Source organism: Podarcis filfolensis, assembly GCF_964270895.1.
Source record: "Podarcis filfolensis genome assembly, chromosome: 7".
NCBI lineage: Eukaryota > Metazoa > Chordata > Lepidosauria > Squamata > Lacertidae > Podarcis > Podarcis filfolensis.
In genome coordinates, this window is record NC_139603.1 from 55,666,560 (window position 1) to 55,810,738 (window position 144,179).

The window sequence follows — 144,179 nt, forward strand, 5'->3', positions numbered from 1 at the left end:
AACAAGGGTCTGTTTTTCAGCCCCATGTCCACATTTCCTTGTGAACATTATGCCAAGGGTGGGTGTGGCCAGAGGGGGGGTGGGGGTTGCAGCCACTGGAGATAAGGTAAGTCTTAGGCCTGCCCAGCTTTGCCTTTGACCCCCTCCCACTGCTGTCTCTCACCCCACCCACCTGGGCCCCAAATGTTATATGTCGTCCATAAGAAAATGGAGCTCTTGGGCTGAAAGAGGTCCACCCCCTGCTTTAACAGGGTAGTGGCAATAGATTTACAATGCCTTTATACAAATCTATAGTATAATCACGTCTTACCACATTTGGAATGCTGTGTACAGTTCTGGCCGCCTCGTCTCCAAAAGGATATTGTCGGGTTGGAAAAAGTTCAGAAAAGGGTAACAAAAACGATCCAGGGGATGGAATGGCTCCCATGTTGCAGCATTTGGGACTTTTTAATTTATAGGAAAAGTGAGGAAGAGGCGACATGATTGTTGTTGTTGTTGTTTAGTCGTTTAGTCGTGTCCGACTCTTCCTGACCCCATGGACCAGAGCACACCAGGCACTCCTGTCTTCCACTGCCTCCCGCAGTTTGGTGAAAGTTATGCTGGTAGCTTCGAGAACACTATCCAACCATCTCGTCCTCTGCCGTCCCCTTCTCCTTGTGCCCTCCATCTTTCCCAGCATCAGGGTCTTTTCCAGGGAGTCTTCTCTTCTCATGAGGTGGCCAAAGTATTGGAGCCTCAGCTTCACGATCTGTCCTTCCAGTGAGCACTCAGGGCTGATTTCCTTCAGAATGGATAGGTTTGATCTTCTGCATGGCATAGAGAAAGTGGATTTAGAAAAGGGCCTCCCATATCATAACACTAAAACTTGTGGACATCCAAGAAAGCTGAATTTTGGAGGATTCGGGACAGACAAAAGAAAGTCTTTCTCCACCCAGTGCATAGTTAAACTATGGAACTCACTCCCACAGGAGGCAGTGATGGAGGAAAGAGCTACCAAAGGCTACTAGCCTTGATACCTGTGCTCTGCTTCCATATTCAGGGCTAGTAATGCTTCCGAATACCAGTTGCTGGAAACTACAGGAGGGGAGGTGCTATGATGCTTGAATCCTGCTTGCCGGGTTCCCAGCAACCATCTTATTAGCCACTGTGCAAACAGGATGCTGGACTACATGGGCCCTCACCCTGATCCAGCAGGCTCTTATTATCTTCTTATTTCACATTTTTAGGCTTGCAATATTTTGCAATGACGTTTTCCTACCTTCCCTTTCAAGACCAGCACGCCTCATGTTCCAGGCTTTAAGATATCCAGACTAGAGTAACATGATACAGGTATATCATCCTAGTAGCACTGAATATGCTGGCTGGCTGCTACTGTAGGCGAGTGATCGTGAAATTTCTTTCTTGAGGAGTTCTATCTGATTCTTGATGTCACTGCAAGTGAAATTGATTGCTTTCTCCTGCTGCCCTCATATTTTTTCATTTAAAACAACTGTTTGGAGAATGTCAATCATCATAAATGTCAGCTTCAAATATTACAAAATGCATCCCTGATGAACAATGTTTGGCGCTGAGAAACGGAAATTATTGAGGAAGGATGCTCACCCACCAATCAGCATCAGGGCAGAGTTTGCATGCCTTGGGCTCATTCTTGCGGTTTCGCCATGCCTATGTCTCCCCTCAGAACATACCCCTGCATTTTTAAAATTACAAAACAATGCAAATATCTTAGGTATCAACAATTTTGACTTGCTTATAGCAAGAAAAATGACAGATGGGAATGGCATCATCTATCAAGAACAAAATTCACGGAGAAGAATTCAAGAGAAGAATTCATGGATCAGAGGGCTAAATGACTACTAGAACTGGAGAAGGTATGGTTGAGAGTCCTGGGGCCACTTGCAACCTTTTAAAATACAGTCTCAGTAGGTTGGTGGAAGGAGTAGTGGCAGAAAACAAGCTTAACCTTTTCCTTGATCGGCCATTTTTTTCTGCTCAGCTACTTTTCCTTCCATGAGGGGAAAGCAGCTGACGGGATGATTCTGAATACAAATGCAGTCTTGGGAAAACCACACATTTCTGCATTCCTACTTCCATCAGAGAAATGTTGTAGGGTATGGGGTTATCTAACCCCCCAAGCCATCTGAAAGCAGCCCTGTATAGGGAAATTTCTTAATGTTTATTGTTTTATTATGTTTTATATATGTTGCAAGCTGCCCAGAGTGGCTGGGGCAACCCAGTCAGATGTATGAGGTATAATTATTATTATAATGGAATTGGACATCCCTATTTTCATTGGAGAAATGTTGGAGGGTATGTCATCATCATAACAATAGAGAGATTACATCCTCGGCTGTCTCCAGTTTAATAGGATGGCACTTCAACTGGATTTAATGCATGGCCTAAATTTAAACTTTCCGCTTTTAGAATCAGCGGCTTTAAAAAAAGAAATAAGAGGGAAGAAGGCCTTAGAGAAGGAAATGATGCTTAATATTTAAATCTACCAAATAATTTTATCAAAAATTAAAAAAAACCCCAAGGACTCCAAGTACCAGCAATGCAGACATCAGTTAAAAACAAGACAAATTTTCACATGCTTAATTTATGGGAGAACAGTGAATGGCCTCTATTTCACTCTTCTCAAGGACACAGCAGAAGGAAAACCATACTCATATCTCTGACAAAGACCTCTAGGGGTGTGAAATGTCAGACTTGATTTTCTATTCCTTTCCACAACTGTAGACTACATTGTGCTGGTTCCATTTTTTTCCTTCCTTCACCAGTATGTTCTTCCATTAGAATTAATCCAGTGCTACACTCCACTGAAACAGCGAAGGTTTTGTGTTATAAGGTGGGAAATGCTACTATTGATTTAATTAGATGGCATTCTCTATCAAAGAGGCTCAAAATATGCATACAACACAAGAGAGAGAAAATGGTCCCAATGCAACCTCCCAGCACAAAACTATAGAAAGCTGAGCATAATTAGCATAACACAGACAAAAACACTTCAGCTTAAGATAAACAACAGAAAGTGGGTACGTTTTTATTACATACCTCCCCACTGCTATCTGTAACAGTTCTAACTTCTTTGAGGACAGATTCACATATACATAAACCATACTTGGCATTGCTCAAAGACTGATCACTTTATCACAACTGTTGGTTATGTGAACTGACTCATTTGAAAAGACAAATCCAGGTCATTTTCTCAAGCCCTGTTCCAGGTACTCCTCCATCCTCATCTGTGGACTTTTCTGTGGACACAGTCTTTTGGCACTGTTTCTTCTTGGGGGCATTCAGTTAGGTCATTTGACCGTCTTACTATCCAATAACTCAGACGGTCAAGCTCATCGCCCATAGAGCCTTCATCTTGCCAGGATCCAGCCTCTGTTTATTGGCCTTCATCCAGCCCATCAGGACATCCAGACATTGGCTCTGACTTGTTTATTTTGTTAGTAACCAGCAGGGTGTTAACAACACTGCAGCAGCATTTTCCTTTGTTGTGTGCTGTGGCTTTTTTTTGCCCATTCAGCCTGCGTTTGTAATATACTGAATCAGGATGCTGGGCAGGTGAGGGAAAGATTGTGGTGGGCTGCATGTAGAAAGCAATTAAATTCATAGGAAACCTTTTTGGCCCGGCAATCTATCACCAAAGAAGTATATAAACCAGGGCTAGGATGATAAAGACACCAGCCTTGAAATTACTATGGCATTGTATTAAGCTGAGCACCTGCTGAATTTCTGTTTGTACTCAGAGGTGTAAGGAAGCATTGATTTCCATTGCCACCCATGTTTGTCGCCTTCAGTGCTGACGTTTGACTTCCAACAAAATCTATGTTATTCCACTTGCATTCTGCTGTGGCAGAATTTTACGCAATTAATTGCATTATTGTTACGTTTTTCAACACCATACATTCCAACACAAAGGAAACATGGTACGAATGGGAGAGGAGAAGGGAAGCCACCATTACATGTTGTTTGTAGGTGGAAAGGAACAACAGCAGATTAATTTCTGTTCCGGACATGGGACAAATAAACGAACGCCAGCATTTCCTGCTCCTGTTTCTGTCTGAATTCTCTGACATCCCTACTTGTAATGCAGGTAACAAAGGCAATGGAAAGCTTTTTCCCCCCTTGGCCAAGAATTCACAAACTATTGTGAACACATGTAGTCCCATAACACTGCTGTGGCCACAGATTAGTGCCATAAGTACACTGATGTCAAAAGGCACAAGCACACCTAATACTGTGCTGGTTTGTGGCCTCTGCTGCAAAGGGAGAGGTAAAGATTAGGAATGGTCTTCTAACCCCCCCATTCAGTTCCCCTTCGCTTCTATCACTGGTGTGCAATGAAAGCGAAACTGATGCTGATTTTTGCCTTGCAGCTCAAATGTTCACAGCATGTTCTCGTTCCACAAAATTGGAAATTCAATGTTTATTCATTTATACTGAAATTTCCTGGCGTCATTTCTGTCCCTCCTAAGCAGCATACATGAATAGAATTTAAAAGTCAATTAAAAAAGCAACACGAGAAAAACCCACAGCACAACTCCCCCATACACACACTGATGACATGGGCAGGTTGGATGGTGTGTAGTTTTTCTCCCAGTGAAAAAAGTGACACTTCGGGAGGCTCCACTATGTGGAAAAGTCAGCATTGTCCAGTTGGACAGAAATATACTGGTGATGATTCTTCTGCCAGTGGTTCCTAGTCAAAATCCCTGGAATTTGGTATTTGAGGGAAGTAGAGGTGAGGTACCAGCAGTTTTTGATCTACTGGATCACATGCCCCCAGATTCTCCAAGAAGCCCAATTTCTGGTGCCTTCAGCTGTGTCAGCCTGGAGCTGGCATGGCAAAAAACTAAAAAGTATGTTTCCCGACCTTCTTCTCTGACTTGTGTGAGGTTGCAGGGCTTGGCTCTGCCTCACAGCTGCCTGGATACAGGCAGCTGTGGATTATTCTGTCATTAAAGCAAAACACCAAACATTAAACAAGAACTAATATAACCTAAAGGAGCACACCAAACAGGAGCAATATTTGCAACCATCTCATCAAAACCAAATTGTGCTCATATCACTTTAGAAGAAGTACAGATGGATGTTCATAAGTCTGGAAGGTTTTAGGACTGAAATAGCTGGATGTGGTCATAATGCAGGTGGCCACCAACAAGGTTTGTCAATAGATCTAATGGAGAACCTACCTCACAACTATCTCTACCTTGCAAGAGGACAGATACATTTGTCAGCCCACCAGCCTGGGGTGGTCTGAATTGGTCCAAGGAGGTTGGAGGGGGGAGGCTATATTGGCTGGCTGTCAATGTCAGTCTGCTGGGACATTTGAACAGAAAGGGTTAGAACTAACCCCCCCCCCCACGCAACATTGGTCTTAATAGCTTACCTTTGTATGTCATGATCCTTTTTAATCAGTCTGTGACTTCTTTTTATGATGGTTATTGGTGTCTTCCTTTCCTTTCCCTTTAATACAGAGAAACTTGCTACATAATTATAGAATGGGAGCCAGTAGAAACCACAGCAGTTGAAATTTATTGGAGTTAAATCATGATACAATAATATACATATATATTAAAGGGGGGGGGGAAACTACAGCAGTTTTTGGGGTGGATACAATGAAGAAGAAAAAGATGAAATCAATAAATAATTTACAAGGGATCTACGTTAGGTGATTTAATTAATTAATTGTGCATGCAGAAGATTACTGAATACATCAATGTACTTGTTTAGTCAATAGTTTGGGAGGAGGTGTTAGAGGGAATAAACTATATCAACCATGGAGGACAGGGGGAAATAAGTTCAACACAGAGACAAGTCAGCAATGCAGCAGCTGTGTAAAACTGAAACTAGCTAGTGAGTTTCAAGACAGCTCCTTGAAACAGAATATGGAATTTCTAATTTAAATTTCCAGAATATGAAAAGTAACTGAGTAATTATCTGCAGTATCTAGAATAGTTTTACAACTTGTAACTATAACTGATATTTAGACACAATCCATCTATATCTCATTACAGTGTGCATTATATCACTCAAGTCCCCACTGGAAAAGTGGTGAAGCTGTCAAGTGTTCAAACATGAATCCTGGAATTATGTCCTGAATATGCACGCTTACTTTCATTTCACTTGCTGCATTCCAATGTTCAAGGAAGATACCATGCTATAAACAAATGGAATATTGAATGGGCAAGTTAAACCAAAATCTTCCATTTGCTCATACAATGAGTGCTCCCATCCTGGAGTGGTACAGCAAGGTCTTGCTCAGCATCTAAACCAGCAAGAAAACAAACAAATAAATCACAAATCATGAAGGTACAGATTTTTCATTAATCAGCAGCGTCACATGCACTAACCAATCTGTGCCTGCCTGTGACACTCATGCATTAGCAGCCATAATGGATGTGTGAGCTGCAGAAAAATTCACATTTTCTCATAAAAAAAGGAAAGAGTAAAGGAAGAGAGAGAATATTTGAATGCTAATGTGCACAATAGAAGCCATCCCTTACAGAATGATGTCTGGAGCATCTATGGTGAATATACATTAATCGTGCAAAAATTTAACACCAAGAGAATCCCTATAGGATGTAAAGAGAAATGTCAAAGACACGAAAGCAGTGGCAAACCATGACTTCTATAACAGAGCAAGCTTTCAAAGAAAACCCAAAGATGAGAAGGAACGAAGAAAGTCAAAGAGATCAAGCAGTGACATGAAACAAAATGAACTTCATCAAAATGACGTGGGAAGATGCAAAGAGAGCAGCAGAAGGCCATACAAATGGAAAATGGCAGTAAAGGCTCCATCTCCCATATGGAACAAAGGCCGATGAAGAAATTTATTCACTTCTTAGAAGACGCAACCCATGCCTGTTAATGCTAAATTGCAGCAGCATGTATGATTCAAGAGGCAGATGGCTGTGAATGAGAGCAACATGGCATGCTTGCTTTGAGTAGTTCCAAAATGGCATTTGTACATCATAAAGCTCTCAAAGGACTGTATTTCTCCACAGGAGATTGCTAAGATGATTTCAGATATGTCTATGGATACATGAAGGTGGCCAGCTCAAATAGACATGAAAAAAGCTAACTGCATTATGGTGCATCACCTTCTTTACAGTCTTTGAAAGGACAGCTAACAGAAAGATAAAGGTTGGACAAGGTCATAGTACAATATTAAGCACAACTGCATCTGGTAAAGGATCAAGCATTTTCACTTAGAACAAAATTTTAAAGCATTTTTTTAAAGATGCAATAAAATATATTACATTCTTCTTCTTCTTAGATATGTCACTTGCTTTGTGTTACTTCTTTCACCCTTTCCAAATATTTGTTGTTGTTGTTGTTTAGTCATTTAGTCGTGTCTGACTCTTTGTGACCCCATGGACCAGAGCACGCCAGGCTCTCCTGTCTTCCACTGCCTCCCGCAGTTTGGTCAAACTCATGCTGGTAGCTTTGAGAACACTGTCCAACCATCTCGTCCTCTGTTGTCCCCTTCTCCTTGTGCCCTCCATCTTTCCTAACATCAGGGTCTTTTCCAGGGAGTCTTCTCTTCTCATGAGGTGGCCAAAGTATTGGCGTCTCAGCTTCAGGATCTGTCCTTCCAGTGAGCACTCAGGGCTGATTTCCTTGAGAATGGATAGGTTTGATCTTCTTGCAGTCCATGGGACTCTCAAGAGTCTCCTCCAGCACCATAATTCAAAGCATCAATTCTTCGGCAATCAGTCTTCTTTATGGTCCAGCTCTCACTTCCATACATCACTCCTGGGAAAACCATAGCTTTAACTATATGGACCTTTGTTGGCAAGGTGATGACTCCGGTTCCCTTTCCCCATGGAAAAGATTAAATGATGGGAGAGACAAAATTCCCTTTTGCCTTTTTTAAAGAGTGTTTCCCATGCTGCTGTTGTGATGTCTACCATCTTAGATGCAACAGTAAGTTCATGCATTGGTTACTTCAATACTAGATTACTGCAATGCACTCTGTGTGGGATTATCTTTGTGCTTGATCAGGAAGGTGCAGCTAGTATAATATGCTGCAGCACAATTGCTGACAGCAGTGAGGCCTTGTAAGCATTTAACACCTGTGCTCTGAACCCTGAACTCTGAACCACAGCTGTCAACTTTTCCCTTTTCTTGCGAAGAATCCTATTCAGAATAAGGGAATTTCCCTTAAAAAAGAGAAAAGTTGACAGCCTTTTATTAATTCCCCCTTCTCCCGCACAGAAAAGAAGATGAAATGATGGGAGAGACAAAATTCCCTTTTGCCTTTTTTACAGAGCGTTTCCCATGCTGCTGGTGTGATGCCTACCATCTTAGATGCCACAGTAAGTTCATGAATTGGTTACTTCAATACAGTGGTACCTCAGGTTACATACGCTTCAGGTTACATACGCTTCAGGTTACAGACTCCACTAACCCAGAAATACTACCTCGGGTTAAGAACTTTGCTTCAAGATGAGAACAGAAATCGTGCTACGGCAGTGCGGCAGCAGCAGGAGGCCACATTAGCTAAAGTGAGGCTTCAGGTTAAGAACAGTTTCAGGTTAAGAACGGACCTCCGGAACAAATTAAGTACTTAACCCGAGGTACCACTGTACTGGGACGTGGGTGGCGCTGTGGGTTAAACCACAGAGCCTAGGACTTGCCGATCAGAAGGTCGGCGGTTCAAATTCCCGTGACGGGGTGAGTTCCTGTTGCTTGGTCCCTGCTCCTGCCAACCTAGCAGTTCGAAAGCATGTCAAAGTGCAAGTAGATAAATAGGTACCGCTCCAGCGGGAAGGTAAACAGCATTTTCGTGCGCTGCTCTGATTCACCAGAAGCGGCGTAGTCATGCTGGCCACATGACCCGGAAGCTGTACGCTGGCTCCCTTGGCCAATAAAGCAAGATGAGCGCCGCAACCCCAGAGTCAGTCACGACTGGACCTAATGGTCAGGGGTCCCTTTACCTTTACCTTTACCACTTTACTAGATTACTGCAATGCACTCTGTGCTTGATCAGGAAGGTGCAGTTAGTATAATATGCTGCAGCACAATTGCTGACAGCAGTGAGGCCTTGAAAGCATATAACACCTGTGCTCTGAACTCTGAGCACAATAAAATGTGGTATTAATCAAAAATTTAAAAAGCAGACAAATGCACAATAGGGATACAAACCACTGGGTGGCGGCAATGAGGAGATTCCTTAATTAGTTTAACAGGAGATAGGCTGTATCACCATGTATTCTAAATTATTACACCCATTGACAAAGGCAGTTTCTTCTACTGATGTATCATGTACACTGATAACAATGAAGAACGTGTGATTCAATATTTATGGACATAGCCTTATCATAGTCATGTAACCTATGGAACAATAAGCAGGCCAACACCATGCTAGATTGCTACTTAGCTTCCATGGTGAAGTGACCAGGCAATGTGCTATCAATAAATCCTTGAAAGTGGGGAGAGAAAATCAATGGGAAATCTGCTGTTCACCTTTTGACCTTATAAAATCACAGTAATAAATAACTGAGTCGATTAAGACCTATATAGTATTTTTTTTTAAAAAAAACTTTCACCTATTTTCCTTTCAAATATGCTTTTACACAAACAGATGTTTCATGTATTCTGTTTTACGAGATCACTGTAGATCTTGTAGAATTCACTGTAGAATTCATTCGTTCATTTATTTTATTAAATTTCTATACTATCCTTCATCCGAGGATCACATGGCTGTTTACAATTTCAAAACACAAAAATACATCATATAGTAACAAACAAAAACAATACCCCCCACAGTTTAGAAGGCCATAGATGGCTTAATTAGCCAAAGGCTTGGCTGTTCATGATCTAAAGCATCTCCTCTTCATATAAATTTCAAAATGAGCTTAATGCAGTGTGATGTTTCCTACAAAAGAAACTCCACTGCTTTTGAAATGTTTGTTTGCACTGTTTTCCCTTCTCAAAGTCTTGATTATCATTTTCAAAATGAATTTCCTCACACTGAAATCAATGCCTGCCCCTCCCTGACACTGATCGGGAGGTATTTGTCAAAAACTGCCCTTCACACCGTCTAGAGCCCTTCTCATCTAGCCTGTCACAAAGGAGAGGATATTAGTTCTCCAGGAGCATGGATGATGGACGAAAATTATAATGCACATGAACAAAGACCATAAACTAATAGTACTTACTACAATAAAAGGGGTTTCAAAGAATTGTTCACCCTTGAATATTGACTAGTCCCTGACATTTATCCAAGAATAGCTCCTGGGCTGAATACAAAAATAACATTAATTGAGAGGCCGCATCTGCCCTCTATTGAAAACTCTCCTGGCCCTTATCTTGCCTCTGAATTACTGTTACACAAAATCTGGCATTCCCACCACCCTACCCCCATGCACAAGTGTGGTGCACACCCACCCACCCACACACAGAGAGATTATCTTTGGCTATCCCTTTCAAAATCATCAGTATTTATTCAGACTAGTTTGGTACATGCAAGCATTTGGGCATTACAGATCTTTTAAATGAGGCACTGTATTTCAAGAATTTTGGAAACTCCTCTTGGAAAACCTGGGGGAAAATACAGCACTGTAGAAATGCAAACCAAGCTATTAAGCTCAAATTCACATGTGAATTTTACTGTTGGGAATCCAAGCTAGTGACTTTCCCTTTAACATTTCCCCAGCTCTAGATAAATTTTGCTTTTGGGCAGCAGAGTTTTGGTTTAAGAAATATTTCCCTTTGACCAGTTCCACAATTGTGAATCTGTCAGGGATCTGTATAAAGCTAAAGGGCTGATTTGTGTGTTCCCACGTATGTCTACCTACCCACCACGCCATTAACATTTTAGGATGATGCTCCTCCACTGGAATTAATATTTCCTGTACTAATACAGCAATGAATCCGGCCTTTAGTGTATTCTCTTTCCAGCTGCTTTAAATTGTAAATTACACCAGCTTCCACGCTACAGTAATAATTGATTAATGTTCTTGGGCAGTCGTTGGCCACTAAGCAGTCTTGTCACAATTATGAAAGGAAAACCGATCCTTTTCATGATAAATAGATTAATGAGTACAGGAAATAATTGCTTTACTGCTTTAAAGAGCCAACTCATTTTGAAATTTCAGAAGGTGATTGCAGCCTGTTTTCACTAGCAGGAACACTTGATGCAACTGCTGGAAGGTGCTAAAAACCCCAGGTAACATTATGGAATCTGGGTATGTGTTTGTTTGAGTATTCAGCAATCGTGTACCCACCTATCTCTGGATAGGGATGGAAGAGAAATGTTTTATTGAGTTCACATTTAAAGGTGAACCTACCAAGTCCACAATTTCTAAAACAATACACAGACCAAAACACAGCCGCCATTCAAAAATGCACATTCTATGGTAAAGTATGCATAAAACCACATGTATTTGTGGAAATAATATGCAAAAATGTCTCATATTTAATAAAATGTATTAAATGTTTGTGCATATGAGGCAACATTGCATACAAAAATGTGTTTATTAGGAGAAATATGCACTCAGATGCTGAATAATTTTAATGAGGGTTTTAATTTGTGTGTGTATAAAATCAAAGATTGCTGAAGAAATGTGGAGAATTAAATTTAAGACTGGAAAAAAAATGAGGAACTTAGAGAACCAAAATTGAAAGATCCACCTTTCCCTACATGGGACTCAGCCCCACTGACTTAATGGTGCTTCTGCATAGACATGTATGGGATTTTATTGTAAGCCGGTAACATCAGAAGTGATATTAAGATATACCTGTATATATACTTCTAGTTGATCTTCCTAGCATTGTTCTATGGCTGTGTACTAATACCATGTATTGCCAGCCTCCTTCCTAACTGCTGGGAATGAAAGTTCTGCTGTAGAACTTCTGTCCATCTATAGCATGAACACTCAGCATTGTGGCAATGCGCTGCAGAAATGCACATTCTATGCAAAACATGTTGCCTATTCCAGCTTTCAAGATCTGTCATCTCTGGATCTGTTTGTTCACCCCAACCCCAATTAATTGGCCTTTGTGGATAAAAGCAAATCTTTCCTGATGAATTTTCTAAAGAATGAATTAAAACTCACCGACACCCAATACCTTTCAATGACTGCGGTCTCTTATGCCAACAGCTAGTCAGACAGGTGGCAAGGTAATCCGGAGGGGAAATCACAGCCCACAGGAACAAGCCAACAATAGCGAGCTTGGTAAATAATACGTTAGAGGCATCTAAGCATATAATTAGAGGTTTTTGGGAAATATGCTGTTATTGGATTTTCCCTTATTTTGTTCTAGTTTATGCATAAAGGGAAGCAACCTGATCCATAAAGCAAATTAATGAGTAAATTCTGATCAAAGTGCTGGTGTTTTTGAGTCAATAAGGTGCATTTCCACATCAAAGTGTCAGGCTGTGCTTGTATCATTTGCTTGTGTTACAGGACAGATGATCAGGGGTAGCCAACATGGCGCCCTCCAGCTGCTGTTGGACTCCACCTCCCATCAGCCCCAGCCACCATGGCCAATGGTCAGAGGAACCAGTGGGAGAAGCCAGTTTGGATGGTGTGGTTAAAAGGGCTTTGTTTTGCTCCCTGGATATGAGTGGATGGGAACTGAGTTTTGGGGTTCAAGGACTGTGGGCAAAGGAAGCAAAAGACGCAGGATTTAAAGGAAAATTTCACATATGGAGTTGAACTAAGCAGTCAGATATTTTCCTGCAGACTCATAATGCTTTTAGATCTGTTTTGACAGCTCCCTAGTCTCCCTTAGTTCCCTGTTTGTTTATCTATAATGGGGGTGGGCGGTGATGTCTGTTGTTTTACAAACGATATAAAGCCCATTGTGCCACTGAATAATCCTCCCTCCACCCGCAGCCCATATGGCTTGGGATCTACTAGTGTGTGGCTTGGCAGTGCTGCAAGTCAGGACTCCAAATGATTTAAGTCAGTTTCTTTTTGGCAATTTAGTTAAAGCCACTGTGCAGCATTATGTCTGCTGCAAGGAAGATGAATGCCCATTTTAATGGCTGAATCAGCATGCGCCTGAATCAGGAATGGCTGTAGCCTGAGCTCTAGAGGGACTTGCCAGGCTTGTCAAATGTGGAAATGTCCCTTCTACATTGGGGGGAGCATAAAGCGACCCTTGCCGTTTTGTTGGCCCCTGAGGCCATGATCCTAAGTGCACTTGCCTGGAAGTGAATACAATCAAAATCAATGAGATGTACTTGTGCAGGCGACCAGGTTTTATATCTCCTATACTGTATTGAGGGAACACAAGGGGGTTCTTGAAAGCCATTCAGCTTCATGAACACAGTGCTGCTCTTAATGTCTTATATGCTTTGCTTCTAATTTGTATACTTGAAGAATGAAAATAATTAGTTTGAATAGTTTGCTGTCCCCTTCAGCTCCTATCGTATGAGCTGCTGTAGTGGTGACTTTATTTCTCCCCAGACTTTGAATTTGGTCCCCTTAAATGGCACATGCCTCCCCGATATTCCAGGGGATTTCACCCACCTGAGCGTTAAATCAAACAGCGTCCTCGATTACCTGTTGGTCTCTAGGGATCTATTTAAGTGTATTTCCACTTTTAAGATCGAGAATGTACAATTTAGTGATCACCTTCCCCTTGTTGCTAAGCTTTCCCTGAACTGGCAGCCGGAGGCTCATAGACATGCGACTCAGATGGTAACTAACGAATCTTTCCAAGTAAGAGGAATCAAATGGTCGGAGACACAGGCTCAAAAGTACCTGGAATTCTTTCAAAAAGAAATCCTCGGGCCCTATCCCAACATAGGCTCTGCCTCAGACGAGCATAGCATAGTATTGAAGCGCTTCTACCATCATATGACTGATCTTACGTCCTTCTTCAGGTTACCACCCAAAAATTTAAATCGAAACGAGTATACTCACGGTGCTCCCTGGTATAATTCTCAGTGCAAACAAGCAAGACAGCGCCTCCGTGCTATATATAATGCATACAAGACCTCTGATGCATCTACTCTGCCAGCTAGCTATGCACAAGCCAAGCAAGTTTACAAACGCACGCAGATAATTGCCAAGAGTGAGTGGCAACATAATCGTTGGCAGGCTCTGATTACTGCTTCAAAACCACACAGATCCAGGGAATTCTGGTCTTTGATTAACAGAAGGGGGAGGAATTCCCCAAGGACAGTCATCTCTGCACCGACATGGGAACGGTTCCTGAAGAAATGCTTCTCACAGGCAGATGCTCCCTCCGACCATCTGATGCACCTGTTTACCCACCTACCTATTTGGCCTCCCACCGATCCTGATGAAATAGCCAAGTTAATAGCTCAGCTGAAACCGGGCAAAGCCCCTGGGCCCGACCTGATCCCTGCTGAAGCCATCAAACTACACCCACAATGGTGGGCCGGCATCTTGGCCAAAACCTTCGATGCAATCAACGCTTCCGGTCTCATCCCCAAAACATGGAAGGAGGCCATTATTGTACCAATTCATAAAAAAGGTTCTCCAACGGAGCCGGAAAACTACCGTAACATCAGCCTCCTTTCGATTATAGGGAAAATTTATGCCAGCTTTCTGATGACTAAATTATTGCGATGGGTAGATGAGACTAACCAGATTGGCCATGAACAAGCAGGGTTCAGAACTAAACGCTCTACAACCGATCATGCGATAGTTCTTTATCATCTGGCACGGAAGTACTCCTCCCCCCCCCGGGGCTACCTCTGTGCTGCCTTCTTAGATCTAAAGGCAGCCTTTGACAGCGTTCCTAGAAATATTCTTTGGGAGAAACTTGCGAAACAGGGCATTGATAGAAGACTCTTATGGCTCATAAGCCAGCTCCACGAAGGTACCCTTGCCAGAGTGAGATTCACTCCAGCGGGCGACCTTACAAACTCGATACCAATAAACAAGGGAGTGCGCCAAGGATGTATATTGGCTCCCTGCCTATTCAACCTATTCATCAGCGACATGCGAGCACCCCTAGTCAACTCATCTCCAAGTACACACGCGCCTAGACTAGCGGATTACCGCTGCCCACTCCTTTTATATGCGGACGACGCGGTAATTCTATCCTATACACGTGTTGGACTAACCAGAGCTCTGAAGATCTTTGCCACGTATTGTCAACTCAATCAATTAACCATCAACCATGCCAAGTCCAAGATCCTGATCTTCTCCAGAAGCCGGAGATTATACAAATGGAAGCTTGGTGGGGCAAAAATAGAGCAAGTCCTAAAATTTCAATACCTAGGAGTCATTTTTCAATACAATTTGGGGTGGAAAGCTCACATTCAACACCTACTTAATAAGGCCAAAACCTTGTCATATGCGCTCCTCCGATTCTTCTTTTCGGACGGAGCTTTGCATGTTCCCTCGGCCCTAAAGGTGTTCAAGGCAAAAGTGGTTGCCGTGCTTGCTTATGCTGCCCCGCTCTGGGCCGTGATGACAGATCTTGCTCCCCTTGAGACTCTGCAAAGCCAATTCCTACGTCGGCTCCTAATGCTCCCCCTGTGCGTAAGCAACGCAGCCATGCGACTAGAATTGAAGGTCGCATCCCTAGAAACTTGCCTGTGGAAGCAAGTCTTCAATTACTGGTTATCATTGTGGCATAGATTACCAAACCATTACCTTGCCCAATGCTTATGGCGAGATGAATTCTCCAGCCTTTGGACTAGCAGAATTCATGCCAAACTCCTGAGTTATGGAATCTCTCCCTCAGATTCCCTAAAACTAGACCAAAACACTGCTCAGAGACTGATCCGCCAAAGACTGGATGACATCGATTTACAGCGAAATTATACGCTGGGGGGAGGTGTTTGTTCGCCCCAGAACATTGGTATCACTTTAACTTACTGCGTTCCATCATACCTCTCCTCCCTTTCGACTGTTGCACATAGACTGGCCTTCACCAAAGCGAGGTTTAACGTTTTTCCCTCCAATGTCCTGAGACATAGGTTCTCAAAGGGTCAAGCCCCCGCCGTGTGCGAATGTGATAAGGTGTCGCCGGAGTCGCTCCAGCACATTATGTTCACTTGCCCCTTGTTTAATGTGCTACGGGCAAATTTGTTGGGATCAATCATACAGAAACTAGAGGGTACCCCACCAAAATTCCACCTTGCCCAAATCTTGCAGGACAAGGATACCCACACGACCCTGAAGGTGGCTAGGTTCCTAGTTGCTGTCCTTTCCCAAAAGCGACGCCAAGGAGCTCTACAAGCTAATTAAGGCGTAGTATGCCTTTCCATTTTATAGTATTTTATTGTTATAGTAGTGTTTTAGCGATTGCTTTTTTTTTCTCCTTACGGCACAAGCTGTTATTTATGTGTTGTTTTTACCTGTATGGGCCTATGGCCGTAATAAATGATATTAAAAAAAAAATATATATATATTAAAATTTCTCCCCAGAGGAGGGCAAGCAAAATAAATCAGTCCTTGGGAGGGGTAAATCAGTAGAGCTGTATTGATTTTTTATGATTCACATGTTAAAAACTGGTGCTGGAGTACAGCAAACAGGCTGTACAACCTCAATTACACAAACTACAGCTTTCTCAAATAGGATCATGTCCACCATCTGCTTATTTCAGTGACATAATTCCTTGTCTAATGCAGTTCCTCAAATAGGCAAAATTATTTAGTATCCTCAAGGGCATTCACAGAAATTGAAGTTACATTGCGTGTACACACAAGATCTTTCTGGAGTGAGCATCATGCAGTTATGATGTTTCCAGCCAAAGCTTCATGAATTTTACAAATTCTAGGAAACATCCCCTAAGAATCTCTGCCCTGCAACAAATCCACAACCAGCTGGTTATTTGTGAATATTATTTTGATGAAAAGCAGGTGTATGCATTCAGAAAGACATGGTACAGCTTTCTTGCAACTACTGAAATTCAAAATGTGGGTGGGATGTTGGGGAAATGCATTGGCTCTGAAAAGTGATCATGTTCCTCTTGGGGTTGAGCTAGACACACCACCATACAAATATACCACTCTGGTAGGTACAGAAGTTCTTCTGAGACACTTTCATTTCTACTGTGAGGAATTTCATGATGAAATAGTCTTAATCTCCTTTCCCCCCAAAGAAGGTATTTGCAACCAGATGGTAGTTGTCACAAGTTGACCCACAAGGTAGTGGGTCAAGGTGGGTTTTTCCACGAGTGATTGAATCACTGCCTCTTTCAAGATGGCCAGGACCAGTCTCACCTGCAAGGATGCATTGACCATACCCTGGATCTGCCAGGCATCCCTTATCACCCGTAAATGGCCGCAATACCTCAAGTATGGCCTCTTCCCATATGAACTGACCTGGACCCTGCAATCATCAGCTGAAGCCCTTCTTTGTGTGCTGCCTTCATGAGAGGTCTGGAAGGGCGGCAACATGAGAATGGGCCTTTTCTGCACTGGCTCCCCATTTGTGAGGGAGGCTCACCTGGTGCCTTCATTTTGCATATCTTTAGATACCAGGTGAAAACATTTTTCTTTAACCAGGCCTTTGACTGATTAACATTCTATGTCCTTTTAAATGTGGTTGTATGTGTATTGATTTGCTTTTGTTCTTCCTTTTATTATGCATTTTGTGTAGTCATGTTGTATTTTTATGTTGTGAACTGCCTTGTGATCTTTGGATGAAGGACGCTATACAAATTTAAACAATAATAATGATAACAATAATAAAGCAAGAAGAGCAAGGAAACATATTGTTGGCCACATCATCACAAATACCTTGTCCACACCATTGGGCCACACTAGCAGAAACTGATGCCACCATTTTGTAGCAGACATTGTGCTGGATACCTCACTGAAGGCTGCAGTGAATGTGGATGTGGCCTAATGTCAGCTGTGGAGATGAGTGACTATTCCTTTAAAGTGCATTCAGAATTTCAAAATAAATTTCAAAATAAAGCGCATTCAAAATTTCATGCAGGGCTTCTGAAGAGACCCAAACTACATTCCCCAGACAAAACAAAAATGTTGGATGGTTAGATGGTTACTTGGTGATGCAATGGAAGCAGAGAAGTTTGCCTTCTTTGACACCCTCACTGCCACAATTATGTGCTCTCACTTGTGTTTGGTTGGCTCTGCAGTGTGTCTTTCACCAACTGCACATTTGCTATTGTCCAGCCTGCTTCATCTTGAGTAAAAATGGAAGAATAAGGTCCTCTGCTTTTAAATTTAATCAGTGCATCCTGACATTAACATGTATTTTTCCCATTATACGAAAGACTATTTTTTTCAATAATGAAAACCAGGTAGGGATTTGGAACTGTAAAAGGTGGCTGAAAGTCTTACTTCTTTGAAGAAGAATCGGTTATTGATTCCTAAACACTTGTGAGTGTCCTTTTAAATCTAACCCTTCAAAGGAGTTAATTGGAAAGGAAATTATTCCAAGTGACAACTGTACATTAGGGAAGAAGAATTCTCTAGTTAATTAATAGCATGCAGTCATTAGTTTCAGATTCTCACTGCTCATCATTTGTGAACAAACATTGAAAGATACAGGAGGATGGTAGATTGGTATTTATTGCTGTAGTTTCCCCTCTGCACGCACACACTTAACTCTGTTGCAGATCTCCTTTTAAAACTGCCCTAGCATCACTTCAGTAAAGGAAAAGAAAGATTGGGAGTATCTTTTGGTTTCACAGTACAATGCTGGATACCGTGCTTCACCAGGCTGATCACAGGGCATTCAGGGAGACCACAGAGAAGAGTTGGTGAGGGTGTAGCCTGGATAGAGGGAGGTAGGCTATTTGGAGAAGTCTTGGGGCTGCATTCAACCTGTGAGCTAGAGGTACCCTTTCCCTGATCTAAAGGGGTGTATGATATAGTGGTGTGTATCATATAGGGTGTAATACTAACTTTTTGCAAGTTTCTGAGTTGCTGCTTTGTATCTTCTGTGTATGCTCATGAATAGGGTGGTGTCTGCCAAGTGGATATTTTAAAGACATTGTGAGTTTCTAGTGCCTCATCCATGCTGTGAAAAAGCCACAAGAGCAGAATTTGACATATAACGTCAGTATTAAGAAAATCAATAAAATTAGTAGTATAGTTACCATTGTAAGTTAAAGTCAAATATACTTTCTTTCACATGACATCAGTGGATATGAAGCTGCCCAATGAAATGATAATGGAATACTTCAGTATATACACATGGTGTATACTTATGAAGGCCACTCATATCTTCATATATAACAAGGATAATATGGATCAATGGAAGGAGTATATAGGAGGGTGGAAAAGGAAAGGATAGTTGTGTCATGTGAGACTTGCTGTTATTGTTGTTTATTGTTTCAAGTATTGTAACACCCCTTGCATTATTGGAGATTAGGGACAGAAATGGACAAATAAACTCTTCCATTGGTGTGGTCAGTCATGCAAAGTGTCATCGTAGATGTTTTAAATTGTTTAAAAATATTTTTTATTGATAATTGTAATATTTATTGCAAACTGCCAAGAGATTTTATTATAATCAAGTAGTATATACATTTTGTAAAAAAAGTAAAATATTGAGCCCAGAGTATTGAGGACTGGTACAGATGTTTTGCCTGTGTTGTACAATCTACAAGACAATGGCTGAACAGAGTTAATATCAGTTTTTATAATCTATGGAAAGGAATCATTTTGGGAAAATATACATTTCCCAGCTCTTATTCAGATTATTGTATTGAAAAGAAAAAAAGAATGCAGATGCTGCCTTGGTTTCCTGCTTGGCAAGGCCTAATATATTTTGGCTCTCAATAGTATGTATTGGTAAAAGAAGCCACCACTGCATTTTGCTCAGGTGCTGTGGTTAAATCAAAGGCCTTCTGATGCTTGATATATATGTACATATATTGTCTGTTTCTAAAAGGACTGATGTCATTGAGGCTCAAATTCACTCAGTTTCACACATTACGTCATAGAGCAGCAATGGGGAAACCTGTGGGTGTCAAGATGTTGGACTCAACATCCCCAGTCAGCATGGCCAATGCTCAGGGATGACGGAAGGTGGGAGTCCAATAACACTAACTTATAGATTCTCCACCCCAGATATTTAGGAATGCTGTGGTTACTCATAGTAATGGAACCTCATGACATTCATGAAACCTGCTTTCTTCTGTGGTTATTATTCCACATTAATGAGTTGAGATCTAGCACTGGATACAGGTTCTGGGGGCACATCCCTAACTGCAAGTGAGCCCTAGTCTAGATTTCCAAACAGTGCTGTCCTGAAATGTATCCTCCAGTTTTTCAGACATTATCTTTCCCCATGAAATAAGCTTCCTTTTTAAAAATCTCATTCTCAGGACCCTTAGGTTTTGGGTTTTTTAAAAAGTGTGTTGGTGTGGGGTTTGTGCTTACTTTAGTATTGTGAAATGGCTGGAAGCATTGTGTGTGTTTTATTTGAGTAAATGTTCATCCAGTAGCCCATAGCTGCCCTGATTGCCCATCCTTCCTGTTCTGAAGAAGCTCTATGGCAGAAGTTATCTCATGATCTTCTCTCCTGGGTATTAGCTGAAGTGTAGGCACCTGGCAAGGCTGCGACTAACTGTTGGGCTTATTTGTAGAATGAAGGAAAGGGCACCCACAAAGACCCCTTGATTACCTTGAAAGCAAGGCAAACACAACAAAACCCTTGCACCCTGGGCACGAGAATTTAGCTGAAATGTTCTCTCCTTTAATAATTTCCAAATGCAATTTGTTTTCTCAATAACTGGTGGAGAATATTAAAACACACACACACACACACAAAGAAGAGAAAATGATGACACAGCACTACTCCCCAGCAATGAAAAGCAGACCCAAGGCTCTTTGTAGCTTGCAAGCTCCATGTATGTCTCAAAACCTCAGGATTCCATCTATTTGCATCTGTGCATAGCACAGATCAGAAAACACTTAACAGGCAGCAGCTCCCCAGTCCATATGTGCACAGAAATTATAACTAGAAGGCCTCTAAGTCCCTGCTGACCGGAAAACAGGGAAGATGTTCAATGAGGATTTTATGTTCCAACAACAGTGCTTAATAGTGACAACATCTTAAGCTGCTCGTGCGGAGTAGCAGTCATCTCTTACAGCTCCTCTGCAGGCTGCCATTCTTTATTTCCCTCCTTTCTTTTTACATTCAAGGTTTAGGAGGTGTGTGTGCCGTTTCTTGCATGAAAGCATAGGAAAACAAAGGTGGGTTTTCGATTGCCGTTTCCACTCCCCCCACACAGCCACCGCTTTAACTACAAACACCTGGAAATGGTGGGTTTCTCAGGAGCTCTGCCCCGGGCGATGCATCAGGTGGCTTACCGCCCCCCCCTTAAGGAGCCTGTTTTTGATTTGGTCACATATTGAAATCTGCAGTCAACGCTTCGTGAAGAACATTCGTGGAAGCATCTGTCACAAAAGGGGTCTCTGCGTCTATGTGAGTGTTCCCACATTGTGCTCTCTCCTTACAATACTGGGTTGAACGAAGAAGGTCTTTAGGACCCAGGGGGACGGCAGGCCACTGCGTGGAGAAGGCGCACACGCGCGCATGCTACCCAAAAATGCATCGCCCCGTGGAGCCGGAGCTCACTCATTCACAGTTCTTTGGAGAGAGATGCTAGGCTGAGGCGGACACTCAGAAACCTTCTCACCCACCCATCTTGGAGGCAAGGGTTCCTGCAAACAACCTCACCCAAGGCGGGGCTTCGTTTTTCCTTACGGCTCTCTAAAGGTATTTGGGACGATCTTTCTTGTGTCTGCGGTAGCTTCTGTTTTCTCCCTTCTTTTTTGTTGCAATACCATGGCTGCGGCGTTTCAGCACTATCCTGCGTGGACAGCGCTCGCCTGCAACCCATCTGCGCTTAACGTCCCTTCCCCCCACCCATCTTTCTTCCCTGCCTTTCGGCTACCCTTTTCTGCTTTTTAACCACCCCCCCCCCGCAAAAAAAAATTCTGCTTAAACTGAGCATCCCGCAATTCTCAAGGGATCAGCTGAAAAACAGGGCTGGAGGGAATGAAGAATCCTTATCGGCCGCCCTCCCACCCCCAAACCTCAGAGAAGGCACAAGTTGAGGAGGGGAAGTTCAGGTGAAGGTTACCCATTTAGAGAAGGGAAAGCAAAGCCTGAGAGAGTTGCGAGGGGTAGGATAGCGCGGTGCCTCCCCGGGGTAGTTGCAGATATGCCGCTTGCTTCTAAGCAAATCGTCGTCTGCTTCCTTCAGGCATATTAAAACAGAAGCTGAAGGATGTACTGGGGAAATCAAACAGGGTCAATAGAATTTCCTTCTCGGCGAGAAAGCATCCCTATTAATATGGGACAGGGAGGAGGGAGAGTGAATCACTTCCACCCATTCCTCTCTGTAGCATTTACTGCAGAAAGTAAGGAAGTGCTTCCATCATCTATCTATCTTCGAAGCAAATGGAAGGATTTTAACATACACACCCATTCCCAACACATCTAAGTGTTATATTGGCGTTTTCACAAGCAATTTCTGCTGCTGAAAATATTTTCTAATGGCCTCTGCCAGTGGCTCGATATATCACTGGGAATGGGGGCGGTTGGGGGGGTGGAGAGAAAATATTATTAAAGTTAAAGAACAGATGGCTGTTCTTTGTTCATAAGTAGACAGTGATTGGTTTATATTTGGAAGGAAAGGGCAGATCAGAGAGAGATTTCCTGGGCTTTCATGGTCTAATCAGATGATAACACAGATTTTTCTGGTCTGGTACATTAAAAGTTAGTGCAGTGCCAACAAGTAAAATGACGTTATATAACAGCATGATGTCATGCACCAAACAGCAAAGGTATGACTTTTCTCTTTCAGCTGGTAGTAGGTTGTTTATCATTTTGAAAATCTTTTGCTGACTTGCTTGCAAAGGCCTAAGTCACAGTTTAGTAAGTTTTTTTAAAAAAGAAAGGAAAGAAATTAGTCATTTTAGGCAGTTTTGTTTATAATCCTCCCAGTTTTGTTGACTCATCCCTGCTCTAAAAAACACAGATAATTTATAGGAACCAGAGCTTTCAAAGGAATGATAAAGCTCTCTGCTACTTTCAAATAGGCATTATGATGGTTGGATGTGTGATCACAAAACATTGTTTTCACTTTTCAGAGAGTCTTTGCTCTCCAGCCTCACTTATTTGCAGTGCTCATCTATGTACTCTAATTAAGTATTGTGTTCAGTAACTAGAAAGTGCAGAATTAGGCCTGCAGATCAGTGGTTCGCCCAATGATACATTATTCAGGAAAATTCCAAATGTAATTTGAAGTTATGCCTTTAATACAGAAAGGTTTGTTTGCTTTGTTGATAAGTAGTTTATCCCCTATCCCCATCACAAAGAAACATAGTACATTTTTTTCTTTAAAGCACTTAATGAAAGTAAATTATCCTGAAATCAGTAGTCATTACTTCCATGTAAATAAAGACTGAAATATTAGCCATGTCAGCCACTGCAAAGTCTTTATTTTGTGTATGCAATTGTTAATTTTTCACAAGACACATGCATACTATGGAAAAGAAGAGACAACTGAGGAACTGAGGGTGAAATCATAGCATTTGCTTGGTAGTTCTTGAAATTCACTGGTAAATGTTAGACATGGCTGTATTGCAAAATTCATTTGAGAGATTTTAAGTTGTACCTTGGTAAATACCACATGTGCAGGTTAAGGATGGACATGACGATGATCTTTGATTATTGGCCTAGAGATTTACCAGTAAATGTTATAAATGTTTGCATAATGGCTTGTTTCAGACATTTACCACTAAGCAATTCACTAGTTAAGTATGGAAACAGGTGCAAAATTTGTGTTTTGCTCTGAGTGTGTTAGAATTTTCTGGCTTTTCTCTCTAGTATTTGCAGTATTTGTAGTCTCTTAACATTTACCACAGACAATAACACACATAATTGTAGTGCATATTCCTTTGCAAAGCAATTATGGATGCTTTTTGTCCTGCATACTTCATACAATTCAAATTAAAAGAGCTTAAAAGTAATTTATTAACATAATGCCCCCACTGCTGGAACTATATACTGTAATACTGAGTCATCCTACAGTACCGTCTGGTTTTCCTTCGTGCCCACACACTTCCTTTCTGGCAACGTCCTGTTGAACAACCACACTCGCAAGTGCTTGGCTGGCACTACTCAGTGATGAAATTTCATTATATTAATTGGAGTCACCTGAACTTACAATAGTTATGGGTCATCACATTTCTCATATGAGAAATTCTAAATGGGGACACAGTACCCTAACAAATGGATATGCATGCTGTACCCCATGTACAGGACATGTACGTATATTCTTTTTGGTTGGCAACCTTTAAAGCAAAGGTGAGGACATACCTTGCCTTCTCACATGCGCTTTAAATTTTAAGCTTTCAGCAAGCACCAAATAAAACATATATGTGCATTTCACCTCTTATGCAGCAATCTTATCTTTAGGATTTAAATATTGAAGCTCATTACAAAATTATCTCCTAAGAAGCTGCCCTGAGATTTTGTTTCTGACTTGGGTAAAAAGATCATTCTTTCTCTCTGTTGCTTGCTCTTTTATGTAGCGTGAATGGTTGTTCGCCGTTGAAAATTACAGTATATTATTGCTCTAAAATTACTGATCTGGCTGGGTTTCCCCAGCCATTCTGGGCGGCTCCCAACAAAGATTTAAAATACATTAAAATGTCACACATTAAAAACTTCCCTGAACAGGGCTGCCTTCAGATGTCTTCTAAATGTCAGGTAGTTTTTTATTTCCTTGACATCTGATGGGAGGGAGTTCCACAGGGCGGGTGCCACCACCAAGAAGGCCCTCTGCCTGGTTCCCTGTAGCTTTGCTTCTCACCGTGGGGGAACTGCAAGAAGGCCCTTGGCGCTTGGGCAGAACAATGGGGGTGGAGATGCTCCTTCAGGTATACTGAGCTGAGAACCAGAGTCATTTAATGCTTTTCCCTTGCATCTTTGGCTATGCTCCTTCCATTAAGAACCACCACCACCATATATATCAGGGAAATCCATCCCTCCAGGTATTGCTGGACTCCAGCTCCCATGAGCCCCAGCCAGGATGCCCTAGGGGCAGGCAGTGCTATGCACCTGGCCTCCCATCAGCCATATTTCTATGCTTACTGGGCGGGAGATGGGAGGGATAGTGGGGTGGGTGGCTTGGGGTGGACATTGCTCAGTTTGGCTGTGTACTTTTTGATGTGTTTTATTTACCATTTATGACTTTTGTTATATTTTTAATTGTGCAGTTTTGTTCATGTTGTAAGCTGCCTTGAGCATGGTTTTAATTATGGAAATGCTGCATGCAAAGAAAATGTTGTAAGTGTGCATGTATGCAGTGGTGGAGTCAATCTTCTGTTCTTGCTGCTGCACCTGCACTGCACCAGCCTACCTGCCACCTAGCCCTCCCCCTCTCCTTCCCAGTAAGCCCAGTGATGTGGTACATGGCCATGCCTGACATGACCAATGCTCAGAGGTGATTGGAGTTGTACAAAAGGAAGGAATTACATTGGCCACCTATGGTCTATGCTATTTTTTTTAAAAATTAATATAATCCACTATACTTATTATTCCAGGTAGAATTGCAGACTAGAGTGTGTTTTTTAAAACATCCAATGTCTTGCTCATACCACAACTAGAAGTTTAAAATTATTCAATTGCTCACACCACAGAGAAAAGGATGAGTGTTGTGTCGTGCTGTTAGCTCTGTCTGCAAAGGCAGAGGAAACCAGAGAAGGAATGAAAATGATCAGGTGGGGAGGGCAGCAGGGAAGCAGCAGCACATGGGGGATCGTAATCCAAAGAGAGGAAAGTAGTACCAATGGTCCAGAAGACATTTTAAGATGGTGCCACCAAGATGTTTCTTGGCCAACCAAACATAGGTTGGTTTTTTAAAAAAATGATCCTCCAATATCACCTTATGCCTGTGATTACAACCTGCACTGCCTCTGGTAAAGAGGCCCAGACTATTTCAATATTCCAAGTATCCTAAGACAGTCTGCACTTCATAAATAGTTCCAAAATAAATTGAAATTAGAAGCATGATGCTGGATCAAAGACTTTTAAAATATAATTTTGTTTTTTATTAAGTCATTGATAGTGCAAACCTATGGATGTAAACTCAAAAGCAAGTTCCATTGAGTTCAGTGACATTAATCCCAGATAACTGTGGATGCTTCCAGACAGCAGTTTAATACTGCAATCATTGGCAATTTTTTTTTTAAAAAAAATCAATTAACTGGCTTTCCCCTGGAAAAGGTAAATCCAGATTAAATGGGGGGTGGGTACATTTTGATGACAGTGATATTGTGTGGGTGCTTAGGGCAACCAATGGCATCCTACAACAGTCTAGAAGCAACCTATAAATAGGATTGCAATCTTAGAGTTATTTGTCCTGGGAATACTATTTCTAGGGCACTTTGATTTGGATTATGTGGGCTGCTCTATGATGACTGGGAAGTGGAGAGACTTTCCTTTTTGTGCAAACTTCTGAAGGACTTCTGGAGTTTGTTCTAAGTCTATGAATGTACATCAGTTTACAGGGCAGCTGGAGATGCCCCCTGAAACTACACCATCCTTTACCTAGAAGGCTCCACCTAAAGTGGTGCCCTCCAGATGGTGCCAGACTACAACTCCCATAATCCCTGACCACTGACAATCCTGCTTGGGGCTGATGGTAGCAAGCAAAGAACAAACAAACAAACATCTGGAGGGCTATCCCTGGAAATCCTTCCATGCCTTGGCAATGTGCCCCTTAGTGGACCGAACAAGCTTTTTGAAAATAGAATTAAAGGATTAACGGGGAAGGTTGTGTGAGAAATGGTCTACTGGGCATGGAAGCATTTTTATAAATGAAAACACCATGGCAGGCAAGTCTTCAGCCACTAGGTAAGAATATCTCAATGGAGCAATAGTAGTTAACACCTGGTAATGCTTCCAGGAAACAGCCCTGCTGTTCAAAGCAATATTGATTATTCTGGCTGCCTGCATATTGCATTAAAGCCAGATGTTAGAATGAAAGAAGGCTTATAAAAATGAATTATGCACCAGTGTGTACAATAGAATCCCTTTCTAATACTCATTGTGGTCTAGTTACCACAGTATGCACATGTAATGTGGGATATTTCACAGAAACGGTAAACCTCAAAAGCCGTGATCTGCAGATAAATACTACTGAAGTCTTCCCCTGAGACTTACTTAAAGAAAAAACCACCAAGGCTCTCATTCAGCTATGCACCAGTATATATTCACCCATAAGAAGGCTGGCACTGTCAGAAATAGTATTCAACCATGTGCATAGTCCACTGGGCCAGATTCAACTAGTAAGTCCCATCAGCAGAAGTCCTGCACAAGGACTTCCACTTGTGCAATGGAGTTTCTCCCCTCTCCTCCCCCTCATGTGTCCCACCCCCTAAACAGACTTGTGGGTGGAAGCATGCAGGGGGAGCAGAGAGGGGATCATTCCCTCTTGCAAGCCGAAATGCACATCTACCACACCATGTGCCCATTACAGAAAGTCTTGGCAATTTTGTAGTCTTTATTTTGGGGCACCAGTCTCCAGTGCTGGAGCACACATCTATTACTTTATAAAAGTGTCAAAAACACTCTCATTGGAGCAAGACAGTCTCCTGTTCCATGCATTATACCAGGGAGTGAGACCTCACACCTGGTGGCCAAGTGGGGTCCTCCACACCTCTCTATCCTGCCAAAGGATTTCTTGCAGGCCATTCACCCCACTCACTGGTCCTACCCCATGCCCTTCTCAAGTGCTTTTCCGGGCTGGCATGTGCCCTTGAACTGCTTGCTTGCCTGGACAGAGGATGAAATGTATGCTGGAGCATATGTGTAGAAGCATGTTTTTCTGTGGCTGGAATGTAGCCTTCTGTACAAAGGAAGAGTCAGATCCATTCTTCTGCCCACTTTTTCCTCTGGTCCTCCCAGTCCCTGAGAGAAGGTTGCCATCAGGCCGAAAAATGCTCCTCTATCCATGCAGTAAGGGTGTAGCACAAAACTAGTTCTTGGCTTTACCAAACCAAACCACTCCATCAGTTTTAGTATCTAGGCCAGCACAGGGAACTGGAATAACCTATAAGGCTGATGCTTCAAACGGTATGGTAGTTATCTTTAGTAAGGTTATACCTTTGCTTTCTGCAATGAATGTGTATGTTATGAAAGAGAGGTGCACATCTGCTTACAAACTGTAGACCTGTTGCAGGTTGATGCTCTGAGAAGCCATGGTTGGGGCATGCATGTGCACTGTGTGACTAGAAAAGGTCGTGTGCTTTTTGTATTTTGCATGTTTGCCACAGCAGGCACCAGTGCAGCAGTGGGTGGGTGGTTAAAAAAATTAGGAGCAGTAATTGGGCAAAGAAATTAAGCCAGGTGTGCAAGGGCTCTTGCATATTCAGCTGGTGACATTTGTACAGATGACATGTGCAATTTGTAGATCGGGGTAGGGCCCTCAAGACTCTCCCAGGCCACCCTTCTGTCTGTGCCCTGCTGAAGTGCTTTTGCCTCACTGGACTGTATCCTTGAACTACAATCATGCTTTTTCGCTTGCCTGAATGAAGGACAGGGGAATGAGGAGATGTGTAGATGTGTTTCAAAACCTCTGGCTTTCTCATGGCTGAAAAGCAGCTTAATATATAATAGCAAGATTCACATCTATTGCTCTGCCCACACTGGACTCTTGTTGCCTCTGGCCCCACCCACAACTGGCATGTGCCTCAGAAAAATTGGCCCTGAGGGAATATAGCTCTTGACCTAGAAAAGGTTCCCAGGTCGTGCATCTGATCCATGTTCACCCTGCACATGTCTTTATATGCTACAAAGAAGCACCACTAGTCTACTACCATGTCACTGACTGGTGGCAACTCCTTTTTAATATGTGAAGCTGCCCTGAGGCTACTTGGAAATGGTGGGCTCATCTGGAATGGAGCTCCGACTAATAAGTAAGGAACAGCCACTATTTGGGGCATCATTTCTTGAGGTTGGCCTAAAAGGGGCCTTCCTTAAGGGAAACTGGTATAACTCTATCTGGGAAGACATTGACTGAGCTCTCAGTGCCATTGTTATTTGTATTCTAATTAAGTAAGGAATTGTAATATAATGTTAAATCAGCGCAATTTCAGCATTGCTGAAGGCTCGGTTCAATTATAAATTCATCAAGCTGTGTTCATGAGGCTTCTATATTATGTATGCAAGATATATAATGATAGCATTGTACTAAGTAGCTCATTCTAAAACTGTTTGGGTCTTTAAATTTTAATCAGATCTGCAGTAGCAATTTAAAGAAAAATGGGGAAATACACATGCTTGGAAATGTGTACAGTCTGTTTACAAACAAATATAATCTGTGGTTGTTATATATGTATTTTTCAGAGAATGATGGTGATACGAGTGATTCATTTCTACGGATGGATATCTAAGGATATGAACTGAATCTGAGAGTCCTTGGATGGGTATGGAAAACTCCTCATCGTTGTATTCTTCAATATATTACAAAATATAATACAAATTGCACTTGGATGGATCACCACAGACTGTTAGTTGAATGGGACCAGAATATCTTCTAAGGAAATTGCTGAAGTTAAGGATTTGGAAAAGAGACTTTTGCAAAGATGACCCATTTACATGCTGGTCTCAGCCCAGAGACGATAGAGAAAGCCCGCCTTGAACTCAATGAAAACCCAGATGTTTTGCACCAGGACATCCAGCAGGTCAGGGACATGATCATCACAAGGCCTGACATTGGGTTTTTACGTACAGATGATGCCTTCATCCTGAGATTTCTCCGAGCCAGAAAGTTTCACCAAGCAGATGCCTTCAGATTACTGGCTCAGTACTTCCAGTACCGTCAGCTGAACCTGGATATGTTCAAAAATTTTAAGGCTGATGATCCTGGGATCAAACGAGCTCTGACTGATGGATTCCCAGGAGTGCTGGAAAACCGTGATCACTATGGCAGGAAGATACTTTTGCTTTTTGCAGCCAACTGGGATCAGAGTAGGTAAATGTAGATAGTGTACTTATCTTTTTAAAAAATAATAATACACAAACCATTAACTGATTGTTAATAGCAACACACATGGGGAAATAATTATTTTGAATTGTTTTCAAATCCTGAGTTGATCTGATGAATCTGATAGTCAAAGATGTGCGTTAAGAATTTCCTCCCTTTTTGCTTCAGATATGGAGTTCCCATATTCCCGTACATACAGCAGGCTTCAAACAAAAATATTTGCAGGAAGTGCTTCAGTGCCTATTATATTACACAGTTGGCCATATCTTGATATGTGATATGATAACTGTGGCCACAGTTACAAGAGCGTGTGTGTGTTGTTGTTTTTAATGCCATAATGCTGGTAAATGCAATGTGACCACAAAAGCGGAGACTTTTAAACTGAATAATCTAAAGGATCAAGGGGGATGAATGCTTCTTTGCTCACAACCAATCTTTCCATACCAGCTGGTGCCCATAAATTCTGCTTTATTAACCCAAGAGTTATAAATGTCAGACACTTAACTGCAAGTGTACAGAGACTCAGATTTAAAGGGCAGAGCATTACTGCTATGTGAGATTACAAAAATCAGTGTAAATTCTTTTAAAAGATATTGATCAAGACAAACTCACATGCTTGCCAAGATGTTCTAATTTGGGAAGTGTGATTGCCAGCACATCCTTCTGTCAAAATAGAAGGATATTTTTAAATGTTCCCATACATTTCTGCGATAATCTTTGGCGTTTAATACAGGCCAGTAAATGGCTGGTAAAATGAAGTCACAAGGCACTGCCAAGAAATAATTGCCATTCCTTTCCAGCTTCCGGCATGTTAGTGGTAAAAGAGCTTTGCAAACCCTCATTGACCATCTTTTATTTCTGCAATATGCTATTAAATGCAGGGCTGCCAAGACGGTTGTCAGCGGCATCAGCACAGAAGTTACATATGACAGATTGAAGTCATTAGTTCAGACCAATTACACTTCAAACAATTACATTTTTCAGTTCATCATATTAATTTCTTGTGGGTTAGAAAAGAGAGCTTTGAGCTGAACAATAGACTGGTGCAATGACATGTGAAGGGGTGCAGGTGGATAATGTAGGAGATATGAGATAATGCACTTGATTCAATCCAAATTAAACCTGTCCCTGTCCTGCTTTATGAATCACAGGTAGTTCTAACAGGCCAGCGGCAGAAGCATATGGAGAAAGCAGTTTAAGGGAGCATGCAATATGCTTATAATCTCTTGTCTTTCCCTGTCTGTAGGGGCCTTTGGCCCAAGTTGTGACAGTTGTTGTTGGTCCCTTAAGACAGATGCGTCTGTCCTGCTTTTGTACAGTCCTCAATGGCATAGACAGACAGATGGCTCCTTATGCTTCCCCCTACCAGACAGCTGTGACAAAGAAATACCTCACTAAACTAGGAGAGAGGGAAAGACTAAAAGATCCCAGAAGCCAAAAGCACAATCCTAATAAAGTATACTGAAAAGTAAGTCCCATTGAGTTCAGTGGGGCTTACTTTCATGCAAGTGGGGTTAGGATTGAACCCTGATGTACCTGTAAACAATCCTCTGTAATGTTTCCCCACATAATCCAGTACAAGGGAATTCAGGAGCAAACTGCTAAACACCACCCTGGCAAATTCCAACAGAGTGCATTGCTTGGCTCAGGCAAATGAGCCAAGCCTTGTTCTGTAATGCAGAACCTGTGGTCCTCCAGATGGGGCTGATGGGAGTTGGAGTCCGACAATGACTGGAAAGGCCACCTGTATTCAACAAGGAAATTCAGTTTTCTAAAATGGTTGCTCATGTGTTGTAGATGCTCTTGAAGTATTCTGAAGAGGGAAGTTCTGTGTTCACACATGTCTATTCAGAAGTAAGCCTTGCTGAGTTCAATGAGACTTATTCCCAGGTAACTGTTTTGTGGATTTCAACCAGAAAACTCTTAAACAACAAAAACAAAACTTGGCATGTACCTGAGCCCTGCATTTTGTAAGTATTAGAAAATCAGTGTATCACTTCTTAACTGACAAGTACCAGGATAAGAAAATTGCTGAGCACTACTGAAAATACCTCTAAGGGAATGCTCATAGGACAAGTTTCTATTTTATTTTATCGGTAAAAATAAATGCTATATAACTATTTTTTTGTTCTTACCCTATGGTGACTTTCAGATCATGAACATTCATTCAAGGTTCTTCCTTCATACAGGTCAAGAGGGGTCAGTCATGTCTTGGAATAGACTATTCTTCCATTCCTATCTTATGATGACAAAAGTTCCAGTCTTAAATGAATGGAAGGAGTTCATTCTTAGTGTCATTTGCACCAAGTTCACAAGCTTATGAATCATATGGCCTGCAAAGATCCAAAAATCATTTTATAGACTTTCTCCCTGTGTGAGAGCTACAAATCTAAATGAGCTGTCATGTGACCACTTACATTACAGTTTTAAATGGATCCAATAAGAATTCCTTAAAAAAAAATATGGAACCCCAATTCAACAAATCTGGCACACTAGTGGAAGCTAGTGCAAGGACTCCCACAAGCATAATGTGTACCGCCTTCTCCCGCCTCTCCCAAATCCACTCTGGAGGGTCGGGATAACACATCAAATAGCATGTGGGTGGAGGATAAGGGGGATTGTTTTATCCAACAAGCTGAAATGCTTGCTCTGATAGAATGAGCAGAAGAGCATGGCATTGAATTCCTCCCCAAGAGCAGATGTCCCCAAACTTTTACTATACAGTGAAACCTTGGTTCTTGAATGCCTTGGTATTCAAACATTTTGGCTCCTGAACACCAAAAACCCAGAAGTGTTTCGAACATTTTTTGGAAATCGAACATCCGATGCGGCTGTCAGCTATTGTTTCTGGGGCGCCTGTGCCAATTGGTAGCTGCGCCTTGGTTTTCTAACGTTTTGGCAGTTGGACAGACTTCTGGAACGGATTACATTTGAGAACCAAGGTACCATTGTATTAGGTTCAAATTCATCCCCCTAAATACTGTGCACCAGGAGAAATGCACAAGAAAAGCTGCAAACAACCTTTTGGATTGAATATAGTATGGCAACAGCTGAGTCCCAACTTTGGAGAAAGGCAGGTTATAAATACATTTAATTAATTAACTGATTACACAAGCAACCCAAGCAAGCATTTGGGGAAGTCAGTGGTGTGCTGCCTGTGAACATGGCAATTCTACACCTTTTGACTGATGTAGTGTAGTGACTTCAGTGGAAGCATACTGTAAAATGGGCTCATATTCATGTTCCTGAGAAATGGACCAATGAGTGACAGAAAAAGCTGGTTTTATGGATAATATTTTGACCAAATGTATCCTTCCCATATGCCATCTGCATTGAAACAAATGGTAGTCTTACTGTTACCAAGGCCACAGCTCTTGGCTTGGGACAGTCTTTCTTCCAGTTCTGAACAGCTATCTTTGATTGTTCCTTGACTTGCTGTTATTGCTAAGATTCAAGGCAGGGACTGTTTGGTTGTGGCCCCATTCACCTAAAGAAATCTGGTTTAGCCTATCTTGGCTTATATTTAGGAACCTCGGCAAGCCAAATCTATTTTGTCAGGCTTTTAGGCAACTGATATTTTGCTGCTCCTATTGATGGATGGCTTTACTGTAGATTTTTTTTTAAGTTACAAAAGCAAATCAGAAATATTTAGGATGTGGTCAATAAAATGCAACTCAATGTAACAGAGGGAACAACTTCTAATTTAATAGAAAAGCTCCAAACAAACCTCTGGATTTTGAGTCCACATTTTGATGCTAAGCACTTCTAGCTCTCCTGCAATCTCAAATCAATTTTATCATGATGACATAACTAATTCTTTACACATGCTGAAATTGTATAAGGGAAAGAAAAAGTGGTTTGAGATTGCCCTAGATTGTTGAAATGAGATGGGAAATGGTGTTTTCTATGTAGGCCAGCATATTTCCATTATTCATTTTCAAACACAAAGTGTATCCTACCAACCCTGCTTTCATACTTCTATGGAGGCCACTTACACATCGGTGAAAGGGAAGGAGACATAAAAGTTGCATCATCTCAGTATAGTGAAGAAGACTGTGATCTATGGAATTATGGAACTTGCTCCCACAAGAGGCAGTGAGAGCAACTTTAAAAGAGGATTAGGCAAATTCTTGGAGCACAAGGCCATCAATTGCTACCAGTCATGATAGCTGTGTATCAGTTTATATGGGGAACTGACATTTGGACTAGAAACTGATCTACTTCCTCCACCTGTGAGTCAATTTGGTTCAATAGGTTTTTTACAGAGATCCTCTCTGAAGTTAGTTTGCAGCATGATTTGAATCCAAACTGTTCCTGGAAATGGACAAACCAAGGCTAAAAATGTGAAAGATCAAATGTTAAAAAAACAACACCTGGGACAGTTTTGGAGAATCAAGTTTCTACTCTGCCTGAAAGCCCTGAAAAATTCAGTATTGCGCAAAAGGTTAAAAATAAATAAATGATTGCCCTTTTGCATGAACATGAACAGTGATATTTGCACAAAGAATACCTGATTAAGAGATCAATTCCCAAGATGAGGGAAAAAACACTTGCTGCAACAGTTTTTCCCGTTTGTTCAGTTTCGCAGCCTGTCTTGCATCCTTTCCTCTGCACTTCTCTGCCTTCTTCAGACTTCAAGTCAAAGCTGCAATCTGGAGAACTCTGGCTGTGTAACTAAATGAACTTGGTTCATTACCGTTCAGATCAATCAGCAGTCTCCTTTGTTTCTTTTGCGGTACAAACCCAGTGCCTGGTTTAAGCTATAAATAACACAAGGTGTTAACTCATGGAGGGTTTAACCGCAAAGAATAAATTATTAAAGACATTTGTGGCTATCAGAAGTTGGTTTCGATGGCTTCTGTTTACATCCTAGGAGAGCAATAACAGAAGACATCACACATGACAGGATAACTGAAATGAGAAAACATTAGCTTAATATGTCTGGTTCGTATTTAAAGCTATTGCATTTTCACATGCTCCCACCTTCCAGAGCCGTGAGAAGTTTTAGGGGAAGCACTACCTGAGTTTTGGCTTTCTTAAGGAGAGGAGACACTGGAGACTCACAGCACATTTGTAATATTTGGTTTATTCACCAGTATGCAAGTCTTAATAGAGGCAAATTGCATATGCACTTTTACTAAGCAGCAGGTCAATCAGATATAGAGAGCAATTGTATACCCCGCTCCTTTCTTGGAATCATCAGCTCACAGTGCTTCCTTACTCGCTCCTTGTTCTCTGAATACTTCAGCCCAATTTTAGAGCATACCAAAATTCAAGCAGATCATGTTGCTCAAACAAGTCTCAAATGCAGCAGGGAATCCTCTCATGTGTTCCTTTCTGTCCAGAAGGATCCAGTGACTGGCATGGGTGGGTGAAGTCAATCTAGGGCCCAAGAGTATTTCACTGCTTAGGCAGATGTTGCAACTTCCATCTTGCAGTTCAGTGGCTCACCGCATGAGGGAGCTGCCCTGGTTGGAGCCCCAGCAGCTCCCAACAATTCCGTTTATATCCCACTCTTCATCCAAGTTGCTCTGGGCAGAATACGAGAAGCCCTTCCAAGGATACTTACAACACCTCTGTGGGGTTGGTTAGGATGAGAGATAGTGGCTGTGTCAGAGGCACCAACTTCTAAGGGAGAAAGAGGTGGCTGACATCCGTGTGACTGTTAGAATTCCTGCTCCATGATTGCAGTCATGGGATTTTTGTCTATCACATGATGGTATATCTTTTGACTCCACAGAGTGGGAAGTGACGGAGACAGGATGTTTGTGTTACTGTGTTCCGTGAAGTGGGACTATTGTCCTTTGTTCTTTTTCTCTTCGCTGTCTGATGCTAGAGAGAGAGGGAGCCATGTTGCAGTGCTCCGTGTGTGTTTATATGTAAATAAAGTAGATTAGCCAAAATGCTGAGTTGAGCTGCTGAGGTCTGTTATGCAAGCTGCAAAGACTTTGTGGATCCCTAAGTGTGCCGGTGTCTGTTGGCATCGGTCGCTGTGATGTTCGGGCAGAAGAAAGAAGCTCCTGAACAATCGACCAGGAGGGAGAGAACATACCAGTCAGGCATGTGTCTCTGCTAGTGTAGGATGAGCTCGAGTGTAGGATGAGCTCCTAACAGTGACATCCGGAAGTCATGCGTATGATGTCAGGACATCAGGAGGAGCCAGGGAGTTGAGCAGCGCAGCTTCAATGGCTGGTGACTGCTACTTCTCCTGTCACCGCCACTGGCTGAGGGCTGCTTCCCTGCTCCTTTCTCTCCATGGTAAGAAGCCACACTGTACTTGGCTCTGCGATTGGCCTCCTCTGCCTGCTTTGAACATCCTCCCAAAATATTGGGGTCCCTAAAAGGTCTCAGCCCCTAGGAGTTCAGCTCCCCATGGCTGTGTATAGATCGCCACCTTTGAACAAAGCTAGATTGTTCTTTTCCTCAATTCGGATCAAAGCTGCTTTGGGGGGAAATGCATCAAAACTCAGTAATTCATAAGAAATGACAGGGTAGATGTGGATTTTACTAATATCTTGTATATGCTGCTTCCCAAACCAGCAGCAGGAATGCAATGGATGCACAGTAAACAGAAATGTGTAAGCATTGCATTCCTGCTGCTGGTTTGGGAAATGATGGCGTTTTTATTGCTTCCTTTGTTTCTTATATTATAGTACTGTTTGAATTATAAGCAAGGATAATTGTAATGATGAAAAAGAAAGGAAAGGGGCTGCGGGGGGGGGGATACAGTTGGAAAGCCTACAGCATATAGCACACATATTGCGATTGCTACAGCAGGATCTACAAAAACCAATCAGCAATGTTTAAATCATCCATGGTTAAACAAAGTTGGGAGCCACTGCATGAAAACGTAAATGGAGCCCTGCTGGAGTAGACCAAAGGCCTATCTAGTCCAGTGTCCTGTTTCCTACAGTGGCCAGTCTATGGGAAACCCACAATGCAGTAGTCATCTCCCAAAGTTGTTCCCCAGGAACTAGTGTTTAAAGGCAGGGCATTTCCAATACTGGAGAGAGTACGCAGCCCAGTAGCAGCCAGTGGGGAGGGGGGGCACGGTGGCATTGCTTACGTGGTTTCCTAATGCAGTGCTCACTTCCAGAAACCAAAATGGAGAGAGGTGAAGCAGTGGGGATTTCAGGGTGGGTAGTGGATTGGCTATGCCACTGCAACCGCTGCTCTGACATCATCACCCTTATCTGCCTCCCTTCACATTGGGAAGCTAGGTAACACAATACTGTGTTTTCCTCATCAGGAATTGCCACAGCCAGTTTATAATTCTGATAATTACTGCACCTTTCCCAGTTCTACAGTATCCCTTTTGAGATGTGGCAACCAGAGCTGTATGTAGTATTGTTAATTTCGTCTTCAATTCATTTCCCAATGATACCCTAGGCTTGAAATTTGCCCCTCCGCCTTAACAGTATCTCAGAGAAGTTGCAATTTCTTGAAGTGGTGAAAACTAGTTGATATCGTGGTTGCTCTGAAATTTTTAACCTCTGCTTTGATGTGAAATTAGCAGGTACTAAATTCAATAGCAATCAAATCCCTAAGTGTCATTTTAAAATTTCAACAGAATGGTATTGACAGGTCAGGAACAGGGAAAAATAGTACCATTACTATCCTCCAATTTGATCAAGAGCATCTTGAAGTCAAATTACAGTCTTTGTAAATTAAGTCTTGTGAAGATCTGGTTCATTTCGTTGTAACTGAAGGGTCCTGTGCTTGTTCTATGTTTTTTGCCAGTACTTTGCCCTGATTGTACAAAATATAGCTTCCAAAGCAATACAGCCTTGACAAGCCAGATTACATAAAAAGTGGCACCAAGTCCCTCTGATCAAAGCAACAAGCAACAATCATTTTCTGTCATCAAGACACTCTGATCCATAAAAGGGAAATGTTTTCTCCCTTTCTCTAAGGCATTCCCAGTTATGCATCCTTAATGTATAACATGTATGTTAGATTATATCAACATTAGGTGTGGTTGCTTATATTGCTTCTACTGCTGGGCCCTAAATGTGTAAATGCAGTTGGGGTTTAGGCCTGGTTTTGGCACAGAAACTGCTTTGGTCACCCTGTATGATGACCTCTGTCGAGAGAGACACACAAGGGAAAATATGTCCCTGACAATTCTCCTCGACCTCTCAGCGGCTTTCGATACCATCAACCATGGTATCCTTCTGGAGCAACTGTCTGAACTAGGGGTGGGTGGCATCGCTTTGCAGTAGTTCCAGTCCTACTCGGATGGTCTTTCCCAGAGGGTGTTGCTTGGGGAAAGCTTTTCAGCCCTATGGAAGCTTCAATGTGTTTAACATCTACATGAAATCACTGGTTGGGGTCATCCGGAGGTTTGGAGTACATTGTCAGCAGTATGCTGATGACACTCAGCTCTATTTCTCCTTTACATCTGCAGGTGAGGCAGCAGAAGTGCTGGACCAGTGTCTTGCCTTGGTAATGGACTGGATGAGAGCCAACAAACTGAAGCTCAATCCAGATAAGATTGAGGCACTGTTAGTGGGTGGTTCCCTAGACAGGATGGGTGGGAGATCGCCTGCTTTTGATGGGGTTACACTTCCTCTGAAGGAGCAGGTTTGTAGCTTGGGAGTTCTCCTGGATCCCTTGCTGTCGCTTGAGGCTCAGGCGGCCTCAGTGGCACTAAGTGCCTTTAATCAGCTTCGGCTGGTGGCCCAGCTACACCCCTATCTGAATTCAGCTAGTGCAGAATTCAGCAGCCAGGTTGCTCACCTGAGCAAGATGGTTTGAGCATATTACACCGATCCTGGTCAGACTGCACTGGCTACCAATTAGTTTCCGGGCCCAATTCAAAGTGTTGGTTTTGACCTATAAAGCCTTAAACAGCTCAGGACCACAATACCTCAAGGATCGCCTCTTTCCATATGAAGCTACCCAGACCCTGAGATCATCCTCTGAGGCCCTTCTTCGTGTGCCTCCTCCTCAAGAGGTCCAGAGGTTGGAAGCACGAGAAAGGGCCTTTTCTTCCGTGGCTCCCCGTCTGTGGAATGCTCTCCCCAGGGATGTTTGCCTGGCACCTTCATTATACACCTTTAGGTACCAGGCAAAAATGTTCCTTTTTAACCAGGCCTTTGGTTGATTTGATTGACATCCTATGCCCTTTTAAAATGGGGGTTGGGGGGCTTATTGGGTTCTTGTTTTTATTTTGATTATGTATTTTGTGGTTTTATATTCTGATTTTATTCTGTGAACTGCCCTGAGACCTATGGGTATGGGATGGTATATAAATTCAATTAATAATAAAGTAAGTTCCACAAAGATCAAGAATAAGAATATGAATATTTTTAGATTGCAGTATTTACTGTAACAAAGACAGAAATATCTATGATAGCAGTCTTTAGTGCAATAAAAGACAGAAATATTGGAATTGTGTTAAAGCACAAAGGGGGGGGGGACTCTTCTGATGGGTTTTGCGGATACAATTGGTTAATGGGGATGAGACTTAAATTCTCCCATACTAGCACATGAATCCCAGTGTTTTCCCTCTTTCCCCTTCCTTGTTTAAATCATTAGCTTGGACATTATTCCTTATGTTAAAATAATCCTATCACAGTATGCCTTAGCTACTGGTGCAATCTGCTTGTGGCATTAACATAAACTTTCAATCTTGTTATGTATGGAGGATATCAGGACAGGTGCTGGGCTAAACAGTGGCCTCGTCTGGTAGTATAGTATTGCATATGCAAGCTTCAGGTTCATGTGCTCCCCTTTCCCTTTCCCTTCCCTTTCTTTAGTGTGGCCTTTAGGACAAGATTAGAAGCAAAACCTTTCAACTAACCACAGAATTTGTTTGCCTGAACTGTAAACTGTGGTTAGTGTCAACTGTGTTTCATGGCAGGCAGGGAGAGCATTGCTGGATCTCAGAACTGTTCCAGCTCATGCTCTTCATTAGCTTTGCTCTGTGACCTCCTTGAATGCATTTGCCAGTCTGGAATGTGCCTTGAACTCTGATAATACTTTACTTTGATGGAGGATGAAAGATTTTGTGGGATGGTGGTAGTTAGGAACCAGGAATTTTTGTGTGGCTGGACAATTGCCTATGGTAAGAGTCATATCCTTTGCCCCATCATCCATATTTGCCACATTCACTGACCACTGACATGTGGCCCCAGGAAGGGTATATATGAGGGCATGTGGCCCTTGCATTGAAAAAAGTTACTCATCCCTGGATTAGAGTAACAAACCAGGATCACTAACCATTGTTTGAACACCAACCAAGGTTTGGACATAATGAGTAAGTGGTGTTAGTTGAAAACAGATGTGAAAGGTTTTGATCTTCTTGCAGCTGTGATACAGTTTAAACAGGGATTGGGGGGGATGTGTGATCCTAAGTCTTGTTAAGACTCCGACTGTGGTTTAGTGTTGCATCCATACGCAGTCACTTTCGACCTCTACAATTCTATAAATGTAGGAAAGAAACAGAAATAGCAAAGTCATAGCTGTAAATCGAGCTGCACATAATCAGGTATTATTATTATTATTTCAGGTAGGTAGCCGTGTTGGTCTGATTCTACTGCATAAATAAAAAAAATTGTCCAGTGGTACCTTAGAGACCAGATTCGTGCGTGCACACAAAAGCTCATATCAAGAACAAACTTAGTTGGTCTCTAAGGTGCTACTGGACTCTCTCTCTCTCTGTATATATATATATATATATATATATATATATATATATATATATATACACCCCACCCATCTGGCTGTGTGTCCCCAGCCACTATGGGCAGCTCCCAGCAGAATATTAATAATAATGATAAAAAACTGATAAAACATCAATCATTAAAACTCAGAAGAGGTTCATATTGGACTACCCTAGAAGGACTAATTTCTGTGTTTTGAAAATTGGTAAAATATGCCTTAATTAAAGATTGATACAGTAGAGTATTAAGAAGAAAGGCCAAGGTCTTCAGGATAAAATGCAGGGAGTCCTGAAACAGAGTATTATAATTATCAGCAATGAAAAACGCTAGGTTATTTATCTAATCATATTAGCGATACAGAGCTACAGTTTCCACATACTTATAAGCATCAGTCAGTTTTGTATTACTTGCAACCTCACAAGGAAAGGAAAGGTCTAGGCATTGTCAGCCAGACAATTAAGAATTGTACTCAATGTACAGTGGTGGTCAGAGAAGTTAATAAGATACAAGGCTGAATTAAGAAAGAACAATTCAAAGTGTGAAAAAGATAACATGAGAGCAATTATGCACACTGATATATTATTATCACTTTTAATATTTCATATTTTCAACATCTGATCTGGAAAAGCCAAAAGCCAAAAAGAAACAGAAAGATCCAAAGAAGCTCAAATAAACTAATTTGTTCCGGATAGAGGGAAGTGAAAAGATGAACAAATTGGAAATCATACAGAAGCAATATAATATGGGGTGAGAATAGGGTGGGTGCTTAGCTCAAATGAAAAGAGCTTGTGAAAAGAAGGCAGAGAACAATTGGTCACTATCCCCTTTGTGGATAATAAATGCAACAATAGGATTACATTATAGAACATAGATTTATCTTCATCATTAGGAAAGAAATGCTGCACAGCAGAATTTCTTCAGCAAGATAAACTGCCAAGTAATCTATTTGCTGGATGATTTTGAAGGATAGGTGCAAACTTTTGTTCTCCAGGAATGACTTAGGAATAATGTTGTGATTTAAAAATGTCTTAAAATTGTCAGTTCTTTATTGAATTTCTAAAAGTCTGGATAAGTTGATCAGCTCCAGCTGTCCCACGGAGGACTCTTGTTTTGTGGAAAGAAGCCAGACTTTGGAAACACAAGCTGGATGATGTTTCATAACCAGAGGAGGAACCAAGAGGGCTGGCCTGCCCATAAGGTGGGCTAAGGTAGTGCTTCAGATGGCAGAAACCCAGGAGGCAGTGCCACTGTGGGTGCCCTGCTCACCTCTCTACCTCCCCTGCTGGTAGAGAAGCAGCTCTGGCTTCCAGTGAGATCTCACCAAGCTCTGCAAGATCTCGCAAGTTCACACTGGAATCGTCACTAACACCATTGCTTTGTGGGTGCTTCAGTAAGAGTGAGGTGGTGGGGGCAGCAAGTTGGTGGGGGCACGTTCCTTCCTCATCTCAGGTGGTGAAGCAGGACACGCCGCCCCGGGAACCAGCACCATTTTCTTTGAGAAATGTTTATTGGAATATTTTGAAATATCTGCCATTTCAGAAAACATTAATCCAAATCATGAAATGTTGATTCTTTCACCAGAAAAATATTAATAATTTCATTCATTCATTCATTCATTGCTTGTGATTTGTTGATAACTACAATTATTTTCTCCTCTCTTTTATTCCATCCCTAGGAATTCTTTCATAGACATTTTACGGGCTATTCTGCTGTCCTTAGAAGTTCTCATTGAAGACCAAGAGCTTCAGATAAATGGCTTCGTTCTAATTATAGACTGGAGTAATTTCTCCTTCAAGCAAGCTTCCAAATTAACACCTTCTATCCTCAAACTGGCCATTGAAGGGTTACAGGTATGTGGAATGGGGATATTGTGTACACGATGCCCTGTGAATAATGTAGCGTCGGGTGGGTACCTGGAGCTAGTCAGTAATAACAAACACGGTGTCAGTGACGTTGACTCCTTATTCAAAGAAACAAACAGCTCAGGTGGACAGACCTAGTGAGCAAGGCAACTCTTCCCAGTAGATCTTGCCCCAATGAGGCAGTTGGGAGGACTGAAGGTCCCCACCTTCCCACAGTTGCCTAAGCCTCCTCATCCCCCGGGTCCTTTCCAAGCAATCTGAGACTCCATCAATGTGTCTATCTCTGCTCCATCCTCTTCATACCTCTACTGATCCTGGGAGACCAAGGGGTGGGGGATCTGGTTGCAGCAGACAGGGAGACCCCTGGCTTCTTCAACAGCCTGTCTGATCCTGCCCCTTGGCGCCCCACCCCTTCTCTCCACCCTCTGCTTCTGCCTTTGATTCTGGACTGCTCTCTGCCACAGCCACTTCCTGCTCACTAAACCCTGTTATGTCTTCAGCTTCCAAAACTTCCTCCTCCCAGTCTGCTCCCTCCTCTCTCTCTGAACACTCAGCATCATCCCACCACCACTCCCCAGGCTCTGAGCCTTCTTCCCCTGGGGGTTCCCTTGCCAGTCAATGACATGTGGGTATGCTGATTGCCAGAGGCATACTGTGTTTTATATAGCATGGAGAGAAGAAGGAAAAATCAGTAAGAAAAGAATAATCATTTGAGTAACTGAGCTTTAAGCCACTCAGAATTTCAAATGTTTGTTTATTGCTTTCATTTAAATGGTGAGCTATTCTTACCACAGGCCTGTCCTACTTACTGCAGCAATTAAGAATAATGTTTAGAGATTTGTGATTTAATCCACATGATACTTCCTGGAGATTAAAAACTTGCAACATCTGCCTGATGAAACACATGCCAAACACATGCGGGGCCTATGCATATGTACTGAATGTGGATTAATAAGCCCCCAGAGACACAGCTGAGCACCAGACACTTTGCCTGCATAGCCAAAAGCCCAGTTGTGTGTGTGTTTGTGTGTTAGTTAATACAGACTATTAAAATCAGAACAGAATAGGGTATGTTGCTAATGTCTGAAGCGGGAGATTTATGGGCAAACTGAAAATACTGGGAATAGATCTTGTGATTTATACCTCACCTCAGGTTTGATCTCTAAAATGGGTTCCACTACTGTATTTATTTGTTTTCTGTAGACAATTTCTCTCAGTGTGGAATTTAAGGTTGAATGTGTACATTTGCTTCTGAATAGGCATGAATAGAAATGTTCTGTAAGTTTTCCAGAGCAAAGTATGACCCAATGAGCTCTGCTCACCCATGGTGATGGTAATGATGATGATGATGATGATGATAATAATAATAATAATAATAATAATAATAATAATAATAATAATAATTTTATTGATTATTTATAACCTGCCTATCTGGCTGGGTTTCCCCAGCTACTCTGGGCGGCTTGCAACAGAATATTAAAATCACTTTAAAACAACATTAAAAACTTCCCTAAACAGAGTTGCCTTCAGATGTCTTCTAAAAGTCAGATAGTTGTTTATTTCCTTGACATCTGATGGCAGGGCATTTCACAGGGCGGGCACCACTACCGAGAAGGCCCTCTGCCTGGTTCCCTGTAGCCTCATTTCTTGCAGTGAGGGAACAGCCATAAGGCCCTGGACCTCAGTGTCCAAGCTGAACGATGGGAGTGGAGACACTCCTTCAGGTATACTGGGACGAGGCCGTTTAGGGCTTTAAAGGTCAGCACCCATTGCCCTCCAGATATTGTTGAACTCCAGCTCCCGTCAGCCGCAAACAACATGGCCAGGAATGATGGGCGTTGTAGACCAATATCTGGAAGGGTACAGGCTGCCACCTCTGATGTAGAGCTATCTACTCATCCTGGGAACAAAGACTAAATTCCAGGATTGATTGTATTTTGGAATGTGGATGCCTTTCAAGCGCCAAGAAACGTCAGCAAGGGCTAAGGAAGTGAAGCACACCAGGTCCTCTCCTGTGTATAGTGTGAGCAGTTACTTTTATGTACCGTATTTTTCGCTCTATAAGACACACCAGACCACAAGACGCACCTAGTTTTTGGAGGAGGAAAACAAGGAAAAAAATATTCTCAATCTCAGAAGCCAGAACAGCAAGAGGGATTGCTGCGCAGTGAAAGCAGCAATCCTTCTTGCTGTTCTGGCTTCTGGGATAGCCGCGCAGCCTGCATTCGCTCCATAAGACGCACACACATTTCCCCTTACTTTTTAGGAGGGAAAAAGTGAGTCTTATAGAGCAAAAAATATGGTACTTATTTCCTAAACTTTGTACACTGCTTGATTGTAAAAACCCGCTTACAGAAAGAACAAAACAGTAAAATTACTGGCAAAAACAGTTTAAAACAACCATTTGTAATATTTGAGAAGATTAAAATCAGCTATAAACTAACAACAGATTAAAACACACATCAGCATTCTACATATCTGGGTAGGCTTGTTTAAACAATAAATAAATAAATGTTTTTAGCAGGCACCAAGAAGAGGGCAGTGAAGGCACCTGCTAAATGTCAATAGGAAGGAAGTTCCAAAGTGTATGCCAACTCCACTACCCACTACCCATAGAGGTGATATTTGGTTCAGGATGCATGTTAATGTGAGCTTAGATAATGCACACTTCCTGAAATGTAGCCATCCTCCAAAATGCACACTGCTTTGAATTCTGCAGTATTCTTCAAGCCCAAAATATGCATGTAAAGGCATATATTAGGGGGAAATGTGCTTAAAAATGGATATACCGGTACTAGTAGAAAATGACATATGCAAATGCACTATATTATGGAAGATTGCTTGGGGGAAAATTGGTATACTGGGCATTAAAACGTTGCAGAAATATGTTGTATTTCTAAAAAGTGTTGCAGTGTTGCAAACTGAACTTGGCATTAGAAAAACGAGCCAATGAGAAACAAAGCTAACATATTTGCCCACCCCTAACTGTTTGCAATGCTTGTATTGAGCTTTGAAGATAACTCAAGATGTAATAGCAAGCGATGGGTTTAAATTTATTATTACAACCTCTCTTGGCTTCAGACAATGGAATAGCTAAGACTCTGCTTTATTGGTTAAGTGCTCTCACATCATAATAGGCAATTACCTGGAAGTGCTACTATTCAAGACCTTGACACTAAGAAATTCACTTTCTTTTGATGTTTAGAATTCCATGTCTCCAGAATAACTTTTCCTAGCTGTTTATAGAAGTCAACAAAATGCTTATTTATTCATTACATTTTCAACTATTTATAGGCAGTCCCATAACAGGAAATCCCCTCAGGTTTTTTTTACAAAATAAAACAAGAAAATTATTAAAGACCACAGTAGACAAAATGTAGAGAATAAGAAGACACCAATTAGGATCAAAGCAGATAAATTCAAAGCAGAGAGTCAATGACTAAAATCTACAGGCCGTAAACAATAACAGCCACAATTTACATTAAAATGGAGAACAGAAGGGTTTTCCTGGTGCAAAAAAGGCATCAGAGTAGATGCCAGACAAGGCTCTTGGGCGATCCTGGTGGGGTGCCATCGCGCGCGCCCCCACGCTGGGCGCCATGCCCCAGGGACGCATGCCAGCCCCACCCCTGCCTGCTCTCCACCCCCCCGGTGCTGGAGCTTGAAGCTCTGCCACTGGAGATGGCATTCCACAAATGGGAGCCACTACTGAAAAGGTCCTTTTTACTCATAGCCACCAAGGGTCATAGATGATTATGGCAAGCTACAGATGGGAAGTGGCGACTCTTCAGGTACTGAGGTCCCAACAAGGAAGGGCTTTCAAGGGGAAAATACTGAACAGCACTTTTAATTGGGCCTGTAAATGAACTGGTAGTCAGTGAAGATGGCAAAATACTGGCATAATATGTTTATACCAGTTTGCACCCATTTTCTGCCCCAACTGAAATTTCTGGACTATTTTCAAATGCAACTGCATGTGCAATGGGCTGTGAGAGGCATAGTTCACTAACTGTCAAGTTAGGTAGTAGCTGGCCTCACAAACTAGGCTGGTAGAATGCAATTCAAGCCACAGAGGTCACTTGTGTCTCTACTGGCAGGGATGGATCATTGAGTACCCTCAAATTATGAACCTAACTAATCCTTTAGGTGGAGTGCATCGCCTCCAGAACAGGATTTATTTGTTTTATTTATTAACTTGCCCTTCATCCAAACATCTCAGGAAGGTTTGCAAGATAAAAATACAAGATAAATAAATAGATAGAACAAACACAAAATGAAACAATAACACCCCCCTCCCACAAACACATTTAAAAGGCCATAGAATATTAAATAGCCAAAGGCCTGGTTGAACACCATTCATCTAGGCAGATAAACCTCCCATTAACACTACCTCATTCTTGCTTGGACTGAGCTTCAGGTTTTGGGCCCTCACTGAGTCTGTTACTGCAGCTAGTAAAAGACTAGCATTTCCACTTCCTCAACTGGTTTTGATGAAAAAGAGAAATTGAGTTTGGTGGCATCCACATACCACTAATACCACACACCAAATATGGATCATTCCATTCAGTGTTCAACATAGCTACTAGGAATGACATAGACACTAGACAGGATCAGGCTATTCTCTGAATGGAGAGATGTAGAAAGTGGAATCCCTCAAGGACTGGTACTGAAAACCTTTTTCACAAATGACCTACAGTTTGGAGTGAGCAGTGAGGTGGCCAAGTTTGCTTATGGTACTAAATTGTTCAGGGTAATTGAAACAAAAAGAGATTGTGTGAAGAGCTCCAAAAGGACCCTTGAGTGAATGGTTGGTAAAATGGCAAATGCAATTCAATGTACTGTTCCAGGGGAGGCAGTTCCAAAGGGTGGGTGCCACCACACGAAAGGCTTGATTCTTAAATTATGTAAAATGGACATCCTGATAGCATCTGAAGGAAGCCCTCAGCTGTGCTGTATATGAGGAGTTAGATAATCTTTTAGGTATTGGAATGTGGCCATTTGGTCCTCCCTGCTCTTGTTTCTGGAATATAACATGCCTATGTCTTTTTAAAAAAGCTGGCTGTGTTCAGAGAATTCTATACATTTCAGATGTTCCATATGAACCTCACATTACTAGGTTCATTATCAGAGCAACTTGGTTAGCTGGTTTGAAAGCAAACAATTTGAAACTACTATCAGACAAATATATCTAATCAGTCACAATGTTGCTCATTGCAATCAATTTCCCTGCCTACAGCAGGGGTCAGCAAACTTTTTCAGCAGGGGGCCGATCCACTGGCCCTCAGACCTTCTGGGGGACTGGACTATATTTTTTTAGGGGGAATGAACAAATTCCTGTGCCCCACAAATAACCCAGAGATGCATTTTAAATAAAAGGACACCTTCTACTCATGTAAAAACACGCTGATTCCTGGACCATCCATGGGCCCGATTTAGAAGGCGATTGGGCCAGATCCAGCCCCCAGGCCTTAGTTTGCCTACCCATGGCCTACATAGTCCATTCTATACAGATATATATCTTTTGCATGCATAAGTTTCAAGAAGATATCCTAAGTATTCTGAAATATTTGTTTGCTATGTCAGCATTGTTTCAAAGCATTTCTGAAGCCAGTTGTATTGAAGAGCTAAACGTAGACTTGAAACTAGTTAAAGCTATTGTGGAGAGTGTTGTGGTACCAGCTGAAACAAGGTCAGTTTGACATATTCCCCAGACACTTGAGCCGTCTGTTTCCAGCAGCTGTTGTGTTGTAAGGTAGAGTGGAGCTCTCTCTGAGCTGTCAGTCAAAGTGACCTTTGAAAGGAAACTAAGGATCTACTCTTTATGTAGAGAATAAAGGAGTAGGAACAGACTTTGTTTTCACCAAGAGAAGGTCCATGTTGGTTATCCATCTGCCATTGCATGGAACCAAGATGAAACAAAGAAAAAAAGAGAAAAGATTTCAGACAATAGATTCGCTTTTGTTCCTTGGAGATTGGGGCAAACTACTTAGAAAATTTGCACACACTCTCAAACACACAGCCCTGTTCCTAGGCTGAATATGTGTGGAACATAATTCAGGATCACAAATTTAATTGCTGAATTTGAACAAAATTCTACCCCATCCTCTTTCCCCAGCTTAGGTGCTTGGCAAGTTAGTGGACACCAACAGTAACTCTGCTGCTGGCTCCTTTACTTGAGAAAGCACATGCACACCATTTGAATGGCAATGCTCATTGGAGGGGCAACCCCCCCCAAATATTTTATTGGGGGCAGCAGAGGGACCTCAGAAGCACCTATGCTTCTGAGGAAGTCCATTCAAACAGTTTTTTCTGTGAAAAGGTTTTTCCTGATGATTATATCAGGAGAGCCAGTGTGGTGTAGTGGTTAAGAGCGGTAGTCACGAAATCCAGGGAACCGGGTTCGCGTCTCCGCTCCTCCACATGCAGCTGCTGGGTGACCTTGGGCCAGTCACACTTCTTTGAAGTCTCTCAGCCCCACTCACCTCACAGAGTGTTTGTTGTGGGGGAGGAAGGGAAAGGAGATTGTTAGCCGCTTTGAGACTCCTGAAGGGGAGTGAAAGGCGGGATATCAAATCCAAACTCTTCTTCTTATATGGTCAAACTTTCATTTCCCTCTTTCCTACTTTATCACTTTCTTCCAAAGCTGTATTTGAAAATGCCCATTGGCACAATTGTATAGAATTATACAAGAGAACTGTTAATATAAAAGAATAAATGGTTTAATGAAGCCCAATTCAGATTAATACCTGTGGTCTAACCTGATTAGCTTATTACATAAATCTAATGCTTCCAGTCTATTAGAAATGCTGTATGAATATTAATGAGAGTCCTGAGGTCTTTGAACAGAAAGAACAACATTTTTTTTGCAGTTTTCAAGAATCAGAAAGGTACGATTTGGTTACTTTTGCAAGGGCATTTGTTAACAATATCAATAAACCTGCAAAAATCAGAGGTCATTTTCAAGCTTGCAACTCTACCATGTAGAGGTGAATCTCAGCATTAATTTGTAACATGCATGTTTACTGGGCGTCGACTCTGGAAAATGGCTGGAGTGCATCTTTGGGGACAGCCTTCATGTCAAAAATAAAAATGCTTACACATGAAAGTGTGTTGCACACACTTAACTCATTCAATGTCAAATCCCATAAAAAATATTAAGTGCTATTTTTCTAGGTTAGGAGGTGCTGGAACTCACTGTGAACACCCTCTCTTGTTCTCTTATAATGGTAATGACACCCCCCTAAGAGGTGCCAGAACTGAGTTCCTGCAAGTTCTGGCTGACAAAAAGCCCTGAAAATATCCAGACCTGAGCTTATGATCCCCTTTGAGCAACTTGTGTGTTTGTAGCACAGACATTTATTTTAACCAGATTTGGCATCTGTACTGGGAGCCACAGAAGCCCTGGAGGAAAGCTACAACTCCCAAGAGTATGTGGCACCCTTGGTGTTCCAGGCACCCAAAAGGAGAGGAATCTTCTTTCCTCCTGCAGCAACAACCATCAAGCAAATATATTGTTACACACCACACCAATCTCCACAGAGCAGTATATGAGACTTCAGGGGTTCCTGGTGCTCACTCAGGGTTTGTATTTTCTTCAGAAAACCAGGCACAACAGAGACTGTAGTGTCTTTAAGATATATGGTTTTATTTACACATATATACAATGTGAGCCTCAGCACCCCAAAACACACCAGCTTATTCCATAGTAGCAGCATCGGAATCCTTTGCTTTGCTGAGCACATCCAATGTTCATCATACTCAGACTAGACTTGTTGAATTGAATGAACATGATTATCATAGGTCCATTGATTTCAGTGGGTGTCTTTTGAGTAAAACTTAGTTGCACACAGTCCTGTGGTTTTGAATGTGCAAATATGAAATGAATACATTGGGAGTCATGTGACCGCTATGCTGACTTTCTACTTGCCGGGAACTCTTGTTTCTCAAGGAAGCATTCAAAAGTGGCATATCCCATTTTACCACTTCACCTCATTCTGATACATATGTGGGCTCAGCTTTATGCTGCCAGATAAACGTTTTCAGGTGTAAGAGTGAACCTTGCCTCCAATTTAAATTCTGGAAGTGGGGTGGTGGAGAACCCTGTGCTTGAGCTATAGGAAGTTTTGGAATCACTGTTTTGAAGAAGGCGTAAAAGTCTTGCATTTCTCACATGATACAAAATGAGCAGTCTTGCGAACACACCCTTTAAAGGCAAAACGTCATGGAGCAGAACGGTTTGTGCCACCACTATTTCTTTAAACCATCAATTTATGCAGATTTCCTCCTGTTGAGGTATTAAATATTAATAAGCTTCCTGTCAAGAGACAGCACTTGAAGGAAATTTATGGTAGTTTGCTTTGGGAAAGGCCCAGGAAAACATACTGTTTTGTGTGTTTTATTGCTGTACTTGTCACTTTCTCGACATAATATTTCAGTGCTTAAGTACTACTCTTAAGTGTTCCTTTCTAAAAGGTTGACACCTTCCAAGGGCTTCTCTTTACACATAAACTGTTGGGAGACAGAGGACATTTGAATGTTGAAAATTTATAATTTTTAAATGACAAAGGGAAAATAAAGGTGCACACAAATTAAGATGATTTAAAAAAATTATAGCTCAGCCTACACCCCCTCATCAATGGCTGCTAATAATCTAATATTCTACAATGCTTGTGGAAACAATACGGCAAGCAGCCATTAGGGAGACCATCCCTGTCAAATCCACTCAGCCCAGGTCAGAGGAAAGTGTATCCTCATGGACCATGTTTTACTGATCCTAACTACTGATAGCTCAGTCAGTAGAGCATGAGGCTTTTAATCTGGGTCGTGGGTTTGAGCCCCACAATGGACAAAAGATTCCTGCATTGCAGGGGGTTGGTATAGATGGCCCTCATGGTCTCTTCCAACTCTACAGTTCTGTGATTCTATGAAAGCCTCCTATACGTCTAATGAAATCTTCACTTGAGTCAGAATTCCAGAATTTTGCTCCTGAGATGAGATGAAATGCTAATGGGATTTCTAATGCTAATGGGGTAGCAGACATTCACATAACATTTTCCAAATGTCACTCCAATCAGTTTCCAGATTAGTCAACGTTATTGTCGTTGAATGAGAACAGCTTTGTGTTTTATGTTTGCTAAAGCTAAGGATTACACTGAAACTTCTTCAGGCCATAAGGCATTTGTTTCATTCACTCCTCCACTCCCTCGCAGCCTGGATTTCATTTCATGCCTGGCATATTTTAAACATTTCCCCATCCGTTGCCCAACAACTGACTTATATTATTGGAGAGCGAGGGGAGGGGAGGCTTTTATCAGCCTGAGGACCACATTCCCCTGTGGGCAGCCTTCCAGACGTCGGTGTGGCGAGAGGCAAACATGGAGGGAACCTTTGTACAAGTGACAGCACCCAGGTGTTCAGATAGACAAGTTTGCACTAAATAGCCTTCAGGATAAGGCTGTCAGTGACTACTACTGATGACTAAATTATACCTCCATGGTCGGAGTTATCCTGATCATGGAGGTATAGCAGCCTCTGAATGCCAATGGCTGGCCTGGGGAACAATAGCATGAGAGCACCATTTTCCTTCTGTCTTGTTAGTGGGCTTCCTGGAGGCATCTGGTTGGCTGCTACAGGGTATAGGTTGCCATGACTACATAAGCCTTGTTCTGAACCAGCAGGACATCACTGTGACCAGAATGCATCCTATTCAGTCTCACCAGATGCCTAGCCCTAACCTTGCTGAGGCCTTGACTTGTTTCCCACTTCGTTGAGGCTTTGATGTGTGGTGAAGAAAGGGTGCAACAAGAGAGAAGTCCAGTGCCTTCTCCCTCACAAATTGTCTATGTGCACTTGTAGTCTGCCTGCACACTCAGCCCTTGTGCACGCAACTGCTGCTACTTACATGCTCATGATCCACAGATGCTATGATTAAATTGAGGCCACATGGATCAAAGTCCTGAAGCACAATTCCTAATAAAATTGGAAGATGGGATAAGACGACTGCGGCGGGAAAATGTTCACCTTCTTTTGACTGGGGGAACCATATTCATGAGCATGCCCTCTGTGCTGTTGGTTTCAAGAGTGGATTGAATTTTCCTTATAATTTATGAATGGGTGGCCACAGAATTGCTTAGCTCTGGCATTTGTTCTAAATGGATAATAGCTTCTTTTTACCATTGATCCAGTGAGGATAGATCTGTTTGCCACGGGACATTTGTTGTTCACAGTGTCCTTTCCCTTTGCTTTGAAGGTTAATATGCGTCATACATGATAGGAATATGAAACTTCTGTATTTGATGGGCAAAAAGAAAGAAAGGCTAATAAGGGGAAATGTTCCTAAATCAGAGTGAGGTAAAAGTGGATCTCCAAAATATTTATAATAAATGAATTATTGCATTTATAACCCACCTTTCCTCTCAGGAGCTCAGTGTGACATGTATGGTTCTCCTCCTCCTTTTCCCTCCTCACAACAGTGCCAGCAGTGACTGGCCCAATATCTCCCAGTGAACTTCATGGCTGAGTGGGTGTGCTGTAGAATGGACATACAAAGTAAATAGCCTTAAGTAATTTAGTTCCTAAGGGAAATTGTGTGCTTTTAATGCTTAAAAGGAGGTAGTGAGGAAAACCTTTCTTCTTCTAAGTACCACTGGATCTTCTGAGGCACTCTGATCACCACTGAGGAAAATGAAGCTACAGTGCTCACTGCAGTAATAAAGTAGATATAGAAGAAAATTGTATATTAGATAGCCAAGTCATGCCCAGACTATTAGTTATGTGGGAAATCGCTAATGTCTTCAGTGGATATTTGTTTCTAGGACCCTAGACTATGTCACTGGGTAAATTTGCGCATTTCTGTATAGAGTGGTACCTTGGTTTAAGAATAGCTTAGTTTACGAACAACTTGGATTAAGAACGCTGCAAACCCAGAAGTAGGTGTTTTGGTTTGTGAACTTTGCCTTGGAAGCAGAACATATTCTGCTTCCTGTTGAGTGCGTTCTATTTGTAGATTGAGTACCCCACTGCTATGGGAAAGCACGCCTTGGTTTAAGAACACTTTGGTTTAAGAACAGACTTCCGGAATGGATTAAGTTCGTAAACCAAGGTACCACAGGGAAAAGCAGTATATTTGGAAGAAGAAGAAGAAGCAGCAATGTTAAAACAGGGCATATTCTTCGTTCTTAGGGTCCTAGTTTAATTGAGTTCACCCAGACTAGAAAGAGCTTGCTGGCTTCAGCTGTTGTACGGTTCACTGTAGTATCACTGCTGGATCTGACTCTGGTGGTCTCCCTGCCTGCACAATCCTCTCTTGCGGACTTCAGGCAATACAAGATCAGCCTTCAGTGTCATTTCCATTTCAATGGATGATTATTTTGTTCTTCCCAAGGCTGAAACAGAGTGTAGGTGGCATTTATAATATACTTTCTGGATGCTACATTTGTTTCTCTAGAGACAGAGCTCAAAAACAGAAACCAAAAAAAGGGTAAAGTTCTTCAAGAGCATTTGCTACTCTCTTTTCATCAAGATACTGCACAGGCAGTACATTAAAATGCTCTGATAATGCCGCATTTCCCCACACAAAATAACAAGGGCTTCTCTTTACAAAGATGTACTTGAGAAGGGGTTGCAGTGTGTGGGCGGCAAAGAGCAGCCTGCAATTGTTCTGCTGCGATGGCACCTTGAAAAGGAACTGCCCAAATGGTAGCGTAACAATAATTGTTTCTTCCTTCTCAAATAACTTTCGGATAAAATTGGTTCAATTTAAAGATAAAGCAATGGCTCCACAACAATACAAACTCTACTGCAGAAGCAGAAAATAGAAAGAAAATTGTGTCACACAAACAACAGGGTCGTTTGGTCCGTTATATTTAACAATAATAATCTGGCAGATAAGGGGCTTCCCCTGCATGCGAAGACAGGCTCAGGTGGATTGAGCGGACGAGACCAGCAGTGGGTCCAAAGGTCAAGAAGGTGGTTTCTGAATGTCCTGAAGAGGAAAGTGAGGGGCAGGTGGAAACCTGGAAAGATAGCCCATCTAGGAGAAGGAAAATTTCTGCTGCATTGCAGGATATCTTCAGGAGAATAAAAGGCTAAGGAGTAAACCCCACACAGGTTTGGAGTCGAGTCCCTAAGGCAGTTGGATGGCATCTTGTATGCCTCTTTCTGGCAACTCCTGCAGCCAAGCTGATGCCAATCATATTGCCCAACAAATAAAATGGTTTAAATGTCTGGTTTCAACCTGTCACTGAAAAGATTGCAGTGTTTGTAGGGACCAGTTTTATTTCTGTGGCAAGGATAGTTAATCTGATGCCTTCAATATGTTGTTTGACTTCAATCAGCCCCAACCAGCATGGTGATGGGACTTCTAGCCCAACACCTGAAAGGCCTCAGCTTTCCCCCACACTTGCTCTTTGGGAAAGGAAATTCCATAGCTACAAAATAAATGGGTATTAAAGCCAAAACCAGTGAGATAATTTGCTAGTGGGAAGTGGCGGCAAGCTGAAAGGAAAGAAGAATTACCACCCTGATCTGTTCCTATTAGGAGGCAGTGATGGATGCCTGGTTTGTCTCAGTACCAAGCAAGCATGTACCGGTAACTGCTGACTTACCAGATTCCTCTTGCACAGGCTTCTACTGGTGGTGGAGATGATTGTCAGGGATAGACAGATCAGGTCCATGCCACTATTACATGAGTTCATAAATACATATTTCAATACCTATATCTCAACCTATTTTCTCCCAAAAGACCTATTTCTTAATGTACTGTGTTTCTGTTTTTGAGCCAAAACTGCATCAGAGCATCTGGGAAAGCTGGTGGAAACTAAGTTCTGATCTGCACATTAGTCTGAGAGGTGCAGATCAGATCAGATCAGAAATTCACAAATTTTCTTTCCCCAAGCAGTCCAACTACATGAGGATTGCAGGGAGCAGGAAATATCAGGTCTGTGTGAGGTTCCTCTGTGTAGTGAATTATCTGAATTTCAGCTTGGAACGTCTTCTTGTCAGTGGACCATTTCAGGCTACGGACTATTTCCTTTGGCTGGCTATTGGACCTTCCTAGGAAAGGCTATAGAGACTTCATGTCTGAAATGAGACCTTGCCGGAGTAGTTGTGCAGCCTTGGCCTAGCTTTCAGACTGCCGTTGGGATCCAAGGATCAGAAGGGCAATAGAGATAGTCATGGGTGGACTGGAGGTGAGGCAACGAATCAAGCAGATGAGGGTTAAAGGACCAGAGGCAATTGGAATGCCAGAACCCAGCAGGAATTACAAGGCAGAAATTGAGGACAGAAGGAGATGCAAATCCACAACACATTTGCAAGATAGAGAAAGAAATCATTGGATGGTGGAACGGACTCCCTCAGGTGGTGACTCTTCTACACTGGAGGTTTTAAAACAGAGATTAGATGGCCATCTGTCAAGATTCTTTAACTGTGATTCTTTCATTGCAGGGGATTGGACTTCATGAGCCTTGAAGTCCCTTGTAACTCTACAATTCTATGCTCCTAACTTTTGTGGGCTCCACACACACTCGGCAACCAAGCGTACCCTGCAACCTATTATATTGGCTACAATGGGATGTGTCTGTCAAGCCTAATTTTGGGCAATAGACCTGGACACTCAGGATACTAGAGAAGACCTCTGTGGGGCACATGTGTGCCTGCAGGCACCATATTAATAACCTCTGTTACAGTAGGTTCTTGTTCTATTAAGTGTCCTTAAAAAAAGTTTATCTAATTCATTGCAAAGTCATTTCTGAGTCAGAAAAGGGAATGAGTCATACTGTTCAATTGCATCAGCTACATGGTTCTTTGAGTATGCACAGTTACTTTGGTGAAAGATTAAGGTCACTGCATACGGTTGCCAACAGCTCCAAAGTGATTCTAAGACCAAACAACCAGAAAGTACCTGCTGCATACTTATCTGATGCATTTGTTCTTTGTATTTTTGCCTTCAACTTTTAAGCAAAGAGAAAGAGCTGGGTTCTTTGACCAGTAATTTTGTTCATCAACCTGAATGCTGATATGAATATTGGGCACACTTTTCAAATCAAATCAAATCCATTTATTGTGAGGACCATGCCTGTGCACAAACATCAACACTACAATAGTTAAAAATATTAAAATTCATTACATACTATGCCAACAAAACCTTCTTCCCACAGAATAGAAAAGGAGGGAAAACGAGCAACGAGTTAAACAGATGATGAAGGGGTCTTTACATTGTCGTCCATAAATCTTTCCCTGGCTTTCATGGCCTTCATCACAAAAACCGCTACCCATGGGTAATGCGTGGGTTTGCATCAACTAACAAAAATTTTACTCTATCTTCAGGACTGGTTATAGAATTGGGTATAATTTGCAGCAATGCGTCTCTAAAGCCCGAGTAAATGGGGCAATAGAGGAGGTAATGTGTAAGATCCTCTTTAATTTTCATAAGGCAAGGACATAAACGGTGTTCTACTGGGGTTTTTGTGTATCTACCGGTCAAATAAGCAGTTGGCAATGTTTGGAACCGGGGCACACTTTTTTTTGTTTAACGAAACATTGGAAATGTGATTGCAAAGGTGGCATAGTTACTCACTGGCATTTTGAATGGGCAAAAGGGTGTGTGTTAAAAGTCCAAATACCAGATGCCCTTCATTTGTTAATATGTCATGTTTATTTGTTCAAAACAAAGTTGACCACAAAAATGACACATGTCCAGGAACATCGGGGTAGACAAGAACCAGGGAATCAAAAGTGAACAATGACAACAGAGGTAATGTTCAGATTAAACTAAAAAGGCAAAAAGTTATAAATATATTTAATGCTCTCCATTCCCCCCTGCCTGGCAGTCGCTGTCTTTTGCTGAGGCCCAATCAAAGCATGGGTGCTTGCTCTTCTGTTTCCACCTCCATGACCACTTGGAATACTGATTAACAATCATGTATAGCTATTTTTTGACCAGCCACAACAAAATTGTACCTGTTGCTTCTCAGGAATTCTAAGAAATGAAAAAAAAATTGCAGTTTTGAAAGGCTCAGTCCACCATCTTGATTCAAAATGGTGTCCAGTTATATCCAAACACAGACAAAAACCTGCTCCTTGATTTGGTTACCATATCTTTAAAAGTGTCCAAATGCATAGCGAACAGTCAAAATATATAGTAGATGCTGATATCATATTGTTCTGCAAATGTCAGTGAAAAGGAGCACATAGTTCTCTGAGTTCTAAACAAATGCTCAAAGGTTGTGGTACATGAATACGGCAATCAGAGGGAATGGTCAAACAGTGTATGATTTACCAGCATGGAGTGCATATCAGCAGCTTGCCAGTGAGCCATCTGCAATCATGCAAAGAGGTGTGAGAAGAGGGAAGGGATACTGATGTCACAAAAGCAGTAAGGATGGTGTGTATATTGGCAGACTTGCTGCAGTTTTCTCTTCTAAACTTTCTATGATGCAAATTCATTGGGGGGGGGATTTCTTGAAGATAGACTAACACCAGACTACTGTGAACCAAGATGTGTGAGGTGGAATTCACTGAATCCCTTCTCTAACCTGGTTACTTTCAGATTTTGGGTTACAGCTCCCATCAGTCTCAACCAGTACAGCCAATGGCCAGGGATGAAGGGACTTTCAGTCCAAAACATCTGAAGGTCATCAGTAGGGGAAGTCTTCCCTGAGTGATGCCCTCCACTTCCAGTACTGAAAGGAAGGTATAGGAAGGCACCGTCCCTCTGTCTATTGCTATGCCATCACCACTGGAAGTTTTATCAGTTGATTGAACTCACTGGCCAGCATTGTAACTGCAACTACAAGCACAGTAAGGAGCTGTCAAGTTTATACATCCATATTAAACATCATAGCAAAGGGTGGAAATGGAATCATATGGAATCACACTAGTCACAGTGAGCCTCTCGTTGCAGACATTTCAAGCAGGTTCTAAATCTCTGCCTGAAATCTTCAGTGCAAAGGGACAGGTTGTTCTTCTAGTATCCAAACACAAGTCAGGCCCTTGGGTTATGAAGGTGAATTTTGTTATAATGATGGAACACAGCTTGCTGTCCTCTGTCTCTCAGAGGAGTCAAAGGGCTCAGAAGAATGTTCCTCTCTTTGCAATATGAAAGAACCCAGGATATTGCTTATTACCACAGGATATTGCTTTTGCTAAAAGCACAGCTTTCTACATTTCAGAAAGACAGAATTTCAGGCATCACTGTTCAGTGTACCTCTTTCTGTTGTAAATTACAGAGGGGTGATGGTGTTAGAGTTCCTCTAGAATAGATGACCTATTTATTGAGCACTCATCACTTGTACGAAGGTTGGATTATGTTTGGTTTTTATTCTGATTCGTTTGTGGGGAGTTTATATGACAACCCGCATTCATCCTGATTTGCTTTGGGGTGTTTAGATGTCTTCCTGTTAATCATTCGTTCATTTTCAGGGCATTTTCCTGTGACTTTTCTATCTTCCAAAAGGCTCTTTCTTTTTTGAAGCACCAGGGCGACAAAAACACTTTAACCTACTTTTGTGGTGTGAGCCTCAATTTCCATGTATGCACTTGAATCTTCCCACAAAATCAGGAGGCTCCCTCTGTCAGTTTCAGCAAGACAACAAGGAATCCTGGGGCATCTTAACATCTAACAAAGTTATTGTGAGATAAAAGGCTTAGCTGAAGACATTTTGCTGCTTAAAGCAGAACAGCATTCGCCTATGCCCATGTCAATGTACATAGTACCCCAGGCTAGCCAAGTTATTTGGGGAAGTGGGGCAGAAAATCTCACATGCACCTCTTTTCCTTCTTGTAAATGCAACTACCACTACCACCACCACCACCAATACAACTACAAATAGATCACAATTTGCTGCTCTTTCATGACATTCAAAATTAGTTGTCCTCTGCCTAATGGTAGAGCTGGCTCTGGCAGGGTTAAGATATCATGCATCAGACTCCAATATATCATATGCATGAAGTTTTTCCTACATGGGTGAGCAGAGCTACCCTTAGCAGAGAGAAAGAACAATATTTTTTAAATAATGAGACAAGGTGGCCATGCAATAGAAACAGATAGCTGTAGGTGTCATAAAATTCCGCAGCACACAAAGACAGAATCCAGTCCAATCAATGGATGATCTAATCTGCCAGGGTGTGGCCCATTTCCAGCTAGTGGCCACTGGTGATGAATTGGCATAGAAAGTTCAATAGTATACACACCAAAGGAGGATAGTAAACTAAGCACTCCTAGGATTTGCTGAGACCAAGCTCTGATGCTGTCCATATTGAAGCCAAGTTGGAGTGAGGGCAGAATTTAGTACATGGGAAGCTTGGTATAAGTCTGATCATTGGACCATTCAGCCCAGTATCTTCAGGGACTGGCTTCAACCAGGGCTTCAACCAGGGCTTCAAACAGAATAAAAGCATGTGCTCTACCATGGAGTTAGAGCCATTCCCTAAGAAATGATGCTTCCTGTCCTTACTCTCTTATCTTCAAGATGGATACTTTCGGACTCACTTCCGGCGAGGCAGCATGGCGGCTGCAACAGCAGAAAAGAGCTCCTGAAGCCAGCCAGAGTAAAAGGCTCTGTCTGGCCGACTCCCGGACTCCCAGGACTGCTGCCGCCAGCACTGCCAGCGGAGAGGAATTGGGGGTGCCCGGGGGGTCCATCAAAGGAGCCAACCCCCCCCCCACAACCTTGATTGAGCCGGAAAGGCACCCGACCACCCCCCCAACAGCCGAGAGGAGCTCCAAAACCAGGAGGACAGTGAAGCTAACGCAAAGAGGGAGGGGGAAAAAAAGGGGGGAGAGGAAGAAAAAGAAAGAAAGAAAAAGGAGCCCCAACTTTACCGCTGCTGCCCCCATCTCTGCCTACGGGAAAGGAGAGGAGAGGTAGGTGAGCACAGGAAGGCAAAAAAGGCTCCGACAAAACATGTGGCTGAGCCGACGGGAGCCTACCCCTCCAGCGGCAAGGAAAACAGAGGAAAGCCGCATGACAAAGATCGCAGAAAGGAAGAAACTACCCTTTGCCCCCTTTTTTTTAAATCCTTTTTAACCCCTTCCTCCCCCTCTCCCTTTTTTAAAAAAAATAACTCTTTTTTATTCCCCCCCCCCCAATATACCTACTTTTATCATTTTTCTTTTTAAAAGAGGGGCCACTGCTGCAGCAGCCACCCTTACTTTTTTACAAACAAAAAATAATAATAATTAAGGGAAAATAGTTTTTTTTTAAAAAAAAAAACCACACACAGAATCCCCCCCTCTTTTTAAAGCCCTTTCTATTCTATTTGTTAGCTTGTTCTTGAGGGGGGCATCTTTCGCCCCCAGCTACGACCACCACTCTCTTTTAAAACAAAAATTTCCTCCATATCACTGCTATTGCTATTGATACTCTCCCCCCCCCCCGTTTATTTTTCTCTCCCTTTTTGCTCTCCTCTCTCTGTCCCTTCACCCCCTTATTTTTTCCTTTTATCCCACCTTTCACTTTCCATCCCCAATTTTGTTTTCTATCCCCTTTATTTTTTTAAAATCAACTCCCCCTTTTTAGCCTGTTCGTCAGTTTGTTTTTGAGGGGGGAGCCCTTTCCCCCACCCCCTCTTTTAAAATAAGACTTTCCCCCCATACCATTGCCACAGCTCACCCTCCCTCCCTCCCCCCTCCCTTCTCTCCCCCTCCCTTTTCTTCTCCTTCCTTTTCCCACCCTTCCCCCTCCTCCTCTCCTTTTCTCTCCCTCCTCCCTCTCTCCATCCCCCTCTTCCCCTAAAGGAAACACATACACACATTCATATCACCATATCATACTTTGCCCCCCTCATACTATAGCTAAAACTACTGCTGCAATCTAATACCGCTGATATTACTGTACTATCTCTCCTCTCTCTTTCAACTCTCTTTTTGCTTCTCTCTCTCTCTTCTCTTTTACTCTAATCTCCCCTCCCCCCTCCGTCTCCCCCTTCTTCTTTCTTTCTTCTTCTTCCTTTTTCTCCCTCCACCCTTTACATATAGCCTATTTGTCTGTCTCTGTTTCTGAGCGCACTCCCAACCCCAACTTCAACCTTAACTGGACCCCAATACCCCTTTTGGGTATATACAACCCCCTCCTAAACACATATTTCCCCTGGCCCCACCCCTCTAATCTCTTGCATCTCTACCTGCTAACCCCCCCCCTTTATATGAACTGTCTGTCCGTTAGTCTACCCATCTCTGCTTACCTGCCCCCCCCCCGCTTTGGCGGCACCGCTGAGGCAACTAGAGAAACCCTAGAGAAGTTCTTAAAACACAGGCTAGAAGTGACACAAATGACCACCTAATCCAAACGCTCTGTAAAAGCCACCAGCCAGCAGCGCCTGATCAGCCCAGCAACCCAACAATACCCAGGAATCACCACTGCCACAACTCCTAACCACCACACGCCCTACTCCAAGAGGACGCCAAGCCAACCTCAAACCAAAACCATTAGGGAGACTGAGATGACACCAACCAGGGAGATGGCAAACAATGCTAATACCGTAACTCTCCTTCAAGATGATGACCACCCAGTAACGAAACGAGATCTGAGGGAAATGGAAGCAATATTAGAAGCACGATTAGAAGAAACACTGAAGGGCACAATGGCTCCCATGCAGGTACTAATCAACAATCTAACCTCCAAAGTGGAAGCTCTAGAGAACAAGAACCAAATGCAAGAAAGAATAATAGAGCAATACCGGGAGGAGAACGCACGTGTGAACAAGAAACTGGACGAACTGGTAAACCAAATGGAAGCAGAACACAGAGAGATGAAAATTAAGCAAGCCGACCTTGAAGACCGCAATAGACGTTGTAACATCCACTTCCGCAACTTTCCTGAAAAAACAGAGGAGAAAAGCCCAGCAGACCTAATTATACGCTGGCTGAAAAACACAACCCCAAGCCTGAAACTTGAGGCAGATGACTTGGAGAGGGCTCACAGAGCCCTAAAACCTATGCCAAAACCCAGCGCCCCCCCCCAAGAGACATCATTGTATGCTTCACACGCTACAAAAAGAAGGAAGAGGTATGGAACAACCTCAGAAACTCAACCAACCTTCGATATGGAGAAACCCCCATTCTGGCCCTACAGGACCTATCTCAGGATACCCTAAACCGGAAGAAAAGCCTGCGCCCATGCACCCAGCGTCTCCAACAAGCAGGGATCAAATACCGATGGGGCTTCCCCTTCCGCCTCATTGTAACAACCAATACAACACAACACATGGCTACCAACATACCTGAGGCCCTGCAACTACTAAAGAACCTTGAACTCGACCTCCCACCGGAATGGCAACCGACAAACCCACCAAGTGACAGCCCCAACTACGAGGAAACAACAGCAAACAACTGGACGACGGTACAGAAGAAAAAGAAACAACAGAAGCGGCACAACACAAACCAATACAGACAAGCATCATGCTCAGAACCATCCCGCCGGCCATACGACACAAGAAACCAGACCAAGATTAACCAAACCAATTCATCACAGATGGACAACCCTACAACAACAACCACCGCAGCTGAATGAAGCAACCAGGAAAAAACCACAAACTGAAGGACTGGTGATTCCCCCCCCCATTCCCCCTCTCTCCCCCCCAAAAAACATAGATTTAGTTAACACCATCAACATCCCCCCCAGCCCCGCACCCCCACAGAAATCCCCACCCCAACACCAGTCCAGACGACCTCAACCACATTCCCCATCACCCACACCTTCAACATCCCCATACTCCATACTCCATACTAAGGAAAAACAACTCCTCCAACCTTAATAACACAACCCACAATCAGGCTAAAATCTGATACTCAACCAGCACAATGGTGGCACCAGAGCGTACCAGCACCCACATCCCCACCCCAACACACCAACAATGTTGCTCATAACATTGGCAACATTGCTTATGAACCTTATACTTGACAGCGACGTTACAAAGTCACTTCACACTGTCTCACTGATCTCCCCCTATCACAAACAACAGGGGGGATGGCCTGTCCTTGAACACGGCCTTCCACACCAGCTGAGACCTAGGACCAACCGGCTAAATGCCAGATGGCCTAAAATACCCCAAACAAACACCTATATGACTACATATAGGAAACTCTCTACTACTTACCCCCTACTCTTTAACCCAAATCTTACTCTAATCCCATTAGCCCTCCACCCACCACACCCTAGGTCAGCGCAACCCCACTGGTTCTTTAAACAACACGAAGAGAGAGACACAAGACAACCCGAACGGGTTGGCAGGGAATCGCCCCACATAATAGATAAGTAAGATGGCTAACCTAAAAGCAATTACATTAAACGTGAGGGGGCTGGGAAACCCCATCAAAAGAAAACGCATCACCTCATACATAAACACCATGAAACCACACATCACCTTCCTACAAGAAATACACAACCCACCCAAAGGCAGCAAACTCCTGAGCGACCCCCGCTTCAGTCAACAGTGGGTCGCACGAGGCTCAGGGAAAGCTCGCGGTGTAGCCATAATACTCAGTAGAGACCTGAACTTCACTGCCACAACAGTCCTCAAGGACAAAAAAGGCAGATTCATTTTCACTAAAGGGACACTAGATGGCAAAATCAAACTGACAATCGGCTCCATATATGCCCCAAACGTGAAACAATTAGAATTCTTCCAGAAGACACTAAACAAATTCCTCTCCTTCTCTGAAGGGGAAGCAATCCTAGGAGGGGACCTCAATCTAAATATGAAAGGTATATCCCTGAAAGATATCCACCCTACAACCCCATGGGCAACCTTCCTCCGAAGGAAACCCCCAACAACTAGGAACTCTTACAAGTTACTAAAAATGCTAAAAAACAGGGGTCTCTACGACATTTGGGGTGAGCAAAACCCGGGAGACATCAGCCATACATTCCAATCGGGACGTCATGATACAGTGTCCAGACTGGACAGCATTCTACTCACACAGGGTCTGATCCCCTCAGTGGAATCAACAAACATAGGTAACATTAAAATCACAGATCACGCCCCAGTAGAAGTCATCGTTAAAATAGGAGAAGGAACACAAACCACCCCATCATGGTCCTTCAGTCCCATCCTAACTACAAACAAACAAATTAGAGAGAGTCTCACAAAAACCCTCCAAAACTACTTCAAGGAAAATGATGTAGACAATATAACAACCCCCCTCCTATGGGACACAATGAAAGCGGTCACCAGAGGAGCTTGCATAAAAGAGAAAACATTCCTTAAAAAACAAACCTCCTCAAAAATTAGCAAAATAGAACAAGACATCACAGTCCTCTCAACACGCTACAAACAAACAGGATCTAGAAAACTCCTCAAACTTATAGAACAAAAAAGGAGAGAACTAGACTCCCTAGAAATTAACAAAACAATGACCAACATTCTATATTCTAAACAACGTTTCTATGAATATGGAGGGGAAAACTCCAGATTATTAGCAAATAGATGTAGGAAAAAAGCACTCAAAACAAGAATACACTGCATCACCAAAAAAGACGGCAACATAACATTCTCCCCTGAAGAAATAACCTCAGAATTTGCAGAATTCTACTCCAACCTATACACCTCCCATAACCCACCAGAGCAGGAAATCAGAACATTTTTAGCAGGACTGACCATGCCTCCCCTAACTGATGAGGAACAGGAATTCATGGACAGCCCTATCACCCCAGAGGAAATAGATGTGGTCCTCAAAAACCTGAAACCACACAAAGCCCCAGGCCCAGACGGCTTCACAGCAGAATTCTATAGGAAATTCAAAGAACCCTTGATGCCCTACATGACCCGCCTATTCAACAACATCATAAAAGTGGGCCCCATCCCCAAAACCTGGACCCACTCCAAAATAGTCTCCATCCTAAAACCACTAAAAGACAGCCTCAAAGTAGAATCATACCGCCCAATCTCATTAATAAACCAAGACTACAAGATATTCACATCAATCTTGGCCAACCACCTAAAAATCTTCCTACACAAGTTAATAGCCCCAGACCAGACTGGCTTTGTCCCTGGCCGCAATATAACAGACCCCATCAGGAAACTACTGAACCTGATCGAACACAGCAAGGCAACTAAACTCCCATTGACAATTATGTCCCTAGACATCCTCAAAGCCTTTGATTGCTTAGAGTGGAAATACATATTAGCAGTACTAACTAACATGAAATTTGGCCCCAACTTCCTACAAATCCTCAAACAAATATACTCCCAAGCCTCAGCAAAATGCAGAACTAACAATATGGATTCTAATACTATAGCTATCCAAAGAGGCACGAAACAAGGATGCCCACTGTCTCCCTTCTTATTTATCCTGGCTCTGGAACCCTTAGCAATCCGCATCCGAGCAGCCACAGACATCAAGGGAGTGGAAATAAAAGGCAGAACCTATAAATTAGGGCTCTTTGCAGATGACCTAATGGTCACAACACCAGACCCCATAAGCACAGCAACCTCCCTAATCAGAGAACTCAACACATTTGCAATGGTGTCGGGCCTACAGGTAAATTTTACAAAGTCAGAAGCTATGTGCTTCAACACCCCTCCTCACACCCAAAAAGAACTCACGAAGGTCACCAAAATAAAACTTTGCCACACCAAGTTCAGATACCTAGGGGTACAAATAACCAGAAACCTCAATAAATTGTACCTCCACAACTACAAGCCCCTGTTGCGACAAATTAACAAAGACCTAAAGAGATGGAATAACATGAATTTCACTCTCTCAGACAAATAGCCATGATCAAAATGATCACACTCCCAAAACTAACCTACCTATTCCAAACCCTCCCAATCTGGATCCCCTCAACCCAACTCTGCAGTTGGCAGAGAAAACTACACTCTTTCATCTTCTCACATAAAAAACCAAGAATAAGCCCCAAATACCTGCATCTCCCCACCTCAGAAGGAGGATGGGGAATCCCCAACATAGAAGCATATTACATTGCCAACCAAATACGCCATATAATCCCATATATACTAGAAGATGAGACAAAACAATGGGTACACCTAGAGAGGGACACAATTGAAAATACCTGCACCACAACATGCCCACTCCTCCCAAACAAACTAAAGAAAATTCCCACAACACTTAACAGGTACACACAGACCATGCTCAAAGCATGGAAAACACAAATAGGCAAACTATCCCCAACCCCATCCCCACTAATCCCCCTGGCGTACCACCCATTATTCCACCATGCAGCACAAAACCTCCAGATAAAAACCTGGCGAACCAAAGGCTTATGTCGCCTAATAGAGTTTTATAAAAATAACAAACCCTTGTCAACACAAGAAATACAAGACAAACTAGAAGACACCCAAATGCCCTGGTTAACACAACACCAACTACATGCCCTCTTAAACAACCCAGCAGTAAAATCAGCAGCAACTAGGCCCCTGACAACCTTTGAAAACCTCCTCCTAACAACAAAGGGAAATGGTAAAGGGACGGTATCCGCAATATACAAAATACTACTACAAAATCCCGCAAATCCCCTAGACGCAATCAAAAAACAATGGGAGAATGACATAGGCTATGAGATTAACCCCACTCAATGGACCAGAATGTGGTCTAAACCCCCCTTTAAATCCATATCAATGAAAAGAAAAGAACTCACACTGAAACTCACCTACAGGTGGTACCTAACACCAAGGAAACTAGCGCTAATACACCCAGGAACCTCACCAAAATGCTGGAGAGGGTGCACCTCCACAGGCACATACCTCCACATGTGGTGGGAGTGTCCCAAAATCCAACTATTCTGGACAACAGCCATACAAGAAATATGTAAAATAACTAAGCAAGTATTAGACTTCACCCCAGAATTGGCCCTACTAAACATCTTCCAAGACAACAATGCCCATTTACACCACAAAGAACTCAAAACCCACCTACTTTCAGCAGCCAGAAACACCATAACCAGACACTGGAGAGACCTGTCAGGAGTAAGCATGGACCAATTGTACCAAATAGTATGGGAAACAGCCCTACTAGAAAAATTAACTAATAAACTGAAACTGACATGGGGACAAACAGAAGAAGACACCTTCACCCCGGTATGGCTCCCCTTTATCACATACACAGCCCAACAGGACAACGACAATAATCCACCAACAGCATACAAATCAATATGGCTAACCTGATCCAAAACACCCACCCACCTCACTCACACACGAAAACAAAGATCACCACAGCCAATCACAAACAAACAATCACACCCTAGGCCAACCCCAACCTCTCTCACCACCAAAGGAACACAAGTGAACAACACAAGCACGCTGACACCAAACTCTACATACATTAAGCATAATAGAAACACCGCTACCCGACCCCACCCCCATCCATCTCCCCTCCCTCCACCCCCTTTCTTTTTTTTCTTTCTTTTTTCTTCTCTCCCTAATGCCTCAACAAATGAAACGGATTTGTAAAAATGTTACATGGAAGAAAAAATACGAGGCATTAGACTTACACTGTAAAACAAGAAAACCCTTAATAAAATATTAAAAAAAAAAAAGATGGATACTTTCAGCTCTCTGGGGAGGAAGAGGTTTGGAAGGGTCTTGCATATTAAAAATGTTCAGGCAGTAGTTTAAATACTGAAGCCACCACTGCTTAGTAGGGCAAACACTTCCCTGTGTACATATAAATGTAAATACCATGTAAATAGCAGCGTTTGCACATCTGGACACCTGATCTAGCCAGCTTCCCCATACACATGTATGTGTTCAAAAATTGTGTGCGCATATGTAGGGTATCTGCATATTTCCTATTACCACCCAAGTTTCTTGCAGCAATCATTTAGAGCTGCTGATTTTTTTTGATTATTATTTTTTTTTTTGCTGTGTTCCCCCACCCCCACCCCCAGTTTGGTTGGCACAGAATGGTTCAGATGAATTTCTATTTAACTTGAATCAATTTGCCCATGAGTATGTAGTTCAATTAATTCTGAATGTAATGGATTACTACACAAGCCCCATTCCATCAGTCAATACTGTATAATGCGTGTGCACGAACCAAGAAGAGGAGGAGAGAGACTGTTGCTTTTAAGTCAGCCAGCTTTTGTGAAATGAAAGGCAAGTGCTACTAGGCCTTCCATAATTATGTTCTGTGTTGTTGTACTTATCCATGTTAACCAAAGCTGGGGGCATTTATCCTCTCTGTGACATTTTGGGAGAAGTCCCTGGCTGCTCACTTTCTCATGCTTGGATGTACAGATACTGCCAGGCCCAGGGTCATGAAAATGCACAATAGAAGTGGCGTAGAAATGGCATGGATCCCCTTGATAACATGCCTCAAGGGCACAGTGCATTTTGAAAGAGACTCGCAAATGACCAAGAAAGGCATTTTAAATACAGCTTTTGCTTTTATCCTTCCAGTTGCATGCAAAATGTAACCCCTAGTTGGTTGCACACCTTCATTCTCTCTCTGTCTCAACCTGGTTGCTACCCTTTGCACCAGGGTCTCAAGGCTGGTGCACCCCAGATGTTATTGGCCCAGGCAAAGTGGCCAGTGGTCTGGGGTGGTGTCAGTTGGAGTCCAAGAACATCTGGAGTACTCCCGGTCAGCTACTTTGTATCTTAGGGTTGTTAAGCACCAATGTACCAAAATGTTATTACCATCAGGTAAGAATTGGATTGGCTCTGTCGGTGTGCTTGTGCAGCCCTGACCTCAGAGCCACCTGTCCCTACCTTTGGATCATTCCAGGGAACAGCAGTAACACTGCTTTTCTTTGGGGTGGAGGGGGTATTTGGTGCCAGCCATTGCTGGTTATGTGGCAACATAAATGAGTATAAACGTAGGATTGAAATGTGAATGCATGAACAGTGGATTGAACTAAAATGAATTTTTTTTAGAACAACAACAACAACCAAAACTTAATTTGGGCATCAAATCAGCCCCAAGAGATTCAGTCTATTGATTGCACTCTTCCTATTAATTTAACAGAGAACAAGATACATGGTAGCTGTGGAACTGTCTCTTCCCTTTCCACACTAATACTTTTCTCCTTGTCCTTAATGCTGCACAATACAAGATGACAGCGCAAACAAGGAGTAAATTAGAAAAGCAAAATCCGCTCCAGGGTTGTTGGTATTCCCTGGATAGTCTGATTTGGCTTAGAAACGTCACTTCTCTGAGATAATTATCTGCTGCTGGTCTGATGACTTTAAATGAGCAATGGAAAGCTAATAGGTTACAATGACCCTGAAGCTTACTAGCTTGCAGACATTGTGAGGTTAAAATTAAAAGAAGACTCAAGATCCTGAATCAACAGTAGCATTCATTTCACAGCCTTGTTTGAATGAGGACAATGTGGATAGCCATCATTCCAAGATGATGTGGTTTCCAGTTCTATAATTCTGTTAGGAAGCCTAAGAAGAAGAGACCTGCTGGATCAACCTATCTGGTTCAGCTTCCTGTTCTTGCAGTGGCCCACCAGAAGCAGGACCTAAGTGCATCAGGACTTGTGTCCCCCAGCAGCTGATGTTGAGAGGAATATCTCCTCCATTGCTGTTGGCAGCACACAGAGTAACCCTTTTAAAACCATTCAGGTTGGTGGCCGCTAGTGAAGGCAACAGTGGAGAATATTCAGAATGGATTTTTTTCTGCAACACTATTTCAGGTTGTGTATCTCTCACAAGCCTGAGCCTTACTTCTAAAGGAGTGCCTTTAACATTGTCTTCTATATTGGCCTTGGTCTATGTGTCCTTGAAAACAAGGATATGTATTGCTTTACTGGAGGAGCTATGTAATTGTAACTGCTACACCTGGTGCTCAGAGGCATTCTGCCTTTGACTGTGGAGGTTAAAAAAAATGCACTGCTGAAACAAAACCTAAACGTTGGTGGGGTCACGTTCTTTTCTGAATACCAGTTTCTGGAAAGCTCAGTAGGGGAGAGTGCTCTTGTGCTCAGGTCCTGCTTGCCAGTTTCCCACAGGCATCTGATCGGCCACTGTGAAAACAGGTTGTTGGACCAGATGGGCCACTGTCCCATCTAGCAAGCTCTTCTTATGTTCTCTCTCTCCCTCCCCCTTTTCTTCTCCACTCACTGGGCTGCCAGGAAATATCCCTTTCGCTAGAGATCTGAACTGATCGCTTGCAGACGCCTTTCTGATACACAGTCATACCTCGGGATGAATAGGCTTCAGAATAAGCATTTTCAGGTTGTGCTCCGTGGTGACCCGGAAGTAACGGAATGTGTTACTTCCGGGTTTTGCCACTCACACATGCGCAGACACTCAAAATAACATCACGCACATGCGCAGAAGCGGCGAAACATGACCTGTGCACGCACAGACACACAGTCGCGTCTTACATTAGCTTCAGGATGTGAACGGGGCTCCGGAATGGATCCCGTTCGCAACCAGAGGTACCACTGTACAGTATTTTATTTTGAAGATTTTAATACCACTTTTGGGCCTAACAAAGGCCCTCAAGATTGAAAGAACCAAACCACACACCGCCTAGTTACAAAAATTAAAACCAAAACCTTGAAAACCAAAAGTGGCAGAGTGAAACCTTCTCATATATATTAAAAGCCATTAAATAGTCACACAGAATAAGAATGTTTTCACTGCCTGCCAAAATGGCACCAGGCATTGGGGCAGGACTAGGCTCTTCTCCTTCAGCTGGAAGATCCACCAGCAGAGGGCTGACACGGAAAAAGCCACACCTCACATTCCTACCAACAAAACTTATTTTGCTGGTAGGAGATTTTACAGGCTCTCTGTAAATGACCCCCCCCCCACCTCTGGGCAGGGTTGTATAGAGGAGTCTGTCTTCCAGATATCCTAACTTAAGTCATTTAGGGCTTTATTGGCAAACACTTCTCCCTTTTCCTCCTTCCATTCCTCCTCCCATTATCTCCCTGACATTCCCCGCCTCTCCCTCTAGGCTCCCCCCCCCCCACCGTGAAATTAGGTCAATGCCTACATTTTCTCCACCCCTGATGTAGAGAGCTCCAAAGTGGCACACTTAGTATTTATATATATATATATATATATATATATATATATATATATATATATATATACACACAGTATATATGATTTCTAGAGAGAGCTATAGAAATCTCAAGGCTATGATTTATTTTGATGGATCATAAAATAGGACACTGTTATTTTGCAAAGGCAGATCAAAACTTCCTGAGCAAGTACTTTGGCTCTGCAACTCACTTTATTTAACTCATCTGTCAACTGCAAAATAAACAGAAGGCATGGACGTCTCATTATATTGCAAGAATGATTATGGGAAACAATTGTTAATTGCTCAGTTTATTACGTACTGAACACAACAAGAAAACAAACACAGTGGAAAAATCTATAGGGTGTTTCTGCTAAAGGATTAAATATGATAATTCCCTGGTGCAGGCCAACTTATTCCAGCTGAGTTTATGAAGTAGAAAAATAACTTAACACAGATTCTGCTAGAGCTGTCTATTATTTAATCTGTTTTCTAAGCGAGGAGGGAGATTGAAGATAGTGGTTATGCTTGGAGACTAGCAAAGTGAAAATTCACTTCTGAGTACTGATTTTAGTTCTGACAACGTTTTTTTTAATGGACAGATGCTTCCAGATTGTCAGCACTGAACTATGCCAGCTACAATCACCTAACCAACTAACCTAGGGTGTCAAAAATGAACCCGGGCTCAAAATGGTGTAGGATTCTTTTCTTAGTGTAATTAGAAGCTGTTACTATTACAGCTGCAGCACTGGTTCATATAGGGATACAGAGACTGTATATACTGGTTCATATAGGGATACAGAGGGATATATTCAACAGCTAGATTTCACTCTTGGTCTGAACGTTTCCTACTTGCTGCCTCACTCTGGGTGCAAGCCAAGGTATGTAGGTTTACACTGGAGTCACGCTATATTTTTTAAAGGACAAGAGGAGTGACATGCTGTGCAATGCTAAGTTTTTACAGGGGAGGGAATCCAGCTCTCTGCAGCAATTTTAGGCTAAAACTAGTCATATTATTGTTTATTATTATTATTAATCACCTCCTACACACACATCTCAAGGTGATGTGCAAGAAAAACAATTTAGAAAAACACCCCAAAGTGCAGATATATTTAAAAACATGAACGTTCACCCAAGTATCCTGTTCAAAATGGCAATCTGGTGACACCTATAAACAAATTCATTTGTATCCTGGCTTTGCCCTTTTAAATGGCAAGGTACCAGCTCAACTGCACTATCAGGTCCTGTCCCTGTAGAGCAAAGCTCCAGCCTGCATTGTTTGGCAGCAAACTGGAGCCTGAAAATAAATCTGCTGACAGAAAAAGTTTGGGTCTGGGGCAATTGCTCACATTACTGCAAGTGATTCTTGTGCTGTTCTTTACACAAATGGACTTCATGCACATAAAGAATGGCACGGGGATTTACTGGGCCAAGGAGGAACAATCTAGAAATGTTTTATCACCACATGTCCTGGAAATAAATCAGCTGGGACCAAGGCAGTCAGCATGCACTGGAATCATATGGCGGCAAGTGAATCCACTAACCAAGAGGAACTTTTTGAGAAATTGTATGGATATAATACAGGCATAGGCAAACTCGGCCCTCCAGATGTTATGGGACTACAACTCCCATCGTCCCTGACCACTGGACCTGTTAGCTAGGGATGATGGGAGTTGTAGTCCCAAAACATCTGGAGGGCCGAGTTTGCCTATGCCTGATATAATACTTACTAGCCTTAGAAAGCCATAAATCCTAAAAATGAAAAGATTTCATGTTGTGTTTAAAGGCTTTGCCTTTCATGTTTCGTGTGTTGAGCAAGACGATCTTTCGGGATTTAAATATTTTAATTTGCGATTTTAATGCCTACCTAAATATAGAAGAACTTTAATCTTTAAAAGTTATTGTTTCGATTGCATTGGATCTTGGAGGATGGTACTTTTATCACTGTTATACTAATACCAGTGGTATTGCACTGCGGCATTTCCTGGGAATATGCTTCAATCATTAACGCTTCAGTTAGCAATTTTGCTTTGCAAAGGCTACAGCACAGGAAGAAAAGGTTAAATGCCCCCTCCGTGTGGACTGCCATCTGCTTGGGGTCAGGCCCACCTTCAGCTGCTAATTAAAAATTGAACATCACCAAACAGAGAGCACCAAACAGCACATTTAACCCAATCTGTTGCTTGGCCCTAAATCGTTTTGGTTCTATGGTAGATTTTGTTCAGGGACCATCTGAAGATGCAATAAGTATACTGGCTCTAATGCAGCTTTTAAGAAATACCTTTCTTGCTTTGCATGTTAGTATCTTTAGCATTTGGCAAAAAAGATGCATTAGGCTTCTGCAACATGCTTCTACAAGAAAGGAGAATGTGCTGCTGGAGGCAGTGGGGAGAATAGAGAAATACTGACACGTAATGGCTTTACTTCCCAAGTTAACAAAAAGAACCTTGGGGAAATCAGAAAACAAATGAGTAATGTGAGCAGCAAACCTCCACGGCTCCTAGACAGTGAAATAACAAATTACTGCATTTGCAGGGTCCTTCCTCCCCACCATCCACCTCCCTGTGCCTTAATTCTTTTTTCCCCTACTGACATACAATGTGCCCATCTCACATTCTCTCTGAGAAGAGGGAGAGAGTGGGACAAGCTCAAATCACAAAGAAAGGTCTACGTAGTTCACACACATGAAGCAAAAGCTTTTTTGCCTTCAACTAATTTGTTGATGTATCGTATATACTACTGCAGAATCAGAACCCCATAATGCCATCCAAAAATTATATCTAGGTCTACTTCAAACAAATGCTTATTTTAATTAGCTAGTATCTGACCAAGTCATTCTCAGGACAGAAGCATTGAAGTCAATGGGTTTAACTCTTGAGTATAATTTAGCCACTCTGTGATTGGTGACTTACCAAGTTTTGGTCTATTAATTTCAGTAGGTTTACTTTGGGTAAAACCTAATTGGTGACCACATTATATTTCTCCTCCTCTAAAGATCCACTTGGTTAAATATCTACTAAAATATCCACCAGAAGTTAATGTTTGGTTTTCAGCTGTTGCCTTTATAATTATGCTTTTATAGGTTAGGTTTGATCCTGCCATTTTTTTAACTGTTTAGGGTTTTTTTTGTTTAGCTAATGCTTTGATGTTTTTAATGCTGGTGTTGCTACCTGCCTTTTCAATAAAGGTGGAGTAACTCTTTTCGATGAATACATTTTACTTACTTAATTAATTGAACCTGCTGTTTCTTGCCCTGAACCTCCATGATAGAACAAGACACAAGTTCAAAGTTTTTTCAAAACAATCAGGCAAGAAAATTAATTACACCTGTTAATGGTGAGTTGGCTAAATCACATTATGTGAAACTAGGAAGGGGAGATGTAGGTTCTAAGGCAGGCATAGACAAACTCCAGCCCTCCAGATGTTTGGGACTACAATTCCAATCATTCCTAGCTAACAGGACTAGTGGTCAGGGATGGTGGGAATTGTAGTCCCAAACATCAGGAGGGCCAGAGTTTGCCCATGCCTGTTCTAAGGCTTATAGTTAGAAATATTTCCACAGACTTTACTGGGGTGGCATTTCTGTAAAGATTTCTCCATTTGTACTGTGTTATTTGGGAAATGGTTTGCTGTGTTTTCTCCTGCTAACCTAGCAGTTCAAAAGCATGTCAAAGTGCAAGTAGATAAATAGGCACTGCTCCGGCGGGAAGGTAAACAGCATTTCCATGCGCTGCTCTGGTTCACCAGAAGCGGCTTAGTCATGCTGGCCACATGACCCGGAAGCTGTAAGCCGGCTCCCTTGGCCAATAAAGCGAGATGAGCGCCGCAACCCCAGAGTCGGCCATGACTGGACCTAATGGTCAGGGGTCCCTTTACCTTTACCTTTTTTGTTGAATATTTTTTTGGGGGGCTGCCCCCCAATGTTCAAAAAAATAAGGAGGCAGAGGAGACCAAGCCCAGAGCCAAGCACAGTGCAGCTTCAGTAACCAGCTCCTCCTTCTGCTGCTGTGGAGGGAAAGGAGTGGGGAAGCAGTCCCTGGCTGCCAGCAGTGGTAGGAGGAGCAGGAGGCAGCTGAGAACCAGAGAGTAGGAGCCACTGGCCATTGAAGCCATGCTGCTTCTGCATTTGGCTCCACCCCGGCTCCTCCTGAGGTTGTGATGGAACACCGCGCATCATGCACACGTCACACATGTGACATCCCCCCCCCAAATCTCCCTTGCAAGTTGGCACCTCTGAATCCCTGGCACCTCCAGGTATGACTAGGAAAGACTCCTGTCTGAAATCCTGGAGAACTGCCACCAGTCAGCACAGTTTTCCATGTGTCCAAAGGGATACACCAGGCATAGGCAAACTCCGGCCCTCCAGATGTTTGGGACTACAATTCCCATCATCCCTGACCACTGATCCTGTTAGCTAGGGATGATTGGAATTGTAGTCCCAAACATCTGGAGGGCCGAGTTTGCCTAAGCCTGGGATACACGAATGAATGTGTGTGGCAGTCTCTCTGTCCCCAGCTCTCAGGTGATAAAAGATCTGCAGCCTTCCAAGCAAAATGTAACTTACCGTTGACTCTTTGCAAAACTGTGCTGATTTACTCCCACTGGGACTCTAGCAAAGCCCTGTTCCTGCCAATGAAAGATGCCACAGTAATTGACATAGAAATACTCTCCTCTTCCCTCAGGGGTAATGATGGGAATATTCACAAAGAATGCTGCAATTTAAAAACCTTTTAAACTCACCCTCATCGCACTTTACCCTGATGCACAGCTTCTCCATTGTCGCAACACTGTTGCATTTTAGTTGACAACATGTTTTAAGGACAGTTCCTTGCCAGTCAGCTTTTTTTAAAAAAAATATATGACGACAACAACAGCAAGAACACTAAAAAGGCTCCTCTAATGCTCTCCAACAGCACACAACTTGTTTTTCTTTGTGGGTGTAATTACAACATATACTCAGGCATCAGTGTTTCAAAATGACAGAGGACGCCAGTCTATTCCCTGTCTATTCTGTATGAATCTAATGTTGAGATTAAATAGAATTCATGATAGAAAATGACCCCGGAAAAAGTCTGCCCTGTCTTTCATCCATGTTATTCTGCATACCTGAAATAGGATCCACCACTGCAGACAACTCTGGGAGAAAGGACTCTACCTGCATGCTAATTTGCTGGGTATCTGTACAAAACCTCCAAATGCAAGCACTTGTCTGCGTCAGTTTCCATGGTGCTGTCACGCCGCTCCCTCTCAACAGCTTCACTTATCAACATTTTCCACCCGTCTTCTTCTTCATAATGTGCAGTTCATTCACCCAGAAAGTTCAGCTATTGTAATGATGGCTTGGGGGGAGGGCAGAGGGGGGAAGGGAAGGCATCCGGGGTGAAGAGGTGAGCCGTGTTCACAGAGGTGTATGGGAACTTGGCTCTGTGACACAATGGGGAATTAGAAAACACACTCCCTCCCGCATTCATGCTGCGCTGCTTGCAAAGAAAGATACATGCACATGCACACACATGCACACACACACACACACACACACAGAGAGAGAGAGAGAGAGAGAGAGAGAGAGAGAGAACTAGGGATGAGTCTGAGACTTTAAACCACACACCCACATCCCTGCAGCTGCCCCACTGTGCAAGTGCTAAGAGAATGTTAAAGCAGAAGCTCTGTGTGTGTGTTTGTGCTGCAAAGTAGTCGATCCTAATGCATCAATTAACAGCCCAGCCTGTAGACCCGCTCCTTGCCTACCTAACTGGCTGCCTCTGTTAATTGGCTTCCGTTTCTTTCTTCTCCACAGGACAGCTTTCCTGCTCGCTTTGGAGGAGTCCATTTTGTGAACCAGCCTTGGTACATCCATGCCCTGTACACGCTCATCAAGCCCTTCCTCAAAGACAAGACAAGGAAAAGGGTAATTAGAAAACGAAGCAAGCCACAAGCCCACCCCCCACCCCCAGTGGCACAAGGGGGTCCCTGCTTTCTGCGCCTCCTCCTTTTGTCTTTGTGTGGTTTTGCTTTGCATGGCCTCAGGACGGCAGCGTGAGTTGACGCCTCGGTTGGAGTTTGCCAACAGCCCGTATGCAATCAATATTTCAGCAGGAGACAGTTATTTTCAGAATCTAAGCCAGGCACCAGAAGGGGAAAAAAACACACCTTTCATCGTGTACAAAAGAAAGACACCATTTTATAGTATAAACACACACAGCTACGGTAGAGTACTGGGGGTGGGGAACCCACAGAAACTGTTTGAAGAGCCCTACCCATTACAGATGAGCAGGGGAACCTCATGCGATGGGGCCTCTCTGGCCACATTCACACAATACATTTAATGTGCCATAGTCATGGCTTCTTACGAAGAATTCTGTGAGCTGTAGTTTACTAAGGGTACTAGGAGCTGTTAGGAGACCCCCTACTCCCGCCCCCGGGTAGAGAGATTGATTCTTAAACACCCTGTGAATTGTCACTCTGTGCAGGGAACGGGGTCTCCTCACAACTTTCAGCGCCCATAACAAACTACAGCTCCCATAATTCCTTGGGGGAGACATGACTGCTTAAAGTGCTGCCATAGCACTTTAAATGTATGGTGTGAATGTGGACATTTCTCCTCCCCAGCTCCTCAGACCACATCCTCAACTAGCTGTGCTCTGTACCTTCCTCAAGTGAATTTGTCTGGCTGGAATGTGTCTTTGAACTATGATAATGCCTCTTGCTTGCCTGGACAGAGGATGGGAAGGTGTGTAAGGAAACCACTGGTTTTTACATGGCTGGCACAGAGCCTCCCATACAATTGTAAGAGTCACACACATTGCTGCACCCATTTTTGTCTCTCCTTCTGCCCCTCCCTGACATGTGCTGCCTCTGCTCCCAGATGTTTCCCCACAAGGCATCTCATCCCTGCATTACAGACATCTTGAGAGAAGTCTCCCATTTTGCTTCCTCAGCAGATTGCTTTTCTTGTAAAAGGGTGGGTGGGGGAATAATTGATGTCACCCAAATAATTCAAATTCCAAGCACTGCTGGAGAAGAAGCAGGACTTTATTATGGCAAAGGACTTGGGAATATTGATTCCTACTATATACCATTTTTACTACAGCCTTCATAAAACTATGCTTGAAGAAGGTACTTTTCTATGCAATTCCTCTAATGGCTAGAAAACTAGCTGAAGAGGCATGCTTGACTGACGTAGGAAAGGAGTGTGGATGGAGTCAAAGAAAGTCTCTACAGACAGAGCTTCATACTCCCAATCCAGGAAAAAAACCGCAAAGAGCAACACTTTTGGTACCAAACAGGAATGCAAAGAGAAGCTTCCCAAACTGACACTCCACCCCCCCCAAAAAAACCTGTTTTGTTACAGTGAGATAAGTGGGGAAATGTAATTGATAGAATACACCCAAACAACCATCATCCTTAGCATCTGTCTGTCTCAAGAGAAAAGGGAAGAGTGCACCATCAGGGGAAAAGTCAAGCTGTTGGAGTTACAGCACCTGCTATGGCTGTAGAGACCAATAAGGGAGAGATATGTTTTATTGCAGCTGAGGAAAATGAAGACATCCTGTTGTGCTGATCAGGGCTGGATTTAGGTTTGATGAGGCCATAAACTACTGAAAGTAATGGGGCCCTTTATATGTCCAGCTGTTCTTTGTCAACAACAAATTGTCACTGTTTTTTGTGTTGAGTATATGCTAAATGGTTATTTATGGACCGAATAGGTATCTAAAGTTATTTGCACATGCATATATAGAAATGAGCAAACCAGTGATATTTTAGGGAGCAGGCTAGCAGGCAGGGCCCATTACTTAACATCATAGGAGCCTACACAACACAAAACACTGTTGCTGTATGTAGGTTTTATTTTATTTGTTTTTTATCTTATATTTTGGAAATGTTCATCCAGTGGGTTTTTTCCTTTAAATTTTTTTTGGGGGGGCCAAGAGAGTGGGGCCCTAAGCTTTGGCTTGTTTAGCTTATACGTAAATCCGGCACTGGTGCTGAAGCAGGCATTTCTCTTCTCTGCACTCTTCCTAGCGGTCATTTCTCCTCTGGTCAATGCTGTGGATACATGACCTGACTGTTGTCATCTACACTGTAGTCATCGGCATGGGATTCCCACATAGCAGGGTTGATGTTGCAAAAAATTATAGATGTAGGGAAAAGAATAAAAGTGAAAGAACAGGAAAGGACACTGACATAAAAGCCCAGACAGTAGTAGGGGAATCATATCCATGGATTATAAGATGAACAATAATAGACCGCTAAAGAATACTGATAAGGGGTCCAAAGCAAGTTATGGCTTTTGAATGTACCTGTCTCCCTTAGATGTGTTTAAATGCCTCTCCTGCAGGCATTATTGCTGCCATCATCATCATCCTCAATTAAAATTTCTATTGCATCCATCCTCCTATGCATTTTAAATGTGCTTTCCCAATGTTATTAGTGCTCCCCCTCCCCTTGGAATTCTGTTGAAGGATATAAATGTTAGTGGTATGCACAAGCCCCAAGTGTCATCTCAGAGCTGCATTTGTGTGTGTGTTTTCAATTGCAATGTGTTTCTGAGTTGCTCTGTGCATTTTTCAACAGATCTGTATAAAACAAAATCCTGTGCTTCTCCACTCAGTACAACAGGGAACCTAAAAATGACTACAAGTTTTTTAGCCTTTTGGCCAAAGTAAATGAAATTTATAGGCACAGGAGTCCCTCCAGAGTGGGTTTTAACAAAAAACAACCAAGAGCTCTTTCAATTTTGGGCAGCCCCACTTCTTGCAAAGCCTTGGAGCTAGAGAAACACAGAGATATATGGGAAACATTGATTGTTGAAAAGGATAGAAACAGAGTGACAGACATGAAGCTTTTGTGAGAATCCCAATTTGACTCAGCGGGGAGCTGGAATAATTGACATTATGCTTCAACTCAGGGGGGAGACCCTCAAATCCCCCCAATTCCCCTTGCTATGTTCATGCAGAGCAGATGCACACCCTTAATAAGTATCCATGATAAATAATAAAATAAATGAATGCCCCATCAGCATGTTGAAACAGAAAAGGCTTGCCTTTTTTTAATCAAAAGAACTAGCAAGGTGTGCTTTATGATCTCAGCAGCCAGAAAGCCCATGCCATAGTGCTGGGGGGCAATGGCTGTGTGAAGACCACACATCAGCAGGCAGCAGTTTTCATAGCCTTCGAAACAGAATTTTCATCAGAGATTCTCCTTCCCATCTTAAGACATGAAGGGATTTATCCTATGGGAAGCCCTACTCTCTGATAAAGTTCATAGGAAGTGAAAACCTTCAAATATCAAAACCAGTAGCTTGGAATAACCTAGAAAATTACCACCAAAAGCCAACACAGTTGCTGCTCATCACCTTATTTTTGCTGTGTTAGTGTCTACAACAGACCTGCAGCAAAATGTTGGAGTATGGATCGCTCCTGTTTGTAGCTGACTGACTGGCCATTGTAGCTGACTGACCCTGCCATTCCTCCCTCAACACAGCCGGGTTTTCCATTTCTGCTACTCTATCAATCACTCAGCATTCCATGAACATGTAGCATGCTCCAAACTCACATGCTGCTTTGGACTTTCCACTCCCACCTCAAAGATTCCCTCCCCCTAATATTTTTTGTACTTCGGCAAACTTTGAAAAAGTTTAAATATTAAGTATCCTTAATATTTTAACAGCCATGAAAAACTGAGAGCCAATGAACTGTGTCCTTGTCTGTTTTTCTTTGTTCAAAGATCTTTCTTCATGGTAACAATCTGAATAGCCTTCACCAGCTTATACACCCTGACTGCTTGCCCTCAGAGTTTGGAGGGACACTTCCTCCTTATGACATGGGCACTTGGGCTCGGACTTTACTTGGTCCAGACTACAATGACGAAAACGAATACACGCACACTTCCTACAACACCATGCATGTGAAGCACTCGTCATCCAACTTGGAGAGAGAATGCTCACCCAAACTCATGAAAAGGTAAGGTTCAGCCTCGGAGCACATGTTTAGAGGAAATGAAAAATTATCTGCTTTAAAACAGGAAAAGGAAATAATGCCTAACTGGAAATGCAAGGATTGCTTTGCCTTCAAGAGACGAGAATGACAATGGAAGAACATCATCTATATACCAAGGATGAGGAATTTGTGGTTGTCCAACTTGTGGTTAGACTCCAACTCCCATCGCCCCCAGCCAGCATGCCTAATGACCAGGGGTGATGGGAACTGGGGGCCAACAATATCTGGAGGCACAGGATTCCTATAAATAATAATAGCAGTTACTGGCCTGATGAAGATGAGCAAGTCAAAAGGAAAGATGTCTCACCAGTGTATTAAATGAAAATGTTTCATAGTGAAATGCTCTTTCATGAGGCAGTAACAGGATTATGGCTGTTCTGGGCCTCATTAATGATCGTTGATTTTGGCACATCCTGTCACACTTGTTCAGCAAAATGGAAAAAGAATAACCTGTGCAAAGGAAAGAGCAAAATATGGGGCCGGTTTGCATGTAATATTACCAAGTTATGGTTTGCAAGTGTGGTGATGCCTAGAGAGAAAATTGTGGCTCCTTTACTCTCCCCCCCTCCTCCTGCTGCCTTGCTACCTTATACTAAGCATTACAGGTGAGCCCAGGCATGCAGCTTGTCTCATCCAACACATGAACTGCAACCAAGGTTTTTTCTTGCTTTATCACTAATGGTTTGTTTGGGAAGACAAACCAGAGCCTGGTTCATTCATCGTGGTAAGTCATAGTTTGGGTTACCCTTACAAACAAATGAGGCCAAGGACCCATTGTGGAGAAAATGTCACGTCAAATTTGGCTATTTTGCAAGAACTGAGGCCAGCTGATCCAGTGGCTGCCATCCCCACTTTGTCGCCTCTTTTCACAGGTCTGGAAAACAGTTCACACAAACTAATGAGCTTATGAAACGTAATAGTTGACTAAATCTATATACTGGTCCATGCAGACTCACAAAAACAATCTTGAGTAGATTTAGGTTGCAATCTTATGCACATTTGGAAGGAAGCTAGCCTGAACTCAGTGAGAATTACTTTTGAGTAAATATTGCACTCTATGGGGTTTTTTTTTTACCTGTAACCATAAATACATATGAATATTATTGAAAAATCTGTAGTTGAGTAATAACTGAATACACATTGTTTACGCATATTTGATGTTGCCTGAATTGTGTGGTTGCTCTCCTCCCCCCACCCCTTCATAATAAACACAGGCCTGGCATTATAGCTATATAGTTGGTGATACAGAATAGACATGACTGCAGTTTGGTATGCAGTTTCAAGCACATACCAAATCATGTACTGTACTGTGGTTTGTCTGTGATGGAAAATGTAAATGGAGTGGGATTCCAATCACAGAATTATTTTCCTAGTGAATTTTTATTGTTTTCCTTACATATTCTTTCCCAACAAATTGTAATAGCACCATACATTCCCTTTGAGTCTGCCGAGTCGCGACCCCCTTCCCTCCCCACAACTGGTATATTTATCCTCTTTCCATCACGCACATCATTCTCATATTAGTACTATTATACATTGGAGGTATTATGTCAATCCTGCTAGTGTCTTCACCTCTCCACAATTCTTCTTTAAATATTCAATAAATTTACTCCAGTTATTTTGGTATCTTTGATCTCCCTGGTCCTGGATCCTCCCTGACAGTTTGGCAAGTTCTGCATATTCTGTCAACTTCGCCTGCCACTCCTGAATAGTTGGTATATCTTGTACTTTCCATCTTTGGGCCAGAAGGGTCCTCGCGGCAGCTGTAGCATACATGAACAAATTTTGATCTTCTATTTTAATTTCTGTTCCTATTAAGCCTAATAGACACGCTTCCGGTCTTTTGGGGAAAGTATATCTAAATATTTTTTTGAGTTCATTATAAATTGATTCCCAAAATTTTTTTACCTTATCGCAGGTCCACCACATATGGAAATAGTCCCCATCTGCCTTTTTACATTTCCAACATTTTCTTTCTTTTTTCCTATACATTTTAGCTAATTTTACTGGCGTCAAATGCCATCTATACATCATTTTTAGCAAGTTTTTCTTTAAAGCCATGCATCCTGTAAATCTCAAACCCTCCTTCCATAATCTTTTCCACGCATCCAATTCAGTGTTATGCCCAATATCAATTGCCCATTTTATCATTGATTCCTTTACTTCTTCGTCTTTTGTATACCATTCTAGCAATAAACTATACATTCTTGATAAAATTTTATCTTTACAGTCTATTAACTCGACTTGGAATTTCGATTTTTTATCTTCGAACCCATTTCTCTTTTTATCTTCCTTTAATAAGTCACTGTAAGTAATAAGTAAGTAAGTAATAAGTAATAAGTCTCACAGAATTAGAGATTTAGGACACTGGGAGTTTGGCCCAATAAGATAAGTTTGTTACGAGAAGACAAAATACATTCTACAGCAATGGGAAAATGCACTCTGCATTTCTACTCTGTCTCAAGGAGATATGCTTTGCAGCTCGAGAAATGGATGCAAGTTACTATGGCGACACCATTTCCCTCTGTGTATGCCACACATATGGAAAATGCAAGGGAAGCTAGTCACACCAGAAAGCTGAAAACAGCAAGATGAACATTATTATTATTATTAGTCACTTTCCCCACAGAAAGGTGAGCTCAAAGCAACCGACAAAAACAAACATCAAAAACAAGTACAGAAGCATGAGTAAAAACACCTTAAAAGGCTCCTGTATGAGTCTGGGTAGCTCAGTTGGCTAAAGCATGGTGCCGATAACGCCAAGGTTGCAGGTTCAGTCTCCCTATGGGACAGCTGCATTTTCCTGCATTGCAGGTGGGTGGGAGTAGATGAGTGGTTCCCAACCTTTTTTTGGCCATGCCCCACCTAAGCATCTCTAAAATCCTGATCCCCTCCCCCCCCATGACATATAATTCTTATTATTCAGAAAGTGAACTACTATTCATGTGGAGGAAGCCTAAAAGGCCATTAACTTGGTCTAAACAAGCTCGAATTGCCCCCCTTAAAAATCAAATTGCCCCCCTGTGGGAACCACGGGACTAGATCAGGCATAGGCAAACTCAGCCCTCCAGATGTTTTAGGACTACAACTCCCATCATTCCTAGCTAACAGGACCAGTGGTCAGGGATGATGGGAATTGTAGTCTCAAAACATCTGGAGGGCTGAGTTTGCCTATGCCTGGACTAGATGATCCCCAGGGTCCTTTCCAACTCTACAATTCTATGATTCTATGTATAAAAGAGCAGAACCAAGTCTAATGCAGCTCTCTCTCAATCGACGAAAGCCTTGTGCTGTCAACTCTGAATTGGCAGTGGCTCTCCAGGGTTTCAAGCAGGCAGTCTTCCCAGCCCTACCTAGAGATGTTGAGGACTGAAGTGGTGATCCAGCTCTTTGCTACCACATGGACAGGCACACAGGTCTCTGCCTTTTATCGACTCAGACCATTGTTCCATTTTGTCTTACACTGGCTGGCAGCAGCTCTTCAGGATTTCTCTCCCAGCCCTGCCTGGAGTTGCTGGGGGTTGAAGACAGGACCTTGTGCATCCAAAGCAGACACTTTGACCCTGAGCTACAGTCCCTCCTCTCCACCTGGTGGAGGCGACAGGGCTTGAGAACTGAAAAGAAACAAACCCAGAACGCTACTACTGAAACCAAAAAGGCTTTGCGTGTTATCAATAAGTAAATCAATAGCGGCTTGTTGGAAGGAAACATTTTCCTTTATTATTTTCTGCAGCAGGAATGAATCATTGGAAGATAATAGCCTAGAGGAGCCGGTGTAATGGGCAAAGAATTAGAGGGAAATGCGCAGATGGGAGGTGAGGCCCCAGTGAATAGATCTTTTGCAGTGTGGCTGGATTGATTGGTTACAGTGCACCAATTTGAAAGGCACAAAGCTCAGCTCAAGGGGGAAAGCTCAGCAGGATAGTCATGGGTTTCCCCCACCCACACATGGATTTCAGCAAATAAGGTTGTTAATAACGCAAAGGAAGAATAAAAGACGAGAAGTAAAAGACTGGGAATGAGAGCATGTGGGTTGCTTTCATTGTGTTGTGTCCCCCCCCCCCAATACAGCCTAATCTTAAAGTGGAATTGGGATTGTTTCATGTTTGAATAGATCTTTTTTAAAGCTTTCACAGGTAAGAAAAAAAATGTGGCTCACAGTTCAAGACTACGGCTGACAGGTTAAATCAGAGCCTTAAGGCACCTTCATGCTTCCTATAGGAGTGCACTGGAGGGGAAATGTGGGTATGATGGCTGAGTCTGTACAGATGTATATATAGAAAGATGGAGATAAAGATAGATGGTGTGTGTGTTGCAGAATATTTAGTGTGAAATGCTCCCTGCCCCCCGAAACACATCTGCAGAGCAGATGCCATCATCATGGTCTTACCAGAGATGGAGGACAGGCCTGGGAGCCAAATGCCTCATCCAGGCCTCTCCATCTGCCTCTCAGAAATCTCCCCAGGAAACACCCCTCACTGGCCCTTGCTTCACACCCCTATCTGTGAAGTATTTTTGACTGACTGGGTTGTGTCCTTGAACTCCAATAATGCTGCTTGCTTATTTGGGTGAAGGGTTGAGAGGGGTATGTAGTAGACTAGTGTGCAGAGGGCAGAGGAGCAGCAGCCCCAGGCACAAAATTCTGAGGGGGCGCAACCAGGTGCCTCCATGACAGACACCCTCATCTAGGCTACATGGCTGAGCTCCTGCTGCCTTCTGAATCTGTGGGGAGGCAAGTCGTGCCCTGGCTGGGCCTTTGGAGCTCCTTCTCCTCATGGCTGGCAACAAACACCCACACGCCCAGTTTCAGGGCTGGCCAAGCTGGGAGGGACAGCCACCAAGCCGAGAAGGCACATGGCTACCACCGCCATCAGTGGCAGCATTAGTAGCCATGTGTCTCACAGACTCCGTGTACCCTCCCTGGTGTGCACCTCTACCCCAGCTGCTCTGTTCTCCAGGGAGCGTAATACTTGCCCTGCTCCGGGCACCAGCAACCCACGCTACGCCACTGGGGGGGGTATATGAGTGCTTTTAGAAACTAACCTACAGTACAAAGGTAAAATTTGCATATACTGTTCTGCCCCCTTTTACCTCTGGCCTCACCCACCCCTGGTATGCTGACCTATATGTACTTTTGCCTGCAGCTACATTTCCTCAGCCTCCAAAATACCAATCCTGTGTTCTATTCTGAGGATCAAATGGAACAGAGAGCTAACACTTTGCCTACTGCTTCTGGATCACATACACCCCATATTTGTGGTTTACATTGCTAAAAATAGTGAAGAAAGAGAGAGCCTAAAGGATATATTTGGTCTAAATATAGAGGAAAAGATTCTAAAGAATCAGGAGCAGTTTTAGATGTTTTGTTAAGACATACAAATGATTGGCCAGGATTACAAAATGGCAACCCCAGGTCTGGCCCTACCATTAGATAGTGTGAGGAAGCCACCTGAGGCAGCTGATTTTGAAAGGGCAGCAAACTGCCAGTCATTTAATTATTACTGCATGCCTGCTGCCAAGGAGACGACATGACACTCGTGGGATTTTCATTCTCAGGTGCCAAAAGCACTCAACTGACCCTGGGTGAAATGCACTTTGAAATATCTACGATAAAGATGACGGTGCTACCGAAAATGCTGTTTTTATTTCAGACCATACCCATATTAAAGGGTACTGGAACCTTCAGAGAATGGCAAAGAGTGATTTCAAGGTATATCTGGCAGGGGAAGAAGCCGAGAATAAAATTTAAGTTATTGACGGATGTAAAGGAAAGAGGAGGCTTCGCCCTGCCAGATATGAGACTGTACTATGAAGCAGCATGTATATGCTGGATAAAGGAATGGATAAAGTTAGAAAACAATGAGTTATTAGATCTTGAGGGTTTCGATAACAGATTTGGGTGGCATGCGTATCTATGGTGTGATAAAAAAAGGGTTCACAAAGGATTTGGAAACCATATCTTCAGAGGTCCACTAATAGAGGTATGGGAAAGATATAAAAATATATTAGAACCAAAAGTGCCACATTGGTTATCTCCGCTAGAGGTACTGAGTGTTAAGAAGATTAACACGAGAGAAAAATGGGGTACATATGGCGAATTGGTAATCAGTGAAGGAGGAAAATGGAAGTTGAAGCCATATGAACAAGTTAAAGAGCATATGAATGATTGGCTGCATTATTTTCAAGTAAATGAAACATTCAAAAAAGATTTGAAGGATAAAGGATATGTTGAAAAAGAATCAATTTTCCAAAAAGACATAATAAATAATGAGTATAAAATTCTGTCAAAAATGTATAAGATATTGTTGGAATGGTATACTAAGGACGAAGAGGTTAAATCGGTAATGATACAGTGGGCAAGGGATGTGGGGCACAACATTCAATTCGAAGAATGGGAAAAACTGTGGAAAGAGAACATAAGATTCACGGCTTGTACGTTACTGAAAGAGAATGTGATGAAAATGTTTTATAGATGGTATATGACACCTGTAAAATTAGCAAAGATGTATAAGGTTGATAACAAATGTTGGAAATGCAAAGAAAAAGAAGGGACGTTCTTCCACCAATGGTGGGAATGTAAGAAGGTGAGAAGCTTTTGGGAACTGATATATAATGAGTTGAAAAAAATGTTAAGATACACTTTTGTGAAAAAACCTGAAGCTTTTCTTTTAGGGATAGTAGGAAAGGACATAAGAAGGAAGGACTGCAAGCTTTTCCAATATGCAGTAACGGCAGCCAGAATTGTGTTGGCCCAGAAGTGGAAACAAGAAGAGATACCGACAGTAGAAGAATGGAGACTAAAATTGACAGACTATGCAGAACTGGATAAACTAACTGGGAAAATTAGATATAGTAAAGATCAAAAGTTTATTGAGGATTGGGAAAAATTTGTGGACTATCTGAAAAATACATGTGGTATTAACACAACGCTATCAGGATTTCAAGAGGCACTGTAAAAAATAAATAAGTATTGTTTATTAGAAATATTAGGAATAAGGAGGAATATTGGCAATACGAAAAAAGGGAATGTGTATGAAAGGTATAAATATGGATGATTGTCAGAGACGCTGAAGGAAGTCCAAAACAGCTATGATTTGTTATATTCGGGATGAAATGTATAATTTGATGAAAACTAATAAAATTTATTATTAAAAAAAAAAGAAATGCACTTTGAAATAGGTGTGTGTGGAAATGCACTATTTGCCTCATTGCCATAGGCAGGAAAATGTTTTGGATTTGCCCGGGGCATCTGTGAACTGGCTGTACAAGAGAGGCAGGTGTCTTGCTGCTGATGAAATGAGTTTCACCATTACAGAGAAACTGTTTCCTTTGATTTATAGTGGACCAACAAATCACACATGGCCTGAGCCCTCTTCAAGTATTTGTTTGGAATCTCGGGGTTCCAAACATATCACTTGTGGGATGCAAGAGACTCCCTTTTTTAAATGGTCCCCTTCCGCAAGTTGAAAAGTGATTCGAATAGGGGTGGAGCTCCATTGCTTAGGGCTTCTATCCAATGCAGTTCCAAGTACTGTAACTTTCCTGTAAGGATTTACGCTGGTGCAATGGGACTTCCCCATCTCTCCTCCCCTGCATGTCCCAAGCCCTCCCCAAATCTGCTCCAGAAGGATGCAGTGACCTAGAATTGATATGGGGATGCAGAACGGGATAAAATTCTGTTATGCAAGTGTAAATCCTTGTATGTCGAGACAGCTAGTTAGCTCTGCATTGGATTCCAGCCCAGTTCTGCTGTCCAACCATCATGTGTTTACTGAAATGCCGCTAACTCAGGTTTAAGCCTGATACTTTTGTAAACCAGCTAAAGGCGCCCTCAGTTCATGGCGTATGGTACAAGCTTACTTTGAGAGACAGAACCTTCCAGAATGGGGGAAAAAAAGCTTTTTGTTTTCTCTCACTGAAGCATATACTTGCCCTTGGAAAGAAACCGCCAGCTAGAACTCAATTCCGAATACTAATCTCTTTTAGATTAGGGGTTTCAGGAAGAGAGAACACTGTTCCCATTAGTGTTCTGGTTAGCTGTTCTATTTTTACACTGCAGTGTTGTTGAAGGAACTGCTGGTGATTTTTATGAGGAACATAATTTGTACTTTCTAAATCCAGCTAATGCTTAGATGGCATCCAGTGTGAATGAATCACTAACTAATATTAACTCAAAGGCATCTTCTAAATCCCACAGTGAAGCTGGAACATGGTGCTCAGCTCCTGCGACAGACGATACCTGAAATCTAAAGGGCTACATTTAAAATATTAGTCTTCCGTAACGTTCATCCATCAATTCTTTTGTTCTTTGGTGACTCAGGCTGCTTCAAACGCTTTAGATTTTGCATGGGATGAGGGTAGCAGACAGTGCATTTGTGCTCCAGTGTTTCCTTTCTCAAAAATTCACAAACCATGTCTCTGAACTCCTCCTGGATTTGAGAGAAATTTAAACACAGTTTGGAGATTCTGGAGGATGATGGGAGGGGGAAAATCAGTACTGCATTAAATCTTTAAAGCCCTAAATAACTTGGGGCTAGGTTACTTAAAGAATAGCATCTTCCTGTATGTACCTGCCCAGACCTAAAGATCTTTGCTGGAAGATATTCTCAGGTTTTTTCTTCTTGCAAGGTTTGATGGGTGAGGCACTAGGGAGGGGCCTTTTCAGAGTTGTTGCTCCAATTACGGAATGTCCTCCCCAGAGGGGCTTGCCTGGTGCTTGAGTTAAGGACTTTCACTCAAAGTCCTTTTTAGTGCCACTTGTCATTTAGAACCATGTTATAGTGTATTTTAGTACCTGGGAGAAATTATTTTTAGCTGAGCCTTAAATCCTGTTATAGAATTATTCCATGCTGCTGCTGCTGTTGCTGGAGGAATTGTATTGATTTTAGTGTTTTCACATTTTTTGATATTTCAAAATCAATATTATTGTTTTAAATTTTGTGTGAACTGACCAGAATATGTTGCTAATGGGCAGTCAACAACTGTCTAAAATAAACAAATAAATCCAGTGGTGCACATGTGAGCACCAGCTTGTATGTTTAAAGCCGGGATTAGAAACTGGATCTGACAAGTGGGTCGGATCCTTGTTTCCAGTCCCTGCAGGTCAAACCCACCTGCCATACTTCATCTTAAAATAGCATATAAACTCAGAGGCTTAGTGTTACTTGGAACATCACTACCTGACATCAGGGAAACTACCAGGAACCTACCAATTTTGCCTATGACCTCCTCCAATCTGACCCCACCAATGTGTTGATAGAAATCAGCACTTTGCAAAATAATTTCACAATCATCAACACTTGTACAAAGCCCACTACTTTTTTTATACCAAGCCAGATGTTTTTGGAAATGTTAATTGCCTTGAGATTATATTGAGAAAGTCAATATACAATATACAACTCGGTACATTCTTGGAAAGACAAATGGCAGCTGAAGCCTTAAAGCCTAAGCAATGCTAACAGCTGTTCTTTGTTTTCAGGTCTCAGTCCGTGGTGGAACCTGGAACCTTGAAACACGAGGATCAGCATGAGAATGAGAACACCCAGCCACTGCTGGCTCTGGACTGAGTCTGAATTCACCGCAAAGCGCACAACTGCACCATCAGACTTCAATGGGACAAGATACCCATGAAGCAAAAGACAGGTTTAATACACATTAACACACATTCAGCTTGAAACAAGGCTCTCGGTCTTTGCAAAGCAAGTAAATGATCATCACCAGCCATCTGTATGTGTGGCCAAAGCCAATGGGGAGATGCCCTGCGGCCCAAGTTCTAAGCTAATGAGCCTGATTGTAAAGCAGAGCCCCCCCCCCCCCGTAATTTTATGGTTTATGATATTAACAATGGTTGAAATGTTAGGGATGACTTTGTATGTTCATGCACTCAAAGATACATCAGTTGAGGTTTTCCCATACTGTTTAAGCAGGGATATTCTCCAGTTTTATTAAAATAAAATTTAGATGCAGTACACACACAAATATATATATATACATTTCAAGTAAAGGTGTCTTGAGTTTAAATATTGCAGCAACAGGCATAATTTAGTCTGCAGCATGGAGAAAACACCTTGAAACCCGTAAGTCCTTACAGAGCTGCCTCCTCTGCGTTTTATCTACACACAACACACATACACGCACACAGTAAGCAATCACCAGCAGAAAATTGTTCAACTCTGCAATATGTGATCTCATCACCTCAGCTATTTGCAGGGGTCACTTATTACAGTCCCCTGGAAAATAAATTCTTAACTTTTAAAAGTCCTTATAAACCTGTCAGCTCAATGTAATGACTGGAGTTGGAAACAGACACAGGCAATTTGGAAAGCAATTATTTAATTTTAACAGTGTGGGATCCACCCCCCCAAGGCAACTGCAGTATGTGGGGTAGATATGTTGGTTGGGGGGGAAAGGAGGTGTCTGAGCTCAATGGGAACACTTACTGGTGATTAATGTTCCACTCCAGGTCCTTTCATTTAGGTCATTCCGGCAAATGAAAGCTCAGCAGAGCTGTTTAACCATCTTTTATCCAGCAATCAGTTAAAGGTGTAGCCAGAGGGCCTGGCTGACTGCAGATATACGCTATGCTTATAATGGAAAGGGAAAACTTGGAATGAATTATTCAATATGCCTCCATTAGAAGGAACCATGGAAGAACAGAAAAACGTAGAACTGAAATGCCAAAGATCATTTTGCTATTCCCGTCTTTGCTCTACTTGCAAAAGCAAATCCCATTCTTGCATTGAAAATAGTAAGGGGGGGGGACTCCACCATATATATATATATATATATATATATATATATATATATATATATAGTGTGTGTGTGTGTGTGTGTGTGTGTGGCTTTATTTCTTCAAAGAGCTGGAAACATGTTTGTTGACATTTTGCAATAGTATGTAACAGCCAGTTAGCAATCCTTAGCCAAACAGTACATTTATGCCATATGCCCTGAAGGATTTGCTCGCTATCTCAAGGATGGCCAAGTAACTCTAAAGTCAAGGATGGGGAACCTGTGACCTTCTAGATGTCATTAGACTCCAAGTCCCAGAAGCCTTAGTCACCATAGCTAATAGCCAAGGATGATGGGAACTGGAGTGCAACAACATCTGGAGGGCCACATCCTTCATCCCTGTCTTCGGTGAAGCTGAGAAACAGTTGCAATCATTTAGTAGAAGTCACATGTAATGAATAAAGCCATGATATGTTGCTGGCATAATGTTTCATTGTTAGGGATATCATTCAGAAACTGTTTTATCTATTGTGTAGAGCTAAGATGTTTGTACAGAGTTGCAGCAGATATAACTTAGTTGCAGATTCTATTGCTCCAGGGGGCCAAATAAAAAAATGAACTTGGTCTCTCTTGTAAAATCAAAGTTCTATCAAATCAGTAATTATCAAACCAGCCTTTTATTGTTTCTCAGTGAAATACAGGGTCTCCACCTTTACTACAGGTTTACTTTGGACTGTTGCTTCTGCTGGTAAAGTCCAGATTGTTTACTAATCCTTTGTCACAGGGGCCAACATAAAAAAGCTGCTTATCATTCATAACAGAAAAAACTGAGTTTTTACCAATGTATCTGTTTTCAGAAAAGTTTGCTGTACTTAACTCTCACTCCTACCACCATGGACTTTGTACCCTCTGGAAATGATGACCAAATGCATTGTAAATTTTGGGGAAGGTTGCAACAAGTATTAAAATCTTAGCTAAATATCCATGTAATTTATTTTTATAGCCCAAGAGTATTAAAAGAAGCATTGTGGAATAGCATCCATGGGTACCCAAACAAGCCATTTCAACTCAGATAATAAACCTTAAAATGGAAAAATAAATAAGTAGACCTTTGTGTGGATTGTAAATGTACCCAAAAGGCCAGGACAGAACATGACAGGAGGTTTTTTGCAACTGCCAAGGTTAGCGTAAGGATAGTACTTAAAAGGTTATTTCTGGCAGTGTTAGTTGGACATGTGGCTTTTGAAAGTGCTTCTTCCATTAGCAGCATGATGCAGAACTCTAGGAAGCGTACAATGGTAACAAGGAAAGGTCAAGGTTGACTCATGTATACACTGTATATTTGTTTGTTCTGCAGGGTTTTATTTGGTGTGTGTTTTTTTTAGTATAGTGCCAAAACCTGTTCTCCAAAATTTCAAACGTTTTCTTTCCCCATGAAAGCTTTCATTTTCCTGCCTCACTGACAGCATGTTGGATAATTTCAGCTGGGGGTGAACTTGCACAGTGCTCATTGTACAATGGCAGTAGTGGCATGCAGTGATTTTTTTTTTCATAGGAGAAGAGTTAGGGCCAGAGGTGCCAGCTTGCGAGGACAATGGGGGGACTGACACTGCGCTTGTGATGTCGGAACGTCCTGATGTTGTGCGCATGAGCATTGCACCTCCCTCCCTAAACTTGGCAGAAGTTTCCCGGGCTTTGGGAAGGAGGTGCCAGGCTTTAATAATTTAATACTCTAATTTACCAGGAGCACTTAGGGGACTAGTCTGCACACCACTGAATGGCAGATGGCAGTGGGGGAGGTCCCCCCCTCCCTTAAAACATTTCACCTGTGTTCCTCAGCCTCCCTGGCTGCCAGTGTTTCCTGATTTGAAAAAAGGCCCATGAAAAAAGTTACCTCATGGCACCTTCCCCTGAAGTTTAAATGAAGTACAGGAAGCTTGAGAGGGTGACTGCCAAGCACCTGAGATGGGAGTACTTGCTGGTTTTGTTTTTAAATAAATTCCTTATTTTTGCTATATTATTATTATTAAGCACAAACTTAGCACACTGATTTCTTTCAAAGCAAAAGTAATTTTTAAAAACAACTCCTCATGAGGTTTTCAGGAAGTGTGGGCCCCTTGCAAGTCTGTACAGTGCAGACCTGTAGAAAGATGACATGTAGGACTTCCGGGTCAGCGCCATCGGCAATGGCGGGATTCCTCTGACTCAGAGGAACCCGCTCCGTGAAAATCGGGTCTTGCCGCCGCGGCGAAGGCGGAGACCCTTTAAAAATCCCAGGCGGAGGAAGCCTGGGAACGTGGGATTCGGCTGACACCAGGATCGCCTCCCCTACTCGCAGGGAAAACCCTTTTTTGGGGATCCGAAGCGACGTGGGGTGAGCAGCGCGGTGTCTTGAATTGACCGCTATTCTTACGGAGTGAAGCCGCACAGCCGTTGCCGGAGAGCGCTGACTTTTTCCTGTGGACAATTGGACTCTAAACAAGTACCCATGAGTAGAACGGAAAATTGGATTAAGAAACACTTTAATTTGGCATTGAAGCGGGAAGGTCTAAACAGGAAGTCCGCCTCCCACTTTTTGTATATACACTGAAGCAAAAATTGTGCAAGCCAAAGTCTGGAGAGTTGTATATAAATATCTAAATTTCCCTCATTTTTAACCATCAAAACCCCTCTTGGAATCAGGGGGAAAGAGGGGGAATTTAGATTGTTTAAGCCTGCGGAGAGAGGATAAAGAAAGATAAATTTCCACCGTCTCAAACCTGTCAGAGACAGAAACCTTTGGGGAAGCCCATCAACTGTGAATGGAATGTTTTTCGACAGATAGTTAAAGAAGAGAAACAAATTGATTCCAAAGTTACCTTTTGCACTTAAAAGAAATGAAATTTGAAAAATGAAAGTAACTTTTTTTTTGCTGGACTTGCCTTCAAAAGATGGATACAAATGGAAATTGTTCCCTCTAGAGGGAGCTTGTTAAATTGTTGCTGGAGTCGGTCTGGGGATTTCACAGCTGTGAAGATTAGGATCGTGAGACCAGACTCTGACCTTGAACAAAAATGGATATAGAAGAAGTTTTGGTGCTTGCTTTTTGCAAGACAAACGCTTTGCTGGAGCAGATGCATGAGAAGATGAATCTGATGACTGTTGCAATTCAAAATTTTGGACAAACAGTGAATTCTTATATAGAATCCACTCAGGACCCAACCCAGGAACCTGTTTTGACAGGGCAAGTGCAAATGCAGAAGACAATGGAGGAGGTTGCTGTTGAACACAAATGGATAGAACCGAGGTCCTGCAGGAGCACAAGCCACTGTTTTTGAAGATTGAACCTGGAATGGGCCAGGGGGGGTCTGGAGTTGTGGGGGTCCTTAATTTTGGAGGGACTTTGAAACATGCATTTAAATATTTTTTGGACTACCCGGTTGACTGTGGGGAATGGGACTGTGGGGAATGGGCTGATCTGATGAGGGGAGAGGGAGATATTTTTGGGTTGGAGTTTCCCCGAGACCTACTCCTCAATGAGAAAGGAAATAAATTAAGAAAGAGACTAATAAAAGACAAGGCAAAGGGCTGGTATAAACAAGAAGAACTGCAGAAGGGACATGGAAAAGACTTAAGAGCCTCGGACATAAGGCTACCAGGTTGATGGACTAGATGGAAAAGACAGTAAGGTCTGACATAACCCGAGACCAGGAAGAAGGAACGTTGCATGAAGATTGGAATAAAGTTTTAAAAATTTATTTTGGGAATTAGGGTAAAATCTATTTTGGGAATTAGGAAAAATGGTGGAATGAAATTATTTGGCTTTAGCAGAAATGATATTAGGAGATATGTATAAATTAGTATTAAGTTCTAGGATTTAAGGTATTTTATCGTAAGATAAGGTTAAAATAAATTAAGGTAAATTGAATGATAGAATATTCTGAAGGATGAAAAGGATTTGTTGAGTTAATTGATAGGCTAGACTGTTAAGATAAATTATCCAATAAAAACTGAGAAAGATGGAAAGAATTTGCTGAAACAAATAAATTAGAATACAAAAAGGGAGGTGTGAGGAGGTCGATGAAACAAGTAAATGAAAGACAAAGAGATGGAATATTGGATGTGTGTTTTATTTTTTCTCTTTTTATTGTTATTGCTGTATTTTTCTTTCTATTTTTACTTTTTACTTTTTTCTATTTTTTTAATATATTGTAATGTATATGTTGTTAACTTTTTTGCTGTTTGTTTTTTGTTTCTCTTTTTTTGTAATCTTTAAACTCTTAATAAATATTATTTTTAAAAAATAATAGAAAGATGACATGTAGAATGAAACAAATGACTCAGAAAACCTCCTGCTACTTCAAAAGTAAACAAGTGTGAGAGCACCCCCCACCAACTCTACCCATGAGAATTTCAACAAAATTTCCTCTCTCCTTTGATAATTTTTTTAATGCAGTTCCTTTTCTCACTGGTGAAGAATGGTAGAAAAAACACAGAAGAAGGCCAACACAACATTTGTTTTTATGTAAGCTTCATTTATTCCAGCAGCAACAGCAATTTTTGCTATTAATGCAAAAATTAGAAACTATTTCAGTGCTGAAGCTACTAACATATATAAAAAAAATCCACACTGCCACAAAGAAGGCACTTGTTTAATGCACAATATACCACAGCACGTAATGGGCAACCATTAGCTTGTAGGTGCACATTTAGAGTAGATTGCTATATTCCATTTGCCTTCCACATGCAGTAATTGTTTTCAGGCAAAACTGAGATAAGGTAACACTGAACAATGCTGAGCTAATGAGGGCTACAGAAAAATGTAGCCTGTGGTTTCCCAGATGGAACAACACATACTTGTTCACACTTTCATTTTAGGCCTTCCATCTGCACTTAGGAAAGAAAGGGCAGCTATTTATAAACATTATATATAGGAATCTTTCCATTCAATGAAACAAATGACAACAACAGGGCCCTGGATTCAATCTGTACAAAATACTGACCATTCTGTTTGAAAATATTACCCCGTCAAGGCCATAGCAAATATTTATTTTCATGTCATCAGTTTAGGTAACATCTCAGAACTTCAGCTTCTATAATTTCAAAAGTGTAGCACTATAAAACCCAGCACATGTATACATTGGCACGTTTCTGCTCATAAAATTAAAATTGTAATTTTAATTTTAATTCAGAGAGTGTGAACTGTCTTGTTGTTGGTCATAACTGTAAAAAGTCTAACCAAAGCTGCTTTGGTGCTGATCCTGTGCACTGCACTTCACTAATTCAAAGGCAAAACTGAGAAGCAATTATAAAAGGGAGGTCAGCCCCCACTTCCCCCCCTCAGGTGGATTGAAACAACCATGTGACGATACCTGTATCCAAACTGAATGCTTCCTCTACCACATACGCCACTGTACAATAAGAAACTGGCCACACTTGAGAAGAGAAATGCCATAACAATAGACTGGAAGCAAATTGGTTCCAAATGTGATCCTCCTCACAATCTGCACAGTCCCTTAATAAGAAAATGTGCTTCCCATTTAAGTGAAATTCTTTTTGCTGTATTGGAAAGGGCCACAAGACCTTTTTTATGAGGAAGACACAGACATATCAGAGCTGGGTTATAAGTACTGCTCAGCAGAAACTGAACAAGGCTGAACATATTGTGCCTTCTCACTTGAAAGGCAAAGGCCGAACTCAATAAAATGAAGAGCAGCTCCATAAGGCGTCATCTCTGCAAAATTAACATGGATTGCCATTATTACAAAAGAAAATTACAAAAGGAAAGTGGTTCATAAAGAGCAGGAAAATGGTATCCATATACGATACAAAAATACTATGATCTTTTAAAAAATATAATACCAAATCATCCACTCACATTATCTACAACTCACACTATCAGTTCATTCACTTAAATCTAAATTCATTTCTACACATTCTAGTATGACAAATTTCCAAGATGCTTGCAAGTAACATGTTATGAGTGTCCTTAGAAGGATATAGAAGCACTGATGTGAGATGCAATTCACCAAGTACTGTAGCTGCACAGCTTTCCTTCATGTGAACATAAATTGCATACTCACAGTGTCTGAAAATCTGTGTCCTTTATGTTTACACACAAGCATTAGTAGTTATGTGACTAGTACACCAAGTGTATGCTTAGCAGTGGTAAGCATAATGCTGGCATAACAAATATTGGCATAAGTCTTATTTTGATATATGGCACAGGATATTCTTTGGCTGACAAAAGAATAGGAATCTGTACTTGCAGCATGAATACAGAGCTATCAGATCAGTGCCTTATAAAGCACAGAATAGGATGCTTTAAAGTCCATGCCCAGATTACTTCATACATACAATTCAGGTTTCTTTCTTTTTTAATGAGACCAGCACTTCCAAACATAAAATGTAGACCTCAACAGGAAAAGCCTCAAGCATCCTTCAAATGGCTGGAAGGGAGTGCCGCTGTTGCGATGTTAACTCTGGATGCCAAACATCCACAATGAATATCAGGCGATAAGCATCAGCATCCTGCCACACTTCATGTTCAAAAGAGTCATCAAAGATAAGGATTTTCCCTTCTTCCCAGAACCTGAAAGACAGAGAAGCCATCCTTTATTTGCTGCCTCAAGAACCACATCTCCATTCTAGATGAAAACCGTGCACAGATGACCAAAAAGGAGAATTGCACTACTCCATAAAGGCAGATGTATGATATAAAATATGTGGTAGAATGCACATCCACATTGATCCAGAATCTGTAACAGATTCTCTACATTGTGTTTACTTATTGTTTGATTGGGTTAGATTCTAACTTAAGGCTCTTCACACACTCTCCCCTTTCTTCTGTTGTGCCCCTCACAAATCTGCCCCTGTCTCTCAAGCTAACCTACTACACAGGGGTTTGGGTAGGATGAAATGGAGATAGTGTCATATATGCTGAGAAAAGGTAGGTTGCAAATGTAATATATTCAGCAACCAAGTTCGGTAAGTCTGAAGAACTGTTCATCTGTTTAAGAATCATAGTGAAAAACATTGAGAGGAAAGATCAATATCAAGGAAAAAGAAAACAAGTATGGTAATTTTCCAAAGCAAACCTAGTCTAATAAAGCAATGTGTACAAATTAATTCTTAGAAGAGCAAATGAACGCACAAGACTCACTTTGTCTCACTTTTATGAAACCATCTTACTAGCAAAAACCCAAAGCAGAAGTTAATAAACTTATAATCCATCAATGAATAATCTTCCTTTTCTATGATGGGGGTCACATGCCCTCAAAGGTCATCTGTCACAGGCTGCATGCCAGGTGTCACAGGAGCCAGAGTCAATGATGGGCAGAGCTAAAGTGAAAAGTGTTCAAATGGGAATATGGCTTCTATCCTAACTTTGTTTCCAGTTGGCTCATGGAAATATCAAGAGGTACTTATCTAATGTGGATGGGGCTATAATGGAGCAATGAAGCTATTATTTCATAGAATCATCGAACTGTAGAGTTGGAAGGTATCCCAAGGGCCATCTAGTCCAACCCTCTACTACACAGGAATCTCAACTAACTCATATCCAACTTCTACTTAAAAACTTTCATGAAGAGGCTGTCACCTCTATGTGACAAAAATACGGTCATCATCTACCTATTTTTTAAAATCAACTAGAAACCTAGAAACTTGGCTTATGACATGTGTTCAGTCTGTGAGATATATGTTGATTGAGTCATTCAAGAAGCACTATTTCTGAAAACTGTTTCCTACACAATGGTGAAGATCAGTGCAAATATGGCCAGCTTTTTAGTATTTGTTTGCAGAGGTCTCATCATGCCCTTTGCAGAGTTGCATTATATCAGTTCATAGCATATTTCCTGAGCTTGGCCCAGTGTTGTCTAATCTAGCTGCCACTGAGGCCCACTTTTCCTTTCCCCCGTCCCCCAATTTCAGTTTGCAGGACATGACAACCTTGGACCTCTTTGAGATAATAATTATCCAGTGATAGTGACCTTCTTGGAAAGAGATGCTGCTGGTTCTACCATACACAAGTATGACAGACCTTTTTGGGTCAGATGAGTTTTCTCTTTGATGCCTGATTCACACCATTAATTTGGCCTCTTGATGGGACACTGCAAGGCTTCCCCCATAAGGTTCAAGTTTACACAGAACACATTATATTTCTAACCACCATTTCCTCCTTTTTTCATGATCCTGTGAACAGGACACCTTAGGAGCATCCTGACGATCTCTTAATTCCTCCAAAGTCTGTGACTGGCAAAGTCTCTGATTAGTACTCTGAAAGTAGAGCTTGCACCCCAGTTCTCAACTCAGGGATTATCCTACGGAGGCAGAGAGCAATAGGCAAGAAGATCCATCGCTCACCTCACTCCAACATTGCCCTAGTTCTACAATGAGAGCAGTCTTCTCATAATTAATCTCTGATGAGAATAAGACTGAGCTTTAAATACTGCAAACAGCCCTGGACATCACATTACCATAAAGATTTAAAGAGAAGAAAATTCAAGAGAGAGCAATAAACAGAGGAAGCAATTAGAGGAAAGGATTTAAGCTTCACAATTGGAAAGATGTTCAGAAGTGTTTTGTTCACCCTACTTAAAAGGGACCTTATTTCAACTAAATTCATAGCGCTGAACATTTTGGCTGATACTTCGGCTAATGGAAAATACAATACAGTAGAAGTGTCATAATCAAGAAAGAAAACTCATTTATTTAAATTGATTTTAAAAAGTGATGGCTGTGAGGAACCTCGATCCTAAATTTACACACCAGAACTTTGGATAGCTGCTTCAAGTGTTGTTTTAATAGAAAAGTGGGAATAAATGTTAATTCTAATCCAGATATATGAAACCCAAGGATTAAAATAGTCAGTCCTGTAAACTGGCATGCAGGATTATAGGCAACACCATGCCAGTTCTTAAATTTAGCTTCTGTCTAATTCTGGTGGAAAGCAGGTGACAAAGAAAGTGACTCTATTTAAAGGGGGGGAGATTTGTTTGTTTTTATTTTAAAAATTGCATTAATTAGCCACCAAAAGTTCTGATTCTTGAGAAAAACACTAGTGCAAGGGAAGTGTTGCTGTCGAAAATTTGAAGAGGATTCTGTCATTTACATAGCCTTGAAAGAGATTGCTACACACACATACAAAACAAAACAAAACAAAACAAAACAACAACAAAACAAACAAAACAAAACAAAACAAAACAAAACAAAACAAAACAAAACAAAACAGCTACAGAATTGCCAGGGCCGTTAATTGGTTTCTGGGATCAATTGCTCAACCTACCACTGAAATGCAAATAAATGTGGGTTTTTGTGTGTGTATGCCACATTATATTGTGAATGAAAAGTACCATAATGCGATAATCACAACATGATATCGTACAATTAGGATTATGTCAACACTGGGCTATGTTGGTTGCATCAACTAATGCCTATCTCTTACCACTAGACACTCCTGTATTATACGGAACTCTCCTTTGACAGCTTATTAAGTTTAAATTATTTGTATTGTCATATTTCATATTGCATTTTGAATTGCAGCATCTGATCTAGATCATGTTTATCCCTGTAAAAGGGCTGGGTAAGGTTTTTGGAGTGCTTTTCTGCAGTAATATATTATGATTGTGTAATGGCTTTCTCTTTTGTAATAAGTAACAACTTGGAATGGAAATGACAAACAATGACTAGGAGAAGCTAAACATTCATTAAATTTCTCATTATCAAATTTCTGAGCAACATCCCTTTGCACCTAACTCAGCTCAAACTCCTGGAAACAAATATTATTGTCAATGACTAGTCAATAGGAGCTAACGGCTGCCACAAACTGACATGTGTGGTGCAGTATTTAAATTAGGTATATGCTGGCAAGTGTCCAAAATTTCTGGTGGAAGTAGCTGCAATCACATTACTAATTGCTGAAAAAAATCCTGCCTTCAAAATAGTAAAGCCTATTCCCCAGAAAATGTGTGTGTGTGTGTGTATCTATATCTATATATATCTATATCTATATCTATCTATCTATCTATCTATCTATCTATCTATCTATCTATCTATATCTATCTCTATCTCTATCTCTATCTCTATCTCTATCTCTCTCTCTCTCTCTCTCTCTCTCTCTCTCTATATATATATATATATATATATATATTACATGTTAGGAAGATGATTGGCACATGTGATTCCCTCCCCTCCCTACAAAAACCACTAACTGGGTTTCTACAATAGTAACAGTGCCAAAGCAGCTTTGGCATGATTGGCAGACTGGAAAACAACACTAGCTTTTTCAGAATTTTTCCTGTGTACTGCCTTAAATTGCAATCTTAGGCTCACTTGATAGATAGATAGATAGATAGATAGATAGATAGATAGGGCATGTCAACCGGCCAGTGCTTTTAACTTGTGTGTGTTCTGTCTGGTAACCAAATGCTGACAACTTTGCCCAGGGTCTTCCAGATTTAAGCCAGCCCCCCCCCAAAAAAACTGGTTCTGCCCTGACTCACCAGGTTCTGTACTATAATAATAATAATTTGTAAGCCGCCCATCTGGCTGGGTTTCCCCAGGCACTCTGGGCGGCTTCCAACAGAATATTAAAATACAATAATCTATTAAACATTAAAAGCTTCCCTAAACAGAGTACTGACTCTGTTTGCTGGGGAGCTCTTCCCCTTTGGCTCCTGCTCCCACTCTTATAGTACATGAACTTGCCCACCATAAACCCCAGACCGGAAGATAGTGGAGGAGGGCGATACCTTGTTTCTTCAGCACACCGAATCTGGCACCCTTCTTTTGGAATCACCAAGCCTAGATGCATCCTCAGCCTACAATTTGTAGGCCCTGTGTGAGGCCAGACATGAGTCCCTGGGTACATGACAGAATATTTGATCTGCAGAGAGAGGCATAGTTTGTAGGTTGTTTTTTTAAAAAAAATCAGTTCAATTACTCTAACTTGCAGAGAGTATAGGACTGTGCGCAAACCAATTCAGGCTGACAAGCCAGCACTGCTATGTCATCTTGTGTTAGCAAGCCTGTTCATGACTATGTCCAGGAACCTTGATATAAAGGTTCTTTAACTTCTCCAAAGCACATGATAGGAGCTTTAATTAGAGCTGAATCTCCTAGAGTTACTTTAGAGCTCCAATACAATCCCACCCTCAGGTCACACCAAAAATGGTTTGTTGCAGTGTGCAGGAGCACACTTAATAAGGGGCGGGGATTATATTTCTATCAGAACTGTAGGAGTGGGAAGGAAAGTTTAAAACTTGCATCTCTATATGACCCCCCCTGTGCTGCTCAGCTGACTGGGAAACGACTGAGAGTCGTGGAAAGGAGAACTACATGGGGGAGACGACTTAGGTGATCAGTAGTGTTGTGACCCAGGTAGATGCCACTCAGTGGGCCAGAAGCAACATGGGGAGTGTAGATTGCACACTTCTGAACAAGAAATAGAAAAAAGGCAGGTTTCTTTGAGACTATGCATACAGATCAGATAATGTGCATATTGTCCTGGGAACGTACAAAATGCAGTCAATATATGTACATTCCCAAAGGCCTGTTGGGAATTATGCATAATGGCAAGAGAATGTTAAAAATTAAGCCACAATATGCACATTTCCCAAGATGCATAATAACCAGGAAATGTGCACAATCCCCTCTTCACTGAAATATAATGTGCACATTCTCAATGAGGCCTGGGGAATATACACAATGGCCTGTTATGCACATTAAACACTCAACATTCCCTATAACATCTCTCTCCCCACTCCACTTCTCTCTTCCCCTCTATGTCAGTTAGTACCACCCTGTCAAGCCTGCTGGAGGCGGTGGCCGGCTGGGCCTTGGAGTTCCCTAACCTATTGGTATTGGGGGACTTCAACATCCATGCCGATGCCGCTCCCTCCTCACAGGCTCTGGACCTGGTGTCTTCCATGGCGACACTAGGGCTCTCCCAGTTTGTTTCGGGCCCCACACATCAAGCAGGCCACACGCTGGATTGGAGCCTGACTCCCTCCTTTGGCAATCTTTACAAAACCTTAGTTTATGGTTGCCATCAATTTTGATTTTAATTAATTTTTATAATGTTTTTATAATGTTGCACTGTTTTAGTGTTGTTAGCCGCCCTGAGCCTGGCTTTGGCTGGGGAGGGCGGGATATAAATAAAATTTATTATTATTATTATTATTATTATTATTATTATTATTATTATTATACCTGTCCTCTTCTGCATCCAGTGGCCTCTGGAAATCGTTCCAATAAGGCACATGTTTTGGGAACACTCTTGCATGCATTTTCATTTTTTCTTCCTAGAAGGAGGGGGAAAACCACAACTTAAGCACCAGGAATCTGAATTCTTAAAATAAAAGATTAATCAACGTTTAAATTATCCTTCGTTAACCTTCAAAGTTATTCAAACACTCGGAAATTCTCTCTCTGTAAAATTCATAAGTTTATTTAAGTCTATTACAAGTCCACAGACCTTCTAATTCCAAAAACAAATATTGATTCCACGCAAAGAGGGATGGATGGAAAAAGCCTTCCAAATTATGAGAAAGCCCATCCACAGTACATTTTTCATTGCTAATAATTTGAACAAAGAAACATAGTAGGACAAAAACATAGTATCTCTGTAAATTCTGTACAAGTTTGTTATAAATCTAAATAGCTTGGTATACAAAGGTTGCAACTGATTCAGTTACGTGTGTGTGTGTGTGTGTGGTGTGTGTGAACACCAGGAAGACTGGTGGGCAGAGTTCTGTTGCACTCATGTCTTGCTTGCAGGCATCCCACAGGTGGCTGGTTGGCCACTGTGCAAACAGCAGATTGTTGGACTAGATGGGCCTTGGGCCCGATCTTCTAATGATCTTATGTACATGTCAGGGACTGGACTGAAGAAGAGGTTTGGGAATCGCCTCCTCCTTCTCCTCTGCTTCCCTTGGAGGAGGAGGGGTAGGTAGGGGGGGGATCGCCCCTCCTTCTCCAGTAGTTTCAAGAGAAGAGGGATACAGGATTGTATTACAGCAGAATGCAGAGCTTCCAAGTTATGAGATCTTAGGAGAAGGATGGGGAGTTGGAGAAATGCCAGCAGATACTTCCTTGGAGAGAACAGAAGCTCCTCCACCACCGCGTACTAGTCGCTCACTTAGAATTCAAGAGCAAAAGGCTCAACGACATTTGACTCCTGAAGCCTCCCATAGAGCTACGGGCTGTTGCTGGAGAAAGAAGGGGACGGGCTCAGAGTGAGCAACGTCACCATGGAGTTAAGGACTGGATTGTTTTCCTTGCTCCACGACTACTGAATAAAACCACAAATATGAACTTTCTTGTTTCTTCTTTGATCCTTGATGCTACCGGGGGGAGGAGAGAATCCCTCGAGCCTGACAGTACATCACTCTGCTGGAAAGGAAGTGATCAAGGGAAAAAGAAGACTGCTTCTTATGTCTCTATAAAATATGTCACAACAGTCACATGCATAGGACAATTTCTAACTTTTTACTGCCATGTGGACAAGCATGATCCTTGTATCAGGAAGTCTCGAGTGCCTATTGGACTTGCTGTTCCTCTTTTTTGCTGTCAGTCCCTTTCTCCCAATCCTTGCACAAAAGTGGGCAATGGCAGGAATGAGAAGGGTAAGCAGCTTCCACTTGCCTCATCCCCTCCCTTTGTGAGGCTGAATGTATTGGCCACAGAGAGAAAGGACAAGTGAACCAAAAGTGGTGATGGTGTCAAGGAGGATGTGGGCCCACTGAGGCCACCTGGCCCAAATAGATTGGATCCAGCACTTGCTGTAGAACAGCCATGCATTTTCATTTTATTGCAGTCTGACTTCACAAGAACAAACCCATTTCCATTAAAATGACAGCTTTTATTAAAATTGCAGCATGGAAACTGAGTGACCGGAGAGAGGGGGAAATTAGCGCTTACAAACCTTGCTGCCAGAGAGTAAACTGGCTCCAGTCACCTTTCTCCCGCAAGTTCTCATCTTCAGGCAGAAAGAGCCCTTTTCCTCTATCCATCACAGCAAGTCCTTCATCTCGAATCACCTTCCAGTTTCTCTCTAAGGACTGAAAAGGCAAAAAAATACCAAATAATACATTAATTTAGTATTTAAAGAGCATTCTGATTTATTTATTTTTACCTTAAAAATACACAGCAGCAGTAAGAAAGCATTTAGCATCGTTAACAAGCTTTCCATTTTCCATTTTCCATTCAGTTAAGGGTTTAAAACAAAACGATCCATGTAGTTTCTTAGTTTCAATTACCTTCGCATCATAAAAATTTCAATAATCCCCAGCCACCTACCAAAGTGGCCTCCACTTTAATTTGCTTTTGATTAGCCGAGGGGGGTGTTCAGCAGATCATTTTATACTATGCGCTAACAAGAGTATTGATCTTCACAGTCACAGCACACCAGAGTTTTCAATACCAAGAGAGCTAACAGAGCATTGAGAACAATACTTTGAATTCCAGAAATAAATGCAGCACAATGTACACATGTCTTTTAAGTCTGTAATGACATGTGAAATCCTCAGTGCTCCCCCCACTTCACTCTGTTGCAAGAGTTGGCCCCAGACAAGTTGAGAGAGCAGAACATTCCCATAGCCCAAGGTGCAAAGTTAGAGGAGCACCTCTTTTCCAGAGCACTTCCCTCAAATTTCTGATTTGCTGCTAAAGCATCAAGGAGGAGTAACTCCTACAGCAATATGACTTCAACAAATGTTGAGATCCCAAGGCCTTCCCACCTCTATCTCACCCACATACTGTTTAATGGCATTACAGGAATTCCCTAAAGAAAGGGTAATGGCATTGTTTTTAGTCCACAAACTTAACTCAAGCAACCAATAGCACTTGCCATCATCACATTTTCCCAGACAAAGCTTTCCACAGATTCTCTATGTACTTATTGATGTTAAGCAGAGTTAATCCTCTTAATTTACAACTTAATTTCATCAGCAAAACAGAATCTTTATCTTCTGTTGCCTAAATGATTTAATTCGTGCATCAGTCTGCCAAGCAATTCTTTTGCTATTTAACATCACAGAGGCACTTGCAAAGCCAGATTATGCGCCATGCAATTAATTGGGCACTGCTTTCATTTCCAAAGAGCAATGCAAATATATTGTGGTTAATGACTGATACCAGCACCTGGCAATGCCCAATGTAACAAGGTGTCGGAGAAAAGGGAACTGAATCATGGTCTCTCATATGCAGAATGGTCAACTCTGGTGGTCAACAGATATGAATTTCAGTTCTACATGGATACTAGTTCTTCAGTCACTTGAGATTCATTCCCTGAAAAGCTTGGGGAAAGCTCAGGTATCCTCATTTGTGTGAAATATGTGCACCATTATTGAGCCTTCCTCAAGTGTAGAAAGAAATCTGCATGGTAACTAACTCAATCACACAGGTCAAAGACATTCCAGATTGCTTTGCAAACTGACAATATAGGACATTGTTTAATCAATCATTTCCAGTTACTTGGTTATTATCTAAGAATGGCACTGCTGTGATCCTTCCTAAATGTCAAAGCAGCATTATTAGGAAAATGTACAAAGTTACCTGCCTTATTTCTTTCTTTTTGCTGCCAACAATATTTCTGATGACACTAGAATAAACTGACGGTACTTTTAATGATCTGTATGTAATCTAAACAATATACTGAGGACTGACAAAGGTACCACTTGATTTGCTTGAATCAATAATAATGTACTACAGGATGTCAGAACAGAAGCTGAAAGGATCAGGTAAGGGAATATCAATTCACCAACACAGGGAACAGCTTTACTCAAGTTAAATGCAAGCTTTCCTTATCTGAAACACAGATAAGGATGGTGATTTTCTTATGGCCTGTGCAGTGCTGCGATTCAATAAGTATGAATCCTGGACTGCCTTGCCAAGCGAGTTGTGCCAGGTTCCCTCGGGTGTAACTGTTTTGGGTGGCCTTTGGCTGAACACTTCCTCCTTTGGGGTATGTTTGGTATGATGATGTTTTAATTCTGATGGCTGCCTTGTAATTGTTATTGTGGTCCTAGTTTCGCATGCTAATATTTCATTATTAGGTGCGATTGTTTTATATTACTTTTTTTTTTTTGAATCGTTGGCACTTTGAACTTCTAAAGAATTTAAGTAAAATAAATGAAATAGCTAGCCGTCTTCAAGTATTTAGCCTGAACACCTGAAAACAAAATGCACATACTTCACTTGCAAAAGCTCTCAGGAACCATCTCCAGACAGCACTCGCAGAGAAATTTGGGGAGCTGCTGCCAGTCTGTGCAGACAAAGGGTGGCTGAACTTTTTCAGCCTGAGAGCTTCACTGATGGTCAGCTACCTTTCTGAGAGCTGCATGATAGTGGTGGGTGTGGCCTAGGTATGTGTGTATACAAATATATTACAAATACACACACACCCAGCATTTCCAGCTCTCCCCACTCCAGTGCTGCCATGAGGGGTGGCTGAAAACTTTGCTTTTTACATATCATTTTGGGCAAAGTAAAAGGCAGCATTTCTTTTCACATCAGCACATCAGTGGGGCTTGGTCAGGAGTGGAGCAGGCATGCACAGCACACTGGGGCTGGGACATGTATCCCTTGAAGGGCTGGATATGGGGCAAAGTGGGTTCAAGTTGATTATTCTCAGAACACACTCCCCAGTACTGTCAGATACACCTGAACTGAAGCACAGGTGAAATGGTTTAGTCTTGGCTAAACAGTAACCATAGTCAAAAGCCAAACTAGACAGCACAGTATGCCCATGCTTCTCCCTTGCATTTTTGGGTGTTTTTTTTTGTTTGTTTTACTAAATAGCTTGGGAGGAGTGATCTGGCTTAGGACCATGAAAGGAATAATCCTGGTCCCTCTGCAACTACTATTTAATGAACAGAAATCAAGCACATAAGGGCCCATCATGTGCAAACCATGGCATCTAGTCTGTGCCTAAGCCCCTATTAAGCAATATTAACTTCCATGATGTTGAATGGAGGCACAGAAAGCATGTGATGTGAGCAAAACTGTGTTTCCAAACACAGACCCACCCTATTTAGATGGAAAGCTAGCATGGAGAGTGTGATTCAGAAGACCAAACAGACACATGATCATGGAGTGATGAATCCACCACTGCTACTCTCAAAGTCCATCCTTTGAATCGCTTTGCTCCAAAGTGGGCTTTGATACTGGAAGTAGGGCCAGCTGGGAAGAAAGCAATTGGAAGTGAGTGTGGGAGCTTCAAGGAAGGGTCAGCACTGTTATGCCTCTTCAATGCTTTGCATCTTACACTCCACAGCCAGATTTACATACAAATAGGACAGGCACACATTAAAATACATTTTTAACATTAGTCTATAAACCGGGCTCAACACTGAATAGACTGAATATGAATAAGACAAATACTTTGCACTGTACATAAGGTCAAAGGCCGCCAAGTCAGTTTGTTTTGAGCACCTTTTCTGCAAACAAATTCACAAATTTGGATTGCATGGGCTTCAGAGAGAAAACTTGTCTGGATTTCTCAGTTTTAATAAGTAAGAAGGAATAGAAGCACAAATGACTGAAACAGCTGTCTTTATTAAGCTTGTTACTACTCTCCTGAGAATGTTATGGCACTTTTCGCTTGCAGCAAAAACACAGCTCATTACTAGAATTACCTTTTTTCAAATATTGAAATAATTTTATACAGCATTAACATGGAAGCATGAGGACTACAAATGTTCTTCTCATATGTCTTTGCAACTTATATTTCTAATTCCTTAGGCAAACTCCCAACTGTGCAAGCTACTTCAGACATCTAAAACATAACACCAATTAGAGCAAAATATATACGTGCATCAGCAGAAGCATAGGCTGTTATGCATACAAAACAGCACAGATAAACATCAGTTGACAGTATTACCCATGGAACAGCCCCTCTAGTACTATATCACTGCACTGCTTCATCATGATGCTTCATGCATCTCACTCAGATTTCTCTTTTTTATAGTTAGCAAATATTAGCTAGACTGATTACAAGGCTGTGATTCCACATGGAGAAAAGCTTTTTGCTCTTCTGACTAAAAATAGAACAACATGAAATATGCGACATTGCAAAGAATACCAGGATACCTGAAGATAATGTCCAATTCCCTCATTTAAAATAAAATCTGAGGTGGGAGATGTAAGGCATTATTTGGTACTTTCTCCAGAAAGATTTTTTTGGGGGTGCATATACAAATTAATAGAAAATTACAATCATGAAGACTTGGGGAGACTGAATTTGGACAATGAGACCCCACCTGGCTCAAACTAAGTTACCAAAATCAGCAACAAAAGAAGAAAGTGCCCCCACACGCAGTTGGTCTGTCTTTGTGAAAATGATATACTGATGTTTTTTTAAAAAAAATCTTCCAAGTACTCCAATGCTTTGCGTCTTTGTCTATGTAAGTTTTGTATGTAATGGACCCAAGTGTTCAAAAGTATGTCTACAAAAAGTTAACATACCCACAATGGGAGCAAAAGGGAGCAGGTGGGAGTGGAAAATGGCTCTTTAAAGTTTCCTTGATCCAAGACAATGTTTTTGTTACCTCTGTGGGGATTTCTGCTTCTAGAAGTTTTGGGCTTTTGTGGATATATTTGTTAGCAAATAAAAAAAAAACCTGTGAAGATTCAAAGCAACAAGTAGTTTAAGGTAGCTCAAATCTTTTCCAGACAGGGCAAGAATTTCATTCTCTCTGTATGTACCTATAAATATATGTGGGTACAAGTGAACAAAAATGAATCACTTCCAAAGAAATAGGATTATGTCTGCTGCTCTGAAACTGAGTTATTTTCAGGTATGTGTGCTACTTCTTGAATAAGGCAGGTGCCTTGGTCTTATAAATATTTCTTGGGAAAGAAAAGGTTGATAATGAGCATCTTGGAATATACATGCTTATGAGCCTACAGCTTGGAAGCAGGCGCCCATGGGTTCTGTTTCATGATCTGTGTCTGAATGAGAACATGTGGGTGTCTTTCCCCTTTTCTGACTGGCGTCCTGTAACTAGTCATGATTACATTGTGCCACTAGGTGCAACTAGATGTAGCACCTTATGGCCAAACACAAGCATTAGCTCTCTTGGGGGGAACAAAATTAAATAAATCAAGGTTCATTTAGTCTCCAAAACAGCCAGACTACTCCATCATGGGATGCAGATTTAAGAAGCCCGTCTGAGCTTTGAGTGTGCAAACTTACCCTACGGACCATTGATTTCAACAGGGCTTTCCTACAAGAAAGCATGGTGATGGTCAAAATGAATGAGGATATTCATGCTAGAGAACATTTCTTGTAAGGCAACATTATCCATGCTAACATTAAAGCATGTTCAGTAAAACCAGATGTTTTAGCCTTTTACAGGGACAACAAAATTTAATAATGTGTGTGATCCTGTTAAAATGGGGAGGGAGTATAAGTCTTCTTCTTATTAACATGGAACATGAAGAAAAAAAGCAAACAAGTAAAATAGATGGCAGCCTCTAAAGTTCCTCTATTATCTGTTCTAGAAATGGAAATCTCACTGACGTTTTGAAAAAAGAACAATAATTGATGATTTAATAACAGAGTCTAAATTGTATTTTAACAATAGCAGAGAATAGTGATTATAAATAATTTAGCTGTCTATCTCAAGGGCTACAAACAGTGATGAGTTTCTTCTCTGTTGTCTGAGTTTTGTATTTATTCAGTTGGCCTGATGTTGTCTACCTTCTGCAATTAAACGTCCCAGTGAAGCCTCTAAGAGTTATGAGAGCACAAGGGAAAACAAACCGGCATGTTATCCACTAATTACAACGTTCAGCAATTTAAGGCTTGCCTCCCAGTAATTAGTGTAAATTACAGACTTACTATGGCCATAAAAACTCAAGTGGTCCAGCATGTACATTTTTTTGTGTTCGCTCACTTCCACAACTCATTCCCTTAGCAGAAGAAGGAATGTCACACAATGGACTATGGCTCCCACTGAAATCAAGTTAGTCACATGACTTACTTAGCTCCTGCTGATTTCAGTTGGTCTACTCTAAGTATGACTCAAGTCTGGAACCAAGCTTAGGTGTCAGTCACAAGGAATAAAGCAACATATTGTTCTATCTGCTGAAGTCTGATCTTATGCATGCTTACTGAGAAGTAAGTTCCACTGTGTTTAATGAGATTTAATTCCAGGTATGTATTCAGAGAACTGCAGCTGTAGAATCTACTTTAGACAAAAATCTATATAGGAGAATTAATGAAATGTAGATTTTTATCCTGATTATTATTATTTTGTATTTTTATCTCCTATATTTTCCCTCTTGCATTTTTCTATGTATGCATTGTGCTTGCAAATAATTTCAGTTTTCTTTTTGGCATCATGCAATATGCAGAAATTTCTGCTGATAACAATCTATAAAGTAAAAGAAGGCATACTGCTCACCTTGACCAGGTCTGTATAACCTGTTTCCTTTGCTGTCCACCATGGCTGAGCCTTTAAACCCTTGACATTGTAGAGAGAGCGCTGCCAGACAGATGCAAAGTGACCCCGCTGGTGCCCAAGTTCATACCACTTGTATGCCTAGAAGATTTTAATTTGTCAACAGCTCATTTACATTAGTTACACTTCAGCAGAAAAGGATAAATCAATAACAAATATCATATGCTAGCAAATTCCTCTGTGCATGCTAATGATGCTATCAGCCTGCTTAGTGATTGTTCCCCTATAGCATCATCACAAATAACGAACTGAGATGCAGTGATTTGGGAAAAGAGAACAGAGGTGGATACAAACAATTTAAGATCTTTTCCACGAAAACCTGCAGCACCAAAGAATTCAGGGGCACTCAAGCATACCCACCATCCACGTGGAATATGTATGTGCCTATAGAAATTCCTACTAGGATGCTGCTCCAGTTCTGCCCATCTTGTAATAAAACACAAAAAACAAAGACAGCTTCTCTACCAGCATACAGTGTTCTCTTGTCACCTCCTGTAAAAAAAAAAATCTATCTGCCTTCCATGGATAATATCTGCAGGGAAGCTACCAGTATTGGCAGTTAAGTGGTGAGACCATTTTGCAAAACCACACCCACAGTGGCCCACGAGAGTTGTGGGATGCCAGGGTCTGGCCTTGCAGCTGAATCTGATTCCTCATCCTTCCTTCAGTAAATAACCAGAAATTAATCAAAAAGTATATGCTGAAAGTTTTCTTTAAAATTTTGTCCCTAATGTCAATCCACAATCCTATAACCAGTAAGCTGCTCAACTACATCACAAAGAAAGGAACTCAATATACTGGACTCTAAAGACACAGAGGTACAGAGAAATAGGCTTTAAGCTGTCTTTGCAGCAATGCTGCTAGAATTTTTTTTTTTTAAAAAAGGCAATTAACTAAGCTTCTTCTCTGTAGCCATTTCTATGCACTTCCTTACAGAAGAAATGAGGTGGGGGAATCCTACTTAAACATCAGTAACTAGGAAGCAGTTTGGTGTGATCCAGCTAAGTGTATTCATAAATAAACGTAGCTTATATTGGATTTCACCCACTGCAATGCCATCTCAGACACCACTGCACTGGGAATTTCCCACTTCTTTATGCAGGGTGCCTCCAACCATTCAGCCTTTTTTTATGGTCCACGTAAAAAGCTTTAGGAATTTTGGCTGTGTGAATTAATGCAAAAACTGAATTGGATTTATACTCAGCTCTTGCTCCCTAGGTAGAGTCAGCTTCTTCTAATTGGTTTGACTAAGACCACAGCCCTATTTATTTCCAAGTCTTCCCTTGAACCCTTCTGTCTGCTTAACAACCTGCAATTTCATCATAGCCTCTGAAGACATTTGGAGTTTGGCTCTTTGCTGTGCTTCCTGCTTCAGGTTCCTGACCAATCTCACACTCTGGACACATTAGGGCCAAAGTCAACTCAGATCTTATTTGCCTTTTCAGATGAAACTCATTGAACCTCCATTAAACTCTACCTCTTTGTTTCCAACTCTCTGCATGGCATCACCCAAATGGAAATAAAAGCGCCCATCGTCAGTGCCTGGGTCTCCTGATTCTAGACCTTCCTAGAGGGATCAGAAAAGAATGTCAGTTATTCATTTTTGTGTTTTAAAAAAGCTTTTCAGTTCCACAGCTAACAAAATGTAGCAGTGTGGATAGCTGCTATTCAGGATTTGAGCCAGCTATGCCCTTTACTAGGAAACTCTATTCCATTTCCCCAGCTTTCAATTTTTCCATCATTCCATGTCCATCAAGTTGTTTTGAGTCTCCCCCACCATAAAGATTTCTTGTACTTCTGGAAACTTTAAGGATCCCCCAAGGCTGCTTATACATTAAATTGTACTGTCATTTGGGCTGCCTAAAGACCCACATGCAGACAGTAAGTCAATTACTACTATATAGTATACTTGTATTTATATAATTCTTTCTCAAAGATATATTATCTTAAAATTCCTATAATGTATTATAGTGTACACGCTTTCTGTTCCTTCAAAGGATGCATAATCAATTATCTATAACTCTCTTTTCCCCATGTCTTCTCTGCTATTGTGTGTCAACTCTACTATTTCTAATGGAGGTGGAGAGTGGCCATGGTGTGTTTCCCCCACAAATGTTCACATGATTATATGGACTTGTGAAAATGTCTCTACATGGGAACTTGCTTCAGAAGAACCATCTCAAACGTGGTTGTGTGAACTGGCTCTTAGAGGGCAGGGAGTAAGTTGCAGTGCTAAATAACTGACCTGAAGCCCCATGCTTGCATCCAGGGGATGGATCAACATAGTAGTGATAGCAGTAGTATTAGTAATAACAATAACCATCATCATCCTATACCACCATTCATCCAAGGATCACAGGGCCGTTTACAAAATAAAAACACAAAAATGTATACCATTTTTGAAACAAAAAACCCCAAGACTCCCCGCAGTTAAAAAGTCCATTGATTGTTTAATTAGCCAAAGGTTTGGTCGAAGAGGACTGTTTTTGCCTTGTGCCTAAAGATAAGTAGCAAAGGCACCTGGTGCCCTGGGGAAAGCATTTTGCAAGTGGGGAGAAAAGGCCCACTCTCGTGTTGCCACCTTCTGAACCTCTCATGGAGGAGGCACATGAAAAAGGGCCTCAGATGGTGATCACAGGATCTGGGTCAGTTCATATGGGGAAAGGAGGCTTTCACGACCCTCTAATATTAAATAGTACAATTTTGACCCTTTACATATAATTTCATCCATTTATTGTGCTTTCCAAAAGAAGGAGATCCTAATGTAAATATTACTTTTAAAAAGGGAATGCTTTCTGCAATCTTGTTCTCTGCCTTCAGGATGAAGCCATAATGCACTTTAGCAAAGCCGTCATTAGGAGCCAGGCTCAAAACCTGTGAAAAAGCAAAACAACAAATAATTAGGGCTTTACCTCTGCAGTGATTTTGAATTGTTTACAGAGACATAGTTATATATTAGTTCTTGGCTCAAAATAAGGATTTATTTCCATTAGTAGTCCACAAGCAGACCACTGGCTAAGGGTTTTGACTATGCATTATTGAGCATGTATGTCTAATTGGAATTGTCCCTGCCTTTTCTCTTGCCTGCAAGGTCATGCAGCAGACTTCTTGGACTAATTCAGCACAGTCATATAGGCTGGAATTACATATTGTGTGTCACATGGAGATGCTTCAAAATTGCATTAAAAAAATAATTTTTATTAGAGTTTGTGTTCCTTTTTCCAAACCAAATAATATTATTTATTATATTTTTTATCAAAATTAAAATGTTAATCTAAATAAAACCAAAAACCAAAAAGAAAAAGAAAAGAGAAAGAGAAAAGGAGATAGAGAAGGGATAAATTAGGAGACAGGAGAAGAGAAAGATGAAATAATGAAGGAAGGAAAGAAATAAGAAAATAAGGAACATACCCTGTGATGTGTTTTTATCAAGTCATGAGACTTCATGTCTCACTCCATATTATTGGCTCCCATTGCTAAAGGCAGGGAAACTCACAACTTGGTGATATCATGATATAGACTGAATCAGTCTTCCCCAATTTGGTGCCCCCCCCTTGATATTTTGGACTAGAACTCCCATCAGTCCCAGACAACATGGTCAATAGTCAAGGCGGATGGGAGTTGTAGTTAAAAAAAAAAATGTGGCGGGCACCTGCTGGGTTAAGTGAGCCTAAATGTTATGGAGCAGAGGGGGGAAACTCAAACAGGAGGGGAGCCATTTTTGGCAATACTTCCATGCTGCATGTAAGGTGCCGTTCCATCCTCAGCCATGGACAAGAAGCTGTGCTGATATTCATGGTACGGCCTTCATTTTTAAACAACATACCAAACATCAGCTTTGACATTTGCACAATGGATTTTTATGAAAAGAATGTTTAATTAGTACAGTGGTACCTCAGGTTACATATGCTTCAGGTTACAGACTCCGTTAACCCAGAAATAGTACCTCGGGTTAAGAACTTTGCTTCAAGATGAGAACAGAAATCGTGCGGCGGCGCAGCAGCAGCAGCAGGAGGCCCCATTAGCTAAAGTGGTGCTTCAGGTTAAGAACAGTTTAAGGTTAAGAACGGACCTCCGGAATGAATTAAGTACTTAACCTGAGGTACCACTGTACACAGAACTGTGGGAGCAGAGAAGGAAGGGAATTCTTCCTGCTACTGTGTCTCCTTCAGCCATTTAACTATAATTAATGCAGAGTTCAGGACTGACCTCAAAACACTCGTCTATCTGTGGCACAAATTGGGAGACAGAGCGTTTGCCTTCAAATTTCTTGAACTAGAGAAATCCCTTGAAGAAAGTTAAACCAAGATCTATTGCGCTTTGAAAACAAAAGCAGCTTTGATTTTTACAAAGCCTATATTTAATGTATTGTGTCTCAGTGCCAGACTACTAGATTCAAAGGGGAAATAGCTAATCGGAGAAAAATGAAATGCTATCCCTTTCTTGACACTGCCTTCAAGCTGTGATACAATGGAAGATCTTTAAAAAATTGTTCGCCAAGAATGGACAAGTTTCCCATCGGGTTGAATTCCAGCTATAGGAATAAAATTCTTTGATTCAAAGTTCACTGTTTAGGTTCATTGTGGCAGGGGAAATAGGAAAAAAGATTCAACATGACCAAACTGCTGAGAACAGCATTTAGGTCAACCATGAACACAGGGATTTCCTAAAAGTTATTCCTACTGCTGACCCACAACTTCTCATTCTAGTGCTACCCTTTTGCCAACAGAGGGGAAGTGAAGAGAGGGTGCAGGGATTTTCTGATTCTCGTTGGCCATCAGCAGACGGTGCTTCATGGGTCTTCAACCACATTGCAAGGCCTCTAGTCAGATTTCAAGACTCTATTCATAACAGGAGTGGAGAACCTGAGGTCCTCCCGAAGTTGTTGGGTGCCAAGTCCCATCAGCCCCAATCAGCATAGCAGAGAAAATGACAGGAATTGTAGTGAACAACATCCAAAGCACCACACATTCCTCATCCCTATTTTATAGGGTACAGAACTAGCTACATATAAACTTTATATTAAAACTTCAAATGAGTTATGATACTCTGACTGGGATACCTAACTTTGTTTCTTCATCAGTCCATTTCACATGTATTCTTTAACTTTTAAAATGTAGCATCTTTGAGCATTTTGTGAATGTGATATGCTTTTAAATTGATGTAAACTGCAGCTGGCTGGAATTATGTAAGTGACTGCTTCAGGAAGCAATGCCCTCACTTTCAATGTGGTTCAGTTGCCTTCAGTGGCATTATCATACAGTCAGATTTGAATGTCTACCAATAATAATAATAATAATAATAATAATAATAATAATTATTATTATTATTATTATTATTATTATTTATAACCCGCCCATCTGGCTGAGTTTCCCCAGCCACTCTGGGCGGCTCCCAATCGAGTGTTAAAAAAAATACAACATTAAATATTAAAAACTTCCCTAAACAGGGCTGCCTTCAGATGTCTTTTAAAGATAGGCGCCGCTACCGAGAAGGCCCTCTGTCTGGTTCCCTGTAACCTCACTTCTTGCAATGAGGGAACCGCCAGAAGGCCCTCAGCACTGGATCTCAGTGTCCGGGTAGAACGATGGGGATGGAGACGCTCCTTCAGGTATACAGGACCGAGGCCGTTTAGGGCTTTAAAGGTCAGCACCAACACTTTGAATTGTGCTCGGAAACATACTGGGAGCCAATGCAGATCTCTCAAGACCGGTGTTATGTGGTCCCGGTGGCCACTCCCAGTCACCAGTGTAGCTGCCACATTCTGGATTAATTGCAGTTTCCGGGTCACCTTCAAAGGTAGCCCCACGTAGAGCGCATTGCAGTAGACCAAGCAGGACCTAGAGTCATGGTACAATCCTGTTCACATGCTTTTTAGTAGGCCAAGTTTTCTCATGTGAAGGAATGAAGAATTAGAAGAGGAAAAGGCAAGTATCTTGGAGTTTGAACAAGAAGCTACACAACAGGGAAACCACACATAGTCTATGCACACTTTAGTGCAACCGTAAGAGGAAACATTTGCAGTGTTTGTTTGTTTGTTTTTTTTAAAATAATTTTTATTAACTGGCCAATCACATCAAATTAAATCACATCACATAAATTCCAAATTACAAAGCCAAATTTTTAAATTTTGTTGGGGGAACCCATACTTCAAGATCCAAAGGGGGATTCAGATCATCTTCTTATTACTGCGTTAATGTCCAAATCAGTCCCAATCAGTCCAAACAAAATTCATAATTCTATTCAGTCTTATCTTGGTGTTTCCACATCATATCTTGTTCATATAATTTCTATTTTTCCTTTACGATCTCTTCTGTTAGTCTCCTTAAGCCGATAAGCAAAATAATAATCCTGTGTGGATTTCCCTTTCCTCCACTAAGTCCAGATGGTTTCAATATATCTCCTTCGTAGATAACATCGCTCTTTCCATCATAAATTTGGCATTTGTCGCTCTTAAGTCCCACCGAGACGTATGTAAACAACTCTATTTCTCTCTTTCTCCTCCCAGACCCAAGAGCTCCAACAATGCCTCCCAAAATGGCGACGGCATTTTTAACTGCGTCATTCCAAAACTCTTAGCTTTCCAGCTTCATCTTGAAACATTGCTTTGGTTTGAAAGTTTATCTCCACACAGCCTTAAATCCACAGCTTAGTTCCTGACTCATTTGGGGAGGGGATTCTTGTTAAATCACATAATTAAGGAAGGCAGGTTTTCCCCCCCCTCCCCCCTCAAGTCATACCGTATCTTGACGTATCTTCTCATATTTTATTCTTGTCTTGTTATCAGAGATCTCTTCTGTCAGCAGTCTTTACTCCCCTTTTTCCTTGAAGCATGTGCAATTTATCTCGTCCAAATTGTTTCTTTTGAAGATGCTTGCAACTAGCAGCGCGAATCAGGGACGGCGTCCAGGAGTGCCGAAATCCCACAGGAGGGCTTTGTGCCTAGTGCCCCCACCCCCACAAATTCGGGGGTGGTATAGGGCACAGCAGGCAAGGGCCGCCCCCCCACAATCCTGGGGGGGGGGTTAAGGAGGCTAATTACCCCCATCATAGCCTCCAAATTACCTCGTGTGGGTCGGAGAGATGTTATTGTCAGCCATCTTCCGATGCGCCTTCTAGTGGCCCCCAACATTTGCAGTGTTTGGACGGGTCAAAATGAGGGTACCATGGCCTAAAAGGCAGGGGTGGCTACCCTTTTTCAGATGAAGGGCTACCCTGATAGTCAACTAATCCAAGGACTGCCTGCCTGTGGTAGGTGTTGCCAACACCTATCATACTCGCACCACATACAAAACACACACTCATCCTCACCACAGGGCTTTGAAATTCCATCACTAGGCCGGGCAGAGAAGTTTAAACCTCTCTCCTCAGCTCATCCCTGACATGGGCTGATTTGTCCATCACAGTGTTGGGCTGCATGAAGAGGTTTTCCTCTCAGCCCAGGACTGTGATGTACAGATTCTGCCACTGTTCAGGCCCAACCAGCACAATGGAAAAGAAAGCCCCCATCTGCATAATTTGCAAAGTCATACTCCCTCTTGCTGGGAATCGTTACTATAAGGAAACAGCACAGAATGCTCCTTCCTGGTTCCTTTCTGGTAAGACCACCCAGCAATGGAGCCTTTGCAGAGGGAGATGTGTCTGATTTTGCTGTGGGCTGGTAGGGCTGCTGCAATCACCTTTCAGCCCACTGGTTCACCACCTATGCTATAAAGAGGCAGATGCATACTTTTATTGTTTTCAGAATTGTAATGTTCTTAAGCCTTGATCAACCTGTGGTACTTTAAAAAAAAGTTTACATATTCTTAATAGAAGCTCACCTCCTCATAAACCCTCTTGGCATTGCTGTTGTCGCCAATCAAAAGGTAACCCACTCCTAGATTGTTCTTGAATGAAGTATCATTAGGAAACAGGCTAACAAGTTTTTGCAGTGTAACCAAGGAGCCTCTCATGCGACCTAATTGAATTGGACAAAAAACAACAACTTGGTTACAAGTAGGAGTAGTCTGGGATATAGCAGGGGAGGTAGCCAATCCAATGCCTTCCAGATATGGTTGGACTCCCATCATCTCTGCCTATTGGCCATCCTGACTGAGGTTGATGGGAGTCCCACAACATCTGGAGAGCATCATGTTGCTCATGCCTGCAATACAGTATGTTCAGCTGTTAAATGGGCTCAAGTGATTAAATATATAAAAAGTGAACATTACTAAAGACCGATAACACAAAATGTAAAAATATATGAATATTTTTCTCACAGATGTCTTTTACTACTAATTTTAACAGATATGCCTTAGGAAAGCAAGCTGGTGGATTGTATCAGTCAGTCTTATGGAGACCTCTTGTGGACAACTGTGGCATTCCTCATATCACAGCTTTCATTGCACAGTGGTAATAAGGGGGTTCACAGCGTGGATAGATATGCCAGCAATTAATCTCCAGTTCTTTAAAGTGCACGTTTAAAGCTGCTGCTATTTTTCAACTACATTAATTAAGGGTATAAATAAACTGCAATTAATTCAAGTGTGTGTGTGTGGGGGGAATGTTCAGACTTCCTGGCTCACAGGAAGACAGTTGCTCACAATATTTGCTTAACATTTGTCCTTTCCATGAATCTGGGAGACACCTGTTTCTATCTACTTCTGTTCATTTCAAGTCATGCCTGTGATTTAATGCCACTGGAAAGAGACCAACAGTTTAAAACACAAACGCAGTGATGTACACAGGTTTTTTGGGGGGTTTGTACAAGCATATCTGTGGTCTGTACAATATGATTTGACTCTGTGAAGCTGTATACAGTGGTACCTTGGGTTACATATGCTTCAGGTTACAGACTCCGCTAACCCAGAAATAGTGCTTCAGGTTAAGAACTTTGCTTCAGGATGAGAACAGAAATCGTGCTCTGGCGGCGCAGCAGCAGTGGGAGGTCCCATTAGCTAAAGTGGTGCTTCAGGTTAAGAACAGTTTCAGGTTAAGAACAGACCTCCGGAACGAATTAAGTACTTAACCCGAGGTACCACTGTACAGGCAACACAGCTGTATACTGTTGAATATGCATTATCAAATACTGGCAAAAAAAACCCACCCCTATCAGGATATTAAAACCAAGTATCAATGTCAAATCCAGATAGAAATCATTTGGAAGAATATTACAGCAACTGAGCAGTATCTGTAGAAAAAATGATGTTAAAATTCACAAGGAGGATTTTTTGAGACCAAATAGGTTTCAGTTGCAGTAAACAAAACTAGTCTCCTTCAAAATCTTCTTGGCATTATATGATATACATCTCTAGTGTGTGCTTACCCTTTAAGCTACATTGCACAAACAGTTCTTTTGTTGTTTATCGTTCATGTAACTTTACAAACATATGCTATATGTATCATCCATTTAATACAACAACAAAGTCTTTAAAACCCCCTGGGCATTTTTGAACATTTGACCTGCAGTAAGTACAGATTTAAGATCCTTACCAAGAAATTGTTGCCGATCTGCTCTTCTTTTCAATGTGAGTTTTACCAGATCATCAGGGACATTTGGTAGACTAGCAACTTCACCATAGGTACTGATGGATCGCTGTAGTATTTCATTGCTTCTCGCTTTCTCTGCCAAGTCATCCTCACTCTGTGTGTGACCATAAATCATTCATCAGTGCCCAAGTCACCACTTAACTTTTTGTTTGTTAAAAACATGTTTTTACTCAATTGGTAGTTGTTTGAGATTGGTAAATGTCATTGGAAAAAAAGATGAACTGCTTTCATTTTAAAGAAAAAGAAGAAGAATAATTCCTGATTGTACAAATGGACCTTAAAGCATTTTGGTGGCTACATACACCAAAATGTACAGCAAGGAAAATGGGGAAAAAGGTATTTTAATAGCTGGCAAACAGCCTCTACATAGCCAACCACAACACTGACTTGAAAAAATAAACAGGTATTTTGTTTCCGTGCTCATCTTTTGAAATGCCTGCAGCTTTGTTTTGTTTTATTCTGGAATTCAGTCACCAAATCACGAGTATTTGTTCAAAGGTAGTATAAATCTGTTTTCATTTCAGAATGACTTTACTGGATGGAAAGTTGTAATAGAAAGTTGTTTTAACAAAGGGTTAATATGGTGAATTTTGCTGGCTTTGGTTTATTTATTTATTTTAAGATGGCTGTCAATTGAAGAACTGACACAGTTAAGACCTCCATATTTCCATCGTGTAATGTCAAGCAAGCTGATTATAGTGTTGCGCAAGTTATTTTAAGGCTACAAAATATGGGCTATAAGCACAAATCACTGGGAATGTCATTGCTTAATTGTATGTAACACAAGAAGCTGAAAGGAAGTGTCACCTGCTCCCTTCTTTCAGAAGAAATTGGCAGTTACAGGAGCATGGAAAAAACAACAACCAGTGCTAGGATTAAGGAACATTCAGTAAACCACCTGCAAGTTTCACAGCTCTGGGGGAAATGTCCTGGCCTCACTGAATAAGAGCTGCCTTTTGCAAGATCATTCACATTTCCCATTGTGTTCATCCTGGAGATGACTGGATTTTATAGTCTAGGACAAATAGAGACATACACAACTAGACAATTTGTCTTTCCATACGTTGCTTGCTCATTCTTTACCTGCGCTTTTCCATATCTTGCCCGTGGGCTTTGCGGATACTTGTTGACTAACGCTTCAAATGCCTTCAAAGCTTCCTCAGCTTTTCCCTAAAGAAAACCATTGTTATCTGAAGTAATTTGCAAAATATCACGTGTAGGGAAAATATTAACATTCATTATTATTTACATTTCCGATAAAAGTGCTGAGAAGTCACCAGCTAACAAAGCGCCTAAAAATAATTTAGTCATTTATAAAACATTTTTTGTGGGAAAAGGAAGTAGTCACACAACACTTATAGTGACAGCTAGGGAAGTTATCTGTTATAGTTTGGTAATGTATAATACACCTTTTAAATAAACACAGTGTGTGAGGTTGGGATTGTTGTTGCTTAAATAAAAATAAAATATTAAGATTATGAAATGATTGTGGAAGGGAATGGCAGGGGAATCTAAAATATCAGCACTAGAGTGGGTTGATGACCACAGGCAGTGGATTTTGACTGTCATGGAAAAGCAACAAGTTATTATATTTTTGTACCCAGGGAGAAGTGCTTGTGGGATTTTATGTCTTAGATGCTAAAATAAACCAGCTAGGTTTGGGCTCAGGGTGGGGGAGGGGAGGAGAGAGGAGACAGAAGAGAGGGAGAGGGAGAGGGAGAGGGAGAGGGAGAGGGAGAGAGAGAGAGAGAGAGAGAAGGTGGTATTTACTGCTCTTCCTCAGGGAGGGAAACATCTGGGGCCATCCCTGAAATTTCCCTTTTTGTTATGAAATGGCTTAAAGTGAACATCTTGAGGGGGGGGAATGAAAGCACATTGGGGGCTTTTAAAACACATAAGGAAAAATTGATTGAATGTGATGGGTGGTATTCAACTGAGTTTTACTCAGAGTAATCCTGCTGAAATTAAATACACAATTTAAGGCATCAGAATGAAATTATTTAGGTACCTTCTTACGGGCTATTTCACAGCTCTGAAATCCTTGAAAGCATCAGTTATGAAGAGGTATGCAAATGTGAGAAAAATATATAGATTTTAAAACTCAAGGCTGCCATCACATCTGGAAGAACTGCAAGTTTTACTTTACTTGGGCAGGCCTACTTCCCAGGTTCAGTTGCATAAAATGTCATAGGAAGCTACCATACACTGAATCAGACCATTATTCCACCAAGCTCAGTTTTGTCTACACTGATGGCAGTTCTCCAGGATTTCAGACAAGTCTTCCTAGCCTTACCCGGAGTTGCTGAGGACTGAACCTGGGACCTTCTGCATTCAACGCAGATGCTCTACCACTGAGCTACAGTCTATACATTTTAAAAGTACTGAATTGCTGTCTTTGTCCATCCACCCCTTACAATAGACATAAGCCTATATTGTGATCCACTAGCATTGCCAATAGATGGGTTCACAACCATTTGTAGTGTTTATCAGCGCCTTCTGAGGCTCTCTATGCCTAGAATTTTATGCATGGTGCTACAGCCCATCTTTATGTTCTCTCCAGCAACAGCCAATTTAAGCTCAGTCAAATTTCATCGTTACCTTTTTACGCAGCTTCTCTGCAGCGTCGAGTTCAGCTTTAATCTGTTTATCAAATTTATTGAGCAATTTTTGTTTCTTTTTCTTCACTAGAAAAAAAAGAGATTAAAAAGAAATACAGCATTTCTTCCCAGAATTCAGAATTGACTATTTATGAATTTCTTTAACACCTTAATGCATGCTGAAGAATCTCTAACAATAAGGAGCAAAACTGTAGTGTTTTTGTATTTACGCAGTTACAATAATACTGTGACCAGTCCAAACTGGTGTGTGTGTGTGTGTGTGTGTGTGTAATTGAATTTCCAAAAATAAAGGGGGGGGGAGAGAAAAAAGAATGAAAAGAAGAAAAAAACACAAGAGAAAGATAAACTTACATCAAAAAATCTTACAATTCCACATATTGAGATTACCCTCTTGACTTCCCCCCATCCCAACCATGGGTCCTCTTAATTATATTTTAACTGCATATTGACATTTCTCCAATTATTCTGTCTTCCTAAGTTATCCATACTCTCTATTCCATTTAGTGTATTTAGAATCCTGCTAATGTTTTGACCCGTTTGCATTACTTTTGTATATACATTATAAACATTTCCCATTCTTTTTTAAATTTCTTGTCTTCCAGTCCAAATTGTTAAGAATGCAAGAACATAGTTAGAGCCTACTGACTCAGGACAATGGTCCATGTAGTTGGCATTCTGCTTTCTTAGTGGCCAACCAGATGCTGGTGGGAAACCAGCAAACAAGATCTGGGCACAAGAGCCATCTCCCCTCCTGTGGTTTTTGGTAACTGGTATTACTGCCTCCAACTGTGGAAACAGAATAGAGCCAGCATGGCTAGTAGTCATTGATAGCTTTCTCCTCCATGAATTTGCCTAAAGCCATCTAAGTTGGTGGCTATCGCCTGCTTCCTGCAAGTTGCAGTAGCATCTGGCCAGCACCCAAAAAGGCAATGGTGCCCTCATCGCAGCCCGGAGTAGTTACAAACTATCTGAAAGATCACAACTGTCTCTGAAGCCATTGCTAGTCACTGAGCTATTCAAAGTCATTCAGCCACTGGGTTTGTCAGCAACTCCATTCCCTGCAGGAGGGAGGGATAACAGGATAGTAGGATTAAGGATCAATTAACAAAGAACCTCTATACCTGATTTTAAAGCAGGAATTGGGAACCTTGGGAACCCACCCTCACAGATGCTGTTAGATTCCAACTCTCACCACCTTCATCCAGCATGGCCAATGGTCAGGAATGACAGGAGTTGCAGTCCAACAACATCTGGAGCACAATGGGTTCCTTATCCCTGTTTTAAAGGATTTGGCTAAATATATGAACATCATTGGCTTATGGTTATTACCACAATATGACAAATGATCAGCATAAGGAACAAATGTGCAGAACAGGCCATTAGAATCATTTGATCTTATTTTCCAAGACTTGGAAGGCATGCTTTCATGGACTCTTCCCAAGAACACCTGTATGCTTCAGGATACTGTGTCAGCAATCTACCATATGGGATCATGTTCCTGAACTATCCAAGGAAAAGCCCCTGCTTCTGCTAGTGCTGTATAATAGGGACACAAAATGTAGCAAAATGTAGCAAGGACACCTCTGTATAATGTGAGTGGTCATTATGATGTTGGAAGGTGTTCAGTAGGGCCAGTTCTGGGGTGACTTCTAATACGTGTTTAGTTATTTTGCATATCTTTTGTAGGACTGCTGTCCAGAAGGGTTGGATTTTAGGGCATTCCCACCACATGTGGAGTCATGTGCCTGTGGAGGTGCAGCCTCTCCAACATCTTGGTGAGGTTCCTGGGCGTATCAGCACCAGTTTCCATGGTGTTAAGTACCACCTGTAGGTGAGTTTCAGGGTGAAACCTTCTTTGGGCTGAGGTGAGTTTCAGGGTGAGTTTCAGGGTGAAACCTTCTTTGGGCTGATATGGACTTAAAGGGAGGTTTAGACCACATTCTAGTCCAATGTCATCCTCCCGTTGTTATTTGATTGCGTCAAGGGGGTTTGTGGGATTTTGGAGCAGTATTTTGTATATTGTGGATACCACCCCTTTGCTGTGTCCCTCAGCTGTCAGGAGAAGGTTTTTGAAGGTGGTCAAGGGCCTAGCGGCTGCTGATTTGAATTAAACACAATGCTTTGGGTCCTAACTTAAGGAAGATGGTGATTATGTCACTTGCTACTCAAAGGTCTCCAAGCAGTCTCCAATACAAACTCCCAAAACTTGAGCAATAGAATAATTGAACATTTTCTCTATTCCATGCACCAATGCAAAAACTAAGCGTTCACATTATCTTACCTTTTTCTTTTTGCTGAGTTTCTTTTTCACTTTGTCCTGGAATATGTAAAAAAAGAAAGAAAAACATTTTGTATCATCACCACAGTGCTATTTTTAAAATGCATACAACTGGAATAATACCCACAAAATAATGGGTATATCTTCATTTTGCAATATTGTCAGGTTTTTAAATCTATCAATGTCCAAATATAATATTATATAGTTATTATGTGCAGAGAGTAAAGAATAATTGTTTTGGTTGTGCCGGAAAAGGTAAGGACTAAAGTTCATACCTATTGCATTCTCAATTCACTTCATTCAAATGAATGAAAGTTTTTGCCTGCATAGACTCTTAACTTAATAAACCAATTACATTTTTCATCTTCCTGCATCTTCTCTCTTGAATATACTGGTAGTTTATGTATAGAAGTTTCAGACTTCTATATATAGACAACAGTGTGGTGGTGGTTTAATTCAGTTTACCAAACATTTCAGCTCCCTTTACACTATGCCTTGCACCTGGTTTATGCATGCCAACCTTCTCCAGCCTTATACCTTCCTAGGTGTCTTGAACTACAATTAACCGTATGGCCAATGGTCCAAGATGGAGGTTGTGCTCCCAATATGGAAGGCGGGTATCAGGTTGGGGAAGACTGCTAGGTGCCAGTCCCCTCCACCACAATGTGATTGCTTCTGGTAGGATGTTGGGCAATTGATGTGCTCAATACTTGGTCAAGTTCATGTGCAGTCTCCAACTGTATGAACTGCCATGATCTGAGCTATCATGTGTGATTTGAGCATATCATATGTGATTTGAGCTATCATATGTGATTTGAGCGGGAACTCCCTTCCTGATGCTAATAATAGCTTCTATGGAGTGATTTTCTTCAGAACCATAGTGAGGATTAAACTCCAGCACCGTATCCATTGCAGTTCAAATCCTGAACAAGTGGTCCTAAAAGTTGTTATTTAGAGTTTTTAAAATATATGTGCAAAATTAAGGTCAGCTGTATCTTACAGTACTCCAACCCTGTCAGGACTCAATAGCCTTTTTATGTTCAAGACAAATATGTAATGTGTTATTTCCTAACTACCTTTAGCCTATTAATTAATTCACATTATATGGCATGTGTGACAAACGAATCTTAGTCCCATCCCCCACCCCCACCCCACCCCCATACATTTCGAGATTTTGCCTCTTTTTTGCTTTGAGTTTTAGTGCTAACCACTTTTCAGTTCCATTGTAACATCTAACATCCTGTGAAGCAAATTCAGGAGGTTAGTCACATTCATCTGCTGCAGTAAAAACAGAGAGCCTTGTGGTACCTTAAAAACTAACATATTTACTATGTCATAATATAGATTTTAGTCTTTAAGATGCCAAAAGACTCTGTGTTGCTCATGTGAAGTAAGTTCCTCTGGTTATGTTAAATTATCTGTCTCAATTCTATCCATAGTATAACACAGGGATGTGGTGGAAGCAATATAACCAGCACCATGGTGCCTTAAAAGACTTCATGATGGCCCATGAATCAACTCTAGTTCTCCTCTCCTCCTGGCTCTCTACAGTGGTACCTCGGGTTAAGTACTTAATTCGTTCCGGAGGGCTGTTCTTAACCTGAAACTGTTCTTAACCCGAAGCACCACTTTAGCTAATGGGGCCTCCCGCTGCCACCATGCTGCCAGAGCGCAATTTCTGTTCTCATCCTGAAGCAAAGTTCTTAACCTGAGATACTATTTCTGGGTTAGCAGAGTCTGTAACCTGAAACGTATGTAACCTGAAGTGCATGTAACCCGAGGTACCACTGTATAAGCCTCCCAATCACTAAAGCATTTAGGAACATCTAGGAACAGTTACTGGTACAAGCTGCTGTATTGAAACAAAATCCACCATCAGCTCCAGATATTGCCTTAGCACATACACTGTGAACCTACACACTAAGGAGGATACTAGCCCGCCTCTGTTTTCATAGTGAAAGGTAAGAGGTTATGATAAAACTGGTGAACACTTCAGAATAAAAAAAGATTGCAAGCATATAAACTGTAGAAGTTTATATGCAGATATAGGACATACACGAATTCACATTAAGCTGGTTTTAATCACCAGTTCTGCATAATAAAATAACTAGTGATTTCAAATGGTATAAAGAAGACACAAAAGTGTTATTGAAGAGAAATGTTTTGTTAGCGATTTGGAAAATAATGACTGCACCAGTGAAAAGGTTCTTTTGTACTTTATTGCAACCAATCATTACACAGAAGAAAAAGTTCATCTTTTAAAAGTCCCCGTTACCTTGCCCCCATGGCACACTTGTGTAAACATGAAAATTATGTAATTATAAGCATTTTAAGAACTTGATCACAGCATAATAATTTTCTCACTCCAGCAGTCTAAAAATATATTGTCGCTATTGTACAAAAACACAATCCTATTTTTCTCGCATGTCCTTAAAAATATGGCTTTATAAAAAATTATTGCTCTTCCACTTAGAAATATGCAATTCTTTCATTTTATTTATTCCTTAAATTTATATACCACCCTTCCTCCCCAAGGAGTCAAGGGTGGCAAACCCATCAATGATAAAACAATACTTTGCCTCAATCGGTATTAACAGAACTAGAGGACTATTGCTTCCTGAAAAGTATGAATGGCATGATCCTTCCTGTACAGTCTCCCATTCCCTGCATTGGCCTGGTGTAACGCCTGTGGGTGCACAGCTTGTGGTGGTCAGAACAAGGCTCTGTTATATTTTATGGGAATCATTCATGCACAGATGCAGTACCCATGTGGGAAGGGAATATGCTCACAGAAATCTAGGATATATGCTACATACAAACTATGTAGACCTCTCAATATATTGGATTCCAACCCAAGAAAAATGCATCACATTTCTCCTTACTCATGTTTCTACATTAAAAAAAATTAAATCTAATTATCTCCAAGTGCTGGCTACAGTTCACAAGTCAAAGATTCCACAATAATCCTAGTGAATACCCATTGACTTCAATGCTACTTAGTGTTTCCAACTGATATCTCAGATTAAACTGAGATTATCTTTCTCAGAGCAACAGCATTAAAATGAGAACTATTCCTGAGCCAAAAAAGGATAAAATAATTAAAGTAATGTGAATCTATTGTAATGGAACAGCACCATGCAATAGTTATCTACACCCCTAACTTTTTTTTAAAAAAGTTTACCTTCATTTGTGAGCAAAATAAGGATTTTATTAATAAATACTGATTTATATTTATAATAAGCAATTTTTGGTAAAGAATATTTGTTGAAATTAATCATATTCTGACTCATTAGATAGACTCATCAGATAACTACAACCCTTGCCTCAGAATAATCCCATTTATTTCAGAGGGGCTACTGTTGATTAAGCAGTTGTGGGAATACAGTTTAGGTACTTATGCCTATATAACTGCTGACAAACAGTGCATTACAATGGCAGGTCTAAGGGCAAATGAAAAACAAAAACAAAAAACAATTAAGCCCAAGTGGATTTTCAATGTAAGCTCTGCAAACTTCCAGATTGCTATGGAATTCTTCAGTGTTCATCAGAAGTGGTGGTTACAACAATAATGTTTGTGTGTAGTGTAATTATTTAAGTAATTCTGTAGATATGTCCATCATTAAGGTGTTTGCTACACCTGAACATAGATTAAAGTGAGCTGAGCTCAGCTAGAATAATTATTAACCAACAAGTATAGGTCCAAGCCAAAATTTCACAGCTCTATTTTAGTAGTGTTTGCCATAAAAGAATGTAAATATATCACAATGCTATTTGATCACATTTTAAAACTTTGCTAACTAAGATTGCTTCCAAATTTTAATGTATCCACAGATATATATATATTAAAATCTTAAATCATTTGTTGCTACATTATAAATAGCATATTACAATTATGTGAACGACACATGTAAAATTCAGATACTACTACCTCTTGGTCACTAATAAGGGAGAAAATAAAAACATGTATATTAAAAGCTACAAAATGTTAAAAATGTATATTGGGGTTCTAAATATATGCTAAAGGTATACTAAAATGTGAACTGAGTGCTACACATTTTCAGAGAGTTTCACAAGTGATGCGTAAATAGTTTTTTTGCATCTACAAATTGAATGAAAAGTCTGCATTGACCAGAATATATATTCAGTTTAAAAATAGTGTTCTATTTCTGGCTAATACCATATTAACAACATCTACATGAGATGCAACTTAAATGGGAAAGTCTCCTAGCATCACTTGTGAAACACCTTTAGTGTTTCTCCCTCCACCACAAGTTTCTCAACTGCTTAGTTAATTACGGCATAAAGTCTATAACAAACATCTGTTCCCATTGTGTAGAGAATGGTTTAGGCTGGTCCTCCTGCTGTAGGGACAGTCTTTTTGAAGCTTTAAGTATCTGAAAAAATAAGGGGAGATCTAAATTAGAGGACCAACCATGATACAAATTATTTTTTAAAATATTCTTTATTACTAATATGCAACTTTGTAGCAAAGGAATTTGGTTGTACCTTTTATTAAAACTGTATTAGTTTTAGACACAAAGTTGCTATCTAATAAAGAGGGGAAGCAACAGCAGACCTTCAAGGACAGCCTTTTTGAGCAAAAAAACAAGAATCTCTTCCCCCACATACGCACACCATACATGAGGATGTACCTAGGGGATGGCCAGATTGGCCCCTGCCAAAGTTGCAGGTCCAAGGAAGCGCAGAAATCATACCTCTCCACTCTGGCTCAGAGTGGTAGGAGTCTGCCCACTCTCCTTGCCAAGGGTGCAAGGGAGCCTAGGTATGCCTCTGACCATACATACATATTATGAGCAAAATGCATTACTATAATGAAAGCATACTTGTAGAGTAAGAACTCTCTACTCCCTCGCAATGAGGGCTCGGCCATTCAGTGTTAAGGATGGAAGGGCAGATTTGCTTACACCCCAACACTCTACAATTGCAGTATTTTACTTCTCTGCCTTGCAAGAAGGGTAACTGGCAACCATTCACTTATATGGGAGAAAGTGAAGACATAACATGGAGATAACCCCAGGGTGGAGGCTAAACCAAGCGTTATCTGTCTGCATAGCTCTTCATCTACATGGTTCCATCCTGGGTTGTTATATGTATGTATTTGGAACAGGGCAGAGGAAAATTTATGCTGGTGCATCTGATATAACATCCTGTACAATCCTGTGGGGTCAATTGCAGTTATTGCACATTGGGTGGGCCAAACACACACACAGTTGTGGCCTGTTTCACATTAGACGCAACAGTATGGATAAAGAAAAGGCACTGAATTTGAAGGCAGCGCTAGCCACTTATTACAAAATGGGAGCTACAGTGTGCTTTACTACTATGCCGCTCGCATAGGGACAGGTGCTGCTTGCCCCAATTAAATGGTCATCTGACTTGCTGTGCCTATAGAACTGCTACTTCACATGCTGCAGGAGAGTGCCATGACCACCACACCCAATATAAATTTAACTGGATGAATCTCTATTCTGTTAACGTTGCCCTTATCTTCGCCATCACAATCTTAGCCTTATGTTTGACTCCATCAACTATCCAGTTGCCAAATTCTTTTTATTTTCAAGATGCATTGTCTGCTGCTTACACATTCATAACTTTGTTACAATCACAATTTTTTGTATTCTCTCACTTTCTGTTAGATATTGTCCTCTTCATATCCACCTTCCATTTCTACCTTCCTACTAGAAACAACCTTTCCTTCTCTATTGCTTCTCTCTCCTTTTCAACTCTCTTCTCAACAGCCAAGCCTTTATTTCCAATCCATTCTTTATTCACTTTAAGCTCATCCACAGGCATCCAAAGGATTTTTTCCCCCAGAGGCAGCAGCAAAGCAAATACTCCAAACAAATGTAACTAGTATGAGAGAACAGGCCTACAATTTCTAGAAGACCTAGGCCTGCATCTGATGAACTTACATTCCATATATTCCATCTGTTGCTTCTGATGGCTAGACCTGGCATCCAGACACCTTTTGATGACCACTCAAACCAACAATTATTTCCCTGGCTCAGCTAACCCCCACCAAGCCTTAATTCACACACACAAACAAACAAACAAACAAACAACAACACCAGCACGTCAGAGTAACAACAAAGGTCTATATTTCAGGGTTGTTATAAAGTACTATAACTCCCCATACTTTTCAGCATATTGATATAAACACTGGATTACATTGTGCATACACTCAGCCATAGTGTTCTGCGTCCCCTCCCCTGGCTTGCAGTAAGGATAAAACAATGATAGGTTTTAGCTGCATTGAGATTTCTTTTTTAATGTTGACAAATGGGAAGGGGCACTTTTTTGGTATTAAATAAAACCTGAGTTAGAAAGATCACAAACTCCTCTTTGTTGCTATCTTTTCTTTTTTAGTTGACTCCCCAAACTCAGATACACTAAAATCCTGGATACATGAATGGCTCTCTATGAAGAAGCAACCATTTTTTACATCATAGAAGCCTTAAAAACCATCCAACAAGTTTCTTCACTAGACTCTAGCCCAGGAGTAGTCAACGTAGTATCCTCCAGATGTTGCTGGACAATAACTCCCATCATTCTCAACTATTTGGCATGCTGGCTGCAGCTGATAGGAATTGCAGTCAAACAACATATGAGGATACCATGTTGGCTAGATCTGTTTTCTTAATGCCACTCATTGCTATGACTTCATTCACTGGCAATCATGCTAGTTTACAAAACAAGGAAAACAGTGCTTACATATTTTGCTTCATATCTCTGGTTCAACAATGGTAGCCTTCTTTTTTAGTCAATGAAAACTGGAACTCTGATGATTGTGGCACTTCTGTAGACTTTCCTACTTCCCTTGCAGTCATCCATGAGTTCACCATATCTGCAAATCTAATGTTACCTGATGATCCCCAACTCTATTTTGCAGCAGCAGCATTTATTTCCAGAGTATTTACCACATGCTACTCATTAGTCCACCACTGACTTTTCTTTAGAAATGCCAGATGGATCAAACTTATGTAGCCAAGCATTCTTTTGTCATAGTAACCAACCAGATGCCTATGGGATGCCCAAAAGCATGAACTGCACACAACAGCAATCTCACCACTGTGATTCCCCAAAACTGGGACTCAGAGGTATTTTTTCCCATACTGCTCTTTTAAAATTTAACCTGAGCCCTGCAGGCAAAGGCTTTTATTATCTCAACTATGCCTTGGAATAGTTTTTAGAATATTCCATTTCCCAAAAAACAAAAAGTAGGGTTAAACGCTGAAATAAAAACAAAAAAGAAACAAAGCAATGTGCTTTACAGAAGCCCAAAGCTATGAGTATTTCCATCTACCACTTAAGAATCTGGAAATTTGCAGCTGTGATCAAATCCCTTTGTATTTACTCATTCTGACTCACTAAAAACATACTGAGGAGGGAAATGAAAATGTTAGCACCTGTAATAATGCTTTGGTGCTAATGTAATGCCATCATTTTATGGGATGCAAAGTATCAGTTTAGTGTGTGAGAGGCATGAAATACAAAATCAAATTTCTCCCACATTTGGTGTTGATAAGCAGTCACTGCAGCTGTGTTGCTGGCAATCTTTTCACATCAAAATATTATGTCCCTCTCTGCCAGGAAGTTTAGACTTGTGCCTTTGTGTCAACTCCATTTGACTGACTGTACCTGGTAAGCTGACTGTTTATTCCAAGTTGCAGGCTACAGGTCTCTATTGCCTGCAACGTGTTCCTGAATCCAGATCCTGCCAAGTCATGATACCACATTCTGGGAGTAAGGCAATACTAGATAAAGCAAGGTGAAGGCAAAGCAGACGCAACACATGGTGGGTCTGTGATATGAGCAAGATACAGCAGTGGTTGCAAAGTCCCTTTTTTGCCCTAAACAGAAAAGAAGCCCGACTCAGAAGCTTTCGTAAGGTCAAATGTCAACATATGACCTTTTCTGTCGTGTTGCTGTTAAAGGAGCCTTACCCATGTGAGCCAGAGACTTCCAGAAACAGTAGCAGCCACCACATGCATCTCCTTGGTGGTTATAAACAAACTCTGCGACAGAGATATGTATACCTGCTTTCTTCTCACAATCCAGAGACAGGGCTTGAGAAGACATTTATTATGGATGTGAGTCACTCACTGTTGTTTTCTACACCTTTATTGGATCTTATTAGAAGCTCCTGCAGCCAATCGGAAGCCACGGAAGCTGTGTTGGACGATTGGGTTCCAAAGAACATTTGCAAACCAGAACACTCACTTCTGAGTTTGCGGTGTTCAGGACCCAAAACATTTGAGTCGCAAGGGGGGAAAAAAAGGCTTGGCCAAGCTATAACAAAGGCGGCATTTTTTCATCTCCGCCAAGCTAAGCAGTTGGCTCCTTATCTCTCCCGCCCTGACCTAGCCACTGTGATCCACGCGATGGTCACGTCCAGACTGGATTATTGTAACTCGCTCTACGTGGGGCTGCCCTTGAGACTGACCCAGAAACTCCAGCGGGTGCAGAATGCCGCGGCGAGACTCCTTATGGGCTCTTTGCTGTGAGATCACATTCATCCGGTACTATACCAGCTGCACTGGCTCCCGGTGAAGTACAGGATCAGGTTTAAGGTGCTGGTTTTAACCTTTAAAGCCCTATACAGCCTAGGACCCTCGTACCTATGGGACTGCCTCTCCTGGTATGTCCCACAGAGGAACTTACAGTCTGCAAATAACAACATCCTGAAGGCCCCAGGCCACAGAGAGGTTAGGCTGGCCTCAACTAGAGCCAGGGCTTTCTCGGCTGCGGCTCCAATCTGGTGGAACACTCTGTCACAAGAGACTAGGGCCCTGCGGGACCTGACATCTTTCCGCAGGGCCTGCAAGACAGAGTTGTTCCACCAGGCCTTTGGTCAGGGCGCAGCCTGACTCCCTCCTCTGGCAATCTGCACAGAATTTTGCTTAACGGTTGCCATCAATTTGATTTTAATTAATTTTTATAATGAAATGTTTTTAGAATGTTGGATTATTTGATTGTTGTTAGCCGCCCTGAGCCTGGCTTCGGCTGGGGAGGGCGGGATATAAATAAAATTTATTATTATTATTATTATTATTATTATTATTATTTGCTAGAACCTAAGCCAGCCCACTGTCAGGTGAGGAGCCAGTTTGAGCTGGCACAGCAAAGCAAAAAACAACCCAAAAGTCCAGAGCTTTTGGCCCTTTGCCCTGGATGGGTGGAACTAGTAGAACGTTGAATGTAGCATGGGCTCTGCCACTATAATCATCCCACGAGCCAGGTGACCCCAAGTTAGGGCTGCCTTTTAAAAGCATTTTTAAAAGCTTTTAATTTATTGTAAAATAAATAAGTAGATAAATGAATATAGGCTAATGAACTACGATGTGCATTTCAGTTTCTAAGAAACTGAATTAATAAAATAGTTCTGCTCACGACATATTGTTATATATTGTAACAGAAGTAATCAGAAAAAGTATGTGCCCTGGTGAACAATTCTGGGCACACTCATATATAAGCACCATTACATAAACAGGTTTTAGCATAGTATGACAAAATAATGTACAAACCTGTCTCATGCGGTTGAGCAGTCACATGATCTTCTGTATGTTCTCGGTCATCTATGGTTAACAAGTTGGAAAAACGTATGTTATCTTATACTGTGTATGCCTGTGCTATTATTATTACTAATAATAATTTCTACTAAACAAATTGATACATTTTATATAAACCAAAATATATTCAGGCTGATTTTGTAGTTATACAGACATAATTAAAGAAATAAGATAAATACAAGCTTAAATACTTTTTTAAAAACCAGCAATGATTGCTTGAACTTTAAGGATGATACAGAGCACATAGGTTGTCAAATTGTACATTACAGCATAAGTGTGTGACACAGATATAAAATACAGCATTCTCTTCTCTCTTGTTTTCCCCAAGCATTTTATTTTTAACACGTACATCATAAAATACTCTCTTATTTTTTAAGCCAAATATCTAAATATTTATGAGATTTCAGCTATCATAGCTGGATATTTCAGCTACAGTATTTTCTTTAAAATAGTTTTGACTTCCGAAATGAGCAAACCAAAGAAAATGAGTGGTTTAATGGAGTCATATACCAACACTTGAGTCCTTGAAAACAAACAGATGTTTGTTCCAAAGGCAAGGCAGATTCAACGTAACAGCTATGGTTTGGCAGTGTACTCCATTCTTAAAGATGTATACCCTCTTCCAGTGATATCCATGCATGTCTCCTTAAAGTAACTTTGAAATAGTGAGCTTCAATAAGACAAGAAAAGGCTGTACTAAAGCATGTTCAAGTGCAGAGGATGTCAAAACAAAATTGCTAAGCTGGTTGGTAGAGTGGACTCTGTGATTTTCCCTACCTATGGAGTATGAGATCAAATACAACAGAGGAATGCCCAGCAGACATCCAGGAACCAAAAAGCTCAAGAAGGATAGGTAGCTGACCAATTAGTTCACAGAATCCTCAACTTCAGCTGGAACTTCACATTTAGGAGTGACCTTGGTCTCCACAAAATAGCTGCAAAGCAGCAGGGGTGGGTGGGTGTTATTTGAAACAGTAAAATGGTGGGTAGAATGGAGTGATTAACTTTCATCCTACTTGCTGCTTTTCCCCAGTGACATACACACACATTGAGAAACATGGCTGGGTAAAAAATGGGTGAGAGGAGCGTGTTGCAGGGTAAAAAGAGAGATGGCAAAGAGCCCTTTTCCTACTTTTAATTGCACCCTCCACCGCCACTATGTAGGTGGTCATTCTTGAATTCTAGTATGTATCCCTGAGATTAGTATAATTCAGAGTCTAGACGGCTATGTTATATGGTATGAGAAGGCAAAGGGAAATCAGGTTCACAAATATCCTAGTAACCTTCCTTGCCACACTTGAGACAGGTAGCTTTAAAAATGGGGGACAGGTTTGATCTCTTCTATCTCCTCCTGACAGAGAAACTTAATATTCACTTTTCCCAGCACAGCAAAGAGGTACTAGCAAAAATAGCCTTAATACATTTCTCAGCACTTCTCACAGGACACCTTATGAGTCCACACTGATTTGTGATTATTTGAATTCACAGAAGCAAATGTCAAAGTGACATGCAAATATGTAGTATATAAATACATTCAGAGCTTTTAAGATCCAGATGTCTAAATTTTTATCAATACATTCAGTGGTTAAAAACCATCATCTTATACAATGAAGTTTCTGAGCAGTTCTCTGTCCAGTATTCCTTTTATTCCACACATGAACAGCAGGTAAAAAGTGCTTTCATGAATTAGAGAAAAATAACTTTAATAAAAGTTATACTCTAATTAGTTTCTCCCACCTTGGTTAATTCATGCAAACGTACCTGACTGAACTTGTTCAGTAGCAGAATGTGGAACATCTGCTTCATCTATGGGCACATAAAAATGAATTAGATAACTTGCTGTTAGAGTAGCAACCAAATTAAACTAACAAAAACAACACCTTACAAAGAAAGAGCGCACAAAATTATTCCCTTATATGACAGCTGCAGGACAAATAATGTTTGCACAGAAATGGAGGGCCTAAGTAGCAGCCGTTACTAATGAGTGGATAGGTAAGGTATGGGAATTTGCTTAAATTATTAAACTGACATACTTTTGAGAAAAGAAGAAACAGGTCAAAGACAAAATGACATTATAACAAATTGGATCCTGGCAACTGAGTACTGCTGAAAGAGCTTTTAGCTCTAAAAAGATACCTTGTGGATTTGCAACATCCTAAAATGGGACTATTGTGCTTGAATCATGCTTGTGGGCATCTGGCTGGCCACTGTGAGAAGTGGATAATAGATTGCTCACCTCTTTGGCAAATGACTGTACTGTTGAAATGGTGATGAGATCACACTGGCCTATTTATTCTAAATGTTTGTATGTGATGCCAATAAAGGTTTGATGATGGTGATGAGACGAGGATGCTTGACTAGATGGGCCATTGGCCTGATCCAGTAGAAGCAGGCTCTTATGTTCTTTAATAATTATAATGGTGGTAATGATTATGATTATCATTAACAGCAGAAGCTGCTAATTTATAAAGGTAATTATACACAAATATGGGGAATTTATAGAAATCATGAAAGGATTCTTAGGACTGATTCCTAATAAGATGGAATGAACCATTTTTTATACTCACTTTCATGTGTTTGATCAGTGCTCTCAATTGGCTCTGTTAGATATATAATACATATAATAAATAAATCACAGCCTTTAAAAGACCAAAACTAACAATACAAAGAGGTAACATGTACACAAACTGTAATTTAAGAGCTAGGACCTTTATAAGCAGGAGAAAGAAACCTTACACTTTCTCAGACTCCAAAATACCTATTCAGACAACACAACTGAAAATCCCTTCAAATGTGACAAAATGCCTATGTGGAAAGTATTGCTGTTTAGGAAACAATAAAGTTAGATATAGATTGGTCATCACATGCACACTTCTGTATTTTTCTTAGTGTATGCATGCAGGAATCAATGACTGACTGTGCCTCCATACAATGTAGATACTGTACACAATGTACAGCAAATAATAAAAATACAATAATCACCTTTTCCCTCTCATTATATATCATTTCCCAGAAGTTTTTCACTTTCCTACATTCCCACCACATGTGATAAAAATTTCCTTTTTTTTCTTTACATTTCTAACATTTATTACTTATTTTATACATTTTAGCTAATTTCACAGGAGTAATATACTACCTATACATCATTTTCATCACATTTTCTTTCAAACATCTCCCATTAGGCTGTGCTTTTTCTACAACATTGTTTTCATATTTCAAGCGGACTTGAGATGCCAATATTGCAGCTGCTGCTAAGATGGGCATGTTTATTTAATCCAGCAATAAGCATTAGTTTTGCAGCATAATTCTTCTCACCACCACCACCCCTAGTTAATAAATGAATATATTCATTTCTAGATAAATGATGATAAAATGAATATATGCTTACCTTGCATATTTTCATAATAATGTTCGGATAACAGTTCTCCATCTGAAAAGAGAACAATGTTGTAATATAGTTCACAAGAAAATGTATTCTTTTTTGGCACCTGCTGAAAACATTTTCATTTAGATAAACCTAGCCAGATGTTTAGAAAGTTAGCATGAGTTTTTATTTGTTTTAGTCTATTTTATTGTGGTTTTAACTTTCTGTATGTTTTACATTATGGTTGTAAAAATTTCAGTGATAATTTTATGGTTTTATCTTTTTTTTAACCACTTTGAGGTGTGTTTTTTTCTACAATAAAATGGTATATAAATTTTATGAAACAAACAAAATATTGCTGCAGGCCTCTCTGATTAAGAAAAAAAAAAGAATCCAGGTCCATGCTATGTAAATTAAAGAGAATGACTCCAGACTTTCACAAAAATGTGGTTGGAACTCAGGGGTTTGGGGACAGAATAGATTGATGGAGTAGAGAAGCCAACCAAGGCTGCATTTTGTCAACAACAACAAAAGAAAGAAAAAAGATACAAAACCTGTCATTAGGGTTCTTTTCTACATGTTTATACATAATGTGTAGCTAGACCCTTAGAGAGCATCAATTATAGGAGTTGCATCAAAGGAATCAATGTCTATCACCAACCAGACTCGTGCTGACAGCATTCAGTTTTTCCTGAAATTGCAGATTCTGTCAGCTTCTAGGACAGGCCTGGGGAACCCTACAATTCTATGATTCTATATAGCCTGCAGGCCTAATTGTGCCCTCCAGGCCTCTGCATTAGGCTGCCATTTGGCCCAGCCATACCCATCTACCCTATACTTGATATTATATATAAGGAATGCAGCAGGTAAAAGCCTGGGCTCAGCTTTGCAAGGGGCTCTGCAAGACCATGTGGGTAAAAAATGTCACCCAATGTCACTGTAGCAACTTTGTCCGCAACAACTAAGGTAGAGAACTGTTTAGATCCATTTCCCCATGCCTGTTTGAGAAGAGAACTTTCCTTGCTGTCAGTTCAGTTACAGAGCAAACACATAATTTGCTACTATTTATATGTTCAAAAGTGCAGAATAAATCATTAGATATATATCTTTAGTTCACCTATACGTAACTCATGCAGGACACAACTTGCTCAGTGTGTGCACTAAAACAGCAAAGAAACAGGTAAGGAAAACCATTACTGCCAAGTCATTATTTTTCATAGCCACAGTCAATTTACCTGTATTCTGAGCTTCAATAAATTCTTCATTTTCTAATTCTAAAAAAAATACATAATTAAAAATTAAAAACTGGAATGCTACAATGGTTATGAGTTAATAAAGAAAAAAGTAACAAAATCACAATTTCCTTTGTCAGATTAATTAGCATATATGCTAGAAAAAGACTTGACTACATAAGTTTTTAAAGGACTGTGATTTGCAAAGCAGTTTGTCTTAATCAGTGTGTGTGTGTGAATAGGCACAAGGAATGATTTGCATTTCATTGTCAGTTTTTCAAAACTTTAAAATACAGCTAGAAAAACTGATTCATCTATGGCCCTTTCACACAAGCCAAGCTGTCTGCTGCTTCTTTGAGGTGACATTCTATGTGCATTATATTTACTTACTTACTTACTTACTTACTTACTTACTTACTCATTTACCCATTCATATATAATTTAATCATAAAGTATCCAAGAGGTGAGAAATAGCAAATTATCATAAAAATGATATAATATAAATGTAAAACTGTTCAGCCACGGTAAAATATGGCTGAGTCACACATAGATACCACACATGTGGGTAGGGAAGCAGAAAGCTTTCCCCACAACCCAATCCAGAAATGCAGGCATTAATCAGCTGAGAAAGACATGAGATCAACTCCAACCCATAATTGCAATATTTATACACACAGTACAGCCATACTGTTACAGCAACATGTTATAAATGTGAGGACTTTCAAACGATATTACAAATGAAGTATAAAAACAAATGTCCTGCTCTTAATCACAGTTACTATAAAGTCACACAACATACCATGTTCATCCACATAGTCCTGCTTTTCTGTGTCATGTGAATAATGTTCTGCAAGTAAATAGACTGTTAATGCATGCAATAAATCTACTGTCACATATTATTCTTAAGAATTCACATCTTACTGCTTTTAATCGGCATTTAACTGGGAAGCCAATATAGCAAGCAACGTAGAAGGCAAGGGCAAACTGAGTAGCTCACAATGTCCCAGAGGGCTTGGATACCTGCCTTGTGTAGGTCAAGGTGCATGTGTACAGGCAATGGTGGAGGTATTAATAGAAGGAGTAGAGAAAGGGGAGCAATCTGGGAGGAAGAAAATTGAATAGCCAGAGAGGAGAGCAGAGTGCCACATTAGTTAGAAAAGAAAGAGAAGAATAATCCATTAAAATCACCACCACCACTTCTGGTTCCCTTCCCCTATCAACCATCAAATCAGAGATCACATCTTTTCTATTGACTGAACTGGAAAAGACATGGATCTGGGGCTGTCCAGCATTGCCAGGGATCTGAGGCACTGATACTTATGGATCCTCATAATTTATAATAGGGATTACCTCAAAAGTACCCATCATATACAAGTTGCCTCTGTATACATAGATGTGCTATGTGATTTGTTGGTGGTATTACTGTAAGCATTAATTTGATTGTGGTTTTTCAGGGACCCTTGGTAAAATCATACAAATTCAAGAGGATCTGTTTTAATTCTACTGGATCTGATTTTTTTATTCATACATAAAAGAAAAGTATGTTTGGCTGTGTGTATGCATGTGCTTTCTTTCAATTTGTCTGTTGGGGGCAGGTCTGACCCAGGAAGAGGGGTGAAAAAGGAACCAGAAGGGACAGTACCTACAGCATTCTTTCCAGATGTGCCACAGGCCCAAAAATGTCGGCAACCCCTGCTCTGTTGGGTAACATAACCTGACTTTTAAATTAAGTAGAATCCAACTGTAAAATGCAGGTATTTAGACTTCTGTGTAATACCTGTGTTATGATCCAGAGCATCCTCTAGATTTAGATCTGTGTCATCTGTGGAAGACAGACAAAAATATGTTTTCATTTGTGCAAATCAAAGTACATGTTTCTATACAGCTGGTTGACTGATTGGATGAACGAGGAAGGAATCAGGACTGCACTAGGTCTCCTACAGTCAATTTAACATATTAATCATATATGCAAAGAGGCTTGCACTTCTAAATTCATGTTTTGCAGATTATGTGTTTGAGTCTACGTAAGTTAGCCTTATACGGCAGAATTCAATGGAGCAGTTCCATTCTAAGTTTCTACTTAGAACTACTTAGTTGGATATGGCCCTCTGCATATAGGCATTATAAGATACAACTGTGATATATAAACCAACTACTACTACTTAATAATAATAATAATAATAATAATAATAATAATAATAATAATAATATATTGGTGCATATACCATTTTAGCTTCATAGTGTATAATTTGTATTATGCTCCCATACATCACCATCATTTTCTTAGCATACTAAATCAGTATTTTTAATGTACAAATTGTTCCAAAGCAAAATAGAAATGAGTAATAAAGAACAGGCTTCATGCATCACACATCACTTACAAAAAGCACATGCCCTGACCATCTGACAGTCAGAAGCCATTTCCTCTTTTCATTAGGTTCAATTAAAACCCTTTCTTAAAACAGATAAAGAAGCTATCAAGAGGAACCGCTTTCAAAAATTAATCATCATTCTTCCCCTTGTTTCTTATTACAGCAATTAGGCTTCCAGTTATTATTTTAAGAATATTATTTATAGTTTGAGTCAGTCTTTCAATCAAAGTCCTTAGTCATTGATGGAAATAAAAAAACATTTTTGCCTGTGATCTCACCAAAGATACAGTAGTAATACTATTTGGCTACCTTAAACATAGTATACTAAAGGACGATACATAAATGTCTACTCATTTTCTAACAGCCAGAATTACAATATGTCAGAACTGGAAAAGCACCAAAAAAGATTCTTGGGTAGTCAAAGTCTGGGATATCGCATGCATAATGGAAGTTCACAAATCTGATTTGAAGTGAAAGAGTCAGCAAGAAAATGTTTTTATGGAAGAAACTGAATTTGTTTATTTCTTATTGGAACAAAGTAAAAATATAAGACTGAGTGAATCCATATTATTTGCTGAGGAAAAGTTAATAGTATGAAGTGTAGGTGAAATAGTTAATAAG

General features: G+C 41.2%; 2 protein-coding genes across 9 annotated transcripts in view; one reads left to right on the plus strand and one right to left on the minus strand.

The window, feature by feature from the left end:
* The first annotated feature begins 21,355 nt into the window (after positions 1-21,355).
* CLVS1 (clavesin 1) lies at positions 21,356-92,189 on the plus strand. Its single transcript, XM_083623083.1, has 6 exons — positions 21,356-21,651; positions 29,296-29,923; positions 42,278-42,452; positions 77,204-77,314; positions 81,133-81,368; positions 90,883-92,189. Exons 2-6 carry the CDS (start codon positions 29,535-29,537, stop codon positions 90,968-90,970), a joined length of 999 nt encoding a protein of 332 aa, XP_083479209.1. The 5' UTR covers positions 21,356-21,651; positions 29,296-29,534; the 3' UTR covers positions 90,971-92,189.
* A 4,436-nt stretch (positions 92,190-96,625) lies between these two features.
* Positions 96,626-144,179, minus strand: part of ASPH (aspartate beta-hydroxylase) — an 88,252-nt gene continuing 40,698 nt past the window's right edge. For 4 of the 8 annotated variants that reach the window (XM_083623264.1, XM_083623256.1, XM_083623265.1 and 1 more), the window contains 19 exons: positions 142,964-143,008; positions 141,986-142,033; positions 141,190-141,228; positions 139,979-140,020; positions 139,158-139,190; positions 138,352-138,396; positions 136,546-136,596; positions 127,004-127,039; positions 124,703-124,788; positions 123,188-123,274; positions 122,048-122,198; positions 120,397-120,533; positions 115,352-115,450; positions 114,054-114,143; positions 112,520-112,657; positions 106,036-106,171; positions 104,322-104,413; positions 102,863-102,996; positions 96,626-98,703 (listed from right to left, as the gene is read on the minus strand). In XM_083623264.1, the coding sequence (XP_083479390.1) occupies positions 98,553-98,703; positions 102,863-102,996; positions 104,322-104,413; positions 106,036-106,171; positions 112,520-112,657; positions 114,054-114,143; positions 115,352-115,450; positions 120,397-120,533; positions 122,048-122,198; positions 123,188-123,274; positions 124,703-124,788; positions 127,004-127,039; positions 136,546-136,596; positions 138,352-138,396; positions 139,158-139,190; positions 139,979-140,020; positions 141,190-141,228; positions 141,986-142,033; positions 142,964-143,008 (1,640 nt within the window). In that variant the 3' untranslated portion in view covers positions 96,626-98,552. Of the gene's footprint in view, positions 98,704-102,862; positions 102,997-104,321; positions 104,414-106,035; positions 106,172-109,647; positions 111,844-112,519; positions 112,658-114,053; positions 114,144-115,351; positions 115,451-120,396; positions 120,534-122,047; positions 122,199-123,187; positions 123,275-124,702; positions 124,789-127,003; positions 127,040-129,200; positions 131,395-136,545; positions 136,597-138,351; positions 138,397-139,157; positions 139,191-139,978; positions 140,021-141,189; positions 141,229-141,985; positions 142,034-142,963; positions 143,009-144,179 lie in introns of those variants that run through there. The other 4 variants (XM_083623268.1, XM_083623267.1, XM_083623269.1 and 1 more) reach the window with 2 other exon arrangements.

Excerpts from the sequence above, each read along its gene's own strand:
- CLVS1 (XM_083623083.1), top strand. The coding sequence starts at position 29,535 with ATGACCCATTTACATGCTGGTCTCAGCCCAGAGACGATAGAGAAAGCC. Across the intron at positions 29,924-42,277 it reads GCCAACTGGGATCAGAGTAG|GAATTCTTTCATAGACATTT; the intron begins GTAAATGTAGAT and ends TTCCATCCCTAG. Across the intron at positions 42,453-77,203 it reads TGGCCATTGAAGGGTTACAG|GACAGCTTTCCTGCTCGCTT; the intron begins GTATGTGGAATG and ends TCTTCTCCACAG.